Source organism: Lissotriton helveticus, chromosome 7, assembly GCF_964261635.1.
Source record: "Lissotriton helveticus chromosome 7, aLisHel1.1, whole genome shotgun sequence".
NCBI classification, from domain to species: Eukaryota; Metazoa; Chordata; class Amphibia; order Caudata; family Salamandridae; genus Lissotriton; species Lissotriton helveticus.
This window is the reverse complement of record NC_136068.1, coordinates 1,568,145,239-1,568,289,417: the sequence shown is the minus strand read 5'-3', so window position 1 is coordinate 1,568,289,417 and position 144,179 is coordinate 1,568,145,239.

Genomic DNA, 144,179 nt, shown 5'->3' with positions numbered 1-144,179 from the left:
CAGCAGCCTCAATGCCGGCCTAAACCACACCAGCTTCTAGGCCACCCCAAAACGGACCCACGGACCCTTCTCCTGCGGCGCCTGCAACTTCACCTGCGACCGAACCACCAAACCTCCAAGGACTGGACCCAACCACCTCCGCTGCATACTCCTCATCACCCGCTCCGCACGCAAACACGCCGTCGAGCTCTGGGATCTGCTCGACACCTACGCACTAGACGTTGCCTTCCTGACCGAGACCTGGTGGAACGACTCCTTGGCGCTCGACATAGCCATAGCCATGCCGGACGGCTACAAGATCACCCACAGGCCAGGGATCGCGCCAATGGAACTGGAGGAGGAATAGCCATCGTCCACAAGTCCACCCTAAAGGTCGCCACCCACGCAGATGAACGCCTCAACAGCGCCGAACACCTACACTTCCGGATCCACACCGACCCCAACACCACCCTCAGAGGAACACTCATCTACAGACTCCCCGGACCCCGGGCTCAGTTCAGCGACTCCCTCGCTGACCTCGCCCCCTCGCTGACCTCGCCAGCACCCACGCACTCGCCTCCATGGACTACATCCTCCTCGGGGACCTGAACTTCCACCTCGAGAACAACAACAATGCTAACTCTGCCACCCTGATCAACAACCTCGCCAACCTCGGCCTCAGACAACTCATCACCGCACCCACCCACGCCGCCGGCCACACGCTGGACCCCATCTTCTCCACAAGCACCCACATCGCCTTCGACCACACCACCAAACTCCACTGGACCGACCACCACTGCATCCATTTCACCTTCAAGAAACCAACCACGAACCACCGCACCCAAAAGCTGCCTCGCCGCTGCTGGGGCAAAGTCACTGAAGACCAGCTGATCATCACCCTCGCCCAGAACCCACCCACCGACCCCACCAACCCAGACACCACAGCCGGCAACCTCAGACAGTGGATCGACGACTGCGCCAACACCATCGCCCCGCTCAAGAAACCCTCCAACAGCCACGCCAGCAAGAGAGCCACCTGGTTCACCGACAATCTCCAGACCTCCAAACGCGCATGCCGGAAACTGGAAAAAATATGGCTCCATGAACGCACACCGGACAACCACGCAGTCCACAAGGACGCCACCCACAGACATCACCACCTCATCAGACTAGCCAAGAGATCCTCCTTCAAAGACCGCCTGAATAACAACGCACAAGATAGCAAAGAGCTCTTCAGCATCGTAAAGGAACTGTCCAACCCCAGCGCCAACACCAACGACATCCCGTCCTCGCAAGAACTGTGTGACTCACTAGCCATCTTCTTCCATCGCAAGATCACTGACATCCACGACAGCTTCAACACCACGACCGCCCCGACTATGCCAGACTCCACCTCCACTGTGAACACCACCAGCGCCATCCGCCTGACCTCCTGGTCCAACGTCAACGACGACGAGACACGCAAGGTCATGAACTCCATCCACTCAGGGTCTCCGTCAGACCCGTGCCCACACCACGTATTCAACAAAGCAGACGCAGCCATCGCACCCCAACTATGGAAGGTCATCAACATCTCCTTCGAAACAGCGACATTCCCGGAAAGCTGGAAGCATGCCGAAATCAACGCCCTCCTCAAGAATCCCAAGGCGGACCCCAAGGACCTTAAGTACTTCCCGCCCATGTCCCTGCTCCCGTTCCCGGCAAAGGTCATCGAAAAAATCATCAACAAGTGACTGGCCCGCCACCTGGAAGACAACAACATCCTGGACCCATCCCAATCCGGATTCAGACAAAACCACAGCACCTAGACAGTAGGTATGGGCGGAGAACTTGCGAATTTACGGATTCGCAATCCGCAAAATCCGCAAACTCCTGCGAATTTTTTTTTTTTGTGTTCGCAAGGGTTTCTGCCAGTTCGCGAGATTTGTGTACCAGTTCGCAATTGCGAACTTACTTGTCGGTTTGCAACGGCCGCGACTATGTTGTTTCTACGTCTGGTTCATCATCACAGGTTTGCGAAGTTACCCTAGCGGTCGCACATGGGCGCGGCCATCTTGTTTGCGTGACGTAATTCCGTTTCCGGGCGCTATGTGTAATCTCGCAAAGTGTGCGGCTTGCTAGTACAATTTCACGTGTGATCGCGAGGAAAATCTCGCGCAAACTTACCCACGCGGTCGTGAACGGGCGCGGCCATCTTGTTTCTCATTCATTGCTATGGTTCTGGGCATGCTTTCTGTATCCTCTCTGAATCTCTGCCATCCTTTGCTTGTTTGAAGTTTTTTTTGATCTATTTTACTTATTATCTATCCCTCTATTTTTCTAGCTCTATATTTTTGTGTTTTCTGCTACTTTTTGTTAATTTTAAACTACTTTTTTAAACTCTTTTCTTTTCTTCTTCCCTATTCTATTTCTTCTTTATTATTTAGCTTCCTTTCTGCCCAGACCATGGTAAAGGGAGTCGGGAAGCAGCCCGCGAAGGGGAAGGGTCCCGCACCCCGTGCCCGGCTCCCGTGCGGGCGTTTGAGGGGGGAGAATGTCGCGCCCCGGGAGATCTTCAGCGCGGAGGAGGTGGCCGCACTAGTTTTTTATGTTCAGCGCCGCCTCCCCAGGACCATCATGGCAGGCGGCAAGATTGCTAGCGGTTACGGGATCAGGGAGCGCCGGAAGCGGTGGGAGAAGGTGTGCCGGTCCATGTACCAACAATCTCGGGTCCGGCGCACCTACAACCAAGTCACCCACCGTTGGACGGATATCCTGGACCGGGAACGCGATCTGCTGGACCTGCTCGGCCTTGAGATCCCCGGGCTTGGTGAGTAGTAGTAGCTATTTCTTTACTACTCTGTTTTCTCCTGCTCTGTGTTTTATTATCTTGCACATTTTTGTTTTTTACCAAGAGAAATAATGCTGCTGATTACATTGTAGGTAAATTATATTTCAAAATCTTCTGTGCATTTCAGGTGCACTGCTCTCCTTCTCAGGAGTGCTGCTACTATGCTTATTTGTTTTCGATTTTGTGTTCATTTCATTGGCCTGTGAAATTATGCATGAGTGTAGTTTAAAGAACTGTGTAATGCTAGACACTAAGGGTCAGATATTTAATTACCGGCGCATCCCTGCAAAGTAGCAGGGATGCGCCAGTAATTGTGCGCCACGCCACCACCACCCATGGTGCACCGTATTTACAATGTGGCGCACCATGTGCCCAAAACGTCACCGAAGCGTTACGCTTCTGTGCCGTAAAGGCGGCGCATTGCTGGAGTTGCGTCGCAACGATGGTGCAGCTCCAGCAATGCTCTGGGGTGCTCTATCTCCCCAATGCTGTGTCAAGCCGTACGTCTGCTTCAAGCAGGCGCAGGGTTTGAGTCACGCATCATTGTCCTCAAAGTGACCGATTAAAATCTTGTAGATGTCACTCAGCCACTTTTAGGATGCGTTCCTGCGCAGGAACGCCCTCCCTTGCGCCGGAACACCCCCTGATGGCGCAGGGCTTTACAAAGTGATGCATCTCCCATATGCGTCACGTTGTTAATATACGCCGCACCATGGCGCCTCTTTTGTCCTGCCGCTGCGTCACAAAAGTCACGCAACAATGGAGCAAAAGTGCCGCAAGGGGCTTCTAAATCAGCCCCTACAGACTCAAGTCCAGTCCTTCCTTGGTACACATGGAGATAAGAAGAAATAGTGGTGGAGGATTGATAGTTTGAGTATTTTAATGACTGGTTAATGTAGTAGGAAACTTTTTAGTGTTGTCGCTGATCTGCAATCACGATGGACTTTGTCTGTCACTTTGCGTGCTGCGGACTGCTGCCTGCCAGTCCTAGGCGAACCTTTTTAGTAGTTTGTTTAGTGAGTTACATAAGAACTTTCCAAGTCGACGGTCCGCAAATCAAGCAATACTAATAACGTAGTAGACCACATGGGATCGGTCAATATATTCCGTGGAATAGTTGTCTATTTGCTATTTCGCCAAAATATTTTGTTATTGTTCTTTTGAAATGTTTGATTTGGTTGACAACAATCATCCATGTTTTCGTGTCTTTCTTTCTTTCATGTTGTACATCAGCTCCCCGCAGGGGCAAGAGGACAGAGGAGGAGGTGGTTACTGCTGCTGCTGTAGAAGGCCAGGATCGGCCAGGCGAGGGCTCCTTTGCTGGCCCCAGTAAGTTTTCATTTTAATATAGAGTACCTATTTTTTCCTAGCGTTCCTCATTCGATTTTTTCTAAATCGTCTTTGATCTTCTTGTAGACTGTATCTAAATTCTTATCCTGCCTCGACTATGACTCCCTGTGGTATTACTAGATTATTCTTATTAGTCTGTCTATGTAGCTAACTAAGATTGCACATTTGGCAATTCCATTGGACTCCCATTCTAGTCAGCAATAGCTCTATGCACTGAGCCTTCCCTGGAAAAAGGAACATTTTTACTTTAGATTAGACAGTCACAAATTATTACATTGTTTTCTGTTTTTTTTTCACATTTCTTTATTCCTAGACCAAATATTATATGGTAGTGAGTGGTGTATTCTAACAATCTTAAATGTACTTTGTAGGTGGAACATCTGGTGGCGGGGCCAGCGCGGAGGTGGTGGTAGTGTATGAGGACACTTCTGGGGAGGAGGCGGTGCAAGTGCCGGACGACACCAACGTGCCTGTGAGGGTTCACACGGTGGTGGCGGGCAGAGGTAAGCTATATATTCCTTACTTATTGAGATTGAAGACTGCAGAGTGTGCTTCCTGCACGGGTGTATTATAAATCAACCAGGTAGTAGCCTCCTCTAAATGTACTTCGACTTAGCTGTGAAGTTTTTGGCGAGAAGAATCCCAATCAGATCTGAGCTGAACTTGATGGATGGGATGAATGAAAAGCGAAAGAAGGGTGTAAGTAAGTGTGGAAGGACGAGAAATTTAATGATGACTGGCAAAGAAGAATGATATGTGTTTGCTTGGTCCCCGAGGTGGCTGGGAAGGAAAGAATATGGTATGGTGCATGGCTGGGTGAATGATGAAGCAAGGATGGGTGGAAGGAGAACAGCCTTGGTGGGTGAAACAGAAACTGTATGTGTGCATATACTTTGAATGGATGGATGCCTGGATCATGGTAATATCTGACTCTTAGATAGCATATGTGTATCTAGAGAGAGTAGATGGTCACTGGATGAACTAAGTGTTACTTTGAAGAGCATGTAACACCGCACCCGCACGTCCGTTCCAGTGTAGGAAAGGCAAGGAAAAGAAGTTGTAATTTTGTCCAAATACTGGCATGAATAGTAGCAGTAGTTTGTATTGCAACTGCAAGCACAGCATATATCCGGTTATTACGGTGGACACTCCCTACCTCTCTTAATAATTTTAGTTTAGTAGTAGTACGTCATTCATGTGTGGGTGTATCACTGTTCACTCAATAAAAAGCAAAGCACCTAAAGTCATCCCATATGTAATCAAATACATCCCATGTGAAGTGATAGCTAATCAGATTATTTAGTTTCTTCTTTTTCCTTCTCTAGTACTCATTTGCATTGTAGGGTGAAAGTTAAATTAATTAAGCAGTAGCCCTTTTAACAGAGTATTCTCAGTGCCACCTGTAATAGAAAAATATGAGCTTCACCACCTGCATGTACTGTACCGGTACCTTACCGCAAGTCTGTCTCACTCATCATGGTGTGCGTCTGTTTTTCTCGGGTGCAAGTTCACTGCGCTGGCATTATGCCGGCTTACAGAAGATAACGTACCAATTTTCCTAAACAAGAGAGAAGAAGAAGAATAAGACTGGTGTACTGTCATAGTCGACTGTAATGGAAGTCCATAGTGCTCGTAGAATTTGTTCCTTAAACTCCCACTAATGTTAGAGCAAGGATGAAGAAGTGGGAGGTTAGATAGATACTGGCCTCAATAGTTATGTACTGTGCTTTCAAGTTGCTAGTTGTACTGAGACACAACTTTCTGCTCAATCATTTTGTGTTAATCTTAAGAGCATTGGTTACAGACTATGTCTTTCTTTCTTTATATAGTTGCTCCTTCCAAATCCAACAAACCATCAAGGAAGGAGCAGGCTCGAATGGCCCGGCAACGGAGGCTGGATGCCACTGTCGCAGAATATCGGCGGCTGCTGGCCCTGGAGGAGGAGGACACGCAGTCTACTAGTACATCTACTGCGACAGCTGCATCCTCCTCCGGGCCCACACGGGCAGCCAGCCAGCGCAGTGCTCCAGCGGTACGGAGCCGGGCTACCAAAACCAACCGCCACCGCCGAGCAGCAAAGACATCAGCTGCCCCCCACAGGAGTTGCAAGGCACGCCAGCGCCGCTTATGCCTCAGAGTGTCCTACCTGGAGCCGGAGGTCTTAACTTATAAGAACTTGGTGGAGGGCCTCTGCTCCGACCATGCCACCCTCCGCAAGGAGTATGATGCCCTGGCCGCTACAGTGAACAGCATCCTGCCGTAGTGTCCCTTGCCCCTTTTTTAGAAACTTTTGGGGGGTAGGAATTGGGAGTTGGGTTCTTTTTGGGACTTTTAAAGGACAATCGTTGGGGTTAGGGAGGGTCTTGCGGGAGATTATTTTGTTAGGGCTACAGAAATATATTTTTTGAAACTTTATCTGAGCATACCTGTTTTTTACTGCTTTTGAGTCTGGTGGGTGGGGGTTTAACAGTAAGTTTGTTTTCCTGAAACTTAAGTCTGTGTCATTTTCTTCCTTTAAATGTCAATGGCTAAATGTTTTCAACACTAAGTGCCTCTCACAGAGTAAGTGATCCCCCCTTTCCCACCATGGATTTTCTTCAAATCACTTGCAACCAAAATTACACATTCCCATGAGTGCTCTAAGACCCCAGAACTCAGTTGCAAAAACTCAAGAACACCCCGAAACACATGCAATCCTGCTGCTAGGGCTAACCCTAACGAGCCCTAAGTTACAAAAAGTGCCAAAAGGCTTTTCCTCATGGATGTTGTCCAAACCAGTTTTATCCGGTATTAGACCTTCCCAGCAATGACCCCAGAGCCGTCAACCCAGGCAAAAACAAGTAGAAGACCCCCAAACAGCCAAAAAGCAAAAGTACAAAAATGTGGACTTTGTCACTTTCCTGAAAATTTGCAAAATCACTCAGTGTGCGCTCTGCAGCTAGGCCCTAACTCCCCTCTGCCTCCATGGATTCCCTTCAAACCTCTTGCAATGAAAATTATCCATACCCAGCATTGCTCCCAGACCCCGAAACCCACCCACAAACACCAGGAAGCCCCCCAAACAGGCCCCCGAAAACGCTACATGGAGCGAAATGTCAGAAAATACAAAAACTTTTTCCTCATGGATGTTGTCCAAACCAGTTTTATCCGGTATTAGACGTTCCCAGCAATGGCCCTAGAGCCGTCAACCCAGGCGAAAACAAGTAGAAGACCCCCAAACAGCCAAAAAGCAAAAGTACAAAAATGTGGACTTTGTCACTTTCCTGAAAATTTCCAAAATCACTCAGTGCGCGCTCTGCAGCTAGGCCCTAACTCCCCTCTGCCTTCATGGATTCCCTTCAAACCGCTTGCTATCAAAACTATCCATACCCAGCGTTGCTCCCAGACCCCGAAACCCACCCACAAACACCAGGAAGCCCCCCAAAGAGGCCCCCGAAAACGCTACATGGAGCGAAATGTCAGAAAATGCAAAAACGTTCTCCTCATGGATGTTGTCCAAACCAGTTTTATCCGGTATTAGACCTTCCCAGCAATGCCCCCAGAGCCGTCAACCCAGGCGAAAACAAGTAGAAGACCCCCAAACAGCCAAAAAGCAAAAGTACAAAAATGTGGACTTTGTCACTTTCCTGAAAATTTCCAAAATCACTCAGTGCGTGCTCTGCAGCTAGGCCCTAACTCCCCTCTGCCTCCAGGGATCCCTTCAAACCTCTTGCAATGAAAAGTATCCATACCCAGCGTTGCTCCCAGACCCCGAAACCCACCCACAAACACCAGGAAGCCCCCCAAACAGGCCCCCCAAAACGCTACATGGAGCGAAATGTCAGAAAATGCAAAAACTTTTTCCTCATGGATGTTGTCCAAACCAGTTTTATCCGGTATTAGACCTTCCCAGCAATGGCCCCAGAGCCGTCAACCAAGGCGAAAACAAGTAGAAGACCCCCAAACAGCCAAAAAGCAAAAGTACAAAAATGTGGACTTTGTCACTTTCCTGAAAATTTCCAAAATCACTCAGTGCGCGCTCTGCAGCTAGGCCCTAACTCCCCTCTGCCTTCATGGATTCCCTTCAAACCGCTTGCTATCAAAACTATCCATGCCCAGCGTTGCTCCCAGACCCCGAAACCCACCCACAAACACCAGGAAGCCCCCCAAAGAGGCCCCCGAAAACGCTACATGGAGCGAAATGTCAGAAAATGCAAAAACGTTTTCCTCATGGATGTTGTCCAAACCAGTTTTATCCGGTATTAGACCTTCCCAGCAATGCCCCCAGAGCCGTCAACCCAGGCGAAAACAAGTAGAAGACCCCCAAACAGCCAAAAAGCAAAAGTACAAAAATGTGGACTTTGTCACTTTCCTGAAAATTTGCAAAATCACTCAGTGTGCGCTCTGCAGCTAGGCCCTAACTCCCCTCTGCCTCCATGGATTCCCTTCAAACCTCTTGCAATGAAAAGTATCCATACCCAGCGTTGCTCCCAGACCCCGAAACCCACCCACAAACACCAGGAAGCCCCCCAAACAGGCCCCAGAAAACGCTACATGGAGCGAAATGTCAGAAAATGCAAAAACTTTTTCCTCATGGATGTTGTCCAAACCAGTTTTATCCGGTATTAGACCTTCCCAGCAATGGCCCCAGAGCCGTCAACCAAGGCGAAAACAAGTAGAAGACCCCCAAACAGCCAAAAAGCAAAAGTACAAAAATGTGGACTTTGTCACTTTCCTGAAAATTTCCAAAATCACTCAGTGCGCGCTCTGCAGCTAGGCCCTAACTCCCCTCTGCCTCCATGGATTCCCTTCAAACCTCTTGCAATGAAAAGTATCCATACCCAGGGTTGCTCCCAGACCCCAAAACCCACCCACAAACACCAGGAAGCCCCCCAAACAGGCCCCCGAAAACACTACATGGAGCGAAATGTCAGAAAATGCCACCACCACCCACATGGCCAGTCCACCTCAACAGTACACCCCAAAAAAACCGAAAAACAAACAAAAATCACCACAATCCAATGCCATCCAGGATGTTTACATTAAAGAGACCCCACAGACAGACTCAGTCCATGCACCACTCACTACCCCTGGGCAAAAGGTCACAACAGCAGCCCCAAAAAAATCGACAAAAACCACAAAATTCAGCACAATCCCGGCCCACCCATGCCCTCAATGATGTTTAAATTCAAGAAGACACCCCACAGAAAGACTAGGCCCATGCACCACTCACTACCCCTGGGCATAATAGATGAAAGTTATGCAAAATGGGTGCACCCCAAGCACATGTTGCCTGTACCAGCACTCAAGATGGCCACCACCACCCACATGGCCAGTCCACATCAACAGTACACCCCAAAAAAAATGAAAAACACACAAAAATCACCACAATCCAATGCGAAATGTCAGAAAATGCAAAAACTTTTTCCTCATGCATGTTGTCCAAACCAGTTTTATCCGGTATTAGACCTTCCCAGCAATGGCCCCAGAGCCTTCAACCCAGGCGAAAACAAGTAGAAGACCCCCAAACAGCCAAAAAGCAAAAGTACAAAAATGTGGACTTTGTCACTTTCCTGAAAATTTGCAAAATCACTCAGAGCGCGCTCTGCAGCTAGGCCCTAACTCCCCTCTGCCTCCATGGATTCCCTTCAAACCTCTTGCAATGAAAAGTATCCATACCCAGCGTTGCTCCCAGACCCTGAAACCCACCCACAAACACCAGGAAGCCCCCCAAACAGGCCCCCGTAAACGCTACATGGAGCGAAATGTCAGAAAATGCTAAAACTTTTTCCTCATGGATGTTGTCCAAACCAGTTTTATCCGGTATTAGACCTTCCCAGCAATGGCCCCAGAGCCGTCAACCCAGGCGAAAACAAGTAGAAGACCCCTAAACAGGCAAAAAGCAAAAGTACAAAAATGTGGACTTTGTCACTTTCCTGAAAATTTGCAAAATCACTCAGAGCGCACTCTGCAGCTAGGCCCTAACTCCCCTCTGCCTCCATGGATTCCCTTCAAACCTCTTGCAATGAAAAGTATCCATACCCAGCGTTGCTCCCAGACCCCGAAACCCACCCACAAACACCAGGAAGCCCCCCAAACAGGCCCCCGAAAACGCTACATGGAGCGAAATGTCAGAAAATGCCACCACCACCCACATGGCCAGTCCCCATCAACAGTAGACCCCAAAAAAAACGAAAACCACACAGAAATCACCACAATCCAATGCCATCCAGGATGTTTACATTAGAGAGACCCCACAGGCAGACTCAGTCCATGCACCACTCCCTACCCCTGGGCAAAAGGTCACAACAGCAGCCCCAAAAAAATCGACAAAAAACACAAAATTCAGCACAATCCCAGCCCATCCATGGCCTCAATGATGTTTAAATTCAACAAAACAGTTGTATCATGCACCCATAACTAACCCTGGTCCTACTGGATACTGTGGCTACCCACAATATATTTTATTTAATGTTCTGAAAAAGTTCCAAAATTGTAGTTGCAGCAACTGTAATGCCCCAAACAAACTTACTTGTGAAAGTTGATTTCTAATCCAAAAGTGATCCAAAGAAAGTCAAAAAGGCCTTAAATCAAAATATCCAGCAGCATCCACAAAGAGTAATCCTTCCAGGTCAAGGTCCAAATGAAAGTGGCCAGCACATGAAGAAAGCACTGGGAGTAGCCTGCTGGACAGGAACAGGAAGTTGGAGACTGTGGGGCACTTCCTTCCAAAATGGACTCCTTGCTAAAAAAAGTGCAGGCAAATGTCAACCTGAGGAGTGATTCTGATAAAAATCATCATTTTCTGAAGGTTTATGCTGTTTGCTGGTGGATTTCTTGTGCAGAATTGCAAAATCTGTATTTCGCGAGTGCGAGATTGTTGCTGCCCGCCGCACCTACGTGTTCGCAATTGCGAACTCTCGCGTTGCGTGCTGTGCAAGGTGGCAAGGCGCGATGACGTAATCGCAGTCGACAAACTCCCGCAGGATCCCGCAGCAAGATCCAAAATGGCACAGCACTCGCAAAATATCGAGAAAAACAACTCTGCAAACGCTGAATGACGGTAAGTGAACGCCGCTCGCCGCAAAATTGTATCACCAAGAAAAAAAATCCGCCGCGTGCGAATTTACGGATTTTCGGCAAATTCGCTAGAGTTCGCGGATTGCGAATTTGTCGAAAATCCGCATATTCCGCGAGCGGAACGGATTTTACGCCCATGCTTACTAGACAGCCCTCATCGCCGCCACAGACGACATCAGGCGCCAACTAGACAACGGCGAAACATCAGCCCTCATCCTCCTGGACCTGTCGGCCGCCTTTGACACGGTCTGCCATCGCACTCTAAAGACGCGCCTCCTAGAAGCCGGAATCCAAGAGAAGGCCCTTGACTGGACCACGTCCTTCCTCTCTGGGAGAACCCAGAGCGTCCGCCTCCCACCCTTTCAATCCGAAGCCACCGACATCATCTGCGGCGTCCCCCAGGGCTCAGCCCTCAGCCCAACTCTGTTCAACATCTAGATGGCCCCCTCGCACAAGTGGCCTGCCATCACGACCTCAACATCATCTCCTACGCCGACGACACCCAGCTCATCCTCTCACGCACCAAGGACCCACACAACGCCAAAACCAACCTTCACGAGGGAATGAAGGCCGTCGCCGACTGGATGAGGAGCAGCCATCTGAAGCTGAACTCGGACAAGACGGAGGTCCTCATCCTCGGACCCACCCCCTCAGCCTGGGACGACTCCTGGTGGCTGACCACGCTGGGAACAGCACCAACACCCACGACCATGCACGCAACCTAGGAGTTATCCTCGACTCCTCCCTCTCCATGTCTAAGCAGGTCAACGCCATCTCCTCCTCCTGCTACAACAGCCTCCGCATGCTCAGCAGGATCTACAAGTGGATCCCGACCGAAACAAGAAAAACAGTTACACAGGCCCTCGTCAGCAGCAGAGTGGACTATGGCAACGCACTCTACGCAGGAATCTCAGCCAAACACCTACGACGACTACAACACATCCAAAACGCCTCCGCCCGACTGATCATCAACGTCCCCCACCGCTTCCACATCACCCCCCACCTGAGAGACCTACACTGGCTCCCCGTCGACAACAGGATCAACTTCAAGCTCCTCACCCACGCACACAAAGCACTCCACAACGCCGGACCAGCCTACCTGAACAGCGGACTCGGCTTCTACACCCCCACCAGCCATCCCCGCTCCGCCAGCCTCGCACTCGCCGCTGTCCCCCGCATCCAACGAACGACCTCCGGCGGCAGATCCTTCTCCTACCTCGCCGCCAAGACCTGGAACACCCTCCCTACCCACATACGACAGACCCAAGACCTACTCGCCTTCAGAAGACTCCTCAAGACCTGGCTTTTCGAGCAGTTGCAGCACCCCCTCCCCTCAGCGTTTTGGGACCCTAACAGGTAAGTAGCGCGCTCTACAAGTACTCTGATTGATTGATTGATTGAATATAACTGACAACAGAGGAGATTTATAAGCAATGGCATACAATGCAGTACAGTAACAATAATGAATAATCATTGACCAGAAAAAAGTGTATAAGCAAAGGTATGCTATGTACTTCAATAACAAATTCAAAATACAAAAAATTGTTCACAACCCCCAGTGGAACATGGAAATAATAAAATGAGGATGAGTGAATAGAGATAACACGTCAATGCAGTACATAATCATTGTGTCACCCTGGAGTCCTGAGAGGTCTGGAACTCCTCCGGACACAACTTGACTCAGAGTCACTTATGTGACTTTCCTTCTGCTCATCATTGGTAAGGGGAAAGGGACACGCAGTCAACCTGTCCATGCTCCAGGTACGACCATCGTCCAAGGTAACTACATTGTTATTTATCTCAACCACCTTCAATGGTTTAGAGAACTTGCTCCCCCCGCTCTGATGGTAAACAGGTAATTTGATTAACACCATTTCGCCCACATTCCACCTGCGCTTCACAACACCTTGCTTAGCATCATATTTCTTTTTGTATTTATCTTGGTGAAGTTCACTGTGTTGCATCATCTTCTCACTATGCACCCACTTGGGTTCTATGCCACCAAGCCAGTTGGGTGACAATTTGGTACCTGGTAACCGCCCCTTCAATGCTAGGAATGGAGAAATGTTGGTGACCAAATTAGGTGTAGAGTAAGACCACAACATGTGTTGTAAAGCCCACTCCACTGTAATGCCCGATACTACGGACAATTGTAAGCACTCCTTAATCATAAAATTAACCCTTTCAACCAATCTATTAGCCCTGGGGCAGTACAAGGCCGTCTTGAAATGGCATATGGACCAACTCTTGAGAAACTCACACATTTCAACTGATGTGAATTGTAAACCATGGTCTGTGACAAGTCTGCTGGGAACCCCTTCTGTCAGTCAGTCAGTCAGTCAGTCAAAATACTTTATTTCGATAAATCAATGTCATAAAAAGACAATAATACTATACAAAGTTTACATATACTACAATACATAAGATATACAAGATAAAATCAGAATTAATTATACACAGTAAAAAGTGTGTCAAAAGTTTAAAAATTTCCTTTAAAAGTTCATAAAAATTCATAAAATGAGGTCATACTTGAGAAAATACAAAACATCATACGTAAGAGGTACCCACAGCTCATTTTCATTCTGTAAACATTATCATTGTGTAAACCTAATACTCAATTACATCCCAATACAGTACAACATTTAGGAGTTATTAATCATATTCCTGTTCTTAATCCTAACAGCACCCACTAAAAAGCTGGCAACGTGAAACATGATCCTAGGGGTCTGCAATAATTGTAGAAACAGAAGAGCTGGCCTTACTTGAATAAACCCAGCCTCCTTTAAAATGGGGATCAAAAATGTCACCCTTAATGCCGTGTAATGACCACAGAACATCAGAAAATGCATTGTGTTCTGAGTGGAGAAGTTATCACAAGAACACGGCATTGCATTTTCAGGGGTACTCCAATTTGGAAAGTAACCAAGGTTCAAATGAATCAAATCAAATCGGAATCTGGTTAGGAGGAACCTATGATACGGTCGATTTACAACTTTTAGATACATTTCAGGACCTACTTGGGTAGATATAATGATATTAGCCCTCACTGTGGGTTTTTTAATTCCATTTGTTCTTGCTCCATGGTTAACATTTCACCCATTGCACCCTTAATTAGTGCAATGTCCTTAGATGTTATCAACTCTGGTGAGGAAAAAAGCTCAGGTCTTCCCAATTTGGCAAAGCTATTTTTAATATATGCCAACCACAAAATTTTATTGTATCTGTCAAGCTGTAAACAGTCTTTCAGAATGATGTGGTTTAGGGGAATTTCCTGATTAATAAGGGGGCTATTTTGATCAAATCTGAAATAAAACCTACTCCCAGTTCAGTATGGGTTGTATAAGACGGGGTATACTGTGGCACAGAAAGAACAGATCTTAAAAATTTGTTCTCGGTAATCTGTAAACAATCCGGGGAACTATATCCCCAGATTGAACTACCGTACGTAGCCACTGCAAGACACGTTGCTTTATAGATTTTCAATATTGTTGCAATCGGTCTAGCCCCCAGTTTTCTCGAGAAACCCTGTAGAGCAGAAGAGGATCTTGCCAGGGAAATATTTCTGTTTTTTAGCTGAGGTCCCCAGTTTCCTCTCTCATCAAAAGTGATCCCCAAATATGGGAAAGTAGGTACTCTTCAGAGTTCTTCTTTTCCACAGATAAAAGTTTTAGAGTACCTCTTCCTAGAACACATACCTATTATCATAATTTGGGACTTCTTAGCATTTATTTTGAGGTCCAAGGAACCCATAAAGTTCTCGAAGACATCCAAAAGTCGTTGTAGACCGACTCCAGTCCGTAAAAGTAGGACAGCATCATCCGCGTATAGGAGAACCGGAATACCAAGTTCTCCTACACGCGGAATGTCAAGGGAGGCCTCCTTTAGTACGCCCTTCTGACATAAATGCATCTTTAAGAAAAATAATAAGGGACTTTGTGTTAATGCTACATACCACCTTAGTCATTATCCAATGGGAGTGATAATCCACCAAAACTAGCATGAATTTCCCTTCCCACATGGTTGCACGAAGAGGCCCAATTATGTCTAATCCAAGCTTATCCCCAGGGGATTGGAGCGAGATTTGTCACTGAGGGCACAGGACAAACAGTCTCTGACAGTCTCTTCCACAATAGAGTCCATCCTAGGGAACCAATAGGTGCCTCTGACACTAGATTTGGTCATGCTTCTGCCCAATGTCCCTCATGGGCAATGGCTGCAATTCTAGCCCACAATCTCTCCAGGGGAACTAATCTGTCGCCTCTCATGACCTTATCATTGGAAATGCTTAATTCATGCCGCACTGCCCAAAAATCCTTGAGGCCGTTATTTAAAAGTCCTGGTTTGACTGGCCATCCCTGAACAATCTTATTCTTGACTTGTTTCATCCTCCTCCATTCCAAATTCCCACTCCTCCTTGGTAATACCAGAGATTTCTACTAAGACCACCACCTTCTCCAGAGTAGGTACCCTCATTTTCATTACAAGGTAAACGTGAAAGACAATCTGCAACCCAATTCCTATTGCCAGGTACATATTTTACAGTAAAGTTGAACCCTTCTAAATTGAGCATCCATCTAGCAACCCTCAGTGTTGTGGTGACTCTTCCTTTGATCAAGGGTTCATGATCAGTACGTACTGTAAAAGGAAGTCCCCAGAGGAAGAACTTAAAATGCTCAATAGCCCAAGCACAGGCTAAGGCTTCCCTCTCAACCGTTGAATAGTTGCTTTCAGCATCCTTAGGAGCTCGAGATGCTAAAGCTTCCACTATTTCCTTGCCCTCAGCAATTTGAGTCATTGCTGCCCCAATACCAATCCCACTGGCATCTGTAGTCAAAAACATCTTGCGTTGGGTATCAAAACAGCCTAAAGAAGGTGCTTTAGTGAATTCATCTTTGATAGCCTCAAAAGAAAGTTGACATTCCCGCTCCCAAAAGAAAGGAACCCCTTTCTTCAACAGGCTCCTTAATGGAGCAGTTGCATCTGCAACATGTTTTTTACATATTTGGTCATACACTGCAAGTCCCCAGAAGGACCTTAATTCATCTTTGTTCTGAGGATGGGGAGCCTCTTTTACAGCTTTGATTAGATCCAATTTTGGTTTGACGCCCTGTTTGGAAAAGGTATGCCCCAAGTAGTCGACAGAATTTACTCCAATCCTACACTTATCTTAGCTTACAGTCAACCCAGCTTCTTTAGGAGCTTGTAACACTTCCCTTAAAGTATTAGCATGTTGTTGTTCAGATGTTCTATGAATCAAAATATTGTCTTGGAAAGAAAGGACTTTTGCAATATCTGCCAAAATGCTCTGCATAACACTCTGAAAAACAGCCGCAGCTAAAGGAAGGTCAAAAGACATGCAGCAGAATCTGTATGCCCCAAAAGGAGTATTGAAGGATGTTAGGGACGTAGAATCTGGGTGTAATTCAATTTGATGAATGACGGATGATAAGTCAATCGCAGTAAATATCTCTGCTTTCCCAATCATGCTGATCATATCATTGATGCGAGGAAAGGGAAATCTGTCTAACCAAATATTTGAATTAACGTCTCTAAGGTCCACAGAGAGACGCAGTCCTTTACCACATGATTTCTGTGCAATAACAATGGTGGCAAGCCATAAGGAACTTTCACTAGGTTCAATAATGTTTTGCGACACCAATTTATGTAACTCTTCTCACAATAGTGCTTGCATGAGACAGGGAATGGGTCAAACCTTATTAATAACTGGAACTGCATTGTCTTTTAATTTGATCTTCTTTTGGAAACCTTTTAGCGTCCAGGATTTTCACAAAAGACTTCTGGAAAATCATCACAAATACCTTTGAGTTCTTAATTGCCTTCTTCCACCGCAAACACAGGTTCCACTTTGTTGGGGTCTAATCTGATACCCAACTCTTTATGATGAACCCATAAAGGTTTTCATGTGTAAAACGGTCTTTTAATTTATTTCCATTGATAACATGCCTTCTAGAGGAATGGGATCCTTGTTATAACCCCCCCCCCCGGTTCAATGTCAGGTAACATTAATGTGTAACTCTTGCCCTGGAACTTATTCTTGAAAATGTCATAATCAATGAGTGTATAAGGAGAGCAAGAGTCAACATATACATTAACATCAACACCATCAAGAGAAATCTAACATTTTGGATAATCATTACTATTGCTCACAGAGCTCTCAGAAAACATATGTGTTGTTAACATCTTCAGTATTATCATCTATTGCATGAACATTTTTCTTTTCAACGTTTGAATTATTGCAAAACCTGGCAACATGTCCTCTTCTGTTACATTTCCTACAAATTACAGAACAAGCAAGACAATTAGGATTGTTTGCCAGGTGCCCACACCGAAAAGATCTTAATTTCCCCGCCCCCCTGCTTTCCTTCAGAAATGTTATTACTTAAAGTATCACTACCTTTCTTGACAGAACTACTCTCCCTTAATCAGGAACAGGTTTGTTATTCACTACATGCACGGCATCACTTCCATTGCTTTGTTTCATCTCTTATACATTCAGTCGTATGTTCAATGCCTTTAGCAATTTCTACTGCAACTTTTAGATCTGGGTTTCCAGTTAGAAGTTTCTCTTGGATGTTTGGATTATTTGTCAGCAGACTAGCTGATCCCTAATAAGAGAGTCACATAAAGTACCAAAGTCACATACATTTGCAAGTCCTCTCAGAACCGCTATGCATGAGGAGAATATTTCTATTTTTCCTTGCACTCTACAAAAAATGTGTGTCTTTCCAATACTACGTTTACCTTTTGCCCAAAGTGTTTGTCTAATTTCTTTGACATTGTAGTGTAAGGATCATGAGAGTCTTCCCCTTCAGAATCACTATCAGAATCGGAAAGATTTTCATACAGCTTTCTACCCTGTATACCAATGTTGTGCCATAGAATGTATTGTTTCCTTAAAGGTGAGAAGTTTTTGCCTCCAATTGCGATGAGACAAGACACAAAAATCTTTTCCCAGTCCTTCCACGATATGGTGGGTTCTCCCATTTTGTACAAAAAACGTCAAAGACAAAATTGTTGAATACGATCACTAAGACAGTTGGGACTGCGCAGCGCTTCCCCCCCAGCATGTACCAACACAGCACCTCACCTCATGGTGTTGTCATGACGTGACTTACAAGTGGCAGATTTCGTATGCCTCCGCGACGAAACAGGACCAAGCAGTGAAGGTCAACAGAACTGCTCATGAGGATGGTGGCTACAATCTGTGAGAAACCATGACACAGATGCTGTAACTGAAGGAGAAGATGTACTTGGCGTGGTGTTGATCGTTTCAGGGAAGAGGCAGGATCGCTATCCCCTTCCAGCAAATTGTTACCATTTTTAGTTTTTTTTAAAGTTTTTTTTATTGGCATTTCAAAACAATCAACACAAGTAAGTACAACAACTTAGCCAGTCTTACAATGCGATGACACAAGTAATACAGAGATAATATGCAATACTTCCAGCTGTAGCAGACAAATGCATTTCACCATCTTAACTAATACAATACAGAGGCGTCCGTGTTAAACGTCTACAATACCAGACCCGAAGCCAGGGCAATACCTATATGAGGGGATCATGACCTAACATCCCTATGGTGTTATTCCAGATACAGTTTGGATTATGTAGCCATTAACCGGTTCCTCCTCTGAGCTACGCATGTCTCTTAGTTTCTGGACTAAACGCCCAAAGGACTAGCCTGGCCCGAGAGACTCTCCCTGGCCTCCCGCTGCGAACTTGCCCAGTCCAGAAACGGGCCCCAGATGTCTCTTGGCCTGGATGTGGGTGGCATTAACTTCCAAAATGTTGACAGTTGTGTATGGCCAAAGGTGACGTCCTGTATCCAATTCGCCACAGTAGGCACTGTCTTCCTAACCCAGTGAATGGCTACCCTACGTTTGGCAAACAACAAGAGCAAGGCATGCAGTTTCCTAGTCGTGGCGGGCATGTCTTTAACATAACCTAGAAGCCTGATAAGCGGTACAGGATAATTAGATGTACCAATTATATCATGAATTGTGTAAACAATCGCAGCCCAGTATGCCAACAGGGGAGGGCAGCTCCATGCCTTAAGCATGAACGTGGCATATGCAAAGCTACATCTCCAGCAGGGGTCGTCCGCCCTAACCCCCATGTGGTGTAGCTGAGAGGGAGTTCTGTAAAAATGATTAATATATTTGAAATGAATCAATCGTAGTTTGTTATTAGGAGAAAGCATTGTGAGCTGTCCGCAGCAGAAAGCCCACTGCTCCTCCGTGAGCTGATTAGAGAGCTCCGAGTTCCATCTCTGAAGGGCTTACGGACTGGTTAGGGGAGCGGTATTCTGCATGGCGTAGTACAAATGTTTTATGAGTTTCCAGGGGGAAGGGGTCTGAATAATATTTTCATGTGCCATCAGTATGGTAGGGGGTGGGGAAAGTCATGTGTCTTTGCCTGCAGGATGCTCTGAGTTTGTATTGACAAACAGCTCGACGAAAGAAACAAAAGGGTCAAATCGAGCACAATCCTAACAGGCATATGTACATGAGCAGACTAATAGGTCTCCTAGTTATTTCACAATATATGAAGATTCTCCAATAACAGCAGCAGTTGAACATCACAAACAAGCGGAAAAGTTCAAATTATCATGTTCTTTATTTAGAAAATCCATGGGAGTAGACTTGACAAAAAACAGCCGACACGTGTTTCGTCAGTACTGCAGGTAAGTACTAAGACTTTTTCAAGGCTGTGAGGTGAAACAAAGAATGACATATAATATATATTTAACAAAATACATGTTAACATGTCAACAGCAAAAGAATGATAGGCCTAAAACAAAACATAAGCTGCAAATTATTTTTCCAATCGATAAAAGAGATATCACAATTAAGAGAAATGTTAAGAAAGAGAGATAATGAATAATAGAGTAAAACATAAGATCAGAGAATATAGAAAAGTGCCAACACCACTAAGACAATGACCAAACACAAACCCCAAGTGAAACAGACTATGGACGACAGTGATAAAATTAACCTGCACAAGATGCCCAGACAATAAGTAGAGTGTACACATAATAACTAACAAAGCAAAACGAGATAGTAGCGTCGTATATCAGATAGGGGCTTGTCCAGACAGAAAACGTTCAAAGTCAGGAACCTAGTAGATGGAATAGATACAAAACCATGTACTTCAGGTTTTACATGGTTTGTATCTCAACCACCTCCGTTGCATACTCCTGAACACCCACTCCGCACTTAAACACGCCGTCGAACTCTGGGACCTGCTCGACACATCCTCCCCAGACGTCCCTTTCCTGACAGAAACCTGGTTGAACGACTCCTCGACACCCGACATTGCCATAGCCATCCCGGATGGCTGCAAGATCACCCCTAGAGACCGCACCAATGGAGCCGCCATCGTTCACAAGTCCACCCTCAAGGTCTCTACCTACTCCGACGACAGCCTCAACACCGCTGAACACCTGCACTTTCAGATCCATACCCATCCCAACACCACCCTCAGAGGAACTCTGACCTACAGACCCCCCGGACCCAGACCACACTTCAGCGACTCCATCGCCGACTTCATCAGCACGCACGCCCTTGTCTCCATGGACTTAATCCTCCTAGGAGACCTTAATTTCAACCTTGGTACCAACGACACCAAATCCACCACCCTAATTGACAACCTCGCCAAGCTGAGACTCAGGCAGCTTGTGACAACGCCCACCCACTCCGCTGGCCACATGCTGGATCCCATCTTCTCCGCAAGCTCCCATGTCTCCTTCAACCACACCACTGAACTCCACTGGACGGACCACCGCTGCATCCACTTCACCTTCTGGAAACCCACCACACACCACCACACCCAACAGATCCCCCGCCCTGTTGAAGCAAAGTCACCGAAGACCAGCTAACCACCACCCTCACGCGGAGCCCACCCGCCGACCCCACCAACCATGACACCACCGGCAGCGACCTCAGACGCTGGATCAACGACTGCGCCAACACCCTCGCCCCGGTCAAGAATCCCTCCAACAGACACACCACAGGAACACAAGCTGGTTCACCCCGGACCTCCAGACCTCCAAACAAAACTGGCGACAATTGGAGAAGAAATTGCGCCATGAAGAGACACCGGAGAACCAGGCAGCCCACAAGATCGCCATGCGTCAACACCATCACCTCATCAGATCCGCCAAAAATACCTCCTTCAATGGACCGCCTTGACAATAACTCACATAACAGCAAAGAGCTCTTCAACATTGTGAAGGAACTCTCCAACCCCAACTCCAACATCAACGACATTCCACCATCGCAAGGCCTGCAACTTCCTTGCCTACTTCTTCCACCGCAAGATAGCAGACATCCATGACAGCTTCGACAACCATACCACCACGGCAGCCGACGACACCCTGGACCCCACGGCCACCACCCACAGCAACCCCCTGCTCTCACGGACGAACATCAATGACGTCAACACCATCAAAATCATGAGCACCATCCACTCCGGCTCCCGTCTGACCCATGCCCTCACCACACCTTGAACAAAGCCAGCACCACCATTGCACCCCACCTCCGCAAGGCCATCAACATCTCCTTCAAGACTGCAACCTTCCTGGACAGCTGGAAGCACGCCGAAATCAACTTCTTGCTCAAGAAACCCAAGGCAGACCCAAGGGACCTCAAGAACTTCCGGCCCATCTCCCTGCTCCCATTCCCAGTGAAGGTCATGGAGAAGACCGTCAACAAACAGCTGACCATCTACCTCGAGGAGAACAACATTCTGGACCCGTCCCAGTCCGGATTCCGCAGCAACTACAGCACTGAAACAGCCCTCATCGCCACCACCGATGACATCAGGGCCCTACTGGACAACGGCGAGACCGCGGCCCTCATCCTCCTGGACTTCTCAGCCGCTTTTGACACAGTCTGCCACTGCACCCTATGCACTAGCCTCCACGACGTAGGAATCTGCGGTCAAGCACTGGACTGGACCACCTCCTTCCTCTCTGACAGAACCTAGAGCATCCTCCTCCCCCCCTTCCGATCCGAAGCCTCCGAGATCATCTTTGGCGTACCCCAAGGATCATCCCTCAGTCCGACCCTGTTCAACATCTACATGGCCCAGCTCGCGTGCGTCGCCAGACTGCATGACCTCAACATCATCTCCTACGCCGACGACACACAGCTGATCCTCTCCCTCACTAAAGACCCTCGCGCCGCCAAAACCAATCTCCACAAAGGAATGAAAGCCGTCGCTGAATGGATGAAGAACAGCCGTCTGAAACTGAACTCTGACATGACAGAGGTCCTCATCCTCGGCTCCACCCTCTCAGCCTGGGACGACTCCTGGTGGCCGAATGCCCGACCACGCATGCAACCTGGGATTCATCCTTGACTCAACACTCTCCATGACCAAGCAAGTCTCTCATCCAACTGCTTCAACACCCTACGCATGCTTCGAAAGATCTACAGGTGGAACCCCGCCGACGCAAGGCCCTCGTCAGCAGCAGGCTGGACTACGGAAACACCTTCTACGTGGGAGCCCCGGCCAAACTACTGAAACAACTGCAACGCATACAGAACGCATCCGCACGCCTGATTCTTGACATCCCTCGCCACAACCACATCACACCCCACTTGAGAGACCTGCACTTGCTTCCTGTCAACAAGAGGATCACCTTTAAGCTCCTCACCCACGCACACAAGGCACTCCACAACACCGGACCAACCTACCTCAACAGACGACTCACCTTCTACACCCCTAATCGCCAGCTCCGCTCCACCGACCTTGCCCTCGCCACCATCCCCCGCATCCAAAGAACAACCACTAGTGGCAGATCGTTCTCCTACCTCACTGCCAAGTCCTGGAACGCCCTCCCCATCCTCCTGCGGCAGATCGGAGCCCTTCTGACATTCAGGAGGCTACTCAAGACCTGGCTGTTCAGGCAGTAGCAGCATTCCCCTGCCCCCAGCGCCTTGAGACCCATACGGGTGAGTAGCGTGCTCTACAAATGATTGATTGATTGATTATAGAAATGCAATTTTGGTTTGTGACTACATACCAAATCGGTATTTAGAAGGGGTGTATCTAAGTCCTTCTAAATATCAATTCGGAATTGTAAGAAATTGGATTATTAGTTGGGATGGATGGTGGTTCAGCACAAGTAATAATATCACTATTGCAGATAAGTAAAGGTTCATTAATATAAACCTGAACTCAATCATTGATAGTTATGGGATTAGTTTAAGAAAATATGTAAGGCATTTAGGAGTACCAAAACTGATAAAAAATAAAAAATGCATGCCACAATAAAAATCCTACTCCAATTGATACAAATAGAGAATAATTTAATGAACAAAATGATACCAAAATAACAAAAATCCAATAAGGAGAACTCGAGACAAAGGTAATTTTTAAGGAGAACTGTGATAGAGTGTGAGTTGGATAGCAGCACTTGGTTTGTCAAGGTCGAAAAGTTACCTCTATATTTAGAAATTTCCTGAGACAGTAGAGTCCCCAGCGGAGCAAGACTGCAATGTGGATCCCAACACAGGCTCTTGGAAGATGGGTTTATGAAGAATGAGGTCTCGGGAAGCAGGAAAAGTTCAGAGCGGAAAAAGCCTGAAGTGTGTGCCTAGGAAGCCACCGATGTCAAAGGGATGCTGCTCGATGCTGGGAATAGTGAAGCTTCAACCTTTAGACTTAGGCTCTTTTCTGGAAGTCAGATTTTTTCAGCAAGGCAAGGCTGGAGGGGATTCAATGTCATTTGATGCCGGTGGGCTTCGGGCCAGCTGAATTGGATTTACTGTTGCAAAAAAGAAATTATGGGGAGCTGCAGCTATGTACCTGTGGCGGATCACCTGGCAGGCTGGTCCTGGTCCCACAATGGTTCTCCAGGCGAAAAGTATTGAAAAAGTTTTCTAAGTCCCAGTTTTAGAGTTAACAGGAGGAGCACGTTCTGACACCAGCCAAGGGTCCCTGGCCCTCAGAAACAGCACTTGGGGATCAGGACTCACTCAAACAGAAGCCACCAGCAGGTACAAGGGCAGGACCATTTGAAACTGGTTAGGTGGGCTCTTCCAGGAAAGTGGGCTTCTTGCAGCCTTTGTGTCCATGTAGCTTAACAGGAGCTCAACACAATATACAATAGAAAGAGTCCCCTGAAGACGGATCACATCAAAACAGCCCCACACAGACAGCATCACAATTATATAACATTTTTTTGTGATATTATTTTCAAAAAATATATATATTTGAAAATAAAACACACAAAAATGGTATATAATTGTGATGCTGTCTGTGTGGAACTGTTTTGATGTGATCAGTATTCAGGGGGGTCTTTCTATTGTATATTGTGTTGCTGTTTCCCTGATTTCTCCCCTTGAGGTTTGCCCTTCAGGGACCCTCTTATGTTTATTAGCTTAACAGGAGGTCAGCCATGTGTTCCTCGCAGTCTACTTCTTAGTCCTGGGTACAAGTGGAAGTAGATCCACAGCAGTGTTCTGCAGAGGGTGCCCAGGGGTGCCACCTTTATGTCTTGCACTAGGCTGTGGGTGAGGTACTCTCGGCCCCTCCCTGACCAATATAGAAAATGTTCAAAGGGGTAACCCTACTCATTTTTGCAGCAATTCCTGTGTAATCTCCTGCAAGCAATCCAACAGTGCTCTTCGCTAGCTTAATCCAACATAGCAGAAGCTTTCTTTCCTTTTGCTGTGCAGTGCTCATGTGCCCACCCTAGAGGCGTAGCCAGGTAAACTTACAACCCCTCATCTGTAGTCACTCAAAGGTGGTTCTGGGGCAGCTCCTCTCCCTCTGAGATTGGTGCCGGGCTGGCTAACAGTAGTAAAGAAAACTGCTGACATGGGAAACATTTACGCCCACGTAAACAACATCCAATTATAATAAAGATCCCCAATTAGTTGCATGTAGATTCAAAATACGTTTTTAGAAAAAAGGGGAAGGAATAAAGTCAACTATGGTCTCTGAGCACTTGATTAGACTCTATTGTGACTTTATGATTATGTTTTCTTTCAGCGTTGTTGCGTCAGAGAATTCGTTTGGGTGATTTATCGAGGTGAGGTTATCTTGTGATTTCATAGTGATCCTACATATATATATATATATATATATATATATATATATATATATATATATATATATATATATCCTCAACAATCTTCAGAACCTCCTCGGTGGCGAAATGAAGAGATGGACCCCACAGTTTTTCAGGTTAGGCAAATATTTTTATTTCCAACCTCTCAGCGTTTCAAGCATCAAGTGCTCTTGATCACACAAGGAGCACCGCGCCAGCTTTACCTTTTAAAGTTTTTTTTCTTCCTTTTGCCAACACCTCCTGTGGATCACATGATCACCACCATAGACATTGAGGAAATACTCATATAGACTTCTCTTTAAAGCATTCAAACATTTCATTTATGTGTTATAAATAGAACTGAAATTAAATGTCAGAATTATTTTTAAACTGTATAAATACATTATTATCACATGAATACATTATCCAATAATCCATGTAAAAATATCTGCAAATTGCAAACAGTCAAAAAAAATCTTTATTAAAGATTTTGATTGCATATAATAACAGTGCATAGCTTAAATACCATGATCAATGTACATCAATTTGTACAAAGTGCTGGGTTCCATAAATATCTATAATCAATCATAAATATCTATTTACACTATACACAACTAAAAAAAAATAATATAATAAAATACTATTAAATTCAACTCTCAGATAGCACCTTTTCTTTAATTGATCATCTTATATAATAGATCCACTTTTGCAACATGTTTGCTAATAATCATTATATTTCAGTTGTTATATATCTTGGTTTATCAATGCTTGTTTGATTTAATTAAATCCTCTTACTCATGTTTTTTGGTTATTAGTGACACGTGCTATATTAATGTGTAAAAAAACACCCTATGTTACCCCCATAATGTGCATCATAACTTGATTTTTTCTTAACCTCTTGATAAGACAGCCGTATGATACAATAAAACCCACAACATTTTTTTTATACCTCAAACTAATGTATGTGTAAAAAAGTGTATTTACATAAATTACAAGTGATACCTTAAAAAATATTAGTGCGTGTATACAAACATATGGACCTATCGGGAAGTATTTAATTCTAAATTTCATCGTTACTTTACAAAAATACATCAAGTTTTAAAGCTTCTCATTGTATGCACATTAATTTGGAAGTCAATGTCATCATTCGTTATCAGAAATAGGTCAAGTAGCATTAGCGGAAGTACATGGCATTAACAGAGGTACACAATTCATAAAAAATTGTGCAAATCCTCTGTTGTATTTAATCCATTTGGATATTTGCTGTCTAATTCAACTATATACCCTGTTTCCTTTTTCCTAAGCAATTTATCCCTGTTGCCTCCTCTTTTTAGAGGAGCCACTGCATCTATCACAAAATATGATAGGCAAGCTAAAACAATGCTGTGTGTAGATTTAAAAAGTCGTGCAACCTGGTAAGCGCTATCATTATTGACGATTGCTCTGAGATGCTGTAATATCCTGACATGCACCTGCAGCCTAGTGCTTCCCACATAACGCAAGCTGCAGGTGCATGTCAGGACATAAACAGCAAACTCAGTCCGACAATTAAAATTGCCCTTGATTGCGATTTGCTCACTGTAGAAAAGGGTATTAAAATGAGTTGTGTTTGTTCCGAATTTACATGCTCGACAGGTAGAACATTTAAAAAAAACATTTTTTTGTGTTAACCAGGTACTGCCACTACCTAATTCTGGGTTATCTTTCACTAATTTGCTGTGCATACTCATTGCTCTCCTGTAGGTTATCGTTGGGGTATCAGCTAACCTACTGCCGAGGATGCCATCTGTCATTACGATTGACCAGTTTTTCTTTATGATAGATTTGATCTTTCTCTCCTGCTTGCTAAATGATAATATCAAGCGTGGAGTTTCATCTTTGTCTGGCTCATCAATATTAGTTGTTGTTAACAGTGACTCCCTCGATCGTTCCAGAGTTTTTGCAAGTGTGGCTTCCTTGTATCCTCTACCATTTCTTGTGCACCTTTTTCAAAAACTTCTGGGGTGCTACAGATTCTTTTGAGAAGCAGAAGTTCTCCATACGGAATACTTTCAATTACGTGTCGAGGATGTCCACTGCTGGCATGCAAAATGCTATTGCCAGCAGTTGGTTTGCGGAATAAGGATGTTGTAACTGTGCGGTCTATTACTGCGACCTGTACATCAAGGAATTCTGATCTATTCCTACTGATATTGGATTTGAAGAAGAGGTTAAACTTGTTATTGTTTAGTGATTTTACAAAGTTCACAGTACTAACTTCGTCCCCCTCCCGCACACAAAAAACGTCATCGATAAATCTCATCCAATGCTGCACATGGTTAAAACCTGGGGGGACGATAAGATCCCGCTCCTTCCACCAGCCTACATGTAAACATGCGTAGCTGGGGGAGAAGCAGGATGCCAGCGCCACACCTCTGATCTGTCTCCAAATATCCAAATATCCTTGCCAAACATAAAGAAATGTGCAGACACCAAACTACCAATTCAACTAACATTTTGTTATGACTGTAGTATTCACAGGATCTGTGACCCAAATAATTTTCTATGGCTTTTATCCCTTTTTCATGTTCTATGCAGGTGTATAACGATTCTATGTCAAGTGTTAACATACACCAGCCTTCTTGCCATTCAATAGTTTTCAGTTTGTTTAAAAAATCCCCAGTATACTTAATGTAGCTGGTTAGATTTTTCACATGCTCCTGTAAATAAAAGTCAATATACCTGGAGATATTCTCACTCATGCTGTTTATTGCCGAAATGATCGGTCTTCCAGGCACTGGATGTTTCATCTTGTGGATCTTGGGTATTAAATACATACTTGGTAACACAGGATTTTCATTGTGTAGGAAACCAAATTCTGTTGACGTTATCAAACCCTCCCTTTTGTAAGATGTCAAGCGTTTTTTAATCCATCCTTAACCTTTTTGTATTCCAGACCGTTAGTTTTAACATAGCAATCCACATTGTCTAGTTGTCTCATGGCCTCCTCTATATAATCCTTTTTTTGCCAGAGAACGATATTACCTCCTTTATCGGATTTATTTATTACGATTTCATTGTTCTTACTGAGTTTATCGATTAACTTGGTATATTGCCCTTCTTTATATGTCTGCATATACTTATTCCTCTTTACTTTCCGATTGAGTTGTTTCAATTCATCAACTACACATTCAAGAAAAATGTCTACCGCTCCTTTGGGCATCATCGGGACAAATGTACTTTTCACCTTGAATGGACTTTCTCCCGCTCTTTTTTGTTTGATACCTATTTCATACAACTCACTTTTTTTTTTGTTTTTTATTTTCTTTACCCAAATCAGTTAAGGTTAACAATAATTTAGCATCTCTCGCTGCAGTCAGAGGAGATTCACGTTGATTTGTTAAACTCGTGTTGATGTTACCTTCTTCAGCATTATAGTTTTCCTTGGATGCAAAAAACTTTTTTAATTTAAGTTTTCTGACAAAACAAAAAATGTCCGCCCTAGTGCTGGTATAATTGAAAAACCTCTCAGGGCAAAAATTTAGCCCCAATGCTAAAAGTTGTTCTTCAGCTACTGTTAGCGTTTCATTAGATAGATTTGTAACTGTGCAATCATTTATCGCTTTTTTTTGTTGTACCATGGTTTATTTTTTTGATAATGCTGTGGCTGCTTTGCGGAATTTTCTCCTTGCTCTTCGCTTTGCGTTGCGCCTTTTCCTGTTTGATTGTTCCGCGTTCTAGGACGGAGAGTTTGAAGGCAATCCTCGACTAAAAAAATCGATTTCTTCGCCCAAGTCTAAATTTTTATTGTTGCTGAATCCTTCCGCTGTGTTAGCCTCTGAACCCGATGTACTAGACATGCTGGATATCGATAGGGTATCTGCATCAGAATCCACGTTTGTTTGTCCTTGGTTACACTGACCTTTTTGCTGCACTTTGTTTACGCCAGTAGCATTAAACCTCAATTTTTTGGCATGGTCGAATTTACGAGAGAAAGTGTAAATTTGTCCAAGTTCATAGTCTTTCTGATCTCGTGTAAATTTATGAACCTTGCGTATTTTAATCCTTTCTTCGTGCTTGCGTAACCGCTCACTTATTTCTTTACGTGTCTTAGTAATCAAGTCCTTCTGCTCCACCTGAGTCACTTTATCCAGTTCTTCATTAATCTTTGCGATTTCTTCTAATAATGTTTGCCGATCTAGTAAAGCATACTTGATTAAGATCTTTACTTAGTTCATCGAGGCTAACAAATTGCTGGCTCCCCACTCCTTCAACATAGCGGGGTTCAGGTCTTCAAAACTGGGCGCTAATAATATTCGCAAGCCTCTGGGAACACGCCCTACCTCTTCATACTTGGTTAACGACTTGTGTTCCCACCATTTTGTTATCTCTGATTTGTTTTTTTTCTCCAGGGCCTTTAAAAGTTGCTTTATATCTTGATTTGCATTTGTTGTTTCATTTATTGATGCTTTAGTGCTAACATTCGCTTGTGGCAGATTCCCAAATAATTCCTCTGCCGCTGCTTCACGTTCCCGTTCCAAACTTGCTGACATTTTATATATTGTTCGGTGCTTGAGAGGATTTATTTATTTAATATGTTTATTACAGCGTGAGCCGTTCTTGGCGCCTCGCCCTTTAAACTGCTACCTCCACACCTGCATGTTGCTGAATATTACTACTCACTGTTGGTTTCGCATTTTCAACCGGTCCTCCGACCCATCTCCCACGCTCGCCGTTCGGTTTCCGCGAATCACTATGCAGCTGCAGGGGGCCTCGCGTTATACTCCTTCCTGGAATTTCGACGTCGTTTAGTTGTATAGCGCGGCCACTTTGGTAGAGGGGTACCATCAACGGAGACAACTGACTTCCGTAACACAATCCTCAACAATCTTAAGAACCTCCTCGGCAGCGAAATGAAGAGATGGACCCCACAGTTTTTCAGGTTAGGCAAATTATTTTATTTCCAACCTCTCAGCGATGACGCGTTTCAAGCATCAAGTGCTCTTGATCACACAAGGAGCACCATGCCAGCTTTACCTTTTAAAGTTTTTTTTCTTTCTTTTGCACACACCCTATATAGCAGCACAATATCTTTTAACATAGGAAGGATATTGTTTTTTTAGCTCAAACCTCCATTAGTCATTTGAAATGGCAATGATTTCTTCAACTCTGAGTGTTTTTTATTTGTCTGCTTACACAAGGGTTATATTGGGTTATTACACTGATAGTTTTTTTCACCCTTCACATTGGGACTCTAAGATTGCTCTTGGTGGCAATTTGGTGAATTGGTCTTATTTCTCTTTAGTGTTTTTCACTCCGTTTTATAAGAAACAATGCATCATTCATTAATACATAAACATCGTCTGCACAACCCTTGGTATCCAAAGGCCAACATTTAACCAAATATAATGTTACAAATTACTATAACGGATGCTTACAACAATCTTAATACTTGTGCAAGAGGGGGGCGCACAACTCTTCCACACACTCCTGCTACTGCCCCGGAACGCTCTCATCTCCATCCATTCTGCTCTCACACTCCTCAGTGTCATGCTGATCACTCTCGCAGTCCCTAGTATTAATGGCAGAGTTACAGAGTTCCCACCATTCAATTAGGTCTATCTGGAGCTTATCATTTTGTGAGGCAGTTTCATATGGATTTCGTCCACTGGGGCCCATTCCCTTACGTCCCTAAGCCATGTTGCTATGTCTGGGCATCTTTGTCCCATTCAGTTTATGGCCACTCTCCACCTAGCCAGGACCATCATCAGCTGCAGCAGTTTGTACGCCATTTTCTGTGTCTTGGCTTTTTGTTCATTGCCCAACAGACATTGTATTGGCCTCTCATATTGGGGTACTCTGGCCAGGTGATTCTGGGAATCTAGGTAGTGACCATGACCCAGAGCAACATTTTGTCACAGGCTTGTTCCACTGCTATAAATAGTTTGTTCGGGTAGAAGTCCACTAGGACATCACATCCCCATCCTTCAATGCCTAAAAGGACATGTGTACACTCATGTCCCTTATAGGGGTTAATATCCATATTGGGAGCTACCTGTGAATAGGTGCATGTCTTCATACCTTTTCCACGCATTGTTGCCATATATTCGCTGTTTGGCGTACTATTTATGGCAGGTCCTCTCCTACCCCCCTACCTTGCATCAGCGCCACCGGGAGTTTATCAGAGGGCACTTGGTCCGTAAGGAGTTGTTTCTTTCAATTGTGTCTTGCTTCTGATCCAGCGCTCTGTTTGAAAAACTGTCTAAAAAAGCTACCTATCCCTTCAATACTCACCATTAATCATGAAACACATATAAAGGCCCATACCACCAATGAGACAATTTTTGAGCGACTGAATCTGGTGGTGTGATTAATCAAAATTACTCACATATTATTTACATTATTATATACAGCTGCAGTTTATCTATTTTCACCATGGTTTTATACACCTATTATTACTAATCAGACCACTTAAGGCGATTGGATCAACTGATGGAAACTAGACTATGAATAAACAAGACCAGCTTGTCTTTTCAAATCTAATTTATTAACTTTATTTTTCCTAAGTATAAAGCATTTACGTTTTAGAATCTTTATTTTATAAGCAATTAAGAAAGCAGCATTTTAATAAGGAAATGAACTAATAAACTGACATTTTCAAAGCAAGCTTAGAAACATGAAATATTAGCAGAATAATAGTTACCATTCCCTAAATCTATTTCCCTGTCTATTTCTCACTTCACCTAGAAAGCAAAAATCATTTAAAGTCTGCTGTCCTTACATGCGCCAAAAGTCCAACAGCATGTCACGTGATTCAGGATTCGAAAAGGAAGAGTTGCAGCGAGCTTTTTCCCTGCTCATGGTGTCAGGTTTTATAGCTTTCTTTCTAGCTAAACTTTCTACATTTTACATTCTTTAAAGCAAATCCGAGCTTTTCATTGGCTGTCCTGTGTCAGTCCATGATAAAATGCATTAGGTCATCTCTGATTCTTGACCAAGTCCAGGCTTCACATAAGCCCTATTGTCTTTCACTTCCACATCATTCAGCTTCCTCAAGAAAGTTACTTTTCCTCGAGTTTTGAACATTTACTTACTAACCTTGGCAGACACATTAAGTTTCTGTCCTTGAGCCTTTTCTCCATGAGCACGTTCAACTCAACCAAAGAACTGCTTTTTCAATTAACGATGACAGTGCAGTAAAAATCTTCACAGCTACGCATGTGCAAAGACTTCACTCTGGACAAGCTTTTGCTTCTACAGCTCTGTCAGCCATGTTTTCTGAACCACCTTTAGGCCTCACTTTGGAAACTATTATTAAACAAACACAAGACATCAATTAATTAAAGAATTGAGACCCATTCTGTTACCCACCCCCTTTACTAATTAATCCTGTTAATTATGTTACCTAGCAAAAGCACAATAAGGCAGCATTATAATTACTTTTCCTTTAGGAACTGCACGAACTCCTTGAGCTTTCGTCACAGAAAAGACATAACATAAGCACACAAAATAAGCACATGCCATTAGTTAAACAGCCACATTTAATACTGACAAAAACAATAGACACGGTTAGTTTATTATTTTTTTCTTTGCATTTGCAACATAAAGCACATTAGTTTATCCTGGGTGTATTGATGAATGTATTCTTAAACTAAGTTGATTAGTAATTTCACCACAAGCATATTAATTTTATTACTGTTATGGGAGATTAACTTCACAAGTTTGAACAAAATCTTGTTCTGCACCTTGCTTCATCAACTCCCTCATCTGGTGATTTCTAAATCACCAAATAATACCCCAAATTTATAAATGTTCAACCCTTGAACATGTTTTGGACTTTCTTAATATTAGTATTTCTAAACTTTAGATTCATCTGTTTTTCTGAATTTTTCATATTGAGATCTCCGAAACTCTTCCAATTCTATTTCTTTTTCTTTTTCTTTTCTTAGTTTGCAAATTCTTTTCTTTTCTATTACATGTTTTCTTCTCTTGTGAATCATGCAACTAATTTTTAACAAAAGTATCACTATAGCTATGACTATTAAAGGAAAAACTATTTTACCTATAATTGAATTACCAATTTCTTGAAACCAGTGTTTAATTGCTACAAATCTTTTACTTAAACGTTCTGAAAAACTTTAGTCTTCTAAAGGTTCAACTTCATTATGTAATTCAGTAATATTTTTTATATACATTTCTATATTCTGACTTTTGTCAGGTGTGTAAGTACAATAATGTTGAACATGCAAAATTCCACAGACTCCACCCTCTTTTGCCAGCAAAATGTCAAGAGCAAGACGATTTTGCCTCACCATAGTTCTCATAGCAATAAGCTCTGTATTCACTAATTGAAATCCACTTGCAGTATATGTTGACAATCTATCAACAATTGTAGACATTTTTCTGATTTTGTTTGCATTTAGGGTTATTCCTACCATAGGTATTAAGGCACCAAATATGTCTCCCTTTATTTCTGTAAAGCTTTCCCTTCTAAATCTATTCAGGTGATTGCTAATTTCAAATGAACCTTTTGTATTTCTATCTACATGAAAAGTTTTGGGAAAAATTAAACCTACATGGTCTGGGAGATTGTAATAAGCTTTATTCCCACAAACAAAATACATTCCAGGAAAAAATTGGATCTTTGCCTCCTTTAAATCCCCAACCCCCTATAATACGATAAGTGTCTTCACAATGACTTGCACCTACAAAATAATTATCAAATAAAGTATTATCTCTTCTTATACAAAATGTTCCACTAACAGGTTTATCTATATGAATTGCAACATTTTCATTTCTACCATTAAACTTTTCATCTTCCATCTGCCAAAATTTAGACTTAATTTGTTTCAGCATCTCATTTCGTTTGTAAATTGCCCTTCTCTCTTCCACCATATTTAAGAACGTCTTCTCTTCTGTTCTCAATTTACATGTTAAATTATTTCTAAAAGCGTACTCATAAGTGAGTTCACTAGTTACTAGGAAAAATTCCCTCATCTGTTTAGCATATTTCACTTTAATCAAGCTATTTTCAACTTTTAAATTTTACAAAATCTCATACAAAACTAGCTATTACACTACATTTTATGCCATAAGTAAGAGGAAGCATATTATACGTAACACCTTCAGACACAGAAGTAGGTAACTTCACACAAATGTAACAGTCTTTTGCGTCCATCACCTTAAAATATTCAGATAAGTCTTGAAAAGGTATTACTAGAAAAATCTCCCACAGATCTATCTTGATGAATCTCTGGTTTATGTACAATAATGTTATCAGTCTTATCAACTTTATCATGATTAACCACAACTTTACTAGTCATGTTAGTTTTATACATCTCTTTATCTATTCCAAAAGGAAAAATGACAGCTAAAATGTACCAAACTAAAATTATCAATATTACACATATTGAAGACAATTTGCAAAATCTTTTGAAAATTGAGCATCTCGTATTATTATTAATAGAAGGCATCTTTACTTTCAAACAAGAGCCTTAAAAAAAATGAAAAATTACTAAAATTAAAATTACTAAATATACTCCCCTCTTCTTTTTTTTAACAGATAACTTTATTTTCAAACAGCTTTTCTTCGACCTTATGTCATACATCAATGTGTTTTCTAGCTAACACAATTTCTTTGACCTTGTGTCACCTAACACAATTTCTTCAACCTTGTGTCACCTAATAAACAAAATCAATCATTATCACTTACATCATCAACATTTCCTTGACTACTATTTACTTCTACCACTGGTGGAATTATAATATAGGTCCACTCAGGTGATTTGTACTTCTGATTTGGCTTTATTACTCTTTTTGCTCTGCTGTTCATCACTTCTATTTTCTTTCCTACTTGTTTTTTCTTATTTGAGTCTTCTTCCTTTTGACTTGTGATCTCATTCACCTGCTCTTTTGCTTTATTCACTAATTTAAATTTTAGGCCTTCGTTTTCATTTGGCCAATTATCTCCTTTTCTTGTTAATTTCCTTTTCGGTTCCGCTAAATTATATTCCACTCTCCAAGCTCTTTTCCTTGATCTTTTCACTTTCGATTCATCTCCACTTTCATCTGTTTCACTTTCTGTGTTATCAGCTGATTCATTAATAATCAGTTTTATTGTATCAGATTCTTCTTTAGATTCAGGTACTTCTTTACACTGCAGTTTCACTCTGTTAGGAACAACATCCTTATAGCTGGTACTTGGGATTTCTTCTTCTTCCTCAATTATTTCCAATTCACCAGTTTCAGAATTTCCGTTCCTTCTTCCAGAGCTTCCAATCTGCTTTTCAATACTCTCCTGATCTTGATCTTGAATCTCTTCTTGTTCAGTTTCCTTTTCTGCTTCTTGATCTAGCAGATCTTCATCATTTTAATTTTCTTCATTTTCTTGTATCACAATTTCTTCATTTTCTTCATTCAATGCTTCATTCACATTTGAATTTTCCAGATGTCAACTTTCTTGTCGATCTTCAGTATCTGGATTTCTTTCAGGTTCTTCTTCTGAATCTGAATCAGCTGTTGGTTCACCTTTATCAGGATTCTCAGGTGTTGGCACATGTATGGTGTGGCTAGCATGAATCCATCTCTTCAATCCCCTACACTTTACTGCATTTGTTGTGACTAATATCACCTGTCTTGCCTTCTGCCACCTTGGTACTAGGCAGTTTCTTCTTCGATGTACTTTTGTCCTTACCCAGTCTCCTGGTAACAGATCTTGAGCTTGTTCTTTCTCTTTTGTAATTACTTCAGTTCCCACCTGATGGAACACAGAAGTCACCACATCAGATAGATTTTTGCAGTAATCCATAATGAAACTATCATTAATGCTCAACAGTTTATCAACTGGAACAAATGCTTGCCACATAACCCTACCCATTAGTATCTCATGAGGACTCAATCCTGTTTTTCTATCTGGAATGCTTCTCAAAGACATCAAAACAAGTGGAAGAGCATCCGTCCACTTCATTCCTGTTGCTAAGCACATCTTTGCTATTCTGTTTTTTATTGTACCATTTACTTGCCAACAATACCTGATGCTTCTGGTCTGTAAGCACAATGTAATTTTTGTTTTATATCCAGTGCTTCACAAATCAATTTTAGCAATCTGTTTTCAAAATGTACCACGATCTGTCTCGATCGTCACTGGAAAACCATACCGTGGTATGATTTCTCTCAAAAGCAATTTTGCCACAGTAATTGAATCATTGTGACGTGTTTGGAATGCTTCTACCCATCTCGAAAACAGACAGATTATCACCAAGACATATCTGAGTTTGTTGTGAGGTGGCATGTGAATGAAGTCAAGCTGTATTCTAGTAAATGGACCACACTCCCGTCCTATTGTTCCCATGCTCACAACAGTTTTTCTATTTGGGTTAATCTGTTGACAGATAACACACAAAGACTCTGCAATTATTCTGAATTTTGGATTGTACCATATTTGTCTGAATTATCTAATCATTGAATCTCTTCCAATATGTCCTGGACCATGGTACATGCGTGCCATGTCAGAAATCATACTGTCAGACATTACTGGTCTGTCATCTTTGTAAACCCAAACCTCATCTTCTTCTCTCTGTCTGCATCCTGCTTTTAACCATGTGTTTTTCTCCTCATCATTTGCCTCATCTTGTAACTGTTTTACTCCCTGCCAAGTCTCAACTACAGATGTTAGCATAAGTGAGTTCAAAACATGTTCATTTTCTTTTTCCCGATTATTAGACACATTATGTTTTGCACAGAATTTTGCTATTGAGTCAGCATATGAGTTTCCTTTTGTTATGTAATCCTCATCTTTTTTATGTGCTGTGCACTTTACTACTGCAATTTTTTCTGGTAGCTGAATTCCATCAATCAATCTTTTAATCAACTGAGCATTCCTTATTGGTGATCCCGCAGAAGTTAAATAACCTCTTTGAGACCAGAGCTGACCATAGTCATGGACTACACCATAACCATATTGACTATCAGTCACTATGGTAATTTTTAACTCATTTCCCAATTCACATGCACGAATCAAAGCAATTAATTCTGCTACTTGAGCTGAATGAATTCCTGTGAGACAGGAAGCTTCAATTACATCTGCAACTGTACATACCGAATATTCTGCACTCAGAACACCTTCATCTGTTCTTAAGCATGAACCATCAACAAATAAAACATAATCTGATTCAGCTAATGGGACATCTTTTATGTCTTGTCTTGGTTTAGTGCAATATTCTAATACATCCAGGCATTCATGATCAACCTCATCCCTGATTTCTGTTTCAGTAGTGTCAGGTAATAATGTGGAAGGATTTAAATTCACACATCTCGCAATTGAAACATTGTCCAAGCCAAGGATAACCTTTTCATATTTTGTTAGCCTATTATTTGTCAAATGTTGTGTTCTGCTTCTAGTGAGGAGAATTTCAACTGAGTGTGGTACATATACTTTTACAGGAAATCCCATTATTATTCCTTCCCTTTGTTCCAAACTCACACTTGTTGCAGCTACTGCTTTTAAGCAACCTGGTAATGCTTTTGCAACAGGGTCAAGAACAGCTGAGAAATATGCTATTGGCTTTCTCAGTCTTCCATGTCTTTGAATCATAACTGATAATGCACATCCTTCTCTTTCACTGCAATACAGCTCAAATTCTTTTTCATAATAAGGCATTCCTAATACTGGAGCTTCACACAAACCTTTCTTTAACTGTTCAAAAGCTTCTAATTCAATTTTTGATAAGCTAATCGGGTCTTTTATATCTGCTTTTGTCAGTCTCTGCAGTGGCTTTGCGATTACTGAAAATCCACTAATCCATTGACGACAATAACCTACCATTCCTAGAAACATTCTAACCTGTCTCTGTGTTTTTGGAGGTTGCATTGCTTGAATCATTTTTATTCTTTCTGTTGTCACTTGTCTGACTCCCTTTGCAATTCTGTGACCAAGATATTTTACTTCTTGTTTGCAAAACTGGTAATTTTGCAGGAGATACTTTATGTCCCTCATCTGCCAGATGTTTTAAAAGAGTAATGGTATCTGTTACACAATTATCTCTTGTTTTTGCAGCCACAAGAAGTTCATCAATATACTGCACTAACGTAGATTTTCCAGGTAAATCTAGAATTTCCAATGATGTCTTTAGCAAATGGTTCACGCACGCATTTGAATTATTGCTACGGACTTGCCTGTTGTCACCGCCGGTACCAGCACCTCGCCGCACCCGCTCCGCAGGTGCCGCAGCGCCTGAGGGTGATAGGCGTTGCACACCGGACTGCGCCAGAGGGAGGCATTTGGAGTACTTGAGGACAGGGCTGTGAATACCAGCGGGGCTGCGAGCGTAGCAGGGACTCCATTGCCCAGGAGTCCCTGCGTGACCTTCTGACACCTTCCGGTCCGCTCTCCCTGCTGCACCGCCCACCGCCCACCAGAGGAACTTAAACTCTCTTGCCCACAGCTCCAGTGGGTTCACGCACGCATTTGAATTATTGCTACGGACTTGCCTGTTGTCACCGCCGGTACAAGCACCTCGCCGCACCCGCTCCGAGGGTGCCGCAGCGCCTGAGGGTGATAGGCGTTGCACACCGGACTGCGCCAGAGGGAGGCATTTGGAGTACTTGAGGACAGGGCTGTGAATACCAGCGGGCTGCGAGCGTAGCAGGGACTCCATTGCCCAGGAGTCCCTGCGTGACCTTCTGACACCTTCCGGTCCGCTCTCCCTGCTGGCCCGCCCACCGCCCTAGACGCCCCCTATATCCAGGAGTCATACTCCCGCAGCGCGGGACGCAGCTCGGGGCGAAGACCGGGCTAAGAGCGGGCCGTTTGAGGCCGTTCGAGTACGGTAGAGCCCGGTCCGGCCCATATCCCTTAGCACCAATTGATCGTATTGCGGAAACCTACCATTCATCATCCCTCACAGGTACTTATTCAGAATACAATGTCTGTAAGAGAGTATAAAAGCAGAGCAGCAAAGGGGAAATTAAAAAATGGCACTCTTGATGATTTTCTCCATAAAACAAACACGGCAATAGACTTAGAAATCAGTAAAATGCAGAAAAGGGTTTCCATTGAACTCGATGCTGCCAGAAGGCTTTCCCAGGAACTGGCTATTGCCAAGAAATCCTCGCTTGGGCATATTGCTCACGCTAAAACACCGGATCGCACTTCAGGACCAGCATCGCTTCTAACACAGGCATTGATCCATCATCCACCAGCCTCACCTCCTATAGCCCCAGCTGCAAATGTAGGATTTTTATGTCAAGCAACCCCCACTTCTAACACACTTTTAGATAGGACGGGAGGGGAAGAGGGGTCTGCACTATTATTATTAACAACACCAACTGCTGATTGTGAAGTTATGAGCACGAGTATCCCCCCAACCCAGACTAAGGGCTCTAATTATAAGCGGAAGCGCGAGACTACAAGTGCATACTCGAGAAAAAAGGTCAAGGTAGCGAATGCACATTTACTTTCCCAGGTTTTAGCCCACCCTCCCTCTCCCCCCCTGTTTGCAGAAAATAATTGCCCTTTAACAACTGAATCTAGACCACTGAGGTCGTTAGGGGAGCATGAGAGTTTGGTAATTGAAAGTAAGAATGATGGGGTTCCACTTTGCATGATCCAAGGAAAGGATGTTGACTTTTTAACGATTGTGTTGTAGTGTAGTTCCTATTATCCCAATAGGCTCTGCGCATTGGAATAATACCTCCAATAGTATAGACCTAGACCAGACGTTAACTAGGTCTTCTACTGTCGATATTAGACTTAAAGTTTTGGGTTTGCCAGCTAGCTCAGAGTTCACTAGAAACTTTCTCGAATAGGCAAGGAGGAGTTGAACCTCCCTGGATAGACAAGAAGGGATTTAGTTTCTGACAACCATAGAACATGACAACTTTGCTCTCCCCTAATCAAGAGTGTATCTCTAGAGTCGTGTGAAAACAAAAGACAACTTATTTTACTCAGTCAGTACGTGCATTCTTAGTTTCACCAGATTGTAGAGAAAAGGAAGAGACGGGCGTGTTCAATAAAAGATGTTATTTATTGATCAGTCTCTTTTCTCGTACAAGAGAAATGAATCGATATTATTGCAATACTTATGGTTAAGTAAAGTGCATACAATAAAAGCAGAATTATAAAATAATACTGTAAAAACATTGATATGGTTTCTAAGCCATACGTTATTTAAAATGGACAGAATATATACATACACATATACATTTGACTAATAGTACTCAACTGGTGCTTCTAACTACGCCTACCCCAGTGTACCTGACCTAAGCCTAATACGTGGGTGGGGATAGAAAGTAGCAGTTGAAGTTAAGTTTGTTTTGCCAAGTGACTGACTCAAGAATTCTCTGCAAGGGGTTATTCAGTTCCGTACCTTGAATCTAGGATGATTGAGGGATGGTATCTCTCATCTTTGGTCTCGATATTCCAGGCTGCCTGCAAGGGCTGCTCGGAAGCGCCGGAGCTGGATTTCTCGGCAGGAGAAAGGCAGCGTCTCGTTCTCAGCGCGTCAGGAAGGCGGGGCAGCGCCAGTGGGCTTCGCTCTCTGCTGGGGTTCGGCAAGTCTCGCTGCTCCGATCTCGTCACCACCGCGTGTGTTTGCTTAAGGCAATATCGGTAATATTTATACCTGTAAGGTGCCGAGATTGACGTAAGAATGGACATAGATACGTCATTAAGGATGTCATACGAGCTGATCGTTAGCACATTCTTTTACTGAAGTTCTCGGTGAAATCAAAACAATGGCCGCAGGGTTTTTCCCAGGCTGTCATAGGTTTGATTTGTTTTGAGAACTCCGTATGCCTTATCAGGGGCTGGAGGAATATTGTCAAAAAAAAGTCAAAAAGTTTTTATTTGTTTTGGTACCCCACTGAGGACCACAAATTTAAAAACAACAGTTTACAAAATTAAGCATGTTCATTAATATAATACTAAAAAAGATTTTAAGAATTTGTAAAAATTATAGCAAACCCATTCATTAGTCGGATATTTACATAATTGTACTAAGCCTTTTACTGTAGTAATATCGCATTTCTGATAGAGAGGTTCAAGATATCTTTTACGCGCTCTAACAACAGTTGCGTGTGGGCATACAAATATGATATGCTCAATATCTTGTTCACCACCTAGGCAAAGACTACAGATAGGGGAGTCGCCTAATGACCATTTAGATGTGTAGACAGATATAGGTAAAATGCCTAAGCGCAACATAGTGATGGATCTTCTTGCACCATGGGTTAGACTAAAACCTAGATACGGTCTTTTTTGCTTATATTCCAGCGACTCTATGTAAATTTTGTATGTGGATAACTTACTACAATGCATAAAATCAAGGTCGTAACTTAGCCTCGGTGTAAAACATTTCAAAAACAATTTTAACTGAGATTTTGTCCAGGATAACAGGATATCTTCAGTAATATTTGCTAGTTCAAATGCATCAGACATATTCTTGGCAAAAATAAATTGACGAGAATCAGTTTTAAATATCTCAGTCTTTAACAAGAATCTCAATGTCCCTTCCTTTGCATGCAAGATGTTAAAGGCCCATCGAATGACATTTGCCACCGCTGTGGCATATGAGCTTGTTAATGCAAATTCCAGTCTCAGTGCCTGTACCGGAGTCGATGCTGAGACTTTAAGTGTTCTTTTCAAAATCTTTCCTTCAGTCTTGTCCATGAAAGACCATTGTTTCATTGATAAATGTTCCGTTGCATAAGACAAAACCGAAGGTATTTTTACTTTGTACACTTTAAGCAATGAAGAAAAGTGCCTGTTTCCGGTGGCAGTATACATTCTAGATAATGCCCCAGCGTGGATCTCAGATTTTCTCTTTAGGTTGCTAATTTGTTTGAAATTTTGCAATTTCTTCGTGAAAATCCTGCCGAGGTAAGTATATTCATCTACTTCCTCGATTTTTGTTCCATTAAGTTTCCATCTATATTTAGCACTTTTTTTCCTGCCAGAGAACGCTACTACTTTTGTTTTTGTCAAATTCGGGATTAAGAAATGTTCCTTCGAATAAACATTTAAAGAGTCCAGTAGATTTTGGAGGCCAAACGGTGTGAGGTCTAACATAACTATATCATCTGCATACAACAGCGCATGTATGCTCTGATTAGCAACCTTAGGTGGCAAACTAGAGCACTGTTGTAAGCAAAATGGTAGGTCGCTCAGATATAGTGAAAATAAAATTGGTGCAAGAAGGCATCCTTGCTTAAGACCATTCGAAGTATTAATTGGTTTCGTCAGACCTCTTTCACCTCCCATTTGGACCTGGGACCAGGTATTCGTGTGTAGTTGGATTATAATTTGCAACAGACTTTCGGATATCCCCAGTAATCGCAATTTTTTCCATAATAGTTGTCTATCCACGCGATCAAACGCAGTGGAATAGTCTATAAATGCCGCATACACTGGTTGTGATTTCCGCCCAATGTATTTGTCAAGTATAGTCTGGAGAATAGAGATGTTGTCTAATACTGAGTGATTCCGTCGAAAGCCTGCTTGATACATTGGAATTATACCCTTTGAAAAACACCAGTCTTTTAATCTATCCAGTACCTCAGCAGCGAAGATTTTACCTGTAGAGTCCATTAATGCGATTTGGCGGTAATTACTCGCCACATTTTGGTTCCCTTTTTTGAATATGGGTATTATAGTACTTCCCTGCCATGATTTTGGTATTCTCCTAGTACTAAAAATAAAATTAAAGAGCGGCGTTAACATTTGACTCCATTCCCTTGGATTAGACTGTAAAACTTTAATTGGAATCAGATCCGGGCCTGAAGCAGAGGTGTTCCTGGTTTTTCTGATATGGATTTCAATAGAAGAAACTGTGCATTTCTCTAGTAGAGTTAAGTTACTTTCTGAGGTAAAATCAACTGCATTGTTGTCATTTCCTATTGGGTTTGCTTTGTATAGGTCAGTTAGATAGGTTTCCCAATCCTGGGGTGGTACCGGTATAGCATATAATTTCTTTTTAGCTCCAGTAATTTTACCTATCAATGACCAATATTTTCTTTGGTTATATAACTTTGCCGCTTCGTGCATGTCCACCCAATTTTTGTCGTGTAGCCGTCTTTTCTTTCTATTCTTCTCTCTTCTGAGTTGGTTTTTTAATTTGTTTATCTCTTGTTGGACCTCAAGTGTATAATTTAAAAATTGCCCTCGTATAAGTTTATTTATTTTCCTCCTAATTACATTGTCATTGGAGGTTGTATAAATTATATTTCTACGCGAATTTTCCCGATCAATAAGAAATTTTTTAAGATATGTCATAATACATTCAAAGTTTGTTATTTGATCTTCCGAATGTAAATTGGTTAAAATTTTATTTTGCATGATCATTTCATTTACGTGGTCTACCGTTCCTTCATTCCAAAAAATACGCCTTTGCTTATTATTGATTTCAATATTCCCATCAAAATACATATTTGGATTTAGTAAAGATGATTTGAGCGACCAACCAGTATTTAAGCATAACATTGCATGATCACTGAGATCTGTAAAGATAATTTTCAAATAGTGAAATGTGTCCGCTAACTCTATATTGCTTATTATATAGTCGATAGTTGAGGGGGATCCGTTTCCACGCCTTGTAAAGGAAGCCGGTCTATCACCCTCTACATATCCATTCAAAATTGACCCATTTATGTTTGGAAGTGATGCCAATAACATTTCCCCTCTTTTATCAGAGGGTTTTCCTTTTGGGAATATTGGAATAGGAAAATCCAACGTTTCATCCTCATAGGTTTTTGCCCATTGACCAATTTCAGCGTTGGAAATTTTCCCATTCACATCACCCATAATTAAAAAAGGAATATTTCCTCTCTCATCAATTATTTTAGACATTGAATCCAAAGTCTCCATAAGAATGACATCCTGAGAGGTACCTGGAGGAATGTACATATTGAAAAGCAGCAGGGCCTTATTGTGGTCAGAGATGTTGGTTTTTAACATAATCTTGATGCATTGGTAGTTGTCAGATTTAGAGTCAACTATTTCTTGAGTCCATTGATGTTCCTCACTTAAGAGAATAGCTAAACCACCCTTTGCATGACCTTTACTCACTGCTATAGCCGGAATGTTGTAGACATAGTAACCCTTCTGCTTGAATACCTTTGTCGCCCATGTTTCCTGTAAGGCTACAATGTCCGGGTTATCTTTTAACACAATGTCCAACTTATCGGTGGTTTTTCCGGCTATATTCCAGGAGATGATCTTTAGATTGCTGTTAAACATTGCATTGCGGTCGATGAGCTTGTTTATTGCTATTTAAGGCCTCAGATACCCATGCCCAGGATTCAGTTGTTTTTCTGAACTCTTTTCTCTCTTGAGATTGGCTCCAAACATTCCTTTGACCATTGTTTACTTGGATTTTCAAGATATCCTTCCTGGTGTTGATACTTTCCAATTCAACATGGTTATTTGCAGACCACTTGTTTACTGTAGTACTTGTGTCCATATTTTGGGGACCAGACACTTTATTCTTACAATATGTTGGTGAAGATATCTCCATGACATCATATCCATGCTTGTGTAATATTTCTTTTTCCCTCATGATGATAACAGGAATAACAGATGACCAAAAAGCTACTTCCGCGATTTTTTGGTTTTCTTTTATAGGAAATGTTACTAAATCTATTTCTTTGCTAGTGATGGATTGTAGCATATAGATTTGCTGCAGAAGGTTGATTATCCTTTCACGATTTAATGGTAGATCGTCAGTTGGGAAAAGTTCTTCAAACTGTAGATATTTAGTCATAGGTTGTTCCCCTCCAAAAGTTAACATCTTGCTAGTCCCACTGTCTTCATTTAATACGTCAGTACTTTTTTTTGTTCTAGAAGGTAAATATTCAATAGCTTTAGGATTCAATTGTTTTATAGGCGATTTATTTATTCTCTCTTTTCGTTCCTCGGTCGAAGATTGATTAATGACCACTTCATCAACTAGACCATCCTCATTTTTTTGGCTGACGATTTCAGTTTTGAACCTGACTCTTCTAGACCTCTTTTTATTAATTCGTCTTAGTGGTTTCCTTTTCCTAATTTTTCGTTTTGCTCCATTGTCACTTTTAATTTGGAGGGAATTTTGATCACCGGCTACAGCTAATACTGTTTCGGAAATATTTTTTATATCCTCTCCGCCATCCAATTCCTTTGTCACTTTGTTATTCTTTGTGTTTGTGAATATCGGATATTCTTTGGTTGTCGAGGAGGACTCCTCTCTAAACAATTTTTTTAAGGAGTATATTCGGGCCTTCTTGGAGTCTTTCTTGTTCATAATAGTATTTTGCTGTTTCAGTTGGTGATCAAATGTTTGAGTACTATTATCACGTTTCTTTGAACATTTAGGAGACGAGATTTTTGTCATTGGGAGAGGTTTAGTCTGATCCTTTCTTTCCTCTTGGGGTTGTAAACTGGTTGTTAATTCAGACTGATCTTTTTTCTTCTTTTCATCGACTAAAAATTTCAGTATTCCAATTTGCACATCCAAGGTTTGATCCGAGTTATCTAAGATATTGCCTAAGAATGAGAGGACAGATTCAAGTATTTCCTGTAGAGTATAGAGAGCCTTAGAAATAGGTGTCACTGTATTAGAAGAGATCGTGTTATTCGGTAGAAATGTCTCTAGTGATGTATTCAGATCACTTTTGAAATCAAATAACTGATCATGTGAGTTATTTTGAAGGTTATCTGGTTCTATTTGTATCTCAGGTGTGACTTCCATTGGTTGTATACTATTTGTACAGAGATCCGCGATATCCGAGAAGTTAATCATTTGTTTTATTGGTGTAATGGGATTAGAAGAGGAGTCAAAGGCTGAAATGTTGAAAATTAGTACGTTTTGGTGAACATTATCTGCGCCATCTTGCCTCTTCCCCTGATGCCACACTTTTGTCGTGCGCGCCCGCCATTTTTTTAAGATGCCCCGATCAGAACGAACCCTTTTGCATGCCGCTGGCCCCTGACATAGCCCTTCGCCTTCACTAAGCCTGCACGCTGACCACCCCCTGCTTGCACCTGCCTTGAGTCATAAACCCCTCTTCGGCGCTGCTCTGCCCCAGGCCCTCATCCTGTTCCCAGCGCGACACCCCCCTGCTTCCCTTTCATGATCTCCGGCCCTTAGATGCAAACCCCCTTCTTCCCCGTGTGCCCGTTTTGTCTTCCCCGTTCCCAGGCCGACACCCAGCTCTGCCGATACCATTCCTTGCCCCTCCCCGTACAATAGAAAGTTTCCCCCATCAAAGGATCCCCGGGTTGATCAAAGCCCCCACTCCATGAGATCCGATCAAACCCCCCACATTCCGTGAATCGGCGGAATATCCAGCTGCGTGATACTCATCACCTGTTGTGACTAGGGTGGGGACTTCAACTGTAAATGTGTGTGGGAACGGGCCCAAAGGGGAGTTCCGGGAATGTCTTTTCCATACATCAAAGCTTTAACATGAATGTGTAATCTACAATAAAGTCATAAAACAGTGTATAAGAGGCCAGGCCTCAGAAATGTATCCAGAGCACCTCAGAACGATACCTTCTGCCGGTTTTGTTGTGTTCTCCTCCGGAGAGAATAAAAACCTTGTTTCCTGCTTTCCAGTCTCCAGCGCCTGCCTCTTCATTGATTAAATAACTAGAGGGTCACAGAGGCAATACCGCCGGGCAAATATCGATTGTCCCCGACCCGACTCAGGTTTTAACAATTGGCGTCCCAAGCGTGGGGCCCATCAGCGACTCGTGGATCCAGTGGGAGAGGTCCCGACGACAGAGTGAACGACTGCAACGATCGGGAGAGCTCTTGCCCAATAGACCCTCGTCTGGCAGCCGATCATCCGAACTTCACTAGTTCCGAACAGACCTCTCTCGAGTGATCTACGGTCCTGACTGGGGACCATCAGGAGTGCCGTGAGAAATACGAGAAAAAGAGGACGATCGGGCGCTGGATTCGGAAGACAAGAAACTGTCCACATGGTCCGGGTAAGGTCGTGTAATCACAACAAGTTGCGAAATGAGTGCTTGATTGTTTGATTGTTTAAAAATACTAGTATTGCTCTTTATTTATTTGGAGATTCACTGTCTACAAACGGAGAAACAACGGGCTCTCTCTTTGCAAGCAGTGGAGGATAGGTAGGGCAGCAGCCGTGCTTATTTTTTTCTCCCCCACTCAATAATTACTTGAAACTGAACTGTTGTTCGCAAAACTATTGTTTCCTGGAGATTCCCTGTCTGCAAACAGGGAAGAGACCACCCTTTTTGCAGATAGTGAAAAAGGGTAGGTAACGCAGATCTTTGCGGACCTACTCATTCTCCCCATTGTTATTTATTGGTCTTTTTTTGTTATTTTTTGATCCATGAGGTATTCACTGCCTGCAAACAACGTTGAATAGAAATATTCTGTCCAGTCTTTGCACCTAGTGATAAGATAGGCAGTGCTGACTTTTTAGTCCCTCGTTACGAGCCGTCATGTCTGTCTTCTCCCCACTGATTAATAGCCTGTTTAGCCCGGACCGTGTATTAGAGGTGGACCATATAGCTCCACTAGAAGGCACCCCTAATAAGGACATGTTCATAAACTATGGATTAGTCACCATAGCCTATAATAAATTGTGGCACAGGTATACCGAAGAGAGTCAAGACAAACAGTGGCCACTGGCAGGATCCTTTGACCTTGATAAAATAGAAACGTTAGAAATAGCCCTTCGAAATAATAAGACAACGCCAATTATGCTCGACAGTCTCGGTATGTGGCGCAGAGAGGCTATGCAACGACAGAGAAAAGACGAGGACAAACCAAGTAGAGAAATATACCGACAGGACAACCCCAGGACACCGCTACCCACAACTTATCCCCCGACACTATGCAAAAGACGACCAGACTTAGGGCCAGACCAATGCGCTTTTTGTAGGTATGTCGGACACTGGAAAGCCCAGTGCCCGACTCTACTGAGCGTGAGTAAAGGCAAAGGGCCGACAGGAACGACAGACCGGCAGTACGAGAAAAAGCGCGAGACAAAGAAGAACCCGACTTACATAGACAGACCAGACAGAACCACCACGTTTGATTATGCCCGATGGCACAGATTTCGCCAGGACAATTTCAGCGGCATGCTCAAGTTCTCCTAGGTCGGGCAACGTCAAGACGGGAACCCAGCCTCGTTTCAAATTCGCAGACGGAAAGAGATAATTATGACCAATAACTGTTTTATATTCGTCTTGGGTCTTTGTATGTCGTACCTGTACTGTCCCCCGTCTGAGTTTGTGTGTATGTAATGTACAAATCTGCGTCATCCCTCTACACGTGTTTCCGTGTTACTCAACCTCTGTTAGCAGAAACTTAGCATAAAAGCAACCTGGAAAGAAAGAAATGGTAAAACAAAATCCGTAGACCATTAATGAACTTGAACTTTTAATTTAGCACAACAAACAAGGAATAATAACGGTAAACTGTAGAAAATGAAAGTCAAACAGAACATTCGCCCCCCCCATTCTGGAACCTTCCAAAGTAGGGCAGGGTTACGGCTACGCCCAACCAACGGCAACCCATATAAGGCGGGCCCGGCCGCCAACTCTTGGTCAGGAAATCTTAACGTATGGGGGAGCCGGAGGAGAGGCAGGAGCCAGCAGCCCGGGCAGTTGTAGGTAGTCCCGCCACATGTCTCCTCAGCCAGCCGCAACGGGCCTGGATAGACTTAAGTAGTCCCGCCACATGTCCAGAGAAGAACGAGGCACCTCTTTCTTTTCCCTTCCGTAACAGCCGCAGCAGCTCTGGACGGCGGGATGTCCTGCACGTACCTCCACAACAATTTGTCCAAGTTGGGCTGGGAGGGAGAGGCGACGCGGACGAGCCTCTCCCACCTCCACCGATAGGAGGTCTCCCAGCCCCCGGCCCGACGCCGAACACCCCCAGTCAGGCGATGGTGCCAATACTTCCACAGCACCGAACACACCATGGTGGCACCCCAGTACTTGCGCAGCACCGAACGTGCAATGGTGGCCATATTTTCGGAACACCGAACCTGCAATGACTGCACTGATACTCGTGCCGCGCCGAATGCGCGCCACAGGTGGCCATACTCCCACAGCACTGAGCACAGGACTTGGGGAACACCGGATGTGGAGAGACCTTCATGCGGGGCGATGAAAAGGAGCGGCATGGAGTGCACCGGGAGAAGGAGACGATGCGGACGAGTCTCCCTCGCCCCCCCCCCCCAGGTGGGGGCATCACAGCTGCACCCCAGCTGAACATCCCGCTTTCACACAACAGGGACCTCTTCCTTTCACTCCGAAGGATCTCTCCCACTCTTGCAAACTCGACGAGAGTGGCCCCTGTAGGGCCTCAAAATGGCGTCTGGGTCCGCTGGAAGGCGGGCCCCGGCCACTAGAGTAACTTTGACCAGCAATATAACTCGAACATTTGCCCCCTGGAGCACGAGCCCCCATCTCCGACAGCATCTCCGCAGCCTTGAAGATCCTACAAAGGTCCCCGGCGGAACCTTCGGCCTTTGCAGGCTTCCGGTAAGGGACGGCTGCCTTGATCGCCAACGAAACAAACATGACATTGCCACTCCTTCTGTTAGCATGAATTCTAGAACTGCCGAAAAGGACTCTGGTCCAAACTGCCAGTAATGGGAAACATTTCCCCCTGATGCTGCTTCCGGACTGAGCCGGCCCCGCCCAAAATGGCGCTGGTATCAATCGGAACTTACGAACACCTCGTGGTGTTCCTTCGCACTAATATAAACTTGATGTTCTGAGATTTTATATGATCCTTTGTACACTTGGCTAGAAAAGACAAGGAGAACTCACTCGAGGAACAGTATGAAAGGATCCCCGTTACAAATGTTGATTACAAATGTACAATGTATTATATTTTTATAACTGATGTAAACCTCATTTACGACGCACACGTACGGTATGCATATAGGAAATCTGATTACAACTATTATGATTATGCTTCTAAATTATGAAAATAAATGCCCCCGAACCCCCAGCCAATTAATAGACGTTTTAGTTTCTTACAAATGAATGAGTAAAACTTTCCGATGTTTTTATTGCTGCAAACGACACCCCCCACTGTACGCACTTTAGCCATTGCCACGACCGGCCAAATACGACCGCACCCTCATAATCCACATGCTGAAATGATTTTGCAAAATAAAGTTTTTGAAACTATGGACGGGTATTGCATGCTTTATTTTAAAAATGTGGGATCGGTGGGAAAGTTCTTTTCTGTGCACCCTACTCTGCTCTCTCTTTAAGGTTAAAAGAAGATGGTTGCCCAGCCCTGGAGGACGGATCGGATCGACAACACGACACTCCGCCTTCAAAGTACGCGACTGACCCATGAACTCTCGCGCAGAGGAAGACCTTGACTTCCAAGGATGGGTAAAACGAACGGTGTAAATGAGGGAATGTAAAAGGAGGGTGAAATGAAATAATGTAAATGATATAAAGTACAACGTTCCAAAGTATCAGGGAACGGAGCTGACCCAAGAACCGAAGAACCTTAGAACGCCACAGCGTTGAAAGAGGTTTAAGGATCCCGATAGTGAGATACATCCTTTGACTAGATACCTCGCACTAAGCACCTCTGGTTTCCTTTTTACGTTTCCCCGCACACGACCTATATGGACACACTACCCCCCTCGACTCCAGAAACCATATCCCCGGGGACCCTGCCCCGAGGAGGAAAGACGAGTAAGAGGTAAGTAAAGAACTTATGAATCCATGTATTTGAATATGCGCGAATGCTGTCTCCCCCACCCCCTTTTTTTTTTCCTCCCTCTGCAGGTTACATCAGAGATTACAGCCGAGGTGTGGCGAAGATCTGAAGCCTTGCCATGTCTAATACACGAAGCGGACTAGCGCCGCAAGGTGGTGTCTAAGCACGCCTGCAAACTACTCACGTATCGAACAAACCCGAAAAATTAGCACAACCTGATAAAAAGTGATCACCCTTAAACCAGACCGGACGAATGAACCCATGTCACGTATGATGCGAAACCATGAGGGAATGTGTGTGTGTGACTGAGGCGTTGACCCAACTGGTCGAAGGACCGAGAATGCGAGAAAGTGCGACAAAATGGTACCTCCTTTCTTCTTTCCTTTTTCTCAAGGCACGTCCCCTCTACCCTGTCTAATGCTCAAACTGCATGATTACAAGATTCTAACGCAGACCCGTGAATGCCCTTTACTGTGTAATGCACTAAATAGCCTTTCTTGAATACACTGCCACCCTCTCTGTTGCACGTGTACTATTTAGCCTGCCGTTGCGCTCTCTCTCTCCCTCTCTCTCTCTCTCTCTCTCTCTCTCTCTCTCTCTCTCTCTCTCTCTCTCTCTCTCCCTCTATTTTTGCACTCCCACTCTTCCGAGTGATTAGCCCCGAAATTGGCAGACTGCCACCCCTAGCACACCACCTAATTGGCTTCAAATACCGTCAGTATTTGCACAAAAACTTGTCTTTAATACAATCACCCTGAGGCCGCGTCATTACCTCTCCTTTTCCGCTAGAAGTCAATGAACCGAGGTTGGGCCGTAAGGGAAAGGACAGGTAAGACGACAGAGGTTCCCTAATCTGACCCGAAATAAGGGAACTACATGTCAACGGCTCCTATGGTATAAAACAAGGACCTCAGAATACGCGACCCTCCCCTCCCCGAATTGTCGCAATACCCAAACCGGAAAAATGATCACCCCTGTTACCTCCCCTGTATCAGCCGCCCAAAAACTGGAATTATGAAACTACCCCTCATTTCCGGTTGTGAGAGATGGGTCGATTTATGCCCTTACCACAAGTTTCCTATGTCCCTGGTTGTTTCCCATAAAACCCCTGTCCTTCCTAATTAAGTAATCGGGCTGTAAAAGGTTACGTAGGATCCAGAATGATGTTTTACAAGGTTAACAGACTAGTCCAAGGTAAAGAAATCATCGAAATAAACCCCGTAGTAGTTGAAAAGCAGGATGCATCGATAGAAAGGAAATGTTTAGCCATGATCGTCTCTCAGCAAAATACCTGTGTAGTACCATGTTGACGACTCACAGTACCCTTTGTAAATGTAAAACTCTAGAGAACGGCATATCTTTGCCAGGTTCGTCTCACGAAGGTGGGTCACCATCAGATGAACTGTCGTGACTGTAATAAATAATTGTAAAGGAAAGTCATAGTAAATCCAACAGGCCCGTCACCGGTCATTCATATGCCAGTTGTGAACACTAATATAACGGGCATTTTCATTCTTTGCCTGGAGCTGGGAGAGAAATAGACTTTTTGATTATCTTCATCTGCAAATTCTCTAAAGACTGTCTTTTCAAACTTGTTTAAGGGTACTGCTGTTGGAGGAGAGAAGGACCGGATGTGGGAGCACGAGGCCTGACTGCAGACTAAGGAACACCTGCGACATTAGCCAAGGCGAGACCACGACAGAAAAGAGCTGCAGGACGAGGCACTGTTTTCGACAACATGAGAAGAAAGGGTCGACCTGATGCCCCTGCTCGATGTCCAGTGTTTGTCGACAAGTCCCCGCTCTCTGAATTCGGTCACACGCCCGCCTATTTGAAGTCTCTCGTTCCCCTAGTTTGTTCCTAATTTGGCCTTGCTCCATCCCCCTTTTCCTCTGACCTACCCTATGGACTGTTTTGTACGCTCTTCTTCCATCTGAACTTTCTGACAATCACCTAAAAGGACACAGGGCGAAAAGGACCTTTCCGACCAGAAACGCGAGGAAAGGGTCGTGCCCTGCAACGCAGAACTTAGAACAGAGCTGGACTTGTAGCTCCACCGCCGGTGCTCAACAGCGCCAACGAAAGGCAACAAAGAATGATGAGAACTCGTTAAACTTCGAACATTTGACATCCCCAATCGCCGTTTCTGCTAGACCTCATTTCTCTCCCAGCCGCCATTGTATTGATCATGCTCCAATCCGAACCTGATATATATGTAATAACCTGCCAGTATGAAATATACTTGCTGCTCTCGCTACAGAATCGTTTTTGTATTGCATTCCTATGACTTTCCTGCTAAACAAATTGATCAAAGTTTATCAAATAGGCTCACCTCCTAAAAACTAGAAATGTTAAAATGTATTGTTTACAACTCTTTTCATCTAGGGTTCCTACCGTTTTCTTTCTCATGCCCACCACAATAGAACCGAGTAGAAAATGAGCCAGCAAGATATCTTGAATATGTTAAAGGGAGGACTGTTGAAAATTAGTAAGTTTTGGTGAACATTATCTGCGCCATCTTGCCTCTTCCCCTGATGCCACACTTTTGTCGTGCGCGCCCGCCATTTTTTTAAGATGCCCCGATCAGAACGAACCCTTTTGCATGCCGCTGGCCCCTGACATAGCCCTTCGCCTTCACTAAGCCTGCACGCTGACCACCCCCTGCTTGCACCTGCCTTGAGTCATAAACCCCTCTTCGGCGCTGCTCTGCCCCAGGCCCTCATCCTGTTCCCAGCGCGACACCCCCCTGCTTCCCTTTCATGATCTCCGGCCCTTAGATGCAAACCCCCTTCTTCCCCGTGTGCCCGTTTTGTCTTCCCCGTTCCCAGGCCGACACCCAGCTCTGCCGATACCATTCCTTGCCCCTCCCCGTACAATAGAAAGTTTCCCCCATCAAAGGATCCCCGGGTTGATCAAAGCCCCCACTCCATGAGATCCGATCAAACCCCCCACATTCCGTGAATCGGCGGAATATCCAGCTGCGTGATACTCATCACCTGTTGTGACTAGGGTGGGGACTTCAACTGTAAATGTGTGTGGGAACGGGCCCAAAGGGGAGTTCCGGGAATGTCTTTTCCATACATCAAAGCTTTAACATGAATGTGTAATCTACAATAAAGTCATAAAACAGTGTATAAGAGGCCAGGCCTCAGAAATGTATCCAGAGCACCTCAGAACGATACCTTCTGCCGGTTTTGTTGTGTTCTCCTCCGGAGAGAATAAAAACCTTGTTTCCTGCTTTCCAGTCTCCAGCGCCTGCCTCTTCATTGATTAAATAACTAGAGGGTCACAGAGGCAATACCGCCGGGCAAATATCGATTGTCCCCGACCCGACTCAGGTTTTAACAGAAATTTGAGACGCCTGTTCCAAACATAGTTTTGGATCTGTAGAGTGAGGGGCAAGATCATTCAAGATGGAGGTGGTCAGTATTTCCATAGATGGCAATTCAGAAGCCTCTTTAGTTGCTGTTTTTTTCGATGATTTAGACATATCATGGGCTGATAAGCTGGAGCGATTTTTTGGTGATATGGCCATAAAATATTTACTGATAGCGGAAGTGCCGGTTAACTGACCTTGTTTAACAGCTTTTACGGAACTTTTTCTTACTGCTTCCTCAGTACCCATTCTCTTCATAAAGATAGTACGAGATCTTAGTTTTTTGTATGCCATAAAGAAAATCCGTTAAGTAGTTGATAGAATACTATTAGGTGTCGTATTTGAGTAAGACCAGGATTATAAATGGAATGAATGGTCAGTAATTGGGGTATCTTAACCAGTAAATTTCCACTTTATGGCTAGACTCTGCTTATGCAAAATACTAGTAAAGAAAAGGAGCAGATATGGCCGAATAGCGGAGAAATACAAGTTAAAAAATAAATTGAAAATGTAAATAGGGTGGCCCGCCCCGTCCTTGTTCGACCTTGGACGGCCTTAGACGGCCCGCCCTTTGCCCGGGCTTCTCCCGGGCGCTACCCGCGCGCTACCGCGCTGCGGTGTGCAGACACTCTATTAATACGTCACGATGGTCTCGAGGGCGTGGCCTACAGGGAGAGCGTCACCGGGTGTAATTGGTGATTCACACTGCTGGGACTCTTGGGAGACGGAGTCCAGCAGTGCGCACGCTCGCAGCCCTGAAAGCCTTCAGCCCAGAAGAAGTGGTGACAGACTGCAGCTGTGAAGCGGGACCCGCGGAGCGGGTCCGGCGAAAAGTAGCGCCTAGCAAAGCGCTTCCAAGTTGATTAGCAGAGCGCTTCCAAGGGGTCAAGCAGAGCTTCCTCTGACCTCCAGCGCCAAAGCACAGTCACGAACACCGCAGGAAACAGCAGGATGGCAATCCGCAGATTAGGCGGATCCGGAGCCTTTTCTCCTCACAGCTGGGGGCGTGGCCTACAGGGAGAGCGTCACCGGGTGTAATTGGTGATTCACACTGCTGGGACTCTTGGGAGACTGAGTCCAGCAGTGCGCACGCTCGCAGCCCTGAAAGCCTTCAGCCCAGAAGAAGTGGTGACAGACTGCAGCTGTGAAGCGGGACCCGCGGAGCGGGTCCGGCGAAAAGTAGCGCCTAGCAAAGCGCTTCCAAGTTGATTAGCAGAGCGCTTCCAAGGGGTCAAGCAGAGCTTCCTCTGACCTCCAGCGCCAAAGCACAGTCACGAACACCGCAGGAAACAGCAGGATGGCAATCCGCAGATTAGGCAGATCCGGAGCCTTTTCTCCTCACAGCTGGGGGCGTGGCCTACAGGGAGAGCGTCACCGGGTGTAATTGGTGATTCACACTGCTGGGACTCTTGGGAGACTGAGTCCAGCAGTGCGCACGCTCGCAGCCCTGAAAGCCTTCAGCCCAGAAGAAGTGGTGACAGACTGCAGCTGTGAAGCGGGACCCGCGGAGCGGGTCCGGCGAAAAGTAGCGCCTAGCAAAGCGCTTCCAAGTTGATTAGCAGAGCGCTTCCAAGGGGTCAAGCAGAGCTTCCTCTGACCTCCAGCGCCAAAGCACAGTCACGAACACCGCAGGAAACAGCAGGATGGCAATCCGCAGATCCGGAGCCTTTTCTCCTCACAGCTGGGGGCGTGGCCTACAGGGAGAGCGTCACCGGGTGTAATTGGTGATTCACACTGCTGGGACTCTTGGGAGACTGAGTCCAGCAGTGCGCACGCTCGCAGCCCTGAAAGCCTTCAGCCCAGAAGAAGTGGTGACAGACTGCAGCTGTGAAGCGGGACCCGCGGAGCGGGTCCGGCGAAAAGTAGCGCCTAGCAAAGCGCTTCCAAGTTGATTAGCAGAGCGCTTCCAAGGGGTCAAGCAGAGCTTCCTCTGACCTCCAGCGCCAAAGCACAGTCACGAACACCGCAGGAAACAGCAGGATGTGGAGGAATATTGCTTTGCCTAATTAGATGGCAAGCGTTATGACCTAATCAGATAACGCGCTCCTGTGCCGTGGTCTGGCGTAATCAGATAACGGTTTCTGCATCATGGGATGGCTGCTAGTTAACTTGTTAACCAGAATAGGGTCAGGAATAGGGGGATCGATACAGAACCTATAGGAATACATCACACCCACTCCACGCTAACTATGGCCATATTTACGAATCTAGGCATAGTAAAACATACTGTAGAGTATCGTGTATACCTTACCACCCCAAAATACATATAATGCATTTCGAAATTATGTAATGTACGGGAAAATAAAATAGCCATATGTACTATATGCACTTAAGCAGTAGACTAATGCTAAATTAATCACGCATGTATACATTATTAGTAATCGAATATGAGAATTACATATGAAATGGCTCTTAATACAGAAGAAAAGTTCGAGACCACTTCATCACAGTTCAAAAATATTTATGAGCATACCAGCGGGCAGCTAATGTCTATGAAGTTGCTAAAAACAAAAATTAGTTCTCTAAGAATAGTTCCTACTTTAAGCAGAAGAAAAGTGTCCCGTAAAATTTTTAAAAAAAATATTTTGGGGCTGCTAAAAAAATTGCTGTCCGTGGACTGGAGGAAAAGTTGATCTTGCTACTTTATTATTAAAGTTGAAGGCCAAATTCAAGGTGTCGGGAACGCCGTGTGCTAGCTTGTTCAAGAGTCATTATTCCTGCTCTGGTGAGAACATCATATCATTGAGACTGCTGAAAAAGCTGTCAACAGCTTCCTGTGAGAGTTCCACTAACTCGGAAAAAGATGTAACCATGCATTCATGTGCATGATTGTCTCCATTGACGTTTTGATTAGTATTGCTGACAGAAGGTCATACCTGATCGATGCTGCTTTCATCTTGATCTTCACTACCCCTTAATCGTAGTGGTGAAGTTTCCACGAATGCCGTCATTAGGATTGGCAGCCGTTGAGGGCAGCACAATGCATGAGCCGTTACCGGACCCAACAATGTTTCTGCATCCATTGGCGCATCCGATTGTAGCGTCAGACAGGTGTCCAACACGCATTCTTCTCCGCACAGCATGCACCTTAATACAGGTAAAACACATCTTTGCCATATCGTCCGAAATGAAAGAAACCAAGTCATTTTCAGGTCTCTAAGCCGGGTTAGTCCCAGGATTTTTGATATCCGGTCCCGGTATCCAATGGCTCGGATTGTTTCTTCCCTTGTCGCGGGTGTTTTGTCTGTGACCTGGTTTGCCATAACGAAATATAAGGACTAAGAATAGGATTCCTGCAATTAGTCCCAAAATGAGGGGAACTCCTCCAAAAATCGAATGGACGAAGTCTGGCAAAATACCCAGTATGGCTTTGAATGGTGTTAATGCCATCGAAAATACTGTCTTAAATACATTTGAGACTCCACTGGTATCAGAAATATTTAAGATTTCATTCAGGATTTCTGCGAAATGTATGGGGGAATTAGTTGATAACAATGAGTGAATCTCTGCAGTCGTCCTTGCGACTAGGAGATCATACTTTTCTTTTGATGACGTGAGCCTGGTCGGCGTCTGAAGAAGCACTGTTTTCATTCTGCTTAAAGTATCAACTCGAATAGAAGTAATTTTCAAGTTAGGCCATGCCCTTGCCTCCCTGTCTGGAAAGGAGCTGGGGAACAATAAGCGTCCACAGCACATGACCTTCGCAGTCGTACTAACGAGATAGGGAACCCCGGGCAGTAGACTACAACATCTGCGATCCACAATTAGAATGTAACTCCCGTTATAGAGTCTTTTAAAGAATGGTTCTATCTCTGTTGCAGGTGTGCCTAGCTGGTGACATGAAAGGTTATTTGAGTTCCCTTCACAGGCTCCATGCAAACTAATTCCATTACACAGAAGTGTACCGCTTAGTGACATCGCACAATTATTGCCACTAAGAAACACTTTCTGTCCTTTATTACTGACACATGCATGTGAATAGGGCAAGTTCCATGTTGTCTTAATGTACCCTTTTCCCAATTTTTCGTACATGCCAGCCTGTATATATTTTTGGCAGTATTGAAACCTGAAAGTAGATATCGGAATATTCATTATCCCATGTATTATCCATTCAATGACAGGTCGTTCTGTCATTGTCAATGGTAATCTCTCGAGTTTCTCAATGCTCAGGATTGTATAATCAGCACCCTTTTGTGCCATACTGATTTGTTTATCAGTAAGGTTAAAGATATTGAATAGTGACGTTGTGTTGATTAAACGCCAAGGCACATAGCCTGAACGCAGGTTTTGTAACGTCCAGCCAAGCTGTACAATAGAACGCAATTGAGACTGACCGTGTTGTAACAACAGTAAGTCTTGCGATATTATGTCGATTGCTGATGACACAATGCTGTCCAATGAAAAGATTCTGGAGGACAGAGTCATTAACCCATTGTCCACTACAGAAAGCGATTTTTCCAAATGAATACGGTCAATTTCCCGTATACTTTCTGCTGTCTCAATTTGAGTTATCTTCCAGGCCTCGTTGTAAGCTGCATATATAGAGGCTGCTATGAAGCGTTTTTGACGCTGTTTGCGTGGTCCCATAATGAAATCACGCAAGTCAGCACCATCAGTAAGTAAAGTTAGGTGTTGCTTAATTTCTGTCAGTGTGGAAGTTTTTAGCCATTGAAGGCAGAGTTTGCCCACACTGTAGGTGGTGATTATCCCTGGGTGTTGTCTTTGGGAATATCTAGGGTCTGGCCTGGTCAATTTGAACCCCTGTGTTTTGTTCAGGAATCTGTCTTGACAGTTATTAGTATCTGTGGGCCAGATTAACCATTGTTTCCAATCAGGATTTGTTCTGTTTTGGTTTAATACATAGTTTACGTCTATCTCTTCATCCGCAGAGTTATTGCTGTTCATTGTTGGTTTTGGAATAGATGGTTTATTTAAGTCTTTGATTTTGGCTAATCCAAGACAGGTAGTTTGTTGAATAGTTTCATTCAAGAATATAATTTGTTCTGGGATCATGCAGGCTCTAAACAATGATTCTATACCTTGTACTTGCCATTCTTTTGTACCCCAAACACTTTTTACTTCAACATTTTTGTCCCAATAATCAAAACCAAATGTATTCATTTGTTCAAAAAATGAGTCAGAATATATCAATTTCGTGTTTGTAAGCATGGTTTTTGTTCCTGTCTTATTTGACAATTTGAAATAAAATGTTTCAGCATTACTTGTGTTGAACCCTGAAAAGTATGAATATTTGTCATAAAAGGTTCTTGCGCTTCCTTTTGGAGGGGTTGCACAATGTTCCCATTGATTATAATTTAAAACATTTCTAGGTTGTGCTGATTTATGTAAAAAATGGTTACCATAGTGGTTGTAGCAGTACATACTATCATAATTAGATAAACCCTGCAAATAATCATGTTTGGTAAATTTAGCAGACATCACTAGGTCAGACATCATGTCATTGATACTTTCAAAGTCCCAATCATCAGCAAATGAGTTTGCTTTTACAAAGTCACTCAACGAGATCTTGATTTGGTGTGGATATTTGAGGATTTCGACCGGACCATAAATTTCATAGTCAGTATTGTCCCATGCTACCCCACCCGGTATAGGATTGGCTGTGAAATTGACTGAAGAAAGTTCTCTTTTCTTGACGTGTGAAGACGTGTGTGGCTTGAGGATCAAGTTGATTTTCTGGCTTGCTGTGTCCATTTTAGCATATTTTCCCTCAATGAAGCTTCCCAAACATAGTATCATGATGAGCCAAAGTATCAGGATAAATACACCAAAGGACACCCAAAATTCAATCCATGGAGAAATCAAGTAGGTTTCTTTCAGCTGTTTCAAACGTTCCTTAGCTTTATCTTTAAAAGTTTTTGTTGATGGCTGTGTCTTTGATTCACTTAGATCTTCAGAAGAATCATCAAAGTTGATGAAGTAGCCGGATGCCGTTCTGTCTATTGTTCCAATTGCTTCAGGATTACTGTTTCTTGCAGCTTCAGCATATTCATTTGTTACTTCATTGTAGGTTGGTGTGTCTCTACTAAATGTTTTTATTTGGGTTTTCAGAGGTGTGAGTTCCATTGCATTGTTGCATAGTCCTTGTTGTTGTTCTGTAGGCGTTTCGAATGTGATTAGCCTTTTAGTTAGCACCTCTGTACTTGTAGCAAACCTCGGTGTTCTACTACTTATCGGGAGTCCACTTGGCCTACTGTTTGTTATCGGCCACATGATTGTGGTTTTACCAGGTAGATGGATACAACTCGGTTCTCCTTTTTACCAGCAAGTGGCGGTAGTACAACTGATCTCGTCCCGTTGATGGACAAGACAGGAACTGCTTTTCTGTAAGAAGGCCCAAATTCCTTCTTTACCGCGATCTTTTCTCTGACTAGATCCCCGATTTTTGGAATCCAGACAGGTCTTGCTGGGACAGGTGGTGGTTCTTCAGTGGTTGTTGGCTGCTGTTTCAACTTTATGTTGCTCAGGTCTTTTCTTGTTTCGTTTAAGTCCTGTAAAATAGCCAAACGATCTTTGATATCAAAGCTTTTTTCTTTCACCACTGAAGTCTGACTGTCAAGATCTAAGACTAGCATCCTAGTCCCAAACAGTAATTCGTACGGACTGAATCCCCTCAGAGAAATTCTTGGCAAGTTGTTTAGACTACGTTGGACACTTATTAGATGTTTGACCCACCCAGCTCCCGAACCTAATACCTTTGCTGTTATAGATTGCTTTATGTCACGGTTTTTTCTTTCAACAATTCCGTTTCCCTCGGGATGAAATGGACAAGAATACCGCAATGCAATGCCCATGCTGGCCATGGCCTCCTTATAAGCTCTAGAGCTAAAAGCAGGACCCTGGTCAGAATGCAGCACGCCAATTGCGTATGTGCCGATAAAGACTCGCAAATCTTTTATAACAGTTCTGGCGTCAGCCGTTCGCTGGGGCCACATCCATATGAATCTCGTGCATGAATCCACTGCGACCAAGATATATTTATAGTTACCATCCCTTTGTAAGGGACCACAGTGGTCCTGGTAAACACAGGCTAAGGGTTTATCCGAGATTAGAAGGGGCGTCTGTGCTGGTCGTCTTACTGTTGATACTTTCATTTTTTGACATACGTCACATTCTAGAACATAGTTCCTGATTTGTCTTCTCATTTGTGGCCACCAGTATCTCTGTTTTAATAACGATACTGTGGCTGAGACGCCAGCATGTACAGAAGCAAGTCCTTCGTGTGCCGCTATGATGAGTCCTGACCTATGTTCCATGTTTGGAATTACTCTATCCCCCACTCCAGGGATTCGAGCAAATGGAACATTATTTGCATCAGTTATGTATGAGTACTTTACTGGAAAGCCTTTCGGGAGTGTTTCTATCGCATCTTTTACTGTAGCGCTGACAGCTTGTAATATATCGCTGTCTATTTTTGTTTTTGACCGGGTGATGGCAGCTACGGAAGCCGTTTGCACAGCTGCCTTTGCGGCCTCATCAGCCAATGAATTCCCTGCAACGTGAACGCCATCACGTTGATGACTCAGTGTATGTATCACGTGAGTCTTTGGTAGTTCCTTTTGTAAAAGAACTACTTGTTCCCAAAGCATTTTATGCTTAATTGTTGCACCTGTGTCATCTTTATAACCGTTTTGAATCCATTTCTGTAAATCGCTGTTATATGATTTGATGCAGTAATACGAATCGGACACTATGAGTGTCGGGAATTCGCGATCTGCATTATCTAGCGCCATTTTCAATGCTATTATTTCAGTCTGTTGTTCTGAATTGGTTTCTACTGAGTGTGTTTTTGTTAATAGAGGTCTTAGTATACCTCCGCGCCACACTTCTTTTGTAATCTTACATGTGGGGTTGTATGCTTGTTCCCCCCAAACGGATGGTTGAGCATGTCCGTCTGTATAGATTAAACAAGCATACTGTCGTAATGGCAGAATGTCGATTGGCAGAGGGAATATTCTCTCATATTCTAGATATTTTAGTTCCTCTAGTTCTGGATCAAAGTAGTATTTTACTTTGTCCATTGTAATGGAATTCACCCATTGTATCCATTCCGGATTCAATGCTGTTGTAGGTAAATTACACGGGGTTGTTAATGCCTCAAAGGCTGATTCTGCTGTTCTGACTGTGATGTGTCTACCGTCAGCTTTATCTTTTTCTCTAGCTATTGCGGTTTGAACTGCATGAACAATGTTTTCTTTAATGCTGAATTTCTTTTCAGCTTCTGTGTACAAGTGTGATTTGAATGCAATTGGTACCTTTTCTCCCTCATTAGAGGTCAGGTATGTGAATCCGCATCTTCCTGGGATGACTCGAATCACAAGGTTGCGTGTGTTATCACGTGTTTCTAATTTTGTTTTAATTAACATATCTGTTTGTAAGGATCTCAGAATTTCTGTGTGTTTTTGAGTCCAATTTTTTTTTTTTAAATCTGGTTTTATTAGATCATAAAGGGGTTTGACCCTTTCTGCGTAATTTGCAATGTATGTTCTTCCGAAATTTAGGAAGCCTAGAATTGACTGTAGGTTTTTTAGTGTTCTAGGTGCTTGGAGTACGGCACATTTCTCTAGGAAATTGTCAGCCAGGCTTTTGCCTTCACTTGATAATTCATATCCTAAGAACAGGACTGTTAGATGGGCAATTCTAGATTTTTTAAAGTTGAATTTGTAACCCTCTGCCGCGAACCCAAGTATTATGGTGTTCACTCTCTTCAAGTGAGTATCCAAGTCATCGTCTGTTAGGTATATGTCGTCGACATACGATAATGCTTCGTCATCATATGTTTGTAGTAACTCTGTTACTCTCGCTGAGAATAATCCTGGGCTGTTCTTGTACCCCTGGGGTAACCGACAGAATTCTTTTTGAGCGCCATTTATTGAGAACGCTGATAAGTATCTGCTCTCTGGTGCTATATTTTGACAAAAGAATCCATTAGAGATGTCTAATGTTGTTTTATATTTTTTGCGCACTATGTTATTCATTAGTGCAGCACTATGCGAGTTTTGTACTGCAAAAGTTTTGCAACATGAGTTAAGGTGTCTGTAATCCAAAACTAGACGATATGAATTGTCTGGTTTGGAGACAGGAAACAAAGGGTTGTTCATTTGTGAGGTGCAAGTTTCAATCACCCCCTGGTATTCTAGTTGATCTAGAATTTCTTTTACCTGTTTTTTAGCTTCTTGCTTGATTGGATACTGCCTTTGTGCAGTAGGTTGTGATTTTAACTGGATTTTGTGAGGAGGAGAGTCCTCATCCCATCCTACATGATTTTTATATAAAGCAGGAGCTTGAGCTACTGCCCACTTTCTTGCAAGTGTATATTTTTTATGAATTGGAATATGATTTGAGAAGGCAGGCATAATTATTTCTTCGCCATGTGGGCACTCCCTGACGAACTCTGGTGGCCAATCTTTTTCAGCTAGAAGGATGTCATAGCCCTTGGAGAGATTATCCCAAAAAAGGCCCCTTATTTTTCTAGTCTTATCCCCTTCTATACGTAAAGTTATTTCATATATTTTGTGAGGTTTGCTAACTCTGGTGTCTGCAGTTTCCACTTGAATGTATTCATTCGTGTCCACTGTCTCCAGATGATTCATAAGGACTTTGCGTGCTATGCTCACTTCTGCTGCGCTGTCTAGCATTGTCTGAGCCCACTCTCCGTTTTTCAGCTGTGTCCTCAGTATTCTCGGCATTGTTGAATACTTTAATGCTGGCTACCTTCTTCTTTGGAAACTGTAATTTTTTATTTGGATGAGCAGGTTCCTTGTCTTTGGACTTGACGTGCCCTTCCCTGGGTTCCGATCGTCCTCTTCTTTCCGATTTCTGCGAGGAAGTCTGAAAAGATTGAGAGGGACGTGTATCAAAATCTTGATATCTATCCGGTTTCTTTATGTTATCCCTATTTCTAAGGTTGTATTTTTTCACAGAGGGCTCCCTTTGGGGAGACTTGGGTCCTTGGTCCGGAGATCTTTCTCTCCGCCGAGGAGACCTTCCTCTGGACTGGAATCTTTTTTCTTTTGGATTGGATTGTTTGTTTCCATCCCAGTTCTTCTTTTGACTGTTTAGATTATTTTTAATAAATATTTTTTCAGGACTTTCAATTAGTTGGGGCTTTACTGGTATTCCACCCAAACTATCTCTACCTAGTTCTTCATAGGATTTTTCTATAATTCTGACAATTTCAGCTGGTTGGTCAGCTATATCTGTCTCTTTTAACCTCTGGCGGATCGCCACATTCGCTGCTTCTCCTTTTATGTTGGCTAGTAATATTGCCGAGACCTGCTTGAAGTCTTTTAGTAATTTCATACCGAGAGTTAAAGCGGGTTCTGGACCGTATTCTTCTTGAATTTGTTTTAGCACATCTGGTATTACCGACATGGATGGTACACCATGTGTTTTTGTGTAAATGGAAGCAAAGACTGTACCCCAAGTGTCACAGTCCTCCACGTGTGGTGCGATTCCCATTGGGAGACAGATAGTCAGAATCCTGTGTTTATCCACAGGGGTGGTGTCTGGAAACACCGCCTCTATTTGGGTGATTTTTTGTGCTAACCAGAATGGTATTTGTTCCCGTTTAGCTGGTACTTTACCTAGGCAGGACTGTATGTTCTGTGGTGTAATTTTATTTGTGTTCCCCTGATGTGGGGTCAGCTGTGGAATTTTAACTACAGGTTGGATGGTTGAAGTCCGCATTACATATTGGACTAGTTGTCTATATATTTTAATTAGTTGTTTTAGTTGTACTAAAACATCTGCTGCAGACATTCTTTCGATGTCTGGATGTGGTGTGTATCCGGCTAGGACCGGCCATGTTGCTCCTGGTCTACCTAGTGGACCGAGCCTGGTGATGTGATTATTATGTTTTAGGGCGCCATTAAACAAGAGCAGGTGCTCTTGGAATTTGAGTGGTACTTCCACTCCCTCGAAAGGAGTGTAGGTATCCGGTGGTTCCTCTATTTTATAATAGTGGAACTCCTTTGTTACAGCATTTGCAGCTGGAAAGTTTATCCATGAATAGAATACCGCTGTCTGCCGATATTCGTGTGCCTCAATTACGAATATGACTGTACCACCTCTTGGTGTCAGTCCATTGTCTATAAGTTTTAACGTTATAGATCTTCTTATGTTGACCGGGATGAGTTTTATATCCGGGTCCGCTTCTTGCATAGTATTATCAGCTTCTATTAGTTCAGCTGCTAATCTAGCTCTCTCTCTTTCATCATCACTTTCTGGCATTTTACTGTCAGGAAGGTTATTCTGTTTGTTTGCAGATCAGGTTTCTTATGGAAACAAAGATTAGATGCACAATATTTTGGAACAGTGTATCCTTCAACGTTGATTGAACCAAGAACCATACATAGGAGTTCCCTCCTGCGAGGTTTGGCGGATTTTACCTCTCACCCACTCCAGACGTCTTTGGAGTATTATGGGGAAAAAGTGGTCTGAGTGAAAGAGCACGACTGAGTTACTCTAAAGTCTTGCGTTAGTTTTATCGCCTATCCAAACACGTTGGGCGCCATGTAGTGTAGTTCCTATTATCCCAATAGGCTCTGCGCATTGGAATAATACCTCCAATAGTATAGACCTAGACCAGACGTTAACTAGGTCTTCCCGGGTGACCTCTACAAGCAGGAGGTCAAGATCTGGGCCCCCTACTTGAGGGAGCTGTTCAACGCAATCTTGAACGGCATGGCGATCCCCCTGACTTGGCTGGGGGCAGAGATAGTCCCTATATTTAAGAAGGGTTCGCCTCTGCTCCCAGCCAATTACAGGCCAATAAGCCTGATAGATGTTTCCCAGAAACTCTTTACCAGGCTGTTATTGGATCGTCTATTGGATTGGATGTCGGACCATGATATTCTGAGTCCATTCCAGGCGGGATTCAGAAAGAAGATCTCTACCATAGACCAGGTCTTCCGGCTTGCCCTCATATATTGGAAAACGGTACAGTTGGAGGGTGGCAGCCTCTATACTGTATTCGTGGACCTGAGGGCGGCCTTCGACCTGGTCCCCCGCAGAAAACTCTGGGAGGTGCTGACCAAATTGGGGGTACCCGGGGGTCTGTTGGAGATGATTATTCGTCTCCATACTACCAATTATGCCCAGGTGAGGTGTGGAAAGATGGGGGGTTTGTCAAATCGGTTCCCCGTTGACAGGGGGGTTAGGCAGGGTTGTGTGCTTGCACCAACCCTGTTCTGCCTCTATGTCAACGGGGTAATCGCCCACCTGGATGGGATTGCCAATTTAGATGCCCCAAAGCTGGCAGGTAGCAGGGTGCCGGCGATAATGTTCGCCGACGACACCCTGCTCCTCTCAAAATCCCCAATGGGGCTACAGCGTGTCCTAAATGGCTTTGTGGAATTCTGTGGGGAACATGGCTTAGAAGTTAATACTTCAAAGACCAAATTTATGGTCTTTAATCCCCCACAAGGACTACGAACTGCCCCAACCATCGGTCAGACCAGACTAGAAAGGGTGCGTACTTTCGAGTATCTTGGGCTTCTGTTAAACGAGAGTATGTCCTGGTGCACACATCAACAGAAAGCACTATTGAAACTGACCCAGTACTCGGGAGGGGTTTTGAGGCTCATGGGAAGTAATAGGTCATCTATTAAACCTGCTGGCCCACCACTCCAGATTTATAAGGCACAGTCAAGGGGGGCCGCTATTTATGGTTCTGAGCTCTGGGGGCATGTATCTTCCTCAGAACTATTAAAAGAGGAGAATAAGTTCATAAGGCAGGTGGTACAACTCCCGATTAGTACACCTCTTGTGCCACTAAGGTTAGATCTAGGGCTGCGACCCCTAAGCGATGAACTGGCACTGCGTCCTCTTCTTTACTGGCGCAGGTTGTGGGCAGTTCCAGAACTGAGCAGTTATAGACAGGGTCTACAAGAAGTTCTAGCTATGCCAAATGTTGGGAAAATTAAGTGGCTTACACATATTAGAACTGAGTTGGATGGATTGGGCCTTCGGTGACTCTGGTCTGATCCCCTATCTGTATGTCCACTAATTTCAAAAAAGAGTCTCTCAAAGGCATACCATGACAATAAACTAGCAATACTCTGTCAACAGGAAACTCTGGGCACACATACGGAGTTATTCTTACTTATCAAGGACAGCTATAGATTTGAGCCAGTCTTGGACAAAATATATCCTCCACTTCTAAGGAAATTATATTTACAATGGAGGCATGGGACTCTTCCTACCAGAGCTTTAACTAGTAAGTGGAGTAAATCAACATCTAGTAAATGCCCGGCCTGTGGGGTGGACGACGAAACAGATCTCCACATAGTCTTTTTCTGCCCAGCTTATTATGCCTCCCGTAAGAAATGGATTGTTCCCGTATGCAGAAGCCTGGGTTTCGTGGAGTGTTTGACCGCGCTCAGAGTCCTTAAATCAGATTTGACTGATTACATTGTCTTTGCCGTTGCCAAATACCTGGGAGCAATGTGGTACTTGAGAAGCAAACATCTTAAAATTGGACACTGATTATTAACTGACTGTAAATTTGTTCATGGCAAATTATTATGCACCCGGATGGACTGTGATGGTTTATTATTGTATGTTTTAAATACTTTTTAAATGATCTATGTATATCTTTTATGGTGACACAATTACCGAAATAAAGATTTTGATGATGATTAAAAATAGATGGACTTTCAGTGTACCCCTGAGGGATTCGACATCATGCTAGAATATGCTCTTTGAACCGGAACGCAAACATTTGTTGGCTTTCTGGACGCAATAGAACAGTAAAGAATGCATTACACAAATCAATAACCGTATACCATTCTGCATCATGCGGAATCTGATATAAAATTACCGCTGGATTTGGTACAACTGAGCAACATGGAACAACAATTTTATTAACCTTTCTCAGGTCTTGAACAATCCTGAAGGTTCCATTTGGCTTTTTAATTCCCATAATTGGTGAATTACATGGACTACTCTCAATTTCTTTTAGAACACCTTGTTTTATGAATTTGTCTATTACAAGGGTAACACCTTCAGTCACTTCTGCTTTCATTTTATACTGAGGAATGTTTGGATAATCTGCTCCTTGTTTTACTGATATTTTTACTGGGTCTACCTTTTTCATCAAACCCATTTCATCTCCAGTGAAATCCCACATTTTTACATTCACTGTGTCTTTTAATTCTTCAGGTAGATTATTCTTATCAAACACAGGAAATAATTTACTTTCTTCTGCGCCAACCATTGACATTGTTAATTTGTAAAGCACATCTTCTTCTGGAGTTTGAAGCTCTATACCATCTGGTGAGCAATATATTGCACAATTCATTTTACACAGGATATCCCTACCTAATAGGTTTACAGGACTGCTATCACAAACTACAAATCTATGCATGTCTTTAAATTTACCGATTTCAACTTCAACTGGTTCAGTTAAATCTGTTTTTATTTGCTGATTAGCTACACCTACTACTTGGATTTTATCTCCAGAGAGAGGAAGGTTTTCTATTTCCACTGACCTAACAGTAGAACGGGTAGCACCTGTATCCACTAGGAAAGTAATTTCTACATCATTCACTTTACCATTTACAAATGGACCAGATTGATCTACCTCAAGAGTGGCTCCAAGCACACACTCTTCTTCCTCTCTCAGGCACCGTCAGAAGTATTCTTCAGATTCACTCCCTCCATCTTCTTTCAACCAATATTGTTGAGACACATTCGACACATTCACTCTTGGCGATCTGTTTACCTGTTCACCTCCGCTGAATCCTGTTTCTGCACTGTATCTCTGCACATTTACACAGTTTGGAAGTGGCGGTTGTGGTAACTGACTTTGCTGAATCACTACCTGTCGCTGTAGCTGTTGCTGCTGATTTATCTCATTCTGCATCTGTGGATTTAATGATGCATTTTTAAAATAATTTCTGGGAGGATTCTTACATTCATGCTTCCAGTGTCCAATTTCGCCACAATTAAAACATGGGAGTTTCTGTTTTAACTCTTCTATATTTCCCATCAATTTTGGTTTATTATAATTACCTTTAAGTTTCCTTTGATTCTGATCAACATTTTTATTTCCTAAAGTTGCTATTTGTTGTTCAGCCACTTTTACCTGTGCCCACATTGCTTTTTCTTTTAACTTCTTTTGTTTAGCATCTATTTCATCACTACAGTATTTTGCTTTTCTCAAGATATCGTCTACTGTGTGTGATTGCCAACCAACTATTCCAGTTCTTACCATTTCACTAATATCAGGTCTCAAACCATATACAAATCTGTATATAAAATGGCTCATGTCTTTTTCACTTAAATGTTCATAACCACTGTATTGTTTAAATACCAGCAGTAATCTTTCATAAAATGAATGTATTGATTCCTTTGGCTCTTGGGTTGTTCTATCTATTTTAACCCAATCTATCTCTTTTGGGGGAATCTTGTTTTTCAAAAACATAATTACCTGTTTGTACTTTCTCATTACATCTGGTGAAGGAGCACCTGTTACTTTATTTCGAGGGTATTCTTCTCTAGGCCAATCTATAGTAGTTTTACATTCTGTCCATAGATCTGATGGGACAACTATGTCAAAGAATCCATCAAGATGAACCCATAAAACCTTGGAAACTTTCACAAATCTGTCTACCTGTCGATACCATTCTACAGGTTTTTCTCTTAATCGAGGAAAATCATTTGTAAACAGTAAAATGTCCTGTCTCGTCCATTGGACATGCACATACCCTCCTTCTGGTATTTCTCTCATTGGAAACTCATTTACTACATTTTCCTTTTCTCTGATAGGAAAAGCTAAATTTGTTCTGTCCTCATCTCTTTTCTTTGCCCATTTCGTTCTCCATTTACTTAATTCACCCCATTTTCTCAAAATCACAATTAAGTCTTTTATATGAGTTATTCTTCCTGTGGTATTCATATTTTCAATATCTTTTTCAGAGAAATCCACCCTATAAGTTTTCTGCAAATTCTTCTGCTTACTTAAATCTACTTCTAATTCAAAAGCCATATCCTCTAATTGATCATATTTGTTTTTCGTTTTCCATGGTATGCTTTTGCAAATAAATAATAATTCATCATCCTGATATGCTTTCAATCTGTCAGTTCCAATCGTTCCAATTATTAATTCCTCTAAATCTGCTTTCAATTTTGGAACATCAAGTAATTTACATTCTGGAGTTTGTGTTAAATCTATTTTACTCAGACTCTTTTCCGGAGTTCCAGAGTCAGATTCTGCACCAGATGGAGTTTTACTTGACAAACTTTGATTAAAAGTTAAATCAGGCATCATTATTTTCTCTCGATGTATTTCAGACAAATCTGAATACATTTTTTCAGTCACTTTCTGTATTTCTGAATTTAATGAAACAGTTAAAGCTGAATGGCTAGTATCTTTTTGATCAAATACTGGAAAAACAGGTCCAATTGTTACAGGTACTGTTACTGTCTCCATGCTTTTAGTTAACTGCTGTATTAATTCATTCGTAGAACGAATATATTCTGAGGTATTTGGTAATTCCTCATACCTTTCTGTTCTTTTTCCATTTTTTGGGGTTTCATTTCTTTGAACTGGCGTTTCAGTATAATTTCTATTTTCTCCTGATATATTTGAATTACGTCTTGTTTCTACACTTTCAGGTGTTTTTCTATAATTCGGATTTGTTTTAGGAGATGTCTCATCAATAATTTCTCTTGGAGGGGCACCTGGAGAAGTCCATGAACAAACTGGTTGATAAGGTGGCGGTCTTCTAGTATAAATTTCTTCTAATACCGCATCTTCTGAATCACTTTCTTCACTATTTTTCTTTTTCTTTTGGGCACTCTTTTGTCCAGTTACCTCATCAATTAGTCTCACTGGGTACAAGCCATCACACATGTCTGCACTTCTCCATCGACGCATTCTATCCTCATGTGTTTCTCTATCAAGACCTAATCCTGTTCCCCTCAATATTCCTCTACTCTCTCGTTCTAATTCAAACATTTCATCTTCCCATTCAACTAAAGCTTCAAATTGAGTAGGTCTAGGCTTTGGTATGAGTTTCATCATTTTTTCTCTTAAATTATTCAAAACTGCTATGTTAAATGATCCATCTTCCGGCCATGCCAATACACCATAATTTTCAGAATACTTCATCCAATTCTCAATCCAAAGACAAGTATGATAACCATATTCACCCAACATATAAGCTGCAGGTGTTTTGTACTTATGAAGTAATCTTCCACCCCGCGTTGAAATTTTCTTGTCAGGTTTAATTTTGTTTTTCAATCTCTGAAACCATGAAAGCTTCTTTTTCTCCTTCATGTAATAGTGATCCATGTTTTTAAACAATTTTCCTTACTTCGATAAAGATCGTAACAACTTCCTTGTTATTCCACAACACCAACCAATCCGTGCGCGAAACTTACCAACAAACCAATCAAGTTAAGCTTCGTCACTATTTTGCTCAACCAATAGAATTACTGTTTTTCAGGATGAGCCAATCAGCTGTAAGCTTGCCTTAGTCACATGAACCAATCTGTGCGCGAATACTGTGACGTATGTGAGCCAATCACAGCGCGACACTTGTGACGTATGCTACCACTGCAGCTGCTCTGTCCCTCACTCCACTCCTTAAACTAACACCTCCTTTACAAAAATTTGTTCAAAGCGCCATATTTACAAATCTTTCAATTGAATTCAGTTAATAACTCCACAAAAACAAACCATTTGTCTGTTTCACTTAAGTGATAGCTTTCCCAATCATTCAAGTATTCTTTTCACGTGAAATAGACAACACTATTTTCACAGAATATTAAATTTGTTGATAAAGTAAGGCTACTTTACCCGTCTAGCAGGTAATAACGAACTTGTTTCTCTCAAAATGCACATACAGAGATATTTTAAACCTCCTTAGAGACAATTCAGAGTTTAACTCGATCGTATATTACAAATTCATTTACGCACATTCATACAGAAAAATCCCTAACCATGCTTATATAAAACTTTAGTAGGAATTTAACCCACTAATAGAAATCCTCACTCACCAGTAAGATAGACGACGCTTCCTTACCCTTCATTCAAGCTTAGATAAATTCTACTTCTCTTTTCACAGTGAGTTTTTAAACAGGACAGAAGTCCCTATACTCGAAAGCTACGATTTCATAGACAATCCTCACTATGCATTTTACCATACACACCTAAAATTCCTAAACTTGTGCTGTACGACCACAACACTTGTGATATACGGCGATACTACTATTTTGAAACAGAACAAATGCACTGTGTAACTTCACCTGTCACACTTCTCATGCCGGCACAAACCAGGAATTTTCACACTGCTGGAAAAAACCTTTCGACTATATATAACAACTGAACAAACTTAACATGTTTTAGACATTAATCCTATGTATTACCATGTAACATACTAGTTACCTGAGAAACCCTAACTCTGCTACCAAGACATTGATCCAGCGCTCTGTTTGAAAAACTGTCTCAAAAACGCTACCTATCACTTCAATACTCACCATTAATCATAAAATACATATAAAGGCCTATACTACCAATGAGACAATTTTTGAGCGACTTAATCAGGTGGTGTGATTAATCAAAATTACTCACATATTATTTATATTATTATATACAACTGCAGTTTATCTATTTTCACCATGGTTTTATACACCTATTATTATTAATCAGACCACTTAAGGCGATTGGATCAACTGATGGAAACTAGACTATGAATAAACAAGACCAGCTTGCCTTTTCAAATCTAATTTATTAACTTTATTTTTCATAAGTATAAAGCATTTACGTTTTAGAATCTTTATTTTATAAGCAATTAAGAAAGCAGCATTTTAATAAGGAAATGAACTAATAAACTGACATTTTCAAAGCAAGCTCAGAAACATGAAATATTAGCAAAATAATAGTTAGCATTCCCTAAATCTATTTCCCTGTCTATTTCTCACTTCACCTAGAAAGGAAAAATCATTTAAAGTCTGCTGTCCTTACATGCGCCAAAAGTCCAACAGCATGTCACGTCATACAGGATTCGGAAAGGAAGAGTTGCAGTGAGCTTTTTCCCTGCTCATGGTGTCAGGTTTTATACCTTTCTTTCTAGCTAAACTTTCTACATTTTACATTCTTTAAAGCAAATCCGAGCTTTTCATTGGCTGTCCTGTGTCAGTCCATGATAAAATGCATTAGGTCATCTCCGATTCTTGACCAAGTCCAGACTTCACATAAGCCCTATTGTCTTTCACTTTCACATCTTTCAGCTTCCTCAAGAAAGTTACTTTTCCTCGAGTTTTGAACATTTACTTCCTAGCCTTGGCAGACACTTTAAGTTTCTGTCCTTGAGCCTTTTCTCCATGAGCACGTTCAACTCAACCAAAGAACTGCTTTTTCAATTAACGATGACAGTGCAGTAAAAATCTTCACAGCTACGCATGTGCAAAGACTTCACTCTGGACAAGCTTTTGCGTCTGCAGCTCTGTCAGCCATGTTTTCTGAACCACCTTTAGGCCTTACTTTGGAAACTATTATCAAACAAACACAAGACATCAATTAATTAAAGAATTGAGACCCATTCTGTTACCCACCCCCTTCAGGAATTAATCCTGTTAATTATGTTACCTAGCAAAAGCACAATCAGGCAGCATTATAATTGCTTTTCCTTTAGGAACTGCACGAACTCCTTGAGCTTTCGTCACAGAAAAGACATAACATAAGCACACAAAATAAGCACATGCCATTAGTTAAACAGCCCCATTTAATACTGACAAAGACAATAGACAAGGTTAGATTATTATTTTTTTCTTTGCATTTGCAACATAAAGCACATTAGTTTATCCCGCGTGTATTGATGAATGTATTCTTAAACTAAGTTGATTAGTCATTTCACAACAAGCTTATTAATTTTATTACTGTTATGGGAGGTTAACTTCACAAGTTTGAACAAAATCTTGTTCTGCACCTTGCTTCATCACTTCCATTGAGAGGAAAGCATGTTAAAGCTGTGCGGCGAAGTAGTATACGTCAAAACGTGGGTCCTCAAGACCCCCCTCTTCATATCTGCGTGTCAGCGTATTCAGTGCTACCCTACTCCGTCTCCCCACCCATAGTAAGGAGACAAGGAGATTGTTCAATTGTTTGACGATACGAGTAGGGATCGGGCAAGGTGAATTCTGGAGCATATAAACGCAGCAAGGCAGTATCACAATTTTTGATAATGCAAGTCTGCCAATTAATGAAAGCGGTAGTGTATTCCAGAAGGTCACAGAGAGTTCAGGGCATTTATGATCCTGTCGAGATTCAGTGATATTAACTGGGAATTGTCTAGTTCGAACAAAGCAAAATCAAAGGGGAAATTGGACGGAGTGTTGAACATTGAAAGCACTCACCCCAAGTCAATCGATCTGGGTTTAATCCATCATCATTCTTTAGCTCCCTCCGCCACCCCAGTTTAGACATGGCCAAATGCAAATCAGTCTGACCCTGTGCCTCATGGGAACAGTCCAGCCCGTACTGCCAAGCCATGTCTTCCCTGGACTGGAAACAAGCATCCTGGGACCGGTTTCAGGTTCATAACCCTCATCAGCCAGGCTATCTTGAATCCAGTGGCAAAGTGAGCAAGGGACCCATGTCTAGGCATACCCTGCCAACTTAGGGCGAACAAAGCAAAACCAAAGGGGATGATGGATGGAGTGTCTAGTGCGATCTGGGCCTGAGGTATCGGAAGTGTGCTCATTTCCATCTAATTCCCAGGTTTGGGAGACCCTCAAAGGCTCAGGTTTCCAAACTTGTCATTTTGGTGACACGCCTTTCTGTCAAAACATTTTTAGGGACACGGTAACGCAAGAGAGCGCAGCGAGCGAGCCTGAATCACCTTAGGTGGGGTTCGGGCGGTTCCCCCTCGAGAAATTTTAGAAAAAGTAGTGGGCAAATGGTGCATTTCCAAGCAAATTTGAGAAAGCAGGAAGGTTAATAAAGCAATTGTTAATCTGTCCTAACAAAGACAGTGACTAGCACAACTGAGTGCAAGCAAGGTTCGCTTTGTGCATTAAACCCATAATTGACTTACGGGTCGGGTAGTTAAAAGGTTTTTCTTTAGCCCCTCATGTGACCACTGGTAGCACACAGGAACATAGTGCACCTAGATTAGTAGATGCTGGCTGTGTCTGTGTAGACAGGCCTGGACATGCGCTGCTTTATTTTTATAGGGCAAACTCACCTCAAAGGTATTCAATATGCTCGCTAAAAACGAGCACAAGAAAGGATCAAGCTGCAGCCAGTGCAACTGTAAGCACAAAAGTCCTTTGGCAGGGGTGGACATGAAAACTGACCTTGGGCATAGCACAGAAAAACATGGGTGTCAAGGCTCTGCTGCGCGAGCCAAGCAGGGCACAAGTGGAGGGGTACACCCACACTGGCTTTTGATGTCTGCCAGTTTATCGACTCAAGCATGTCTTGCACATTACGCACATCATGCACAGACAGACAAAGGGCGACACCTCTCCTCTCATCTTTATCCTCCTTAATTCATAGTTAAACGTGCCTTTAAATTTCAAATAGCAGCTGATACTAAAGAAACACACATACAGAGGCCAATACATTAACGCTGTTGGCATCAAATTAATATGCCGCCAATCTCGGAGGTGTAGTTTGTATCCTATGGTGCTAGGTTAGTTAACTAGTATGGTGCTCATCTCCTTACAACTAGGTGCTCATTGGTTCAATTAATTTTATCTCAGTTTAGAATGCCAATCAGAGTGGGGTATGTAGGGTCTGATTTAGTATAATATACCTCTTTTAATTAGGGATGAACCTGTCTTGTCACCGACAAGAGAAGTGTCTAGGCATGCTATCTGAACTAGAATGGGGCAAGACTTTAGAGGTGACTGCAGATGTACACCTCTGTCTGTCAGTGGCTCTCACTCTTCTGAGCTCGCATTCTCTCTGTGTAGTATGGCGCCAATCTCGGAGGTGTGTAACTACACCTCCGAGATTGGCGGCATACTAGTTAAGTAACCTCAGGGAAGGGATACAAACTACACCTCTATGATTGGAGCCATTTTATTTGTATGCCATCAGCGTTTTAAAATGTCCAAAACATTTCTAAATCTCACTACTTACTTACCGAGTGAGTGCCGGGATGGTGGGGTAGTGGCGGCTCCGATGCCACTGTGGTTATCAAGGGTGCAAGGGGCCCAGTCCTTTCTATTTTTAGCTGAACATGTTTATATTATGCTCTGTGCAATAACCAAGTCACAGTGAAACAGTACAGTTGAAGTTCGTAGGGCAGAAAATAATCCACTTCCAGTACAGAACCAAGGAGTTAATAGTGACAGGAATCACAGGAAATCAACATTGCGCTTTATAACCATTGAACAATAAAGAAATACCAAAGGGCCCAGTCCAACCTTAATGTAGCTATCTTTTATCTCCCAGGGCGGGTGGACAGGGTCTCATATTCTTTGCTAGTATTACGACCTTGGGCAACCTTGCTACGCCACAGCAGCCAACATTGCACCAAATCCATAGAACTGGCTAAGCAAGGCCTCTTCGCTTCGATAGGAAATGAAGGTCTAGGTATAAATGCACCCTACAACAACAAAATACATACAACACTCTCCTTAGCAACATTATGTACACAACAAAGTACAAAACCAAAGTAATTGCCCACTCGATGTCACATGAACAGCACATCAGCTCTTATCAACATTTGTATTAGACCATACAATTAATATGGTTCCAATCTTAGAGGCGTAGTTTGTATCCCTTCCATGGTGCTAAGTTACTTAACTAGTATGGAGCCAATCTCGGAGGTGTAAATGAAGACATGTGCAAGTTTGAAATGTTTATTTTTAATGCAGTGTATATTATATTATTTCTAAAGAAGGTCTCTTTGGGTTTTAGAAGGGCGGCCCCATACCTCTGATCCTAGTGGAAAGGGATCACATCATCTTCCACCAGCTCTCTGCATGTGAAATTCATCAAGTGTGTGTACATGCTCTGCGCAGTGCATTGTTAAAACGCGCCTAAAGCCAGAGTTGTAGTGAGTTACAACGGGGTGGACCCTAAGAACTCTCTGACCTGGGTCAGTCAATCAGGTACATATAGAAGTGGTCGGAGTCTAATATTTTCAGAATAACAAATATCTCAAAAAATCACAATTCTTTAAGAGGTAACTTAACTCGTATATAATCCATGAATGTCACTCAAAATAAAGGTGGTTCATACATCCAGTGCATATTTTTATTTTAGCACATCTTGAAAGGATTCAATATAAATTGATCAAATTCAGATTCAAAACAGTAGAATTGAAAACATCGCAATTACTTCATTGGCAATAGAATTCAATTAAAGAAAGCACATTAGAATAAAGTAATTACATTCAAGTATATCAACGCGCTCACGGTGCACAGAAAGGAAAGTATTTAGAGGGGATGGGTGTGTTGGGGTAGAAGTGGGGACCGGGTAAAGGTGGTGTGACTATGTTATGATCACAGTGAGAGTCAAAATGCAGCCTTTACAGTCTATGTATAGATCGATAGGTTCCAAAAGGCTCTTAAGCACAAGACCTGTAATCATCCATTATTTAATCCTATGCTTAGAGAAGTACAGAATGTTGGTTGTCAACGTTTCGACCCCTGAAGAGAAGGGTTGTTCATAACCTCAGGCTGGGGTCTTCATCAGGACACGTAGAAAAGCTGGAGCGCCTATAAGCAATATAATAGCAATGAATGTATCTGTCACTACCGAATACAATTAGTGCACTAGGACTGAAGTGAAAAATTACATACTTTGTGTGGGGCCCGTTGTGGGCCTTGAAGTTGGGACCTTCCAGGGTTCCTATGTTGTATATTGTGGCCTGTAATTGTGTAAAGGAATCATAATTACAATGGGCTGTCCAGAATGTGGACAAGTCACCAGTGTAAAAGAAAGACAAAATAAAACCAAGGGAGCACTTACTGGGAGGTTAGCGTTTTCCGATTAGGTATGATTCAAGTCTGTGGCCAGCTGGAGGGGCCGGTCCATGGAGAAATCCGTTATTTTCTAAAAGTGAAATGGTATACACGGGTCAGTCTAAGTATAGGAAATTAAGTTGTTAAAATGCCAATGACACACTCTAGGTGCTGGGCAAGTACGTAGCCGCAGGCATGCATCAAATGTTGTCGACCGGAAAAACCGGTATGGAAAATCACAACTTGTTTAACGCTAGCATGAGGTAATATGCGGGGCAGTTTAAATATTGGAAGTTAAAGAAAGTGCCCAGGCGCGCCCTAGGTGCTGGGCATAGAAGCGGCAGCACGCAGGCACCCGATGCAGTTGACCGTAACAGCCGGTATACACATCACAACTTGTTTTGGGCGTCACTATAGGTAATATCAGGTAAATACGACTCCTGGAGAAGTGGTTAGGGCTGTATATAGAAGTCCCGACCATTTCAAAGAAGCGGGGTAACAAAAGGCTGAATCACTCGTACCTCCGTAGCAATCAGAATGTAAAAACGCTGCTTAAGGCGGTCGTGTATAATTAGTATAACTCTGTCCACACGCAAGTGGCATGGGAAAAGCGTTCTATATGTACCTAAAGCCAGAGTTGGTCGCAGCTGCATATATGTTATGTCCAGAACGTGCGAAGATCAGACCTCACAACTAAGCATGGGCGTAAAATCCGCTCCGCTCGCGGATTTTTCGGATTTTCGGCAAATCCGCAATCCGCGAACGCTCGCGAATTTGTCGAAAATCCGTGAATCCGCTCGCGGCGGATTTTTTGCTTGGTTGCGGCGCGCGGCGTGGTGCACGGCGTTCACTTTCCGTCATTTTAGCGTTTGCCGAGTTGATTTTCTTTGCGAGTGACGCGCCATTTTAGATCTTGCTGCGTGTTCCCGCGGGAGTTTGTCGCCCGCGAATACGTACTCGCGGCTTGCCACCTTGCACAGCACACCTCGCGAGAGTTCGCAATTGCGAACACGTAGTTGCGGCGGAAAGGAACAATCTCGCACTTGCGAAATAGAGATTTTGCAATTTCGCACAAGAAAATCACCAGCAAACAGGATAAACCTTCAGAAAATTATGATTTTTATCAGAATCACTCCTCAGGTTGACATTTGCATGGCCTTTTTTTTTGCAAGGAGTCCATTTTGGGGGGGGGGGAGGAAGGAAGTGCCCCACAGTCTCCAACTTCCTGTTCCTGTCCAGCAGGCTCCTCCCAGTGCTTTGTCCATCTCCTGGTCACTTTCATTTGGATCTGGAGCTGGAAGGATTACTTTTTGTGGGTGCTGCTGGATATTTGGATTTGAGGCCTTTTTGACTGTCTTTGGATCACTTTTGGATTAGAAATCAACTTTCACAAGTAAGTTTGTTTGGGGCATTACAGTTGCTGCAAGTACAATTTTGGAACTTTTTCAGAAAATTAAATAAATTATATTGTGGGTAGCCACAGTATCCAGTAGGACCAGGGTTGGTTATGGGTGCATGATACAACTGTTTTGTTGAATTTAAACACCATTGAGGCCATGGATGGGCTGGGATTGTGCAGATTTTATTGTTTTTTGTCGTTTTTTTGGGCCTGCTGGTGTGGCCCTTTGCCCAGGGGTGGTGAGTGTTGCATGGGCCTAGTCTTTCTGTGGGGTGTCTTCTTGAATTTAAACATAATTGAGGCCATGGATGGGCTGGGATTGTGCTTATTTTATTGTTTTTTGTCGTTTTTGGGGGGCTGCTGGTGTGGCCTTTTGCTTGCCCAGGGGTGGTGGTGGTGCATGGACTGAGTGTGCCTGTGGTGTTGTCTCACTCTCTTTGATGTAAACATCATGGATGGCATTGGATTGTGGTGATTTCTGGCTGTTTTTCTGTTTTTTGGGGGTGTACTGTTGATGTGGTCTGGCCATGTGGGTGGTGGTGGTGGCCATCTTGAGTGCTGGCTGGTACAGGCAACATGTGCTTGGGGTGTAAGGGGGCCATTTTGAGGAGAGGCAGTGTCTGAGGCCTGCACTTATTTTGCCTACTTTTCATCCCTTATGCCCAGGGGTAGTGAGTGTTGCATGGGCCTAGTCTTTCTGTGGGGTGTCTTCTTGAATTTAAACACCATTGAGGCCATGGATGGGCTGGGATTGTGCAGATTTTATTGTTTTTTGTCGTTTTTTTGGGCCTGCTGGTGTGGCCCTTTGCCCAGGGGTGGTGAGTGTTGCATGGGCCTAGTCTTTCTGTGGGGTGTCTTCTTGAATTTAAACATAATTGAGGCCATGGATGGGCTGGGATTGTGCTTATTTTATTGTTTTTTGTCGTTTTTGGGGGGCTGCTGGTGTGGCCTTTTGCTTGCCCAGGGGTGGTGGTGGTGCATGGACTGAGTGTGCCTGTGGTGTGGTCTCACTCTCTTTGATGTAAACATCATGGATGGCATTGGATTGTGGTGATTTCTGGCTGTTTTTCTGTTTTTTGGGGGTGTACTGTTGATGTGGACTGGCCATGTGGGTGGTGGTGGTGGCCATCTTGAGTGCTGGCTGGTACAGGCAACATGTGCTTGGGGTGTAAGGGGGCCATTTTGAGGAGAGGCAGTGTCTGAGGCCTGCACTTATTTTGCCTACTTTTCATCCCTTATGCCCAGGGGTAGTGAGTGTTGCATGGGCCTAGTGTTTCTGAGGGGTGTCTTCTTGAATTTAAACACCATTGAGGCCATGGATGGGCTGGGATTGTGCAGATTTTATTGTTTTTAGTCGTTTTTCTGGGCCTGCTGGTGTGGCCCTTTGCCCAGGGGTGGTGAGTGTTGCATGGGCCTAGTCTTTCTGTGGGGTGTCTTCTTGAATTTAAACATAATTGAGGCCATGGATGGGTTGGGATTGTGCTTATTTTATTGTTTTTTGTCGTTTTTGGGGGGCTGCTGGTGTGGCCTTTTGCTTGCCCAGGGGTGGGGTGCATGGACTGAGTGTGCCTGTGGTGTGGTCTCACTCTCTTTGATGTAAACATCATGGATGGCATTGGATTGTGGTGATTTCTGGCTGTTTTTCTGTTTTTTGGGGGTGTACTGTTGATGTGGACTGGCCATGTGGGTGGTGGTGGTGGCCATCTTGAGTGCTGGCTGGTACAGGCAACATGTGCTTGGGGTGTAAGGGGGCCATTTTGAGGAGAGGCAGTGTCTGAGGCCTGCACTTATTTTGCCTACTTTTCATCCCTTATGCCCAGGGGTAGTGAGTGTTGCATGGGCCTAGTGTTTCTGAGGGGTGTCTTCTTGAATTTAAACACCATTGAGGCCATGGATGGGCTGGGATTGTGCAGATTTTATTGTTTTTTGTCGTTTTTTTGGGCCTGCTGGTGTGGCCCTTTGCCCAGGGGTGGTGAGTGTTGCATGGGCCTAGTCTTTCTGTGGGGTGTCTTCTTGAATTTAAACACCATTGAGGCCATGGATGGGCTGGGATTGTGCAGATTTTATTGGTTTTTGTCGTTTTTTTGGGCCTGCTGGTGTGGCCCTTTGCCCAGGGGTGGTGAGTGTTGCATGGGCCTAGTCTTTCTGTGGGATGTCTTCTTGAATTTAAACATAATTGAGGCCATGGATGGGCTGGGATTGTGCTTATTTTATTGTTTTTTGTCGTTTTTGGGGGGCTGCTGGTGTGGCCTTTTGCTTGCCCAGGGGTGGTGGTGGTGCATGGACTGAGTGTGCCTGTGGTGTTGTCTCACTCTCTTTGATGTAAACATCATGGATGGCATTGGATTGTGGTGATTTCTGGCTGTTTTTCTGTTTTTTGGGGGTGTACTGTTGATGTGGACTGGCCATGTGGGTGGTGGTGGTGGCCATCTTGAGTGCTGGCTGGTACAGGCAACATGTGCTTGGGGTGTAAGGGGGCCATTTTGAGGAGAGGCAGTGTCTGAGGCCTGCACTTATTTTGCCTACTTTTCATCCCTTATGCCCAGGGGTAGTGAGTGTTGCATACTTGCATGTCCCTAGTCTTTCTGTGGGGTGTCTTCAATGTAAACATCATGGATGGCATGGGATTGTGCTCATTTTTCTGTGTTTTGTCGATTTTTTGGGGTGTATAACTGAACTGATGTTCCTCTGTCTTCCATTGCTTTTAGGTGCACAAGAAGACTCAATAGAACCACCAGTGCCAGGAAGAAGTCCTGCAGCGGTGTGTGCAGCATAACGTCACGCGACGTCACGTCTGGACACAGAACCCTCTGCAACTCGTGCAACTGCTGCCTGCTGACCTGCTCTGAAGAAGATGGCCCCAAAAAAAGTAACCCGTAGCTCCTCTAGCAAGAAAGGTGCCAGTAAGGAGCAGAAGAAGCAAGTTACCAAGGACACTGGTGTGCCGCCCGCCCCTTTTTTTGTGAGTAAAAAAAAAAGTATGCCTGCAGCAGCTGCAGCGGGATCTGCTGGGGACCAAGCTGGCAGCAGCACCCCCGCTCCATTGGGCTCAGTGCCACCACCACCACCACGCCAACTTAAGTCCAAGCCCTTGAGTGCTGCAGAGGCAGCCAGTATACTTCTTCAATCACCATCGACCAGTGATGTTGGCTCATCGCAAGAAAGCAGCAGCAATGTCCCTCAATCAACACAGGTTGTTGTAGCTCATCTGACGAGTGTTGAACAACCACAGCGGCAACAACAATCACATGTGCAAGTACAAGCCCAAGTACATGTGGAAGGAGAGGCAGCGCAAGGAGATGCGCATGCAGAGGTGCATGGAGGGTCACAACAAGTGCCCACAATAGTTGTTCCTCCCGAAGTAGGGGCACATCAGGAAATCGACAATCAAGGCGAGGTATCATTTGAGGAAGCCACTCCTCCTGATGATCCTTCATTGTCTTCCACAACCCTAGCAAGGAAGAGATCAAGGGTGGTGTCTACATCCTCTTCAAGCACACCTCCTTCTGATGATACGGATCAAACTTGGGAACCAGCACCACAGCCGTCTGAGAGTGAGGCACACCATGATCCAACAAAGGTACTTAAGCGTAAAAGGAAGCTCGTCCAAAGTCTCAGACTTATGGAGTGTGATGAGGCTCAACAAGAAGTGGCGGATACTGCTGCTGATGAAGACTCTGCCAACGACGACCCAGTCATCATAAAGGTCACTGCAGCCCCAGCGGGCATGCAGCAAACAGACATTTTGACCCTAGCCCGAAGAGCTGCTGCGCGTGATGATGATGATGATGATGATGTTGTCGATGAGGAGGCAGTGGAAACACCACAATCATTGGAGTTAAGTAGTACACCAACTCGTCCCGCTTCCATATTTCTTTCTGGCAAGAAGAGACCTGCGTCAACCTCGACCTTAATTAGTGGCGGTGAAAGTGGAAAACGTACAAAAGTTGGCCAATCCAGATCCTCCCCTTCATCTGGCATTAGCTTCATGACCACCACCACCAGTATCGCCGCCTCCTCCAGGTCCCACAGACACTTCAAGTCCCCAGTTTGGGACTTCTTTACTGTTTGTCCCAAAAATCCAAAGTTTGCCATTTGTACCCTTTGTAAGCTTGCAGTTAGTCGTGGTAAGCCAGGTAGCAACTATGGTACCGGCGGCCAGAGTGGTCATCTTGACAGAAAGCACGCTGTCCAATGGTTTGCGCACCTAGCTGCGATCAAGAAAGGCCAAAATCAAGGAAACGTTGATGTTTCATCTGATGTTGACGAGCAGGAAGAAGACGTGTCAAACACTTCCCTTACACCCAGTACCCCTCTCAGCAGCACACCCAATGTGAGGCACACTAAGAGTGTTGGAGCGAGTGAGACACCAACGCACAAAAGTTCACCAGCGAGCAAAATTGGGTCAACGAAGTCATTATCAGCCCGTAAATGCTTGGTCCAGGGCAACATTAGAACAATGCTTACTTCAGAGGTGCCATATGAACGCAACCACCCACTGACGCGTCTGTATAACACTAAGCTGGCTAAAATGCTAGCTGTGGACCTTCTACCTTTTTCTTTTGTAGAAGCGGTAGGTTTTCTTGAATTAGTTGCAACGCTCTGCCCTAAATGGAAGGTTCCGAGCCGGTTCTATTTTGCCAGAGTTGCGGTTCCAGCACTACATGAAGATGTGCTGCAGGCGATTGGGGCAGCTTTGCAGAAGAGTGCTGTTCACACAATACATCTGACAACAGACATGTGGACCAGTGGCCCAGGCGATGATTACATGTGCATCACTGCACACTGGGTCTCTTTTTCAGGTGTTATAGCAAAGCTAAACGCAGGTGTTGACCCGGACCAAGTTTTCAAAGCTGCTCGGAAACATGCAACACTAGCCATGTTTGGCTTGGAGAAAAGTCACACAGCAGAAAACCTTTTGGAAGAGTTTAACAAAAAGGTATTGACAATGCTATCCCCCCTAAAACGCAAGATTGGTTATGTTTCCACGGATAATGGCGCCAATGTAGTTAAGGCCATGTTACAGGGTAACCATGTTAGAGTGCCGTGTTTGGCGCACTGTATCAACCTGGTAGTTCAAAAATTCTTGAGTGATAAAGAGAGTCCAGCGTTCGAGGTAATGGCCACCTGCCGCAAAATGTGCAACCATTTCAGCCATTCTTTTAAGGCCCGGAAGCATCTGCGGAGACTGCTACTTCAACGTGGAATGCCAGTGAAAGCACTCATCCAGGAGGTGGCAACACGTTGGAACTCAACCTTCTACATGCTTGAGCGTCTGCATGAGCAGTATACGGTACTCGATCACTATTTCTTGACAGAGGCTACATCTCAGAAGGAGGACCTGCGGATGAGTAAGGCGCAATGGGCCATAGTTAAAAGCCTGACAGACATGCTTCGTCCTTTTGAGTTCTTCACGCGTGCAGTCAGCCAGGAGGACTGTAATTTGGGAAAAGCTATCCCATTGTTGTGCATACTGGAGCACCAACTGATGGCGGTTTCTTCTGAGTTTGAAAAAGATGAAAAAAAAAAAAACCATTTCATTTTGTCTGAGAAATTATTACATCGCCTACGTGGTGATGAACGTCTTAAAAACATCAACTCAGATCAGCATTACATTTGTGCTACTATTCTGGATCCACGCTAAAAAAAGGCGCTGGCAGACAACGCATTCTTTCCTTTCGCTGATGCAGATGTTCAAAAGTACAAACATTGGTTAGCCTGGTCAGCCAAGAGGTTTGAAAAAGAACGGCAGGTTATTGAAGGAGAAGCCAGTACATCAGCATCAGCATCAGCAGGCCATCCGCAGTCACAAGAATCCACTTCTGCACCTGTGGCTGGGGCACAAGTGACCTCTCAGCCGTTAAAGACACCGGCAACTGGATCATCTGCACCACACACAATGACAACACTAACAGTGGCTGGGGAGGAGGATTGGCTAAGTTTGATGGGGTATGGTTCTCGAAAAAATGTCACAGGCACAGCAAAAAGTAAGCAAAGTGGAGGAACAGTTGATGACCTTGAGTCGATGGTGCAGGACTATCTGAATGACTCAACAGTGGTCTTTCTTAATGAGGAGCCATTGCAGTATTGGCATGGCAAAAAACAATTGTGGCCACAGCTCTACAACCTGGCTATAAACTATTTGTCTTGCCCACTCGCAAGTGTGTCTTCTGAACGTGTTTTCAGTGCTGCTGGTGGCATTGTAACTCCCAAACGGAGCCGCCTATCGCCCAAAAATGTGGAGCGGCTGACAATGATCAAGATGAATCAGCACCTCATACCACCAGATTACAAAGTGCGAGAAAGCACGCCACATGAAGACGAGGAGGACAGCAACGTAGATGAGGGGATTTTTTCTCTGTTCGGTGCCACTGACCTCATCCAGCCTGAATTCGCAGAGTATGATGACGAAATCTTGTTCTTATTCCCTGACAACGAGCCCTGAAAATGAGACAATCAATCAAGAACTTTCTTTTTCGTCATTATTCACTTTTATTCCTGTGTGCTTTGTGTCTCTCTTTCTTTGTTTTGCACAGTTAATTTAATTCAAACTTTAATCACCTAATCCCAAAAACAAGACCATCATCAGAACTGTCTTCACTTGTTTGCTTATTGATTTGAAGGTGCCGCAGTCTACATTCCTCAGGTTCACAAGTTCTGAAGAACATGCTCCTCTATCCTCCTCCTCCAGACTGCGATTTCCCTCCAAGCAGAGTGCTGGATTACGCACAATGAAGAAAGACTCAGCACTTGTGGGGGTGTTGTACTTCTTTGCGGGTGAGTTGACGGTTTTGGGCCCATTGCTGTGAAGCTCTAATAATGGACAAAAGTGTTTTGGACCAAATATGAGGTGGAAATTTCTTGCCGTTTTTGCTGACTTGCTTGCCTTTGAGGTGCTCTTTGGCGGGGTTCCGGGGGTTTGTGTGTAATTTTTGGTGTCTGTCGAAGCACTGCTGCGACAGTCTAATCTTGATTGCATTTGCTTTTCAGGAAATCCGTGGTGGAAAACAGGAGTTATGATGATTGATGATGATGACCTAGCTGAACAGCGCCGCATTTGGAACGAAGGCCGAGAGATATTGTAAGTATGAGATTTAGCTTTTTCGCTGTTTGGGGGTGTTGTCGGGTGTTTTTTTGCGGGTGGGTTGGCGGGTCTTGCCTGGGGCATTCCTGGGAAGGTCTAATACCGGATAGAAGTGTTTTGGACAAAATCCGTAAGGAACAGCCTTTTTTTTGCTATTTCTTCTGACATCTTGCTCAATGTAGCGTTTTGGGGGGCTTCCTGCTGTTCGTGGGTGGGTTGCGTCCGGGGTCTCTGTCGAAGCACTGCTGCGACAGTCTAATCTTGATTGCATTTGCTTTTCAGGAAATCCGCGGTGGAAAACAGGAGTTATGATGATTGATGATGATGACGACCTAGCTGCACAGCGCCGCGTTTGGACCGAAGGCCGAGAGACATTGTAAGTATGAGATTTAGTTTTTTCGCTGTTTGGTGGTGTTGTGTCGGGTGTTTTTTTGCGGGTGGGTTGGCGCCGGCGGGTCTTGCCTGGGGCATTCCTGGGAAGGTCTAATACCGGATACAAGTGTTTTGGACAAAATCCATAAGGAACAGCCTTTTTTTTGCCATTTCTTCAGACATCTTGCTCAATGTAGCGTTTTGGGGGGCTTCCTGCTGTTCGTGGGTGGGTTGCGGCCGGGGTCTCTGTCGAAGCACTGCTGCGACAGTCTAATCTTGATTGCATTTGCTTTTCAGGAAATCCGTGGTGGAAAACAGGAGTTATGATGATTGATGATGATGACGACGACCTAGCTGCACAGCGCCGCGTTTGGACCGAAGGCCGAGAGACATTGTAAGTATGAGATTTAGCTTTTTCGCTGTTTGGTGGTGTTGTGTCGGGTGTTTTTTTGCGGGTGGGTTGGCGGGTCTTGCCTGGGGCATTCCTGGGAAGGTCTAATACCGGCTAGAAGTTTGTTGGACAAAATCCATAAGGAAACACCAGTTCTGGCACTTTTTGTAAGTTAGGGTTCGTTAGGGTTAGCCCTAGCAGCAGGATTGCATGTGTTTAGGGGGGTTCTATTGCAACGCGGTTCTGTTGTTGTAGAGCACTGTTGGAGCGATGCTGGCTATGGATACTTTTGCTTGCAGGCAAGTGGTTTGAATACAATCCACGGTCTGTATTTGGGTCTACTGTTACTTTCAAAGTACGTTTTGTAACCATTTTTCTGCTAGGCATCGTTTTTGGAGATATGATTGGGTTCTTCTACATTTTTGCGACTGGCTTTAGTAAGGGTCTTGGTGGGAGCATTGCTGGGAAGGTCAAATTTTGTTCTAAAACACAGTAGTACACCCACCTTGAGGGGAAAGATCCGCTATAATATTTTGGCCATACTTATTGATCCTTAAAAAGGTGACTCAGACAGAGCACGCAATTTCAAAAATATTGTACTGTCTATTAGGGAAATCAAAGTGTCACTTTTTGAACCACACAGCGTACATACCTTTTATTTATTTATCAGTGGTATTGTAATAGCACTTCCTGTTTTCCGTTCAATAATTACAGGCCGGGTTTCAGTCAACATCCGCCAGGCAGGCAGTGGACAGGGTGTCTCTTCTGTCAGTGGTCACCACCACATTGATGGACGAAGCGTCAGCTGGAATGGAGGAGTGCCGCCAATAAGAGGAATTGTTTGCTGCATGCAACTTACTTACCAATTTCAACAGGACAACTCCAACAACATACGCAATACAGATACAGTATCCATTGTTGTCTTTTATTCTATGAGTGTGACTGCATGTGCTTACCTTTAGTTTGTAACCAAAGATTGTCTGTAAACTCTGTATCTTCAATTATTGTTTGTCCATGCTCTGCTTTTTTTTTCTTCTCTCAACAAAACCTACCCAAAAAGAAACCCCCATTCCCATCCATTTTACAAACCCTAACCCTCTTCCCCCGGGCTGTGTTGTTTTGCTTGATGTCTGACTAAAATGACATCAATAATTCCACACACTTGCTGGGGAGGATAAGGTGATAGCAGCAACAGGCTGGTGAAGGAATACGAGGATATCTTCTAGACTTACTCAGCTTCAGTACTATATCTTCTAGTAGTAGTAGCCAATGTCAAATAAATTCAACGCAAGTACTAGTTATACTTGCAATACTTTACCATTTGTTAGGCTACATTATGGCACTGTTCTAGTGTACTGTCACCTGCTATTTTCTCGATCGTACCGTAACCGTTGTAATGCTACAGTAAGGAGTACAAACAAGGTTTCGTTTTCTTTTTTTCCATAGGCATGCAACTGCCACTGTGTCACACCACTAGTAACACCGCAATGAGGAAATGTCACCCGCCCAGGAATGACAACGTTAATCCCCATTTCACCTGGAGCCAGCCCTGGGCCTAGCCCTAATTTCTAACACAAATTACAGGTAAGATAAGCGTTTGGTGGGAGGTAGTATAATGGAGTATTATTTCGGAGTAGACAAGAGATTGACGGTTGTACTACTAAAGTCCTACGACTGTTCAGGAAAACAAAGTTACTGTTACACCCCCCGCCCCCCACCCACCAGACTGAAAAGCAGTAAAAAACAGGTATGGTCAGATAAAGTTGAAAAATATATTTATTTATCCCTAACAAAATAATCTCCCTCACCCACCCTAACCCCAACGATTGTCTCTGAAACGTCCCAAAACGATCCCAACTCCCAAATCCCACCCCCCAAAAGTCTATAAAAAAAGGGCAAGGGACACTCCACTACTGGAGGGTGCTGGTGCTGGTGCATGATGCGGCATGGGCATCATACTCCTTGCGGAGGGTGGCAAGCTCGGAGCGGAGGCCCTTAACCAAGGTCTTATACCTCAGGACCTCCTGCTCCAGGTTGGACATGCGGACTCGTAGGCGGCGTTGGCGTTCCTTGCAGCTCCTGTGGGGGGCAGCTGGTATTTCGGGTGCTTGGCGGTGGCGGTCGGCTTTCTTAGCCCGGCTCGGTCCCGCTGGTTTAGTCACGGAGGAGGATGCAGTGGTCACAGTCGAAGATGTTGCCCCGCTCGACTGCGTGTCCTCCTCCTCCTCCAGGGCCACCAGCCGCCGATACTCGGCGACTGTGGCCTCCAGCCTCCGTTGCCGGGCCAATCTAGCCTGCTCCCTCCTTGTTGATGATTTGGAAGGAGCAACTATATGAAGAAAGAAAGACATAGTCTGTAACCAATGCTCCTTATTAATAACACAAAGTGATTGAGCCGAAAGTTGGGTCACAGAGTACAAGTAGCAAATTGAAAGCACAGTACATAACTATTGAGGACAGTATCTATGTAACCTCCCACTTCTGCATCCTTGCTCTAACAGTAGTGGTAGTTTAATGAACTAATTCTACGACCACTATGGACTTCCATTACAGTCGACTATGACTGTTCACCAGTCTTATTCTTCTTCTTCTCTCTTGTTTAGGGAAATGGGTACGTTATCTTATGCAAGCCGGCAGAATGACATGGACACAGCACAGTGAAGTTGCACCCGAGAAAAAAAGTTGCACACCATGATGATGGAGACAGACTTGCGTTACTGTACCGGTCCAGTACATGCAGGTGGTGAAGCTATTACTTTTCTATTACGGCTGGCACTGAGAATACTCTGTTACAAGGGCTACTGCTTAATTAATTTACCTTTCACCCTACAGTGCAAATGAGTACTAGAAAAGGAAACTGAAGAAGCTAACTAATTTGATTATCTATCACTTCACATGGGACGTATTTAATGACAGATGAGATGACTTTAGGTGCTTTGCTTAATATTGAGTGAACACAGTGATACACCCACACATGAATGACGTACTACAAGTAAACTAAAGTTATTAAGAGAGGTACGGAGTGTCCACCGTAATAACCAGATATATGCTGTGAATGCAAACGCAATACAAAGTACTGCTACTATTCATGGTAGTATTGGACACATTTACAATTTCTTTTCCTTGCCTTCCCTGCACTGGGACGGACGTGCGGGTGCGGTGGTACATGCTCTTCAAGGTAACACTTACTTCACCTGGCGACCATCTACTCTCTCTAGATACACATTTGCTATGTAAGAGTCAGAGAATACCATGCTCCAGGCATCCATTCATTCAAAGTATACGCACACATACAGTTTCTGTTTCACCCACCCAGGCTGCTGTCCTTCCACCCATCCTTGCTTCATCATTGACCCAGCCATGCACCATACCATATTCTTTCCTTCCCAGCCACCTCTGGGTCCAAGCAAACACATATCGTTCTTCTTTGCCAGCCATCATACAAGTTCGCGTCCCACTTACTTACACCCTTCTTTCGCTTTTCGTTCATCCCATCCATCACGTTCGTCTAAGAACTTATTGGGATTCTTCTCACCAAAAACTTCACAGCTAAGTCGAAGTACATTTCGAGGAGGCTACTACCTGGTTGATTTGTAATTGTAATACACCCGTGCAGAAAGCACACTATGCAGTCTTCAATCTCAATAAGTAAGGAATATATAGCTTACCTGTTTCCGCCACCACCGTTTGATCCCCCACAGGAACGGCCACCAGCTCTTCTAACGCCGCCTCCTCCCCAGAGGCCTCCGAGTCCAAGTCCAACACAGCCACCTCCGCGCTGGCCCCGTCACCAGATGTTACACCTACAAAGTACATTTAAGAAAGTTAGAATACACCACTCACTACTATATAATATTTGGTCTAGGAGAAATGTTAAAAAATCAGAATACAATGTAATAATTTGTGACTGTCTACTCCATAGTAAAAATGTCCCATTTTCCAGGGAAGGCTGTTGTCTTGCTGCACTTTTATGCACAACTGATGAATGCTTGCTTTTGATTTTTAACACGCACCACTTTTTCTCCTAACAGACAGAAGCTTGACTCCTGAGTCCTAAGAACACGACCAGGATCAAGTTCAAACTAGGTGAGAGTTCGGCTCGACCACAAGAAATGTGTCCAATTAATCGTCAGCACTAACCACTTTTCCGTTTACAGTTAAATAGTTTTATGACAAAGTAGATTTTAATAAATGTGTTTACTTTTAATAAAGCTTTTACACTTAAATAGACTCTGTGGTTTTTGTTCCTCTAGACTAGAGTGGATGAGCTAAAGGTTTTGGAATTTTTGCAAGCATGAGTGCCTCTGACACTTCTTGACTGTGCTGTGACTCCGTACTACTCTCTTGTCCTGCGTACGATAATCTAGAGATCATTGGGGATCTATAATCGGTGACTTCGGGAGCTGAATGACTCTGCCACACTATCTAGTCAGTAAGGAGACAGTGCATAGAGGTATTGCTGAATATAATGGGAGTCCAATGGAATTGCCAAATGTCCAATCTTAGTTAGCTACACAGACAGACTAATAAGAATAGTCTAGTAATACCACAGGGAGTCATATTCGAGGCAGGATAAGAATTTATATCCAGTCTACAAGAAGATCAAAGACGATTTAGAAAAAATCGAATGAGGAACGCTAGGAAAAAATAGGTACTGTTTAGTAAAATGTAAACTTACTGGGGCCAGCAAAGGAGCCCTCGCCTGCCCGATCCTGGCCTGCATCCTCAGCACCCTCCTCCTGTGTCCTCTTGCCCTTGGGGGGAGCTGATGTACAACATGAAAGAAAGAAAAACCATAAAACATGGATGAGATTTTTCAACCAAATCAAACATTTCAAAAGAACAATAACAACATATTTTGGAAAAATAGCAAATAGATACACAACTATTCCACGGGATCTATCTCATGTGGTATACTACGTTATTCGTATTGCCTGATTTGCGGAACGTTGACTTAGAAAGTTCCTATGTAACTCAATAAACAGACTACTAAAGAGGTTTGCCTAGGCCTGGCACTGCAGGCAGTAGTGCGCAACACGTGACAGACAAAGTCCATCCTGCTTGCAGATCAGTGAATACTCAAACTATCAATCCACCCGCCACCACCGCCACTATTTCTTCTGATAGCCATGTGACTGTCTAAAGGAAGGACACTGGACTTCAGTCTGTTGGGGCTGATTTATAAGTCCCTTGCGGAAGTTGCGGCTGATTTTCCTCCATTGTTGCGTGCCTTTTCTGACGCAGCGGCAGAACAAAAGACTCGCCATGGTGTTGGTGCGGCGTATATATTAAAAAAAAAAACACATATGGGCATATGGGCGATGCATCACGTTGTAAAGCCCTGCGCCATCAGGGGGCGTTCCGGCGCAAGGGAGGGCGTACCTGCGCAGGAACGAATCCTAAAAGTGGCTGAGGGAAATCTACAAGATGTCAATCAGTCATTTTTAGGACAATGATGCATGACTCAAACCCTGCGCGCTTGAAGCCGACGTACGGCTTGATGCAGCATTGGGGAGATAGGGTACCCCAGAGCATTGCTGGAGCTGCGCCATCGTTGGCACGCAACTCCAGCAATGCGCTGCCTTTACGGCACAGATGCGTAAGGCTTCTGTGACGTTTTGGGCCAATGGGTGGTGGTGGCATGGCACACAATTACTGCCGCATCCCTGCTACTTTGCAGGGATGCGCCGGTAATTGAAAATATGACCCTTACTGTCTAGCATTACGCAGTTCTTTTCTTTACAGTACACTCATACATAATTTCTCAGGCCAATGAAATGCTTCTGAACACAACATACAAAACAAAGAAGCATAGTAGCAAGCAAGGCTACTGAGAAGGAGAGCAGTGCACCTGAAAATGAAATGCATAGAAGATTTTGAAATATAATTTACCTCAATGTAATCGGCAGCATTATTGCTCTTGGTAAAGAACAAAGATTTGCAAATAACAGAGCAGGATAAAACAGAGTAGTAAATGTACTACTACTACTACTCACCAAGCCCGGGGACCTCTACGCCGAGCGCGTCCAGCAAGTCCCGCTCCCGGTCCATGACATCGGTCCAGCGGTGGGTGGCCTGGTTATATGTGCGCCGGACCCCAGAGATCTTGTACATGGCCCGGCACACCTTCTCCCACCGCTGGCGGCGCTCCCGGATGCCATAGCCGGTCGCGATCTTGCCGCCTCCCAGGATCGTCTTGGGGAGGCGGCGCTGGACATGGAAGATCAGTGCCGCCACTTCCTCCGCGCTGAAGATCTCCCTCGGGACCACTTGCTCCCCCCTTAAACGCCCGCACGGGAGCCGGGCACGGGGTGCGGGACCCTTCCCCTTCTCAGGGTGCTTCCCGGCTCCCTTTACCATGGTCTGGGCAGAAATAAACTTAAATGATAAAGAAGAAATAGAATAGTGAAGAAGAAAAGAAAAGAGTTTAAAAAAGTAGTTTAAAAGTAAATAAAAGCTGCAGAAAACACAAAAATATAGAGCTAGAAAAATAGAGGGTTAGATAATAAGTAAAATTAGATCAAAAAAACTTCAAACAAGCAAAGGATGGCAGAGATTGACAGAGGATACAGAAAGCATGCCCAGAACCATAGCAATGAATGAGAAACAAGATGGCCGCGCCCGTTCACGACCGCGTGGGTAAGTTCGCGCGAGATTTTCCTTGCGAGTACGCGCGAAATTGTACTAGCGAGCAGCACACTTTGCGAGATTACACATAGCGGGCGGAAACGGAATTACGTCACGCCAACAAGATGGCCGCGCCCGTGTACGACCGATAGGGTAACTTGGCAAACGAATAGCTAGGAGCGCCTCGCGAACACGAGCAAGATCACGCGAACATACACGTCGCAAGAAAAACAAGTTTGTATTCGCACGTATTCGCGGCTTCCGAAATCGATCTCGCACGGATTCGCGCCCCAAAAAACGCGCGAAATTGCAGAAAAAACGATTTTAGCTAAAATGAAAGCAATGAGCAGGTGCAAAAGTTCAAACTTAACATTAGTAACATTCAAGGTAGTGCTTCCTGATGGGCCCCTCCAGAGTTTGCAACTATTCTATGACCCTGCTATGACCCAAACAGCAGGCTCATAGAATAGCACCATAAAGGTCCTGTGAAAAAAAAATTTAACTGCAACAAAAAGCAAATTACAGATAAGGAAGGAAGCAGGTGCCAGCCAGACTGGAACTTTCAAAATTACTGACACATTAATGAAACAAATTAATTGATGGCAGTTGAAGAAGGGCAGGTGTGCTTGCTTTTTTCAACCACCATAATCTACAGTGATAAATAAACCTAATAGGTGCCAGTGAGGATGTACTAGAGGGTGGCATGGGTGTCCCAGAGGGTGGCAGTGGTGAAACAGAGGGTGCTGTGAACCTGTGATGATAAACCAGACGTAGAAACAACATAGTCGCGGCCGTTGCAAGCCGAAAAGTAAGTTCGCAATTGCGAACTTGTCCGAAAATCGGCGCGAACACGCGCCAACACAAAAAACGGAAAAATCCGCAAATCCGCTAGAGTTCGCGGATCTTCGCGGATTGCGAATCCGTAAATACGCAAGTTCGCGGATTGCCAATCCGCAAAATCCGCCCATGCTTACTCACAACAACCAATGTGTTGAAATAACCTTGAAGGCCTCGGCACTCACTGTTCAGATATAGCTTACCAAGCAAAGCTGATACAATAGCAAAACATATTATTCTTGTGTGAAGCAAAATATTCTGCAAGGCTCAAAGATCTAATAACAATATGTGCTGTGGCAAGGGCAAGTCAGTATTCAACAAAGCATGCACCTCTGTGCGGGTGTTTGCAACATGAAGGACAAATGTTTCATGAGCAGATGTGAGGGCAACTTCTTTTTGGGACAATAGAGCTCCTATGCGACTCATCTTATTGAACTCTGCCGTCAAGGTCGGAATCTTGGGCCAGATGGAAAAATCAAGTTTCCCAAGCGGGGGTGGATACATTACATTCTTACAGCAACTACACGCTCACTGACGGTAACCACATAAGCGATACCTTTTATTAACCCACAACAATCTTCATTGTTTAAAAGTAAATAACTCCCATTTGCCAGTAATGTGAATGTGGGAACGATAGCAGGCACGGGGGTACCTTTCAAAATACAGGCTAAATTTGGCTCGTTCTGATTACAGGAACCGTGTAATTGGATATGTCTACACATTAATGAGTGATCCGGTTTTTCAGTGCAATCCTCAACATTCAAATAAACTTTCTTGCCCTCCCTAAGGCATCTATATGTAAAAGGAAGCGACCAGGCATCATGGAGATAAAAACTTCCAAGAGGCTCGTATCTACCAATGGCAAAGTACTTCATACAATTCTTGAACTCGAACAAAAGAAAAGGGAGAGTTATCAATCCGTGGATAAGCCACGTTGCAGTATTGGCCTCTGCCACAGAAAACGGGAAAGACTCCAACCTCTCAATGTGTAACATGGAAAAAGAGGCATCTTTCATTGAAAGTAAGCGCTGCTTGTCAGTCAAATTAAACGGGGCAAACAGGGAAGAGGTATTCATGTAATGCCATGGCACTTTTCCGGCCTTGAGCGTCTGCAGGGTCCAAGCAAACTGCATAATAGAACGCAATTGATTTTGACCATGGCACAACACAGACACTTCATCTTGCACAATATCAACAACCGATGACACAATATTATCCAACGTGTAAATGCGGGAAGAAAGCGTGTTAATGCTATTATCTACAACTGCTAATACTTTTTCTAAATTAGCTTGATCTATAGCCCTAAGGCGGGTAGCCGCCTCAATCTGGGATGTTTTCCAGAATTCGTTATAAACAGCATATATCCACCTTTTAGATCTACCTTTAGCCGGGCCTTTTATGAAATCATTCAGATCAACATCGTCGGTCAGTTTAGATAAATGCTATTTAACTGACGCCAAGGTAGAATGTTTGAGCCAATTCTGACATAGTTTACCTACAGAATAGGTAGTCACAGAATGGTCACTTTCAAAACGGGGATCCACCCTGACCTGTCTAAAGCCTTGAGCCAAACCCAGAAAATGATGTTGGCACGTGTCAGCGCTTCTGTGCCAGAGCAACCAGCCAATGGGATCCAAACTGGATATGTTAAAAGAAGAATTTAGCAACAGAGTTTGCAACTCTCTGATCAAAATTTTTTTATTATTACTCCAACCTGAATATTCTTCTAAGTCAGGGAAAGAAGGAGCATTTAATTTTTTTGCGATAGCCAATCCAAAGCATGTCGTCTGTGAAATTGTAGAATTCAAAAACAACATATGATTCGGGATGAGACATGCACGGTGCAAAGCCTCAGTGCCTTGCACCTGCCAACTTTTAGAACCCCAAACAGATTTAAGGTCAACTGTTTCCTTCCACAGCTCGTAGCCACCAACAGCTAACTGGTCCAGAAAGGACTTCGAGTACAATAATTTAGTATCAGTGAGTCTAACTTTGGATGTGGACTTTTCGGTCATTTTAAAATAAAATGCATTGGGATATGACTGATTAAAATCAGTAAAATAAGTGAACCTTTTCAAAAAGGAAGCAGAACTGCCTTGTATAGGAGCTGGACAATGCTCCCAATTGTGTATAATTTACAGTGTTCCTCCTGGTATTAGTTTGATGCAGGTAGTGATTGCCAAAATGTTGGTAACAATATAAATCACCGTAATTAGCAGATTCTAAATACAAATCTTCAGCATCAAAGGCAGCATAATATTTCAAATCAGAAAACAGCGCTTCTTCGGCCTGAACATCCCAATCATCAGAACGTATATTTTGTTTAACTACACCCCCCATGTTAACTCTAAGTACATTAGGGACATTTATAACCTCAGTGGGGCCATGGATTTGAAATTTAACAGCATCCCATACAATTCCATCCAGGACAGGCCAAGCAGTGATGTTAACAAAAGCCAAGTCTCTCTTCAATCTGTGTGATGAGGAATGGGGTGCCAATGTTCCATTGATATGTCGAATGCATGTTCTCTCCTCGACATAGTGTCCATTGACGAGACGGAAAAAATAAAACACAAAACCAATTGACATAAAAAGGTAAATCAAAAAAAGCACCAGCCAAATATAGGTCCAAGGGGGAACTAAAAAATGTTTTTTAAATAGTCTTACATAAATAGTAATCCTTGAAGGCTTTCTCGATGTGTGTGAACCAGTGTCAAATGAAAATCTGGATTCTGTGGCCAAGCGAGTTTGTAAATCAGGCATCGATAAGTCAGATGGGTAAGTGTAGTCAGTTTCATCATGTTGAGTACCAGGCAGTGTACTCAATAAAGGTCTAGAAATTGCAGGCATCTCGAGGGCAACCTCAGGCACTGGATTCGAAACCGGGGCCAAAACAGAATTTCTCACAATCGAAGGACATGAGACTGCCGATGTCATACTAAGAAGAATCGGCCACTCTGTGTATCTTGACATTGTAAATGGAGATATACCTGTTTTCCTTACGACCTGGGAATGGTGGTAAAATGACTGTTCTTGTGCCCTTCACACCAAGCACTGGAACTGGAGCTCGATAAGAGGGACCAAATTCTTTCTTGCTTTCGATCTTTTCTCGAACCAGTTCACCAACTTGGGGTAGCCAGCCAACTACCGGGATCTACAACGCATCATCCGAGGTGGAGGGCAAGACTGTCTCTCGTCTCTTGTAGATTCTGTAAAACATTGCAATGTTCATCTACGTCAAAGGAGGCAGCAACAGCCGCCGAGTCTAGACCGTCAATGTCTGGTACAAACATCTTGATACCAAAGAGCATCTCGTTTGGGGTCCGCCCACCCAGAGACCTTCTAGGGAGTCTTTTTTTGCCCTTCTATTGCACATCATAAAGATAAGAAATACCCTCACGATAGCCTTTGGAAAGCAGACAATCCAGTCCGGATGAAAAGGATACAGGGCGGAAACCAAAAAGCCTCAGTTTCAATTGGAGGCCACCATTTTACATAAACGATGACGCCAGCCAATGAAAATGAGGGGCGGGGCTTCCAGACCCCTACTGAAATCTCCTGATCACAATAGCCTTCGCAGAGCGAGCATTTCATGTGCGCTGCAACACTAGGCGAGACCTAAAAAGTGGGATAACCATAAGAAGCAGGTCCTACTTTCCTACAGTCTCCAACACTGCACTGCAACTCATGACATCTGCCTGCTAAGCGCCTGTGTGAGTCGGGAAGTGCAGAGAAGAGTAAGCAGCACTGTGGCCTGGCCCCTCAAGGTGAGAGAGGGCCACCAATAAAGCCTCAGTAAGAGAATGCAATGTGCTGTCCACACAGGAGGCAGCTGGACACTGCCAGCCCGCTAAGGAGCAGAACAATCCCAGTTGGGCTCACCTTATGTGTCCCGGGAGTAATTGCACAACAAGCATTTACAATGCAATGGTCTCGGCATTGTTTAAATTAGAGCCATTGGCATTGCTTATGACATTTTGATTTATGTTTTTGTTTTGAAAACATAAATAAATGATATTGTCATGCCGAGCCCTAGAAAGTAAAGGAACTGTGGAAGAAGGAGATTACGTGAGTTGCCCAGGATCACACCGTTAAATTAAATGAGCAAGCTGTGATATGAACTGGCAGTCGGTACATTAACCACTCGACCATCTATCCTTTCAGAGTAGACGCTAATTATATGTCCATATGTATAATGTAACCTCTTTAGGGTAATAGCAATTTGGTAACTCACATTTGAGCACATAAAAAAAATAACTCTTACTGCCCCCGGAATTCCGCCGCGGCCACACCGGAAGTCAGGCAAGGTCGCCTGTGACGGGGGCGGGTCCGCGTCCGGACCGGAAGAGGAGGCAGGCGGAGGAAATGCGTCGAGCGGCCCGGGGATCCTGTGAGCGGTGGAGAGCCCCGGGGCCGACAACAGGAGGTTGCGCATGTGTTGCGGGGCTCCCTCGACCAAGAGGGACCCCCGGGAAAGGAGCTGCCAAGAGCCGCAGCGCCAACTATGCGGAGGGGGCACGAGGCACATGCCCGCTGCCTGCCCGTGCTGAGAGCGGAGTCCCCCAGATTGCCACAGTAAGTTTAAAAGGAGGGGGGTGGGGGGTGCGGTGCACTCGTGTGTGTGTGCGCGCGTGTGTGTGTATGCGTGGGGGGGGTTCTGTATGTATGTGCGTGCGTGCGTGTGCGCTTGTGTGTGTGTTTCTGGGTATGCGCATGCGTGTGTTGTGTGGGAGCTTCGCGCAGTGCTCGTACTTGTGCGCGTGTCAGTTTCTAATCACTAAGAGCTGTAGGCAGGCGAGAGATATTTTGCCAAGTGAGCCTGCTGCTGGCAGTTGGAGTAAGAATATCTGCAGTTGAGAGGTGCACGTCTGGACCCGAGGCCGCACCTGCTCTGAGTGCTACCCCTCCTGTCACAAGGGGAGGCACAACTGCAGCATCAGAGAGACTGCTGTCGCGGCTTAGTGGGGTGGTGGTGCAGCAGCACCCATTGGTTGCTCACTTGCACCGCATCCGGGTACGTGACTTGTGCGAAGCGAACGTACTTTGATAAAAGACATGCTGCCTGGCATGAACACAAAGTCAGCAACACCCCCCCCGGGACCTCGCCTGAGCGACAACAACAGAACGCAAAAGTAAAAGAAGACCCACTGCACTTACACACACTGCCCCAGTGCAGAATCAGCAGGTGAGAACGGCATGGCCAGCAGTTGAGGAAAACTGCTGTAGCAGGAGAAGACCACAGTGCCACATAGCGGTCATTTGCAGTACCGTCCTTGAACAAAGAATGCAATCTACAAAGGAACGGCTCCAAACACACAGACACTCATGCCGAGCTAAAGATGCCCAGCATCATAAGTGCCAACAGTGCTCCTCCGATGTACCTGAGTCCACATATGCACTGCCTGCCACCTCCCCTAGGTGCACAAACAGAATTTGTCATTTCCTACAATGTCCCTGCACGCTCCCCTGGTGGTGAACGACCACCACACAAGCTGTCTTGGCAAAGAAGACAAACTGACTGAGTTTCGGGGAGCGGAGCATGTATGCCCATGGTGACAGGGAGCCAGCAGAGGGCACCCTAAAAGAGACTGACAAGACATCTGTGCCCTACCAGCTTTAAAGAAAGCAAGCATGCCAGGAGGAGCAAGACTGGCAACAAGACAAGGAGCTCTCTACCATCAATCTCAGACATGTATATAGCATCACCAGTGCTCCCATAGACAAGAGGGGAGGAAAGGTCTAGTGTGGCCTGAATGCAGGAAGGAGAGCATCTACACCCTAACTGTACTTGCACTGCCCTGCAGAGGGCAAGAGACTGTTCAAGGAGTGTCCTACCCCACATTGCCTTCAGACTGTGTTGCACACTGGCCCAATACATGCACAAGGAGAGTTGCACATCCCCTAGTGGCAAGCTGCCACCACCGCAAATGAAAGAAGGCCCTCGCTCCCCAACGTGATCCCGAATGGCACCCTGAATACCTTGTCCAGTATGGAAGAGGCTGCAGACTGTCTAGTTGCCGTCACGCTGTGTGATGCAACATGTCATCCCTGCTAACAAGCTGCACATGTCGGAAGGAGAAGAACAGCATCAGTAAATATACTGAGATACCTGGATGCGAGATCCTAAACAGTCACTCTTACTCCCTGCGAGTCCATATCACCTGTCATCCCGGTCGTCTAATTGCAACCATACAATCATTGACATGCGCACAACCCTAACCAACGAAGGAGCAGCGCACCAATAGGGTGGAGCCTTACACCTGAGAAACATCTAGAGACCTAGGAGGCACTCCTGGCAGCAGGAGAGACTGCAGTCCAGAGACTATCTGATAACCCCACCCCTGGTTCCTATTGGCAAGCACACCCAACCATGTGTCATCCACCCTTGCGGTCGCATGAATGACTCGGCCAGGGTTTCGGCCTGCGATTCTGCAGTGGCCCCTATGCGACCCACACGCAGCCCAGCACAGTCCAGGCAGCCCCGTGGTGATCCATTGGAAAGGGCCTCAAGTAATCCCTGCACGAGAGATGGTCTGGAAGCGGCCACACTGACAGGTACCGGGAGGCACCGGGGCATCAGCGGAAGGCATCAAAACATCTTCGATGCCATCCCTGTCCTTACAAGACTTACCTTCATGGGGTCAAAACACCCTTAAAAGTGGGGGGCAGTGTGACCACTTAAAGTTGAGTGTGAAAGTATACTAATGGAATCGCCTTGATATTACACCAGTGGGCCCTTGTTCCTAGACCACATTGCCAGTTGCAGAATTTTGGCTTAAAAGTATGCTCCCCAGCGGACTCCACCGATGCTCCTTATGCACCAAGTTTGAACTGTTTGACACCAACCGCATCAGCGCTAGAGCACGCACAGCCGACCAACAGTGCATGAGTGGACATTCACCCAACTGACATGCTGTCAAAGGTTCCGGACTCCATCTACACAGTGTTCGTGTCTAGAGGTATCTCCCAGCGGTACCTGTCCAGCTGTCCACTGATATCCAGCTGACTACCTCTTAAAGCTGAGAGATTGAGGGCCTGATTTCGAGTTTGGCGGTGCAGTGTCGGGTCCACCCCGACACCGCGCCGTCAAACCTGTGGTCAGGTCACCTGCCAGATTACGAGCTATTCTTGTGTTGGGTGGGCTTTTCTTTTAACGTTCCGAAAATGGGCACCACAATGGAAACCTCTAAAAGAGTTCCTGCGTGGCATGGACTGTAATGTCCATGCAATGCAATAACTGTGTTGCTTGCACACAGGGAGGAACACGTTGCGCCCCCCGGCATGCACCCCAGGGTAATGAGGCACAAGGGGGCCCTGTAGGCTCCCCTTGTTTCCTCTCCACCACAGGTTTTATGGCGATTCCCGAAAGCAGCGAGGAAACTCAATATGCTTGGCGGGACCGTAGCAGTCCTGCTAAGCATATTGCGGCCTCCTGAGTGCTGCAACACCGCTAGGGAACAGCGGTTCACTGGCAGCTGCGACAGGGCAATGGTGGTCCGACCACCCTAATTGTAATAGGATAGTTGTAAGACCACCACTGCTGTGCCCCCACAAGTCTGGTGGTCCGTGGACGACTGCCAGGCTCATAATAGAGCCCTAAGTGGTGTCTAGTCTGTTTTGTTTTATTTCCAAAGGTTGGACTCATTTTGTTTTTAATAAAGTTTGGGAGGTATGTAGTGTCCTGCTGAACACATATGTGTGTTCCAGCACATACTAGTTTGCCAGCCACTGCCTGAGGGCTGACTTTCACATACACCCCACACCAGTGACAGCTCTTCCGCTATGGCAGAGAAGCGATGCTCCACTGCTTTGCCGCATTTTGAGAAGCAAAAAGCATTTTATTTTTCCTTTGCTGGAGGGCAGGTGGGCTGGGCTGCTCTGTTTACAGAGCAGGGCAGGGGAGGAGTGGTGTGCCCACTCCTAAGTGCGCAATGACTGTTTGGTAAGCCTCTCGGGCTGCCCAAACCAGTCATGCGCACTTTACCCTTCTCCATGCTGCCTGCATTATAGCATGCATGGAGAACATGCCCACCCCTCCAGCCCCTGGCTGAGTGCCATTTCACTGCACTCAGACCAATCACAACGCTCTGCGTTGTGATTGGCTTTGTAGTATAGTTCCTATATTCCCAATAGGCTCTGCGCATTGGAATAATATAAACAGCAGTTTAGACTTAGGACTGAGGTCATCTAGGTCTATACTGACTATATTAGACTTAATTAGTTTTGCCAGCTAGCTCACAGGTCACTAGAAACATTCTTGAATGTTCAGGAAAGAGTTAACTCTCCTGATTTAGAAAAGAAGGGATTAGTTTCTGACAACCGCATAAACATGACAACTTTGCTCTCTCAGAATAAAGAGTATATCTCTAGAGTCGTGTGAAAACAATAGACAACTATTTCACTCAGTCAATCGTGCATACTTAGTTTCACCAGAGTGCAGAGAAATAGAGAGACGGGCGTTTTCAATAAAAGGTGTTATTTATTGAGCAGTCTTCTTTCTCATGCAAGAGAAATGAGTTGCCACAATTGCATACTTATCATAAAGTAAAGTGCTTACAGTAAAAGTAGTAATATGAAATAATACTGTAAAAGCATTGATATGGTTTCTTAGCCATATGATACTTTAAAATGGATAAAATATATACATACATAAAAACATTGACTAACGTACTCAACTGGTGCTTCTAAGATAAGCCTACCCCGGTGTACCTGACCTAAGCCTAATACGTGGGAAGGAGTAAGTAAGTTGCAGTTTAAGTTAAGTTGGGTTTTTGACAAGAATCTGAATCAAGAAATCTCTTAAGGGTTTAGTCAGCTCCGTACCTTGGTTCTAGAATGCAGGAGGTCTTGTGTCTCTCTCTCAGGACTCGATCTCCCAGCAACCCGCAAGGGTGACAAGAAACACCGGAGCTGGATTTCTCAGCTAGAGAAAAGACAGCGTCGCTCTCAGTGCATCAAGGGAGGGTCGGCTTCCTTTGGCTCTCGCATCAGCTGGGCGTCGGGCAAGTAGATAGCCATTCTGCTCCAAACCATTGTGTGTTTGCTTAAGGCAACGTTGGTATATTTATACCTGAAAGGTGCCGTGTTTGACGTAAGGTTGGACATAAGACGTCAATAAGAACTAACAGTTCGTTCTGGACTCCAGGAGTTCTTGTGCAAATCAAAACAAAAGCAGGGGGAATTCCCAGGCTGCTGGAGGCTTGGTTTGATTAAAGAACGCGTTGTACTTTCTAGGAGTCTATGGGAGTAGCCTTGCCGTATTTGGACTGCACAGGCTATGACCAGATATGGACATGATTCCTATGCCTTTATAAGGATATGTTTTATTATAACCACATAAGGGCATGAATCGGGGATATCTAATTAGGGTCCTAGATAGATTCACAACACCCACTCCACGTATTATGTCAATCATTACTAAATACTAAGCAATACTAAACATATAACGATGCATGTGTTTTTCCAACCCACCCCAAAATACATAAATTGCATTTGAAATGGTGTATGGTGTATACACGAAAATGAGTATTGGTACTGTACGTCTTTTAAGCAGTGGTATCATTCAGTTAAATGCATATATATCTCAGCTGAATGAATTTGCCAAAATTACACATGAAATGGCTCTAAATACAGAAAAGAAGGTCGAGACCATTTCATCACATATTTATACAATACTGTACATATGCTAAAGGCTGAGGTAAAATATTGTCTCTAGTATCTCTAAAAATAGAAGCTCTGTTCTCTAAGAATAGTTCTACTTTAAGCAGAGTACCATGTGCCAGAAAAAAAGGTAAATATTTTGGAAATGGAAAAAAAATAATTTCGCTCTCAGGGGAAAAAATAGTTCCAAATGTTTTCAGTAGTTTTGTTTATCAAAATTGAAGGCCAAATTCAGAGTTCAGGGAACGCTGTGTGCTCGTTGTTTTAAAAGTTATTCTTTTTGTTCAGGGGAGAACATCATTTCAGACAGGCTTGCGAAAAATTGGTCTACAACATCAGGTGAAAGTTCGACCAACTTTGAAAATGCTGAAATTGTGCATATTTGAGAATGATTGCTATCATCGATGTCGGGATCAGCAATGCTCACAGAAGGTTGTACCTGTTTGGTGCTGCTTTCCTCTCGTACTTCACCGCCACCTACTCGTAATGGTGAAGTCTCAACGAATGCCGTCATCAGAATAGGTAGCCGCTGGGGACAACACGTTGCATGAGTCGTTACCGGACCTAGCAAAGTATCGATATCCATTGGTACTGCTGATGGTAGTGTAAGACAGACGTCCAACACGCATTCTTCTCCGCATAGCAGACATCGAAGCACAGGTAAGATGCAATCTTGCCAGATTGGTCTGAATGAAAGAAACCAGGTTGCACTCAGATCTCCTAGCCGGGCTAATCCGAGGACTCTAGTAATCTGGTCTCGGTAGCGTATTGCTAAGATCGTTTCTTTCATTGTAGCTGGAGTTCTGTCTGTGGCTTGGCTTGCCATATCGGAGCAGAAGGATCAAAAATAAAATTCCTGCTACGAGTCCCAAAAGAAGAGGCAGGCCGCTGAAAAAGGAATGGACAAAATTCGGGAAAATGCCCAGAACTGTTTCAAAGGGTGCTAACAGTCCCGAACAAATTGGCTTAAATACATGTGTGATGCCACTGGTATCAGACATGTTTAAGATTTGAGGTTAAAGGCACAGTTGTCTGTAAAAGAATGGACTTCATTCTGCTTAAAGTATCAATTCGAATAGAAGAGATATTCAAAGAAGGCCATTTTGCCGCCTCCATGTCTGGATTGCTGTTTGGGTACAATACTTGCATATAGGATGTGACCATGGAACTAACGCTCACGAGATAGGCTTTTCCTGGCACCATGCCACAACAGCTGTGGTCACTTATTAGAACATAACTGCCGTTGGAAAGTTGTCTGAAAAATGGCTCTATCTGTGTTGCAGGAGTGCCGTGCAGGTGACATGAAAGGTTATTTTTAAGACCCTTCGCAGGCTCCATGCAAGTTAATACCTATACACAGAAGTGTACCGCTTAGTGATTTTTTACAATTCTTACCACTAAGAAATACCTCTTTTTTCCCTTCACTATAACATTTGTGTGTATAAGGTAAATTCCATGTTGACTTGATGTATCCTTTACCCAACCTTTCATACAGGCCTGCTGGTATATATTTTTGGCAATACTTAAACTGGAAAGTTATTATTGGGATTGTAATCGTTCCAAAGAGAAGTAGACGCGCCTAAGAGAAGACAGTCTGCGCCAGTCCGCGTCCATACGCTCCCAGATCCCAGACCTTCCCTGTCATTATGGTAGGAAATCGCTTCATCTATAACTCCTCTTCCCTGCACATGTTAAGATCTACCATTAACCCTTCATGTTTGCATTCGGTGTTCCCTACTAATAGTAGGGCCCGCTGCAAAACATGTAATTGGCGACTATCCCTTCCAACCTCAGGGAGACATCCCATTGTTCACAATTGGAGGATGTTCCTTCTTAACTGTCGATCGATGACGAAACATTGTGTAGAATTGGCCCTGTTGATAGAAGAGTTTAATCCCGACGTCCTCTTTTTAACGGAGACGTGGCTCCAGCTGGAAACTGACCCTGCTACAGTGTGGGCCACCCCTCAAGGCTACACCTTAAAGCGGTTGGATCGTAAGACCGGCAGAGGAGGAGGGCTAGCCATTATTTATAGAGATCACTATAGATGCCGTGTTACTCCCTCTACTATGCCAGTCTGTGAGAGCCTACACTTTACTTTAGAATCTTCCCCCATTACCACCTTTTCAGGCATTTTAGTCTATCGACCGCCTGGAACTCCGGGTCAATTTGTCACGAATATGACGGATGTAGCTGCAAACCTAGTGCTCACCTCGGCAAATGTTACTTTGTTGGGCGACCTAAATTTGCATTTGGACGATCCGCTTGATTCAGCAGCAAACAGTCTTCGACTGAATCTTCAAGCCATCGATCTGATCCAAAAAGGATTTCTCTCGACACATACAAAGGGGTATCTTCTAGATCACATTTATAGTAATCTTGATAGCCTAAAGGTCGAATCCCCTATACCACTGCCTTGGACCGACCACTATTTAATACCCTTTATATGGTCCACGAGTACTCCCCCCATTACACAAAATCATAAAAAATATTGGGGGAGGAAATGGGTCTCGCTTCCCTCTTCCAAGTGGGAACTGGCTCTCGCTGAACTTAAACCTTTGAAGGCTATAAACCCCAATATAGCCACTACCAACTTTGATAACTGGATTCTTAAATCCCTTGATCTAGTTCTCCCGAAGGAATCTCTGCATTCGATAAAAAGGTCTAAAGTAGCCCCCTGGTACTCCTCCGCCCTGAGAACTATGAAACAATCCTGTTGTAAATTGGAGAGAGCCTGGAGGCAGGATCAGACACAGCATAAGAAAGCAGAGCACAGAGCTGCAATTAAGCTATATAAAGAAGAATTGAAGTCAGCACAAGCCCAATTCTATGAATCTAAAATTAACTTAGCTGCTAATTCTCCTAAAGAGATTTTTAAGATTGCCAAGTCATTCATTTCCCCCTCCCCTGAGCATTTGTCATCTGACGGTGCGCTAGCCCGATGCAATAATCTGGCCACCTTTTTCTCCCAGAAGATCCAGACCATTTACTCCTCTTTGTCACAGGTAGAAGTGACCCTGAAATTGCCACCGGAACAAGTCCTGATCTTTTAGTTCCTTGTTTGCTGGATGAATTTCCTCTTCTAGACTCCATCTCTTTAGATAGAATGATCCCTAAAGTCACCTCGGGATCTCCTAATGATCCAGCACCTCCGTAGGTCCTTATGAAGGTCATTGATGCCATTCGCCCGGTCATCCTAGATGTCCTTAACTCCTCTATCACCGCGAGCACTGTTCCAGTCCCGTGGAAATGTGCAATAGTCAAAGCCCTTTTAAAAGAACCTACCTTAGATCAAAACAACTTGGCGAACTTTCGTCCAATTTCCCTACTTCCCTGGATGAGTAAGTTGCTTGAAAGGCACATTAATAAGATCTTAGTAGATTATTTAGAATCTAACAATCTGCTATGTGTCTCTCAGACGGGATTTCGCCCTCAACACGGAACTGAAACAGCTTTGCTGGCAGTGACGGAAGAAACAAGATCTGTGCTGGACCGGGGAGGGAAAGCAGCCATCATATTATTAGATCTTAGCGCCGCGTTCGACACGGTTAACCATGCCACTTTATTACATCGTCTGAAGGGCATGGGCATGTCGGCGTGGCCCTGGCATGGCTGACTTCCTTCCTGGATGAGCGCTTCTTCCAGGTGTTTGAGGGTGAGATAGTCTCCTCCAAGCAACCACTCAGTTGTGGGGTCCCCCAGGGCTCTGCCCCGAGCCCCACACTTTTTAATGTCTATATGAGACCTTTGGCAGAGATAGTCCATCCCTTTGGTGTGCGTATTGTCACCTACGCGGACGACACTCAGTTGGTGGTCTCTTTGGACCACACTGAGTGGTCATCCAGTACACTGGGCCCCTGTTTAGAGGCAGTAGCCAAGTGGATGGAATCTTCCTGCCTCAGACTAAACGGGGAGAAGACGGAGATTATGTTATTGGGCAACCCTGCACCGACCACCCTGGCTTCCATCTGGCCCACATGTCTAGGTTCTCCTCCCCCACCTAAACCTCAGATAAAGAGCCTTGGAGTCTGGCTCGACAAATCGCTAGACTTCTCTGTCCAGGCCACTAGAACGGCATCTACTTGTGTTGGGCTAATGAGAATGCTCCAGAAGGTGCTCCCTCTGCTTCCGTTCCAGGCGAGGAGAATCATGGTCCAGGCCCTGATACTCTCCCGCCTGGATTACGGAAACGCCCTATATCTAGGAGCCCCAGTGGCAGTGATGAATAGACTCCAGGTCACTCAAAACTGCGCAGCTTGACTACTATTTAATATTCCTCGCTGGCAGTCGGCCAAGAAGGCCTTAAAAGAACTGCATTGGCTCCCTGTGGCTGCAAGGGTACAATTAAAGTCTATGTGCATTGTGCATAAATCCCTTCATTGAACAGGCCCTTTCATTATGTTCTCCCTAATTGTGCCCTATCTGCCTTCCAGAGCTCTTCACTCCAGTTCATTGCATTTAGCCACCACAACCAAAATAAATAAAGTCCGATGGGGCGGCCGCTCATTTTCGCATACTGCCGCGAGAATTTGGAATACCCTTCCTCTTGATCTTAGAGAACAACAACCGGATGGCATTCAGGAAAGTTTTAAAAACTCACTTGTTTGGAAAAGCGTGTTAACTTACCCAGTGCTTCGCCTTGGTAATCATTTAAAGTGCTGCGAGGCCTCTGGGTAGTTACGCGCTATATAAATATAATTTTTCATTTCATTTCATTTCATTTCCATGTATTATCCATTCAATGACAGGTCTCTCTGACATTGTCAATGGTAATCTCTCAAGTTTTTCAATGCTCAGAATCGTATAGTCTGCTCCTTTTTGTGCCAAACTGATTTGTTTATCAGTAAGGTTAAAGATAGAAAATAATGACGTTATGTTGATTAGACGCCATGGCACGTAGCCTGAACGCAGGTTTTGGAACGTCCAGCCTAGCTGTACAATAGAACGTAATTAGGACTGACCATGTTGTAACATTAGTAAGTCCTGCTCTATTATATAAATAGCAGATGATACAATGCTGTCCAGTGAATATATTCTGGAGGACAGAGTCGTTAACCCATTGTCCACTACAGAAAGTGATTTTTCAAAATTTATACGATCAATTTCTCGTATTTTTTCTGCAGTTTCAATTTGTGTTACTTTCCAAGCTTCGTTGTAAGCAGCGTATATACCGGCGTATATGAAACGTTTTTGACGCTGTTTGCGTGGTCCCAGTATGAAATCACGCAAGTCAGCACCGTCTTTAAGTAAAGTCAAGTGTTGCTTAATTTCAGCCAGTGTGGATTTCTGTAGCCATTCGAGGCATAGTTTCCCTACACTGTATGTTGTAACTATCCCTGGATGTTGTCTCTGGGAATATCTTGGGTCTGGCCTGGTCTGTTTTAACCCCTGTGTTTTGTTCAGGAATCTATCTTGACAGTTATTTGTGTCTATGTGCCAGATCAACCATTTTTTCCAATCAGGATATGGTCTATTTTTGGTGTAAAATATGGGATGCGTCTATCTCCACATCTGTAGTGCTATTACTATCAGGTATGGGCTTTGGAATAGACGGTTTATTCAAGTCTTTTATCTTGGCTAAACCAAGACAGGTTGTCTGTTGAATGGTGTCATTCAAGAATATTATTTGTTCTGGGATCATGCAGGCTCTAAATAATGCTTCTAGACCTTGTACCTGCCAGTCTTTTGAACCCAGATGGTTTTTGTTTCAATGTTGTTTTTCCAAAATTCAAAGCCAAATGTAGTCATTTTTTCATAAATTTTTTCTGAATAAATCAATGTAGTATTTGTCAACATTGTTTTCATTCCTGTCTTATTTAACATTCTAAAATAAAACGTTTCTGGATCACTGTTGGTAAACCCTGAGAAGTATGTGAATTTCTCACAAAATGTTTTTGAACTGCCTTTTGGCGGTGTTGGACAATGTTCCCATTGATTATAATTTAAAACATTTCTAGGTTGAGCAGATTTATGCAGATAGTGATGACCATAATGATTATAACAGTACATTTCTTCATAATTAGATGTACCCTGCAAATAATCATGTTCTGTGAATTTGGCTGACATTACTAAATCTGACATAATATTATTAATATTTTCAAAGTCCCAGTCATCAGAGAAAGTACTTGGTGTCACAAAGTCACTTAAGGAAACCTTAAATTGGTGTAGATATTTCAAGAGCTCAATCGGGCCATAGATTTCATAATCCGTTTTGTCCCATGCTACCCCACCGGGTATTGGATTGGCTGTGATGTTCACTGAGGACAGTTCTCTTTTTTCGATGTGTGAGGATCTGTGAGGTTTTTGGACCAAGTTGTTGTTCTGACTTGCTGTGTCCATTGTACTACATTTTCCATCAATAAATCTACCCAAACATAAAACCATGATGAGCCAAAGCAGGAGGAAAAGTACACCTAACACAATCCAAAATTCAATCCATGGTGAAATCAGATATGTTTCTTTGAGTTGATGAAAGAATTCAGTTACTTTGTCTTTGAAAGTTTTTGTTTCTGGCGTTTCTTCATGTTCACTTGGATCATCAGAAAACTCATCGAAATTGATGAAGTAGCCAGATGCAGTTCTGTCAATTGTTGGAATTGCTTCCGGATTTTCTTTAGTCTTTGGATCTTTCTTTGGGACATTAGTATAGTCCGATTCTACATCATTGTAGACAGGTGTTTCTTGACGAACTGTTGCAATTTGGGTTTCAAGAGGCACAATTTCCATGGCTTTGTTGCATAGTCCTTTTTTGTTCACTGCAGGTTTATCAAAAGTGATTAGTCTCTCAGTTTGAACCTCTTGTATTGTAGCAAGAATTGGTCTTCTGCTATTTCTTGGGAGTCCACTGGGCCTACTACTTATTATTGGCCACATGATTGTGGTTTTACCAGGTCGATGGATACAACTCTGTTCTCCTTTTTACCAGCAAGGGGCGGTAGTACTACTGATCTTGTTCCGCTGACAGCTAAGACAGGTACTGCTTTTCTGTAAGAAGGCCCAAATTCCTTCTTCACCACGATCTTCTCTCTGACTAGGGGCCCGATGTAGGTAAATGTCATTTACCGATTCTTAAATGCCGAATTTTACCGATTCGGTATTCAAGAATCGGTAATTGAGATGTAGGGAAAAAAATCAGTATTATTTACCGAATCGGTAAAATTCGGTATCGGACTTTCGGAATTTACCGAATCGGTATTTACCGAATCGGTAAATACCGAATCGGTAAATACCGATTCTGTAAATTCTGAATCGGAAAGCAAGCAAAAGTGAAACTTAAGACAACAGCCAATCAGGTGCAACCACCCTCCCCCTCCCTACCAGGAAGTGGCTACACATGTGGCTGGAACTAATTAGAAGGTTCTGGAGAGGCAGTTGGAGCAGATAGACTGGGAGCAGCAGCAGACAGAGTTTGTGCAGTTTAAAACCTTAAACATGGCAGCCAGCAAAGACACAGAGCAGACTGAGAGAAAGAGAAAGCTGAAATTCAGCAGCATGGAGCTCCAGGTCCTTGTGGAGGAGGTGGTATAGGTGCACCACAAACTTTTTGGAAGGCAGTCCCTCTCTGTGGCTGAATCTGCAAAAAGGAAGATTTGGCTTGATATCCTCGACAAAGTCAATGCTGTGGGAGTGACCACCAGAGTCACAGAAGATTTAAAAAAGAGGTTTTATGACCTGAGGAGCCTCACAATTTTTTTTTAGCAGACCACCACAAACAGGCCTCGCAAACAGGTGGAGGAAAGAACACAGCACCCCCCCTCACTGACCTGGAGGAGATGGTGGCCACAACCTTGGAGCCTGAAAGCGTCTGCGGACTGGGAGAAGTGGACAGCTTGGCCAAAGCTACAAGTAGAAAAGGTAAGATGCATGCACAGCAATCCCCCTCACACCCTCATCCTTCCCTCACCCCTTGAGGCTAAGTTACCCCAGTCCCAGTGTGTCTGCGCCAAACAGTAGCAATGCATCATGGTACATGTAGTCAGTTAATGAAAGACCATGTCATACAGCACAGTAACCACCAAGTTAGGCACATAATTGCAGACATAATGAAGGGCAGGCAACATGTAAAAAGTGCAATTTCAAAAGTATTTATTGTAGTGGCTGTGAGACATTTGCGCCTAGCTGATATACGCTCATATGTTCACAGGTCACACATCCAGAAAGCAGTCACAGGAGGCAGAAGGCACGGCACCCGAGAGGGATAAAAGTCAGGAGCCAGGTCCCAGTGCATCACAGGACACAGGTGTACCCAGTGGGCAGCCACCTTCCCAAGAACCTGACATCACTGACGAATTGCAGGCATCCTCACGACCTTCACAGTCCCCACTATCATTGTCGTCACCTGAAATGCCAGCATCACTGGATATTGAAACACCTGCAGCACAACCTAGCAGGAGGCATGTCGTTCCCCCACTGATCGAAATGGAGACAGCTGCCGGTGAAATGGTGGTTGAAGACCCACACACCTTGCCTGGAGCTCACATCTCTGCCACACTGCAGCCCAGCGCAGAGCCTGTCCCTAGTACCACAAGACGCCGCACAGTACAAGGAAGGAGTGTAGGTGCACGTGGGAAGGGGTCCAGTGTCTTCCAAGGCCTGGAGGGATCCATGGTAAAGATTCAGAGGATGCAGGGTAAGGGCATCATGTCCTGTCAACGACAAATGCGAAACTTCAATATCAATATGAAAGAAATTGGTAAGGGCATCAGGGAACTGGTGGAAGTAAACAAGAACATGGCTACAGGGATACATGACATGACACAATCCATGCAGCAACTGTGCACAAAACTGGACTCAGAATTATCATCAAGGCGCAGGGAGAAGCAGCGTGCACAGAGAACTGACAAAGCAATTCACTGCCTGGCCACAGCCACATCCCTGCTATGCAGGCGTAGCATGAACAGTCAGGAGGTCTTGACTCAAAACAGCAGTCACCTGACAAGGGGCATAGCCGGAATGACCGGTGCGCTTGAGGCTCTAATTAATGCTCAAACAGCACAAACTGCTGCTATTGAAGTGCCTGAGAGTGAAGGAAGCACCAGTAGGAGCAGCATGGCAAGCCCCCTTGTTGTAGAGACAAGGAGGAGCAGCAGGCGACAAGGTGAGGCTACAGGCCAAACGCCCAGTGAACAGAGTGAGCCACATACATCTGGCAGTGCGAAGCGTGGTCGCAAATGAACAGTTAATAGTATGGGCTACTGACATTGGACATACAATTTAGAATTTAAAAGTTTGTGTTGCACATTTGTGCCTTGGAAACCTGCGTAGTGACAATATAAAACTACGGTGGGTGCATACAACACCTGTCTGTGTGTGTTTACTCACTGTGAGCATTGCAGTGAAATGCTTTCTGGTGCACTTTTGTTCTTTAACATACCGATATCTATACAAAATTAAACAAAGTTTTGTGCATTCAACATAGGTCTCAGTCTCATTACTTACTCAGAAATAGTTGCGTGTGATATCCTCAAGTCTGTATCTGCCATCACTTGGTGTTAACACTCCAGCAGGTTGTGTTTCAGGCACAGAAACCTCGTCGTCATGATCCTCAAAGTCTGACAACTCCACCTCTGTGCCCTTCTTCACAGCAAGGTTGTGCAACATGGCACAGGCAGCAATGATTTTACAGCCGGTGATAGGGGTATACTGTCGGGCACCTCCACTCTTATGCAGGCACCTGAACCTGCTCTTCCATATAGCAAAGGTACGCTCCACAATATTTCTTGTGCTCTTGTGGGCCCTGTTATATCTCCTTTGACTGGGTGTTGAGGGGTTGAGGTAGGGGGTGAGTATGAAGGAGCGAAGCACATATGCACTGTCTCCTAAAAAGAAATGGGAGTACATTACTCACATGCATATCTTTCTGCAATAGGTGTTAATGGGGTCGTACACTGTGTCTTACCTAGCAGGTATCCTTCACCAAATTCCCCTGCTGTCAGCCATGCATATATACCGCTGTTTTGAAATATGTAGGAGTCGTGGGTACTCCCAGGAAATTTTGCCACAAGGTCAGTGATGGTGCACTTGGCATTGCAAATCACCTGCACATTGATGGTGTGGGTGGACTTTCTATTCCTATATATGTATTCTTTGGCAGCAGGGGGACAAATGGGAATGTGTGTGCCATCAATGCAGCCAATGATATTGGGGAAACGCGCCATCTGATAAAAGCCAGATTTTGTTTGGAGCAGTTCAGCATGGGTTGCAGGGAATGATATATAATGGTCCATCCTCTGTAACATGGCATCAATGAATTTGTGGAAAAAGCGTGACAGGCTGCTCTGGGTCACCCCACCTACCGCAGCAACTACACTCTGGTAGCTCCCAGACGCAAGCAGGTGTAGGCTGCACAGCACCTGCACGTGGGATGGAATGGCGTGTGCCCTTGGGGTAGTGTGCTCCAACAGTGGTTGGAGGTCCCTGATGAGGTCCAAGATGGTGTCTGGGTCCAACCTGTACCTCTGGAGTATCTCGGCCTCTGTGAGCATGAACAAGGTGATCCTCTGTCTGTAGACCTGCTCCTCTCTCTCCCATTCCCTCTCTCCTTCCTCCTGTAGCCGTAGCTGTCTCGCAATGACATAGAATGCCGCCATTGTGAAAAAAAAAATGCATTTTGGGTCCTTTTTTATAGGCTGTACCTTGTTAGCACCTGATTTCAATCCATGGTAAATACCGACTCTTTAATACCAAATTTCAAGCAAATTCGGTATTTAAGAGCTTAACTACATCTCAAAAATCAATTTTACCACTTCTTATTTACCGATTCTGTATTTTACCGATTCGGTATATTTACCGAATCGATTCGGTAAATTTACCGATTCGCAAACCGTTGCGATTCGGTAATTTTACCGAATTGGAATATTTTCCGATTCGGTAACTTTACCGATTCGGTAACTTTACCAATTCGGTAAATTTACCAAATCTGACGATTTTCACTCTCCTACATCCCAAAGGCTCAATACAGGTCGGAAACAGCAGAAAATCGGTTCGCATCAATTATGTATTTATTTCCGAGTGGATAGTTTAGAGGTAACGCCGCATAGTTGCCTTTCATTGAGGCTTTTACTGCTAGTAGCGTTTCACCGTCTATTTGTTTTTTAGTACGCTTTTTTGTGGCTACGGAAGCCGGTTGAACCGCTGCCGCTGTGGCTCTGTTAGCCAATGAATTCCCTGCAACGTGAAAGTCATCACGTTGATGACTCAGTGTATGCATCACATGAGTCTTTTGTAGTTCTTTCAGTAAAAGAACTACTTGTTCCCAGAGCTTTTTAAGCTTTATTGTGGCACCTGTGTCATCTTTGTAACCGTTTTTGATCCATGTCTGCATGTCACTGTTGTAAAACTTGACGCAGTAATGCGAATCGCACACTATTAGTGTGGGGAATTCGCGATCGGCATTTTCAAGCGCCATCTTTAAAGATCTTATTTCAGCTGTAGAGTTTCTGAGTGATTCAGTTTTTGTAATTAATGGTCAGAATTTACCTAAGCGCCAGCGACCTTTAACAATCGCGCACGCTGCATTGTAAGTTTGTTTTCCTACAACGTAATGTTGTGCAAATCTGTCTGTGTAAATTAAACAGGTGTATTGTTCTAGAGGCAGAATTTCGATTGGCAGAGGATATTCATGTACGTATTCTACATCTTCTAGTCTTTTCATTTTCGGATCAAATGCGTGTTTCATGTCTTCTGCAGCAAGAGAATTTTCCCATTGTATCCATTTTGGACCTAATGCCACTGCATTCTGAATGCGTGGTCTTGTTACTGCCTCAAGGGCTGATACTGCTGTTAAAACAGATATGTTTCTCCCTTGGACTAGGGCTCTTTCTTTTGCTACAGCAGTTTGAACTGCAGTTAGTATCCTTCATCGTTGACTAAACCAAAAACTAATACATAGGAATCTCGTCCTACTAAGTTCCGGCGGATATTAACCTTTTACTCACCCCAGACGTCTTTTAGGGTATTTACGGGAAAAAGGGGTCTGTGTGAAAAAGCAGACTGAGTTACTCTAGCGTCTTGCGTTAGATTATCGCCTTACCAAACGTTGGGTGCCATGTAGTGTCCTATATTCCCAATAGGCTCTGCGCATTGGAATAATATAAACAGCAGTTTAGACGTAGGACTGAGGTCATCTAGGTCTCTACTGACTATATTAGACTTAATTAGTTTTGCTAGCTAGCTCAGAGCTCACTAGAAACTTTCTCGAATGTTCAGGAAAGAGTTAACTCTCCTGATTTAGACAAGAAGGGATTAGTTTCTGACAACCGCATAAACATGACAACTTTGCTCCCTCAGAATAAAGAGTATATCTCTAAAGTCGTGTGAAAACAATAGACAACTATTTCACTCAGTCAATCGTGCATACTTAGTTTCACCAAAGTGCAGAGAAATAGAGAGACGGGCGTTTTCAATAAAAGGTGTTATTTATTGAGCAGTCTTCTTTCTCATGCAAGAGAAATGAGTTGCCACAATTGCATACTTATCATAAAGTAAAGTGCGTACAGTAAAAGTAGTAATATGAAATAATACTGTAAAAGCATTGATATGGTTTCTTAGCCATATGATACTTTAAAATGGATAAAATATATACATACATAAAAACATTGACTAACGTACTCAACTGGTGCTTCTAAGATACGCCTACCCCGGTGTACCTGACCTATGCCTAATACGTGGGAAGGAGTAAGTAAGTTGCAATTTAAGTTAAGTTGGGTTTTTGCCAAGAATCTGAATCAAGAAATCTCTTAAGGGTTTAGTCAGCTCCGTACCTTGGTTCTAGAATGCAGGAGGTCTTGTATCTCTCTCTCAGGACTCGATCTCCCAGCAACCAGCAAGGGTGACTGGAAACTCCAGAGCTGGATTTCTCAGCAAGAGAAAAGACAGCGTCTCTCTCAGTGCATCAAGGGAGGGTCAGCTTCCTTCGGCTCTCGCATCAGCTGAGCGTCGGGCAAGTAGATAGCCGCTCTGCTCCAAACCATCGTGTGTTTGCTTAAGGCAACGTTGGTATATTTATACCTGAAAGGTGCCGGGTTTGACGTAAGGTTGGACATAAGACGTCACTATGAACTAACAGTTCTTTCTGGACTCCAGGAGTTCTTGTGCAAATCAAAACAAAAGCAGGGCTGCTGGAGGCTTGGTTTGTTTAAAGAACGTGTTGTACATTCTAGGAGTCTATGGGAGTAGCCTTGCCGTATTTGGACTGCACGGGCTATGACTAGATATGGACATGATTCCTATGCCTTTATAAGGATATGTTTTATTATAACCACATAAGGGCATGAATCGGGGATATCTAATTAGGGTCCTAAATAGATTCACAACAGCTTAGGGGAGGGAACCTGGCTGCCTGCTTCCTGTTTCTGGAGCGGAGACAGGGGAGCAGGAGCAGAGACATGGGACCTGGAGGAAAGATAAGTTAGATTTTCTTTTCTTTCATTATGCTCTTCCGGCGCGCCCCTCACCCGATGTCCACCACCCCCCACCCGTGAGCCATGCCTGCTGTAACTGCCCCACACCCACCCAGCACAGGCGTCACAAGTGACTTGGGCCTGCCAATAAAATGGCCAGAGCGCACATGCTCATAGTTATGGTCTGTACAATCACACACATTGTCTGTGTGATTCATTTATTAGCATATGGGCCTAGAGCCCAAGACATTACACCCACCTCTAGTTTCTAAGACCAGGCAATATAAATGAGATTAACATCCATAAAGAACACACAAACACAAAAAGCTTGCTGTTAACATAACAAGAATACTTTAAGTAGTTTTCATTCAACCTTCTTGTATAAGGTCCCTATTCAAACCTTCTTGCGGGAGGTAATGAAATGGAAATAACGTTTTTTCTTGTATTAACATTTAATAATAAAGGAACAGTTGTTCGTCCCTGTGTCGAAACGTTCCATTTTCTGTGATTTAAAAAATTAGCACTTTATGCCACGCTTGATTTATACATCATCATCATACACTCTAAATTAAATTTCTTTTAAATTGGTCCCTTGCTTTCCCACCTACCCTTGCTCAATGCTTGCAGAGATCCACCAATTTCATGCAGTAGCCCTATCAGAAACATTATAGAAGCTTAAACGCTGCTATAGATGCCATGCGTTGCATTGTTGCGCCATCTAGTGGCTTGCTGTAGAACTGAACAGAAGAAATTAATCTACATTTACGGAGAAGAAGAGGGAAGAGGAAAGAAGGAGAAATTGAAATCGGAAGACTACAAACTAGTCATAACTCATAAAGGGAGAAAACAGTAACCTGCAAGAGTGACTTAAACGGGCAGGGTGTGCATGGGTGGGTAGGGGGTGATTAAAGAAGCATGAGATGGATTTACGGCTGCCAGCCTTGCTATTACCTGCTACGCCAATGTTTATTGCACGGGCCGCAGCCTCTGAGCAGAGAGTACCGCCTCTATCTATCATAAATGAACCAGCAGTGCAAAGGTTTCTTCAAATATACTCATCATTAAAATCAAATAATAGTAAATGCAATTTGTGAGGGGGCAGATGGCGGCTTAGACGTTAGTACTGCATAGAATTTGAAGGGTAATCTACTCGATTGAGGTGTACCTACTGAGCTTCCAGGGTGGTGACATGCACAGAGGACTAGGTAGCGAACTGAGTAGCGCTGTTGACATGGCAGGCAGCATCAATTTGGTTCGCAGGTCCCAGTGACAGGAGCAACGCTGTTTTATAGGGGTTGTAATCTGTTGAGTTCCGGTCTCAACCGAACTCCTCTCAAGGTAAACTGGGCGGGCCTATGATACTGGGGGCTCATACAAAGTGGACACGCACACCGGTGTAACAGTACAAGCCAAGGCCCGAGTGGTCTTGCGCTCTTTTATTTATCCTTTCGGGCGAGACCTCCCTCTGGGTGCATGCAACAGTGGCAACAATGTATAGTGCGGGCCGGGTGGCTCCGTCACTACATAATCCACAGGCATATTCCTTTTCGTAAGAGCCCTGCCAAGTACCACGCATCAATGGGTTAGACTAACGTATTTTAGTGCTGGTGTCCGCATTGTAGCGCTCTAGTGGTTTTCCCCCAGGTCCTGGCTGAAGCGGAAGCACGTGCACAATTGTATCACCTTCTGGCCAGGCGTGGCCAGAAGGCTATAAATAAATGGGCCGGGGTCGCTGAGGACTTCCGGTCCGACTAGCCCATCACTGTGTCCGTGTGAGTGGTTTACCGTCCCCCTCTATCTCATTATTAATGACTCTGATCCCCTACACTGGCGACGAGGGTGGGATCATAATGAACGCCCCAGAAGAAACAGAGTAACTGTACCTGAGGGTTTGACTAGGCATCGCAACAGGCAGAGGATCGGCGCGAGGTGAGACGTCCGACACCGTGAGCACTGCGCAGGGTGAGGTGATCGGCGACGTCATCGACTGCACCAGTGAGCAGCGTGAGTCAGGAGCTGCGTAGGGACACCGGCACAGCAAGCGGCAGAGAGACGCGAGCGCCAGCAACAGGCCTGCTCACAGGAAGGCCCGACTGCCGGCTGAAAGAGGCGTGCATGCGCAGAAGCGGCAAGGCCCGTCAGAGAGAGAGGCCCAGCGCGAGGGGGAAGAAGAGTTAACCCCGCGCCTACCCGATCAAAAGAGCAAGTGCATGACAGCCCAGGGGCGCCCCTAGAAATAAACGAACCACAGCACACCCAAGAGAAAAAAAAGAAACAAGCACTGGCAAAACCAAGAGTGCCGTCACAGAACAAGCACTGGCAAAACGAAGAGTGAAATCACAGAACTATCATGTAGCAAAGCCCCAGGCACCAAGAGGCACAAAGAGAACACTCAAATAACAAGCACCCCACAATGTCGAACCAGCCAAATGTTGCGGCAGGAGGTCAACAACAAGCAGTACTCCCAGTGCAACCAGCAGGGCCACCAACGCTGCCATCAGCACATTCGCAAATCCAAGCACTGCCGCCATTTAGCGAGCTGATCGATCCTGCAACAGCGGTATTGAGATGGGCAGTGGGGGTGGGACAACTAAACAATTACATTGTAGCCACCCGAGAAAAGGACAATGAGGTCAAAAGATCGCTGCTGCTACACTTTGGAGGGACTGAGATTTACAAGCTGTTCGCTCATCTCCCAAACACTGGAGCTGCCAACGACTATGACGCTGCCGTGCGAGCGCTAAATGCGCACTTTGACCCTCAGCTCAACCCACACTATGAATGATTTAAATTCCGTCAGTCAAGGCAAAGAGAAGGGGAGATGATGGATGCGTTCCATGCACGTATGAGAGAGTTGGCGAGCACGTGTACAGAAGATGACCAGACAAAAGAAGTCACCGTGCAGATCGTTCAAGGGTGCCGGAACAAAACATTGAGGACGCTGATACTGCGCCAACCACGCATCACGTTAGAAGAAATACTAATCCTCGCAAGATCGCATGAACTGTCATATGCCCGATCCACAACAATGGAGGCCGCTCTCACTCCTCAAGCAGACACTGGGACCAACATAAAAACAGGAAGGGTGGTCGCCGCTCGCACCCCAGGTAGGAGTGGGCGAGGAAGATGGCCGACCAGAACACCACGACGGCCGCCATGTGGCTATTGAGGACGGGAAGAACACAACCAAGATGGCTGCCCTGCGCGAGGGAAGACTTGCTCCAAGGGCGGAGTGCCAAACCACTTTGCAAGTGTGTGCCAAGGAGGGTTCTGAGGAAGAAACCCATCCGGAAGAAAGACAATCACTGGAGCAGTCAGGCAGTTAGCCCTCGATGAGGCTCAACCGTCACGACCCACGACGACCCGACACCACCAACACACCCGCCTGGACGACTCTTCCACAGAAGAGGACGACGAATGCTACTTCGTATCCTTCACGAAAGATTTGAAGAGGAGGCGGAGACCCCAACCAAAGTGCCAAATCCAGATCGATGGCTCGTCGGTCACTGGAGTAATAGATACTGGCGCCACAGTGAATGTGATGGGCATACAACACTACAAGAACATCAACCCTAAGCCAAAACTAGTGCCGTCCAAGATCAGAATCCTGACGTATGGCAACCAAACGCCACTCCCTCTACGAGGCAAAATGCTGGTACAGGTCAAAGCAGAAGACCGGGAAGTCACGATGACATTTCACGTCGTCGACAAAGAGGCCAACCTGCTAGTCGGGAGCCACACCGCAGAGGATCTCAACCTCATTGCATTTGCCAACGCCATCAAAGTACTCCAGACTGAAGATAACCTACAACTATTCCCATCACTATTTGAAGGGCTAGGGACGATCAAACGACAGCCCGTAAAACTGCACATTGACAAGGCCATCCAACCTATTGCACTGAAGCACTGGAAGATTCCGTTCCACTTGAGAACCGCAGTCGAACAAGAACTAGCACAACTAGAGATACAAGGGGTCATTGAAAAGGTGACAGGCCCGACACCGTGGGTGTCACCCATGGTGATAGCAGAGAAACCCTGGAAGCCAGCAAAAATAAGAATTTGCATGGATATGCGAATGCCCAACAAGGCGATAAAGAGGGAGAGACATATCACACCCACAGTCGATGATATACTAACAGATTTGAACGGAGCCCAGTGGTTCTCGAAACTAGATCTGAATGCCGGTTACCACCAACTAAGGCTTGCCGAAGAAAGCAGATAGATAACAACATTCTGGACTCATCTAGGCCTCAGGAGGTACAAGAGGTTAAACTTCGGGATATCCTCAGCAGCCGAAATATTCCAAAATACTATAAAGGAAATACTATCAGGTTTACAGGGAGTGCTAAACGTCAGCGACGATATATCAATACACTCCAAAACCAGCGAGGAACATCATCGGCGACTGAAGTCCACGCTTAAAAGTTTAGCCGAACACGAAGTAACATTGCACAAGGATAAATGTAAGTTTTTCCAAAAGTCAATAGAATTCTTTGGCTACGTATTCAACTCGGACGGAGATCAAGTGGACCCCAGAAAGTCTCAGGTGATCAAACATGCCCCTGCCCCAACTACAGCTTCTGAAGTGAGAAGTTTCTTGGGCATGGCCCAATACTGTGCCAGATTCATCCCAAACTTGGCCACCATCGCTGAGCCCCTACGGAATCTGACAAAAAAGGAGAATCCATGGACACCGCATAAGAAGCATTCACCAAAGTCAAGACCGCACTACTAGACGGGACCACCATGGCTTATTTTGACACCTCGAGGCACACTGAAATATTAGTGGATGCCAGCCCTGTCGGACTGGGGGCCCTGTTCACACAAGAGATAGAACCAGGGGTGTGGGCTCCACTAGCATTCGCAAGCAAGGCGATCACTGCGACTGAGGCGCGATACTCCCAAATCGAAAGGGAGGCCCTGACTGTGAAATGGGCCTGTAACCATTTTCACCTCTACATAACTGGACACCCGTTTCGAATGGTGACAGATCACCAGCCGCTAATACCTCTGTTTAGGGGCACAGCCCCTCATCCACCACCACGAATTGAACGATGGGCCATTCAAATACAACAATATCAAATGGACCTTGTGTACAGACCTGGAGCAAAGAACCCCACGGACTTCCTATCTCAACACCCATCTATGGACGCAGTACTGGAGGTAGAACAAGATAGGCAAACGGAAGAGTTTGTGAACATGATATCGCAATGGGCTTGTCCCCAAGCCCTGTCAGCGGAAACAATCGTGGCACAGTATGCTAATGATGTGGTCCTGAAAAGAGTCATGGAGGCGATACGGACAGGATCCTGGGAAGGTTTCCTACGAGATGTCCAAGGGTGGAGTGAAGCAGACCGGTTGCGTTTGGGTAAATTCTGAAAAGTAAACAACAAACTTAGCATCGCAGAAAATGGGCTCATCCTAAGAGGACCTCGAGTTGTAATTCCTCTAGCACTGCAAGACCAAGCAACGACGCTAGCCCATGAAGGACAGCAGGGCACTCGAAGAATGAAAGCCAGGATGCGCAAAAAAGTATGGTTTCCCAATCTTGAGAGCAGCGTCGATGCGGTAGTACAGAACTGCCGAGCGTGTCAGCTAACCAGCGTTGCGGAAGTTCCAGCACCAATCATCACTGAAGACCCCGGACCATCGCCATGGTCGTGGGTCAGTCTGGACTTTGGTAGATTCCCGGATGGGAGAGTTACAGTAGTTCTAATGGACAGTTATACGAAATATCCCATAGTGGAACTGGCACAATCCACTAGCTTTACGAACATACAACCAATCTTGAGCAAGGCCTTCGCCATGTTCGGAATTCCGCACCGTCTCAAAACGGACAATGGTCCTCCTTTTCAAGGAAGCGAGTTCAAGGAATTCCTGCAAGGACTAGGAGCCAGGCATCATCGTATCACACCACAATGGCCCCAGGCCAACGGAGAGGTGGAGCGGTTCATGAGGACTATTAACAAGATCCTGAGAATAGCAGGAACGAACCCTGAAGAGGCGCTCCAACATTTCCTCCGAGAGTACAGGAGTACACCTCACAGCACGACTCAGAGATCCCCCTGGCCAGCCCGGCGGAAGAGAACCAACGACAGGGCAAGCAGGAAGAGGCGAGCCCAAGACCGAAAAACTAATTCCGGGAGACTCTGTACTCATTCGAGCGAGAAGACCAGGTGGGAAATTCCGAACCCCATATGAATCCGTACCATGGACAATCAGAACAACCAAGGGCACTGCCATAACGGCGCAGCGCGACGGAGAAGAAGTGACGAGGAACGTCTCGTGGTTTAAGCGAATACCATCTACACCTATCAGTACAGAGCAACCTGGTGAACCACCAGCGGGGTGCAACACTGCAAGTGATTCAGAAGAATTTCATCACTCCGATTCATCGACACCCTCTCCTGCTGCGGCCCCATTGTCACTAAGCCCGCCGCAGAGAACCAGCCCAGGGCGTGCACCGACGAGGGGACGGCGGAAATATAACCTTAGGCCTAAACCCAGGCCTAGCCAGAGACTAGCAGATTTTACATGCTAATTGCTTTGTTTAAAAGGCCAACTAGGGAAGGAATGTAGCGCTCTAGTGGTTTTCCCCCAGGTCCTGGCTGAAGCCGGAAGCACGTGCACAATTGTATCACCTTCTGGCCAGGCGTGGCCAGAAGGCTATAAATAAATGTGCCGGGGTCGCTCGGGACTTCTGGTCTGACTAGCCCATCACTGTGTCCGTATGAGTGGTTTACCGTCCCCCTCTATCTCATTATTAGTGACTCTGATCCCCTACACGCATCACTGCACTAAGAATGCATTAGTCGTGCATTATAGCTCCTCCGATCTCGTGAATGTACAATGAGGCGCTGTTGGAATAATTAGAACACATGGGTCCGGCAGCAGTGATGGACCCACTGCCAATACCAAGGATAACAACCCCCAGATGAGAGACATCTGTCCCTGGTCGCTCTGCTCAGAATAATTTTTCGGACTCATGAGTGCTGACCGCTACACAGTTACAATCATGTGAGTCCCTAATCGTGTGGCTGCATAGCTGGTGACTGCTGGGTGTGTGTTAACATGTGTTCCTCTGACTTGCTGGTCAAGCCAACAAAGCCAATTGGCTCTTGTGTTCACTGCTGTTGTTCAAAGATGAAGGGGAGGACTGCACAGGACAAGCAGGGCACACAATCTACAGAAACTCTTAGAGGCCCTGTACGGGAGCAGGGAGATACACTCTTCCCGCATTTCGGATACGGGCTAACTCTGCAGCAGATATTCAGGGTGCACTCAACACTTCCGAGCCTTTTTTACTAGAGACAGAAATGCAAAGCAATCCTTTAATGGGTAGCGCTATGAGCCACTAAGCATGATTTGGATAACATGTATGAGCTGTTTCTGTTTGCTATGTTTTAAATGATAAATCACGTGCACATAGACTTTTGAATGAGCAGATGTTTGATAACAATTTGTCTCTGGTTGTAGGGGCGGTCCTAGAACTTCTGGAGCCCCGGGCGAAAGGGAAGATGTGAGGCCCCTCTAATTTGAATGTAACATCCAGTCGCGGCCCGCATGATGCGCGGGTTGGGGGTCTCGTAGGCATTCGCGCGCGGGGGAGTAATTTAAAAATAAAATAAACTTACCTTCCCAGGTCTCGCGTTGTCTCTGCTCTTGACCTTCTCTCCTGCTTTCCTGCCTCTGGCAGGAACAGGAAGCAGGCAGCCTCCCTCCCCTAAGCCAATCACAAGGCTGCAATGGCAGCATTGTGATTGGTCGGTACGCCGACCAACCAGGCACCTATGGGGAGTCCATTTTCTCCATGTAGGGTATATTGCAGCCTACATGGAGAAAGGCCAGAGTGCCCATGACTTGTTTGGTCGGCCCCGGAGGGCCGACCAAACAGTCAGCACCCTTAGCAGTGGGCAAGGCACTCCTCCCCTGCCCTAAAGCAGAACTGCCCGCCCCCAACCAAACACTTGTGCTTTCTCGCACTGCGAGAAGCAGAAACATAAAATGGTAGTTTTAGCATTTTGTGTTTCTGCTTCTCGCATTGTGAGAAAGCAGTAGGGTGATGCTCCTCCGTCCTAGTGGAGGAGCCACCCTTGGTAACATTACAAGAAGTGACATCACAGAAATTTACATCACAGCACAATTGATCTTATTTGACATCCCCGAAGAGACCTAACGTGGATATCAGTAACATGGACAAAAAGATAAATATATAAATAAAATAAGTTTATATATTTTAAAACTATATTAAATGGATTACATTTGTCACATTGGATGGAAGAGCTAGGTGCAGGTCTCACAAAAATGTATATTATTTACTCCTCGTTAACTGATTGTTTCCAGATGAGTTCATGATTCAATTTCCAGTTCTGCCTCATAAAGGGGGCGATCCTGTTGGGGTAATGAGGGGCGGGATCATTCAAAATATAAAATGACACAAGAGAAAACCTCTCACACCATAGATATAATTGCAAATTTCAAAAGTCTCCCATATCTTTCTATGCCATTATTGTGCTACCATTAATACTTTAATACTTCGTAATTTGTTTTTTAACGTAAATCCTCTCACCAGTATCCCACAAGCACATGTTAAGAGATGTAGGACAATCTTTTTTGTGTGCGGGCTCTTTACTCACCAGAATTATGTTAAGTGCAAAAACACAACACATATAGTACAAAATTACAAGACACCATTGCAAACAAATAAAGATTGTACATAAATAAAAAAGACTTAAAACAACCAAGACCACTGCTAAATCATACATTGACTTGAAGGTACACTTCAGATTCAACGGGTTTTCAAATCAACGTTTTTGATTTGGAGGTAGAACTGTAGGAAGTAGAAGTGACCGCCTTTAGCACTGGTGGAGCCCTGTGCGACAATGTTGGTGCCCCCAATGACTCGCTCTGCCACGGATTCCCTCACTACCAACCTTTAACAGTGCCACTCAAGTCTCCATAACCACATTCTTGCTCATATGCATTTAATTCGATTTAAAGCGCCACTGATACCAGTGTAGGGTGTCAGAAAACTTAATATCACACTTTACACAGAGACAATCAATCATACGTGTGTAAATCACAATAGGTAATGTTACATAAGACTTAGGACTAGGAGTCACATTACAATCATACTAGTAGGATCGGCACCTGAGATCCTCAATAACCTTATATCCCCCTATGTCCCGACTCGCTCCCTCAGATCCCTAGGGCAATCCCTTGCGGTTACCCCGCGTTTCAGGCTTAGCCGGATGGGCGGCCGCTCCTTCCGTGTGAGAGCTGCGGCTCTCTGGAATTCGCTTCCTTTGGAAATCCGCCTTTTAGAGGATCTTCTAGCATTTCGCAGGGCCGTGAAAACCCACTTGTTTTAATTTTCTTATGTTGACTTCTCACCTATTTTTTTCCGCGTTGTGTTATGTTCACCTTTTCCATGCGCCAGGACGCTCCTTCGCTGGAGCAGCTGTGCGCAAAATAAATGCAGCTAACATAACATAACATAACATAACATAGGCAGTATAGTTTATTAGTGATTGATCTGGAAAAACACAAACTCTGAATTTAGAATGTAATACCATGGTTGGGGGTTCTATTTAATAACCAGAATTGATTTCTATCCAAATGAACCCTTTTTGCAACATTGGGATAATCAAAGACTGGGGAAAAAACATAATGCTGTAATTTATACCTTGCAGTTTGCATGCAGCTCTTAGATGACAGTTAATAGCTCATTGTTCTATGTTAGGATTTTGACTTATAAACTGCAATTAACAATAGGATCTCTCTGACAAAAGCAGTAACCCATTGGCCTATTTAAATTATGTGGACTTAGTGATCTGTATGGTACATGTTCTTTGCAGCAGGCACATTAACCCTCTGTGCTACCTTTCCAGAAGTCAAAACTTCCACTTGACAAAACCCCATCTCTCTCTAGGAAGAACATTAATCACCAGAGTATTCATGACATTTTTATTGTTGCCAAAAATTGCTGGAGGCCAGGAAGGAGGCAACAAGTGCTTTTAGAAACATAATATACTCGCAAACATGATGCCCCCACCCGAAGTCAGCACTCAGTGCGATCTCATAGGTCGAACGGCCCTAGAGCCTTCCTGCTCAAGGGCCCTGTGACCTCAATGACAGAGTCACTGTTGCTCTAGGGTGTGCTGCTTCGAAGGCCTGCCCAAAAGACTCAAGTTGAGCTTCAACATGGGTTGTAGTGCACAGGCTTTCAAGGTTAACCCACACTTGCCACATATATGGTCCACCTGCTGGTGCTCCGACACCATTCTTCTAAGGTTTTTCGGGGCCTTCTAAGGTCTAGCATGGAAATGTGCTCTCTCAGGAGAGTGGTCTGGTGGACTGGTCATGAAGGCTGAAACTGGTTCCCCAGTTCCAAATTCGGCAGCTCTGACCATAGTGCCACATCCTCTCCCCCACTGAACACCATACGGCCCCACTCGGAGAAACTCGCACTGCCTTCAACTACAACCCATTTGCGCCCCGTTATAAACATCTGGCGGCGACTCAATTCAAATTAGGCACAAGACAAGAGCAATATGGTGCCTAAAAAAAAGTGACAACATCCTGGAAAAAGCAAGCACTCATAAAGAATGAAAGATTAATTAAAAGCATGTGAAATGTAAGCAGGAACAACATGGTTACCTTAACACTTTTGCACATATTATTAAGAAATCAATGAGTGCTTTTGCATGAAAAGTTAAGGCAATGACTACAGGGTCGGAAGGGGCCAGTTTCAATGTTCATTGCTTATATCCTTACAAAACGTAAGCAATATAGTTTAAAAAGACTACATTCATGAATACAGAGCCGCGGCATGCAATTTTTTTTCCAATCCACCCATCAAGCAGGTATTGCAGTACATCCAGGGATGGTGCACTTCCCTGCACTGGGAAAACAACGCTGTTCTGAGAAATACAAGAAAACAAAAGTAGTGCTTCACTGGCAAACTCTGTAAAGTGACACTAATGTGTTTTGGTTGTGAATAAAATCAATCTGACCCCTTTTTGACCCACTCTGTCTTGCTTTAGCTATTTTTACATTTTGAACCTTTTATTTCTCTCCATCCCAACGCTGCACTTTGGAAGTGAAAAATGTCAGAAAAAAAAGACCACCTTTCCAGCAAAAGTATTTTTATTTTTTGAATTAATTTCACTGGGGAACAAATAAAGGAAAGGAAAGAGGGAATACTGGCTACAAGGCCCAGGGAAGAGGGGGCCCTACACCTGGACCTTGCAGCTTTCTATAGTGCTTAGAGGCCCAGGGAAAGGGGTCCCCCTCCCCTGGGCCTTTGAAGCAGTAACAAGGCATTTTGTAAAACACTGCTCTAGCACCAGCAGGTCTACATACATTTTAAATACACATTCCCACCAAAAAATAATGGGTGATGCAAGTTAACAAAAGCTAGTTGATCTGGCTACTCCCTCCTCCCCTCACCCATCTCGCCTTACCTGTGTCCGGCTGGTCCTGGAAACAAAGGGGCCTTCTGTCACCTAGCAACAAAATGCAGAAAGGGAATGGCCGGTACTTAACACAGGTGCTGCCCCGGCCCTGACACTGTGATGCTGACTGGCTGCTGTGCCTATCCCCCACCCCTTCACCCCTAGGAATGCCAACACGCCCTGATCAGCAAGGTCTACTCCTGTCGTCTTGCATGTGTATTGTGATTGTGTGGGGAGGGGACCCTGGAGGAGGAGGTGGGCAATCTGTGAAAGTGTGGCCTTTCACATTGAAGCGGAGGGGGGCCCTGTCTTTCATACGAGCGCGAGGCCCTGGGCAGCTGCCCACACTGCCCATGCCTAGTGCCGGCCCTGTCTAGTTGCTACAATTAATCAGATCGTAATAAGACTCTAAAAGTACTTTCAATGCTAAGAATAGTAGGCTTCACTGTATAGTTTATATTGGTCACGTGGCATTTATAAACTGCATTGTATTTCTGTGTGTTGACTTTACAGATTGTGATTAATCTTTGAATGAATTTTAATAAGTTTAAATTCACCGAATAACGTGAAGAATATTTATGCATTTTAAATGGGGCAATTTCACTACTCTTTGAATTATAGTACTTCGTCTGTGTTTAACTGTTTTTTTAGTATTTAAATGTACTCCAAACAAGACGTTCCTCGGTTGTGCAGATTCGTGGAGGCCCATGGTAATAAAGACTAGCTGCAGATTTTACTTACTTCGAGTGCGTGCCCTTCTTCTTGTCCTGGCATGAAGGTGGATGGATGGAGTATTGTGGCTGTGTTACGGTGACGCTGCGAACACGCAACACCAGTCGTTTCTTGGCCTCCGTTTTTCACTGTGAAGGATATTATATATATATATATAACTTGGTTGTACACAGGCATTTACTTTGACATTATCTTAGTAGCGGAAATGTGAGGAAAATTCACTACAGAGTCTGTAACATTTTACAGTATTGTGGGTTTTTTGTTTATCTGAAAGTTAACGATGTCGCTTCCGCAAATTGTTTAAGGGTTTTTACAAATGATTTTAAAATATTATGAAATCTTTTTATTCCCTTAATGAAATGTCTGTGTCACTGTGATTGTCAATTTTGCTTGTGTCTTGACACAAAAAAGCTGTTTACTATGTCTATCACTTTGCATTGGAAACCACCAATCATGTTTTAACATTTGTTGCACTTGCACTTTAAAAAGCTTGTGTCCCTCCCTTAACGTCATGTGATCAAGGCCTCTGAGAAGGCCGAAACGTTATGCTGGTGGCGATTCTGGAACTTAAATAAATATTTATTCACCTCAGCCTGGGTCAACTTTCGTTTTCTGAACCGGCGATACCTGGTGGCTACGGGGGTACGCTGGTTCTATTAAGACGAGTGCGTCGAGTGAACAAGCGGCGTTCGCGCTGCGAAATGCGTCTATGACTTTTGGGCGAATAAATATTTGAAGCACCAATACCGGGTCCGTGTCCTGTTTGCTGGCATTGCGTGAATGAAGACGTGGCGGCCAATCTGACAGGATTCTCTGATATATATATAATATATATATATATATATATATATAATATATCCAGTTCCCACCTCCTCAAAAGACAAAGTGCGAGGCCACAGCAGGGGAACACGAAAAAACAACTTTAATTCTTCACAGAGGTAAGAAGAACAAATCCACCTCCCACTCTCGGCGGATGCATTTCGGCATTACTTTTAGCCTTCCTCAGCGCCAGTGGTGTGTTGCTTCAGGTTCAGGGCGTGTGTCACAGATGTAGTATCTTGCCCTATACTGATTGGTCGTGCGTCGCTCCGCCCACAAAATGGTAAGTGCCTCTCATAGACATCGCTGGTCAGTCACTCCATGTTCTGTGACTACCAGTCCCAGCATGCACTATTATTAAAGGTCTAATCTGGGCGATGCTGCACAGGGCGGGTTGGCGCTACGTAGGTGTCAACTGTTCATGTCTCATGCTTCTGGGACACGGTATTTCCTCTAGTCCCCAACCGTTTCAACCTGAAAGTGTCCGGATTTCAAATAAGCGGGGGTAAGGATGGCAATCCTTCCTCGCCCGGCGTGAAGCAGATTGGCGTCAACACCGCCTCATTTCGTTCCAGGCTGACAGGTGGGCTCTGGTCATTCCGGTATCCCGGATCCGCTCCAAAGTTCCACGACAGTAGAGACCAGTGAGCCAGAGCCTGCTTGGTGAAACGGGGGCCTCGTGTGCGTGACACTGGAAATCGCGCTGTATATCCAGTTCCCACCTCCTCAAAAGACAAAGTGCGAGGCCACAGCAGGGGAACACGAAGAAACACCTTTAATCCTTCACAGAGGTAAGAAGAACAAATCCACCTCCCACTCTCGGCGGATGCATTTCGGCATTACTTTTAGCCTTCCTCAGCGCCAGTGGTGTGTTGCTTCAGGTTCAGGGAGTGTGTCACAGATGTAGTATCTTGCCCTATACTGATTGGTCGTGCGTCGCTCCGCCCACAAAATGGTAAGTGCCTCTCATAGACATCGCTGGTCAGTCACTCCATGTTCTGTGACTACCAGTCCCAGCATGCACTATTATTAAAGGTCTAATCTGGGCGATGCTGCACAGTGCGGGTTGGCGCTACGTAGGTGTCAACTGTTCATGTCTCATGCTTCTGGGACACGGTATTTCCTCTAGTCCCCAACCGTTTCTACCTGAAAGTGTCCGGATTTCAAATAAGCGGGGGCAAGGATGGCAATCCTTTCTCGCCCGGCGTGAAGCAGATTGGCTTCAACACCGCCTCATTTCGTTCCAGGCTGACAGGTGGGCTCTGGTCATTCCGGTATCCCGGATCCGCTCCAAAGTTCCACGAAAGTAGAGACCAGGGAGCCAGAGCCTGCTTGGTGAAACGGGGGCCTCGTGTGCGCGACACTGGAAATCGCGCTGTATATCCAGTTCCCACCTCCTCAAAAGACAAAGTGCGAGGCCACAGCAGGGGAACACGAAGAAACACCTTTAATCCTTCACAGAGGTAAGAAGAACAAATCCACCTCCCACTCTCGGCGGATGCATTTCGGCATTACTTTTAGCCTTCCTCAGCGCCAGTGGTGTGTTGCTTCAGGTTCAGGGCGTGCGTCACAGATGTAGTATCTTGCCCTATACTGATTGGTCGTGCGTCGCTCCGCCCACAAAATGGTAAGTGCCTCTCAGACATCGCTGGTCAGTCACTCCATGTTCTGTGACTACCAGTCCCAGCATGCACTATTATTAAAGGTCTAATCTGGGCGATGCTGCACAGGGCGGGTTGGCGCTACGTAGGTGTCAACTGTTCATGTCTCATGCTACTGGGACACGGTATTTCCTCTAGTCCCCAACCGTTTCAACCTGAAAGTGTCCGGATTTCAAATAAGCGGGGGCAAGGATGGCAATCCTTCCTCGCCCGGCGTGAAGCAGATTGGCGTCAACACCGCCTCATTTCGCTCCAGGCTGACAGGTGGGCTCTGGTCATTCCGGTATCCCGGATCCGCTCCAAAGTTCCACGACAGTAGAGACCAGTGAGCCAGAGCCTGCTTGGTGAAACGGGGGCCTCGTGTGCGCGACACTGGAAATCGCGCTGTATATCCAGTTCCCACCTCCTCAAAAGACAAAGTGCGAGGCCACAGCAGGGGGACATGAAGAAACACCTTTAATCCTTCACAGAGGTAAGAAGAACAAATCCACCTCCCACTCTCGGCGGATGCATTTCGGCATTACTTTTAGCCTTCCTCAGCGCCAGTGGTGTGTTGCTTCAGGTTCAGGGAGTGTGTCACAGATGTAGTATCTTGCCCTATACTGATTGGTCGTGCATCGCTCCGCCCACAAAATGGTAAGTGCCTCTTATAGACATCGCTGGTCAGTCACTCCATGTTCTGTGACTACCAGTCCCAGCATGCACTATTATTAAAGGTCTAATCTGGGCGATGCTGCACAGGGCGGGTTGGCGCTACGTAGGTGTCAACTGTTCAAGTCTCATGCTTCTGGGACACGGTATTTCCTCTAGTCCCCAACCGTTTCAACCTGAAAGTGTCCGGATTTCAAATAAGCGGGGGCAAGGATGGCAATATTATTTATATATTATTTTATATGACATCTGGGAAAGCCTTTCTGTTATTGAGTGTTGCACGAATGAAATAGAACCCCACAATGTATTCTGAAAACTGTCTTTTGATGTGCCTCATTTTATGAGAGTGAAACCCCTTTTCAAGTGTTTTCTTTGCTTCGCTGTGTGTGTGACCCTGAGGGGGAGTGCTGTATTTGTATTATTTGGGAGTGCGAAGCAGGACACAACAGGGTCAAACACAAGCATAAAGTTAAGTAATAGGAGAGGTAGCTTTATGGATGGGTAATGCATTGTGATGTAGTATTTGTTAAAAGGTGCATCTTCAACTCTTTCCTAAATTGGAATAGCGTTGGAACAGTCGTGCTGGATAAAGGGATGTTATTCTAGATCGTGGGTGCATGGATACCAAAGGCCTGGGTGCATTACGGAAAAGGTCATGCAATAGGCCCAACAACATTTGGGTCTTGTTTTTATCTGGAGAATTGTGCAAACACAGGATAGCAGGCTATTTATTATTTATTAATTTTCTAAAAACATTTGCCTTCCCAATGAGTGGCCACAGAATCTACTAATGAAAAAACGTCATCAAATAAAGGTCCTAGCGCCCATTTGCAGAAATACACAGCTTTCCTTCCTATCCAATTACTATTCATTTCATTTTGCATCATCACAAGATGCATCCTTTGGTGTGAGCAAGTTGATATTTCAAACAGAAATGCCATACCTATGGGCAGAAACAGCACAAAGCATGAACCATAGTAGGGAATATAAACTGAAGAAGTTGATTGAGGCATTCGGATATAGATGCTGGTTTGCTAGAGATGGTCAGTGAAATAAAAAACAGATTACATTTTGCAAGGGACATGCGTCTTTCTGTATTCTTTTCCAAATTCATGAAAAGGCTCTTTTAGCTTCTTTAAAATCATCATGGGTGGGACAGGCACAGATTGCAGGAGGCAGTGTGTTTCAATCATGTGGGTCTCAGTTGAAGAGACCTGAAGCTAGAGGCCACACTTAGATTGGACCAGTAAGTTGCATGAGAAACACAGATTTCTGGAAGAAATGTTGCAGGTCATGATATCAGTGAGGTAGCATGGGGAAGTATCCTTAACCACTTCGAACAAAGTTGCCAATAGATTGTAGTGGAGACCCACCTATTTTTATAAACAAATAGAGTGATAAGTGAGTACCTGGGCACGTGTAACACGTTCCTGGTTACATAATTAGGCTCCTAGTCTATTGAGGTCAATCAAACCGGGGGAAACTCTCTAGCAGAATATTACAAAAACCCTAGCATACTAGTTACAGGAAAGTAATTAGTAATGTCGCAGTATAGAATGAGACTCACAGTAATAATTTTTTATGTGTTCATGACCTACAATTGCTTGCTGTGACAATGATGGTAATAGATTCTTCTGTGCACATTGAAGAGTTGAACATTATAACTAAACTCTTAGTCAAAGAGACAAAAGTCTGTTTCTTCAGGAAGGCAGTGGATTAATATTTGAGATGTACTGGGTGTACATGAGGTGGAAAAATAGAGAACTTCCATCTTTGAAAAGTTAAACATAAGAACCCCTCAAATGTTGAGTTACAGTCAAAGATCCATACTTGTAGATAGGGAGTGGTGGGGGTAGACATACTAATCACATACAAAAAAGGAACTGATCTTTGGTGACACACGCTCAGGTAGAGATGTTAGTGGGTATCTACTGGAGTCACACTTATATGTGAATGATGGTCAGATAGGTAAGAGGAAAAATTGTGAAATAGTCACTGATACTAAAGATTGAAAAAGTGGTGAGCAGTTAAGATGAACTTAGTGATGTGGGAGAGTGTTGCTTCTGTTGAATGAAGGGCACAGAGCAAAATCAGAAAGGGGTTGAATAGGTTATTGGGCAAGAGTTATATAGCATAATAGTAGAACTAGTGAGGGATAGAGAAGACGTGTTAGCGGTCTTCTTTTTAGTAGTAGGGATAACACGATAGCTAATTTGAAACACTGTGGTACATGCCAGTTAGAGGGGAGTGATTGAAGAATGTTGGTTGGTGCAGACTTATTATGGAGAAAAGAGGGGTGAATAGCCTGAGGAACAGCAGGTAGCGCAGCAAGGTTGTAGGATTTTAGTGATCTTGGAGGCAAAGTATGACTTAGGGTGTGGCTAAGAGTATTGAATGTGTAGCAGAAGGACATGGTGACAAGATAAAGTTGCTGATCACGCACAAGAGATTTGAGGTATGTTTTGAAAGTAGGCAGCTATGTTATCGTTAAGAGGCAGAGAGTGCTCAAGGCAAGTCAGTAGATATGAAGGTTGTCTGGGGTTTTAACATTCATGCTATGTGTATAGGAGTGCCCCCATCTATGTTTTTAGTGGGGGGGTCTAGTGGACGTGGAGTAGCTGGAGAGAATCTACAAAGGGGGTAGTTTGTATCAAAAGCTTGCTGAATTATTCTGTTGAAAGCATCAAAAGGGTGTGGTGTCCTGCAATAGTGCAAGGTCGTTGTGAATGTTGTGTAAGAAGATAGTTTATGGTAGAAAAGTGATGGGCTTGTGGGCAGGAGGAATATTTGCCTCCTTTTGTATTAGGTCATGGTCAGAGGAACAGGGACCAATGGCAGGAAGGGAAAAGTAAAGCTTGTCAAATATAAGGAATCTAAAGCTTTGCCCTTTCAGTGCTTACGTGTGGAGTGTATGTTCATTAATGAGTGATCTGAGAGTAGTTGGGAAAAGTGGGAGTCTACCACTGTTAGTGATATTTAGGTTTAAACCGTCAAGTGCAATGACTGATAATCCAAATGATTTTTGTGCTACCAGGATACACATCCCCTGCACAACTAAGGCTGGAGTTCGGGATACAAAGGCAAGAGCTCTCCCGCAAAGGGACATTCATTAAAAGTTGGTTTAAAATTAAAAGGGGTCCGCCTGATTCGCTAAACACTTACCTGTGCAAAAAACTGAAAACTAATGAGGCATTCTTATAGCAAGGTGTCACCTCAAGTCTATCTTCATACCAGCTTTACCAGAATCATAAAAGAGAAGTTCCTGAAACTCCACCTAGGTGTACTACCATCTGCATATCACAGGCCGCCTTGTTCCCCCCCCCCCCCCAGGAGCCTGCAATCTGCCGACTTTGCAGGGAGGGGGTGGAGGACATAGTGCATCTGCTAACTATATGCAAGACCTTGATACGGAAACGTCGGATCTTGCTAAGACCACTCTTTAACAAGAAACACATTTGCACTTGCAGACAAGCAGTGTTAGCATGCTTCTCCAGCCAGTGAGGATGTCCAACTAAGCTGTTGCCTGGTAAAATACCTATCCGCCACAGAACTGAACATAAAAAGACAAGCCAACCAGTTTGCAGACTGTATTAAAGCCGAACGGACCACGGTACTTTGATCCAACCCTCACAATACGCAGCCTGCTCTGCTACCTTAATGGGAACTTCAGCAACGTTAAAGACTGGTACACCATGCACTTTAAAAAGGACTTGCTCCAGGCAGACTGATCCATATAAATATCTTTTAGGCTGACTAATTTCTCTTTTTCCGATATTCAATGATTTATAATGTATGCATTTACTCCATCGCAATATTCTGCACTTAGCATCCAAAGCTCTCTAATGAATGCATTGTTTTACTCTATAGTAAGATCTCTGTAAACAGCCGTTCTGCACATAGCACTTTACTCTACCGTAAGTTAGACTGAATACCTACCCTTTTCATTAGAATCTTGCAGATGTAACACCAGCTGCTCTAGCGCTCCGCACTTGACCTTGCCCAGGTAGGTCGCTCCCCCCCCCCCTGCTGCAGCTCCACCGCTGTTCTGCCGCCTGGTTTGCTGTCTGCTGCTTCCGCCTGGTTGCCGTTTCTGCGCTGCCCCCGAGGCCTGCTTCGTCGCTGTTTCCGCTCTGCCCGGTTTTTGCCTGCCCCCCTTCCCAGCTGTGTGACTCTGCGTCCTTTCTCCTGCACCCCTGCCCTGTTGTACGATTGTGCCCTTTTTTCCTTTTGCACCCTGCCTGGCAGCGTGCCCCTTTTGTCTTCTATACCCCGCCTGGCAGTCTGACTGTGCCCGCTCCCCCCTCCCTCGCGCCCCGCTCCTCTCCGTTTCCCACCGCTGCCTCCCCTGTGGCCCCGCCCACCCGGCGCTCATTCACTACCTTTCCCGCCTCCTATCTGAGCCTCCCTCCCCGACTCCCCATAAATGGCGGACGCGGCTAAGGCAAGCCCGTCTGCGCCCGTCCGCACCTGGACCGCGCCCAGCGCCAGAATCCTGGACCGTGCACCATCCATGAAGCCCACATCCGGTACGATGCCAACACACTCATCGCACTCAGCCAAGGACGGCCCCTCAGCTGCCACAAGGCCGCCCCCAAACGCACCCACGGCCCCTTCACCTGCCGGAACTGCAGCTTCTCCTGCACCAAAGACGCCGAGATACCCGCTACGACACAACCCAACCAGCTCCGATGTATCCTGCTCAACACCCGCTCCACACGCAAACACGCCGTCGAGCTCTGGGACCTACTCAACACCACCGCACCAGACATCGCCTTCCTGACCGAGACCTGGATGAACGAAACCTCCTCCCCAGACATAGCAGTGGCCATCCCCGACGAATACAAGATCACCCCAGAGACCGCACCAACGGAGTCGGAGGAGGAATCGCCATCATCCACAAGAACACCATCAAGGTCTCTACAAACACCGTTGACACCCTCAGCACCGCCGAACACCTGCACTTCCAGATCCACACGGACCCCAAGACCACCCTAAGAGGCACCCTGGTCTACAGACCACCCAGACCCCGTCCCCAATTCTGCAACTCCATCACCGACTTCATCAGCACGCACGCGCTGACCTCCACCGACTACATCCGCCTCGGCGACCTGAACTACCACCTGGAAAACAACAACGACAGCAACTCCTCCACCCTGATTGACAACCTCGCCACCCTCGGACAGAAGCAGATCGTCACGACACCGACCCACATCACCGGCCACATGCTTTATGCCATCTTCTCCTCCAGCCCCCACGTTGCCTTCAGCCACGCTTCCGAACTCACCTGGACCGACCACCACTGCATCCATTTCACCTTCCGTAAACCTGTCACACATCACCGCACCCCACAGATCCCCTGACGTCGCTGGGGCAAAGTCACCAAGTACCTACTACAAGCACACGTCGCACTCAACCCACCGACCAACCCCACAGACCCTGAGGAGGGGTCCCGCACCCTCAGACTCTGGATGGAAGACTGCGCCAACACCTTAGCCCCATTGAGACAGCACACCAACAGAGACACCAGCCAGAGAGCCGGCTGGTTCACCCCGGAACTCCTAGCCTCCAAGCACACCTGTCGTAGACTGGAAAACATCTGGCACAACGAGAAGACGCCCGACAGCCTCGCAGCCCACAAAGATGCCATCCGCAACCATCAATCAATCAATCAATCACAGACATTTATATAGCGCACTACTCACCCGGAGGGTCTCAAGGCGCTAGGGGGGGGGAGAGCTGCTACTGCTCGAACAGCCAGGTCTTGAGCTTCTTCCTGAAGGAGAGGTGGTCTTGGGTCAGGCGCAGGTCGGTCGGAAGGGAGTTCCAGGTCTTGGCGGCCAGGTGGGAGAAGGACCTTCCTCCCGCTGTCGTTCTCCGGATGCGGGGGACGGCGGCGAGGGCGTGGCTGGCTGATCGGAGATGTCGTTTGGGAACGTGGAAGTTGATGCGGTTGTTGAGGTAGCTGGGGCCTTGATCGTGTAGGGCTTTGTGTGCGTGGGTGAGGAGGCGGAAGGTGATTCTTTTGTTGACGGGGAGCCAGTGCAGGTCTCTCAGATGTCCGGAGATGTGGCTGTGTCGTGGGATGTCGAGGATGAGTCTGGCTGAGGCGTTCTGGATCCGCTGGAGTCTCTTCTGGAGCTTGGCGGTGGTTCCGGCGTAGAGGGCGTTGCCGTAGTCCAGTCGGCTGGTGACGAGTGCCTGGGTGACCGTCTTCCTTGTCTCGGTGGGGATCCACCGGAAGATCTTCCGTAGCATGCGCAGGATGTTGAAGCATGACGAGGAGACGGCGTTGACTTGTCTGGTCATGGTGAGGGAGGAGTCCAGGATGAATCCCAGGTTGCGTGCGTGATCTGTCGGTTTGGGTGCGCTGCCCAGGGCGGGGGGCCACCAGGAGTCGTCCCAGGCAGAGGGCGAGGAGCCCAGGATGAGGACTTCCGTCTTGTCTGAGTTCAGTTTCAGGCGGCTGGTCGACATCCACTCGGCTACGTCTTTCATCCCTTCGTGAAGGTTGGCTCTGGCGGCGGCGGGGTCGTTGGTCAGGGAGAGGATCAGCTGGGTGTCGTCGGCGTAGGAGATGATGTTGAGGTTGTGTTGGCGTGCGATGGCTGCGAGGGGGCTCATGTAGACGTTGAAGAGGGTGGGGCTCAGCGATGATCCTTGAGGGACGCCGCAGATGACTTCGGTGGCCTCTGACTTGTACGGTGGTAGGCGGACTCTCTGTGTTCTTCCGTCGAGGAAGGAGATGATCCATTCCAGTGCTCTCTCCTGGATTCCGACGTTGCTGAGGCGCTGCACTAGGGTGCGGTGGCAGACAGTGTCGAAAGCCGCGGAGAGGTCTAGGAGGATGAGGGCCGCTGTTTCTCCGTTGTCCATCAGGGTTCGGATGTCATCGGTGGCAGCGATGAGGGCGGTCTCGGTGCTGTGGTTGGCTCGGAAGCCCGACTGTGAAGGGTCCAGGGATCCATTCGTCTCGAGGAAGGTGGCCAGCTGCTTGTTGACGGTCTTCTCGATGACTTTGGCTGGGAACGGGAGGAGCGAGATGGGGCGGTAATTCTTGAGTTCGGTGGGGTCCGCCGTAGGTTTCTTTAGTAGAGCGCTGAGTTCGGCGTGCTTCCAGCTCTCCGGGAAGGTGGCGGTGTCGAAGGAGGTGTTGATGATGTCCCGCAGGTGGGGTGCGATGACTGCGTCGGCCTTGTTGAAGATGTGGTGAGGGCAGGGGTCGGTAGGAGATCCGGAGTGGATGGAGTTCATCATTTGGATGGTGTCTTCGGTGCTGATCGGAGTCCAGGTGCGGAGGGTGGTGGTGGGGGGCGGTGGTTCGGTCGTGGCGTGCGTCGGTTGAGTGCTGAAGCTGTTGTGTATGTCCGCGATCTTGTTGTGGAAGTAGGAGGCGAGGGAGTTGCAGAGATCTTGCGATGGGGTGATGTCGTTGTTTCCGGCGTTGGGGTTGGAGAGCTCTTTCACGATGTTGAAGAGTTCCTTGCTGTTGTGTGCGTTGTTGTCCAGTCGATCCTTGAATGCAGTTTTCCTGGTGGCGCGGATGAGTTGGTGGTGCATTCGGGTGGCAAGCTTGAGGGCGGTCATGTTGTCCGGTGTTGGTTCCCTTCTCCAGGCTTTCTCGAGGGCTCGGCAGTTCTTCTTGGAGCTCTTGAGTTCGTCGGTGAACCAAGGGGCCTTCTTGCTGCCGGGTCTGCTAGGCGGGGTCCTCAGTGGGGCGAGTTCGTCCGCGCAGTTGATGATCCACTTCGTGAGGTTGTCGGCGGCCGGGCTGGGGTTCGCTGAGCTGGCGGGGGGGTGCTGGCTCAGGGAAGCGGCGAGCTGGTCGGCTGTGATCTTGTTCCAGCTTCTTCGAGCAACCGGTTGCTGGTGGTGGTGGATCGTCGTTCTTCTGAAGGTGAAGTGGACGCAGCTGTGGTCTGTCCAGTGGAGTCCAGTGGCGTGGCTGAAGGCGATGTCTTCGCTGGATGAGAAGATGGCGTCGAGCGTGTGTCCGGCGAGGTGGGTGGGGGTGGACACCAGCTGCTTGAGTCCGAGGTTGGCGAGGTTGTCGAGCAGGGTGCTGGTGTTGCGGTCGTTGTTGTTCTCCAGGTGGAAGTTGATATCCCCCAGGAGGATGTAGTCGGCGGAGGGGGGGAACCATCACCACCTCATCAGGACTACCAGGAAGGCCTCCTTCAAAGACCGTCTCAACAACAACGCACACAACAGCAAGGAGCTCTTCAACATTGTGAAGGAACTTTCAAAACCACAGCTTCTGCACCAACGACATCACGCCTTCGCAAGTCCTGTGCGACGCCCTCGCCGCCTTCTTCCACCGCAAGATCACCGACATACACAACAGCTTCAACCCTCGGATAATCCCTGCTGACCCCACCACACTGGACCCACCGAACCCAGCCGACCACGACCTCCTCACTACATGGACCAACGTGAACACCGAGGACACTATCAAGACCATGAGCACCTTCCACTCAGGCGCCCCATCCGACCCTCTTCCCAACCACATCGTCAACAAAGCCGACAGCTCCATCGCACCCCACCTGTGTAACATCATCAACCTCTCCTTCAAGACCGCAACCTTCCCTGAGAGCTGGAAGCACGCCGAGATCAACGCCCTACTGAAAAAACCCAAGGAGGACCCGAGCGACCTCAGGAACTTCCGCCCATCTCGCTGCTTCCGTTCCCAGCTAAGGTCATCGAGAAGAACGTCAACACCGAACTCACCCGCTACCTGGAAAACAACAGCATCCTCGACCCCTCCCAGTCAGGCTTCCGCAAGAACCACAGCACCAAGACCGCCCTCATCGCCGCCACAGACGACATCAGAACCCTTCTCGACAACGGTGAGACAGCAGCCCTCATCCTCCTGGACCTCTCCGCCGCCTTCGACACCGTCTGCCACCACACACTGCGGACACGCCTCTAGAACGCCAGGATCAGAGACAAGGCCCTGGACTGGACCACCTCCTTCCTCTCCGATAGAACCCAAAGAGTCCACCTTACCCGTTCCACTCCAGGATCACAAAGACCGTCTGCCGTGTCCCGCAAGGATCATCCCTCAGCCCGACGCTATTCAACATCTACATGGCACCTCTCGCACGCATCGCCAGACAACATGAACTCAACATAATCTCCTACGTCAACGACACCAGCTGACCCTCTCCCTCACCAAGGTCCCCCTACCGCCAAATCCAACCTCCACTGTGGTATGAAGGCCGTTGCAGACTGGATGGAAGAAAGCCGGCTCAAACTGAACATGGATAAGACGAAGATCCTCATCCTCATGCCCAACCCCTCAGCCTGGGACAACTCCTGGTGGCCCGCATCACTGGGCTCCCCCCCGGCACCAACCGACCATGCTCGCAACCTAGGATTCATCCTCGACTCAAAACTCAGCATGACCAACCAAGTCAACGCAGTCTCCTCCACCTGCTTTTACACCCTCCGCATGCTCCGCAAGATCTACAGATGGATCCCGACAGACACACGTAAAACCGTCACCCACGCCCTCCTCAGCAGCAGACTCGACTACGGAAATGCCATCTACGCCGTAGCCCCGTCCAAGCTCATCAACAGACTTCAAAGAATCCAGAACACCTCTGCACGCCTCATCCTCGAGACCACATCAACCCCCCACCTGAGAAGCCTGCACTGGCTCCCCGTCGACAGAAGAATCTCCTTCAAACTCCTGACCCACGCACACAAGGCACTCCACAACACCAGCCCAGCCTACCTCAACAGCCGACTCTCATTCTACGTACCCAATAGGAAACTCCGCTCTGCTGACCTGTCTCTGGCCGCGGTTCCATGCATCCACAGAACCACTTCCGGGGGCAGGTCCTTCTCCCACCGTGCTGCCAAGACTTGGAACACCCTCCCTCTCTTCCTATGACAAACTGAAGACCCGCAGAGCTTCAGGAGACTACTCAAGACCTGGCTCTTCGACCACTAGCAGCTGCTCCCCACCCCCCCAGCGCCTTGAGACCCTCGCGGGTAAGTAGTGCGCTCTACAAATCCACTGATTGATTGATTGATTCTTCTCACATGAGTCATTTCTTTTTAGCTTTCTGCTTCTCAATCGAAACTTGCTCATAAGTACTAGACCAATGAGGCCCAAGTATCCTATGATATTTTTTAATGTATGCACTGTTTTACTTTACAGCAAGATTCCTGCAAATAGCTGTGTAGCACTTAGTTTCTCCAAGCATCCAACATAATCTTATAAATGTATTGTTTTACCCCATACCACATCCTTGGGTCATATTTTGTCCAAACGTTATTGTGTTTTAATGGCGACCTATTTTATTTTTGTTACAAAATGTCAAAAATGATCTGCATGCTTGTAAAGGTTTTAATTAACTGTACAATAAAACTCAACTCAACTCAGAGGTTCTCAACAAGATGACAGTAGACTCCTAGGATGGCTGATTTGAAGAGGTAGAATAAAATCCAAAAGATGAAGTTGGCATGGTGGATGCAAGAGCTGGAATAGCTGTAAACAATTTCCTCCTTATGATCTCAACCCTACTCCGAGAGAGAAAGTCTCTCGCACAGGTTTTGCAGCTTATTCTGTCCCCGCAAAATGGGGGGTAAGGGGAGCCCCTCAGGCGGCCTTATGACCTGGGTGGCGGTCGATCTGGGATGCACGGTTACCGTGCTTCCACTAGGCACAGAAGACATTCTTGGTCTCTTATTAGAGTGGCCGAACTCGAGAAGACTTGTGGTGATAAATGTCTATTCCAGGCCAGTTGGCATCACACAAGAGTCACGTACCATCGACGATCT